Raw genomic sequence first — 144,179 nt, 5'->3', positions numbered from 1 at the left:
GTGAGTGAGTTGACATCGGAGACCAAAATGTTCTATATATGTCCATTGTGCATGTACACTCTTGGCAGTTGGACTCAATGTGAGACTTGTACAATTATTGATTACTATAGTGAAAAGTGTAAATTATGTAATCCTTGTAAATTACATAGAGGCTATGCAGTACAAATTAAAGGATGTAATTCATGTCTTGAGGAGGTGTGTGACTCTCATCCTAGAGGGCACCTGTGCTCCAATTGTCACTATGATAAATGTGATCAGTGGGAGAATACTTACCCCGCTATGATTGGAAAGAATCCCAAACGTGATTTCAGTTTATTTCTACGAGATTGGTATCGTCGCGGATTTAAATTATTCTGGGAAGAGGAATCTGGTCTACGATTCAACTGTTGGGGTAACAAGACAATCTGGTTTCTACGTCATCGTTGTGACGACACTGCCTATTATGACTATAAACCAAGTGATTTTTATTTGGCAGTGACCGAATGTGATTCACCACTTGAAAACACTGTATGTGATATTGCTTCAAATAGACAGATTGAAACTCTTGAATTTCATAATATGAATGCAAATAGTATCATTGACTATACAAAAAGATATAACAAGAGTGAAGTTACATTGTACTGTAGAAAATGTGACCTTGACTTTGCAGTTGATCAAGATCAATATACAGTGAATCCAAATGATTTACCAGCATTAGTGATTCACGATACTTGCCTATACAGTGAAAATGAAGAAATCTAAAGTGTACACAGAAAGACATTGTTGTATATATATACATTTTATTAACAAACAAACTCACATGCATTTTTTAAGCACTTTACTCTTTGTGGACAGAAATCACTCCTCTCTATGTCTGAGAGGAGATTTTTCACTAAAAATACATTCAGACGGAGATTGTCACCATAAATATGGAGAAAGTGCTTGTAAGTATAACCACGACATCAGAACACAAAATATAGTAGTGCATGGAAGCCACAGCTGTTAGTCGTTAGATCCTGCACCCTCTGCCGATTTTGAATAATAATTTTCCCACTGCTCTCAAGATAGTTGCTGATGTGAGGTGTGTAGAATGTATAGGGTAGCCCAAGAGGATCAAAAAATTCAATCGTCTTCATTGTTTGATAGATGCACAGCCAATGACCCGTCAGCATAATCGACGGACTGCTATTAATGATAATCAAGGTATTGTTAACACTTTGAATTTTTCCTAGATAGTCCGAGGGTAGGCTATAGTATTTGTAATGAGACATATTGGGATCCATATTAAATACACTGATTATTTGACTGGTGTTCATGGCGCCAAGTCTAGTAGAACACTGACTTCGGGAGTGATTTCCCAATAGGTTTCATATTGGTTTAGTTAGATTAGTGCAATACTCTCAGACATTGGGTCGGTAAATGTACACTCTAAACGCACACTCCCCGTACGTACTATACACATATCCTGTATACCCAACAAATCCAGTACAATGATACCATGTGTTTTAGCAAACATATCTTCGATTATACCATTTTCAAATAGTTGCGAATCATGATCTAGGGTTTGCATGGTCAACTCGTACAATGTTCTATAGGATTTATCAAAGGATAGATTGTAGAGTGGGATGCCGTTTACTTTGCACACAAGAGATGAAAGTCCAAACATCTCGAATTTATGTGGGCATTCAGTCCATGATCCTATTGCACTGGCGCTTTTTACAAAGGCCAAAGCCAATTTCGAAGGGATTTCGCCATTGATAAAGGATGAATCGGTGAAGGTGAGTGAGCCCATTGCAATATGACGTTGATTGGTGATTGTATGAGGAACAAGTAGTTTAATATTGTTGCCATTGGCTCTCAGTTTTTCAACAGCCAAAGCAACAGAACTCATGACCTGCTGTTTGCGTAAATGAAGTATTGCTGAGGTGAGGGAGAGACTTACATCGGGAGTAGCAGCAAGCTCTTTTCTCAAAATGAAATTGAAGGGTGCAAGCGTCAATTTTATATCCACTTTAACATTGGGCGGCAGCCATTGGGTATATTAAATATTTCATGACATATTTTTCCAACAAGATGTAATTCACTAGTTTTAGCATTTGTAAGTGCATCTTTACTATCAGTATTAGTAATATGTTCATATCCATTGGAGGCGCCTCTCGATTCCTTGTATGACTTGGGTGTCATCAGCATGAATTGCATATAGCTTGTATAATTTGAGAGATTGGTGCTTGTGCTCACCAGCGTGCCATTGATGTAGACACTAATTTGACGAAATAAATTATGTAATATACAATTTTCATGTGATATTCCATCGCCCCGAATTGACATTGTATTATCGGATTTCAGGACTTTCCTTTTCAAATCTATAAATGTTGAAGACAAGTCCATAAAGTAGTCTTCATTAGACTAAATTTGAAAGTGGATATTATCGGAGAGGAGTTGTTGAGGATAAAATAGTTCATAGTATCTATGCTTGACACTCACATCAACATTTTCTGCATTGAATAGATTCAATGAGGCGGTGATTGAAGGTTGAGAATCCTTATGCGGTAGGTAGGACATTTTAGGAGAAGAAATCTAGTTTCGATCTGACAATTTTCTTCCTGGGACTTCTGGTTACAGCACGTGTCGGCTTTTTCCTTCTTTTCTTTGACAAAAGGGATGTCTTACGTTTCCGTCCTGAGTAGAGTCTGATGAGGGATGCATCTTATCTTGGCCTTTTTAAACCTTTACCGTTCTGTTTTAATCTCTCACCAAGGTTTCACGCACTGGACAGAAAATTTTCCGGAACACTTTTTTTTAAATCCTTGCCAGAGCCCCAATCGTATAGTGTAAAGGATGGAAAATCTGTTGCGGCCATTACAATATATTTTCTGGTCTGTGATAGCTAAGAGCGAAACAGCTTAGCAAACAAGCTGACAAGACCGTAGCAATACATTGACGAGTGACCCTTGTAATACTACTTTCCATGGCCCTGTTGTCTTGGACCAAGAGTATTAACATAGCAGTCAATATCAGGACAAGTGAATACCACTTTTTTATGAGACATCTTGCTGTTGAACGATAGATCGAAAATGGCATGTAATCACAGCCAACCCTTTTGAAATTGCTATTGGATCACCCAATTCGGTTCTTAGTGTTAACTGACAGAGTTACAAATAGGAAGTGTTTACGGGAATAGATTGATGATGCTTTATATTGTACTGATGATTATGCTTTTGATTGGTTTTTCGTTCAAGAAATCGTAGGAGGGGAACATTTGCATTACAAACCCGAGATGTTTCCATAAATGAAGCGTAGAGAAATATACAAGTGTCTGTTGAGAAGGCAGGTGGATAGTCAGCAAAAATGAAATTAGTGTTTTCCGCACTTTTACCATTGATTATATTGATCTTAAAGCCAAGAACGTCCTTTAGGTTATCATTGAGAATAACCTTTTCACTGGCAATAGGTGAACTAATGTAGATCTTGCCCTCCTTCTTTGAATATTTGAAATGAAAAGCTCCTTTTTTACGAGTTGAAATTCTTTTATTGATAGTACGACATAAATCATTCATACAGGTGAGTTCCTCGTAGGGTAATTCAATATATGGATAATTCATCCAATTGATTTTTTGAATTTGTTCTTGATCACCTGGTGGAGGCGGCCAATCATAGGGTCTAATTTTTATTTCATATTTACGATCCTTTCTCAGGATGTCATAGGTATTTTTGAGAATACAATCGACAAGAGCCACTTCATACTCTCCGTCGTCGAATTTGATGGTGGGGGAGAGTTTTGTCCAAAAATCACTTGTTCTATTCAGATCAGTGTAGAGAGGATCAAAGACATTGGACATGAAATTCACATCTAAATCATTTGTCATTGTCAGTGTATTCAGTACTGATCAAAGACACACTATCTGTGTTGTATCCTAGCCAGCGACCAGGCAAGTTTCTCAGGCCGTTGCGTATAATACTAATTATGATATTTTCAATGTGATATATTTAGCTAGTGTCTAACTTTCGGCAGTTCATATTCATAAAGGCTACCGAGAATTTCATCATCCTTGGTGTCTTGCAGTCGATATGTTATGCTAACCTAACCTAACCATTGTTTTACAATCCCAAATTCTCGCAAAAGAAATAGCATTTCAATAAATTCCTTCCCTCTATATTTCCAGCTAAATCCCTCCACCATTGTTTTACAATCATATTCTAGCAAAAAGAAATAGCATTTCAATAAATTCCTTCATTCTATATTTCCAGCTAAAAGCGATCACTTACCTTTTGTCAATTTTTAATGAAAATGCCGTTCTGTTTTGACATAGCGCGAGGCCTAAAATTAGCAGTCACCCTTTTTCCGGTTTACAAACGCGGCAGGCAAGGGTTCTTCCGTCAAAATTAAAACACTTTGAGGCAATTGTAATAATTTGGCGCAGACGCAATGCGCTATTTGGAGAAGAGAAACAGATTATTTTCAAATTAAGTTTAACAATATATTTAGGATATTATGTGAAAGGGGGCAATACATCGCTTCTAACAGCTTCATTGTATGTAAAAGTAAGGGGGATTCTTTATGTAGACATATACGACCATTGACAAGAAAACTAATGTGTAAATTTATAATTTTTTCAAGCTTTAAATAAAGTTTCTTTTATATTCCCGGGTGTGAATCCAGGATTTTTGTTGGGGGCTAGCACTTTTAATTGAAATAGAAAAGATTATTGCTTCGCTTTGTCATGAATAAAACGCATGATTAACTCTATGAGAGGGGTGGGTTAATTTTCTTAAATTTAGGGGGAGTAAATATGGGTTTTGTACTTTCTTAGTGATAAACTAAACAAAATAATGTTTAATAACTTTCTTTCTTTAAAAAGGGGCAAATTATTTTGATTTGATTTTTCTTCTCTTCTTTAAGGCAAATTATGAAGAATTTGCGGACACTGCTTTGATGGGGCCTATGTCTGATGCAAATAGCGAAGAATGCGTGCCCCCTCCTGCTAAGAAGGCGAGGGCCAATAATGCGCCCCCTCTCATGCAATATGATTGCTGTCCAAAGCCCCCCAGCTCCACACTACCGGTCCAAGTCCAGCCTGCCAGAAAGTTAAAGAGAGAGTGGGCGACTAGCTTCAATGCCGAAGACCCACATACACAACCTTTTTCAAGGGGCTCAGAAGCTACCCCGGCTGCACAAGTCACAGCTCTTGTACAAGAAATTAACGTCACCAGTCCCTTTGCCCTCCAACATGCACTACCTGGACCCGGCCCAGCTGCACAAGACTTACAAGCAGTTTCTCCACATTTCTAGTGACAATCCCCGTCTGAACGACTTTCTAGTGGAAAATATCCTCTCAGCCCTATATAGTATTGATTTCAGTGCCCTAAGAGTAAAGTGCTTAAAAAATGCATGTGAATTTGGTTATTAATAAAATGTATATATATACAACAATTTCTTTAAATCTTCACTTTAGATTTCTTCATCTTCGATGTATAGGCAACTGTCGTGAACCACTAATGCTGGTAAATCATTTGGATTCACTGTATATTGATCTTGATTGACTGCAATGTCAGGGTCACATTTTCTACAGTACAATGTAACTTCACTCTTGTCATATCTTTTTGTATAGTCAATGATACTATTTGCATTCATATTATGAAATTCACGAGTTTCAATCTGTCTATTTGAAGCAATATCACATACAGTGTATTCAAATGGTGAATCACATTCGGTAACTGCCAAATAAAAATCACTTGGTTTATAGTCATAGTAGGCAGTGTCGTCACATCGATGACGTAGAAACCAAATTGTCTTGTTACTCCAACAGTTGAATCGTAGACCAGATTCCTCTTCCCAGAATAATTTAAATCCATAACGATACCAATCTCGTAGAAATAAACTGAAATCATGTTTGGGATTCTTTCCAATCATCGTGGGGTAAGTATTCTCCCACTGATCAAATTTATCATTGTGACAATTGGAGCACAGGTGCCCTCTAGGTTGAGAGTCACACACCTCCTCAAGACATGAATTACATCCGTTAATTTGTACTGCATAGACTCTATGTAATTTACAAGGATTACATAATTTACACTTTTCACTATAGTCATCAATAATTGTACAATTCTCACATTGATTCCAACTGCCAAGAGTGTACATGCACAATGGACATATATAGAACATTTTTCGGTTTCCGATGTCAACTCACTCACAGCTAAAACGAAACTGATCCTCTTCGTTCGATAAATTCAACGAGAGGGAAATGGGGGAGAGAGGAGTAACTCTGTGACGTTACCTCTTTCGAATGCAGAGCCATCTACATTGAATCCATTGGCAGTGTTTTCGAAAGTATATCCACAATATGATTCCGCATTTTTCCAATTAATATATCAATAAATTGGGTATAAGCATTGGAATCACATTTTAAAAGTTTCATACAATAGTCTAATGGGGATTATTCCAAATGGCTAGAAAATCATCATCCAAAATCAAATGTTTTTCCATAAGAACTACATGATTCTCTCTTTCTCAAATTTATTCATTTTTCAGTCCTTTCACTCCAACTGCTGACTCTAGACTGACCCTGATTCGTTAGCCCCATAGCCAGAAAAGAAAGAGACCATTTTAGATTTCCAAACAATTTCATTGAATAATTAGAACATCAACATCAATAATACAGAGCATGTACAATTAACGATACTGTTTATTGTCTTCAATATGTTTCACCAATGCACTTAAAGCACATTGAAGTATAGTCACATGTGCTATATCAACTTTAGCGGCAAAACATAATTGATCCTCCATTTTAAATTTGTTCAAGGATATTACATATCTTGCATATACTGCATCCCATTCCAGACAAAGCCGCGATCCTTTCGTAATTTCCACCTCAATGTTTGGTGCTCTTGTACTATTATCATCAACTCCACTATCAACTTCTAATAGTGTAAACATTCCACTCATCGCCATCAACACAAATATATATCCAACTGAGTAAAGTAAAAACTTTTCTCACTCCATTGAATTCTATTCACAGACTAATAAACCTCCAGCAAAAATCCCTGCCTTATAGGCCCTCCGCTGATAATTTGTAAGCACGTCTCTGATTGGTTGAGATGGGGTATGTAACCGACTCGCCGATTGGCTGAGAAGGAAACACGTGATCTAACTGTTTCCGGGAACTCATAACATTTGGCTCGAATAATAACAACAAATACTAGGTCCGGATCATAATATCTGCCTCAAACAGTAAGTAAGTTTCATTAACTGTTTCTCGGACCCTCATAGCATATGGTCCGAATAACAACAACAAATATTACTTCTGGATCATAACATCTGGCTCGACCAGGAAGGTAGTTTCATTAACTTTGCTTCGAACGACAACAACATTGACCCTATTAACAACGTGTTCTCTCTAATGACTCTGTTCGAAACAACAACAACATTGACCTTGGCATTTTGCCTCGGAAACAACAACAACATGGACCGTGACATTCGTTGAGAGCGTGCCAAAAACAAGCCTGGAGAAAGAGGTCATTGACCGATTACGCAATCATTCTCCCTAATGACTCTATGCCCTAATATGGTGTGGGTACGGGAGATATTATGGCCTCTCTACTGGCATCAGCCCTTTCTAATTTCAATCGAATGAGCGCTTTCTGAAGTTCCCACGACAACTTCTTCGATACGAAGTGCCCTAGTCTAAACAAAACAACAACAAAAAATAATACATTATACCCACTTCGATCTTTACTATAATAATGCCAAGCCTTCAAATCACTTTCGACTATTAAAAAGGGCACTAGGCCTTTCGATTTCCAATCGAATGAGCCCTTTTGGAAACGACAACGCTTTCTATAAACACCTTATATGCCCCCAGGGCATAAATTACAACCCTTGCACTAAGGTCTGTTAGAGTGGTTGTCATCCTCCAAGACCGAATTTCTAGAACTTTCAACTACGTTAAACAACATGGCTATCTCAAAATTTTGATTGGATGTGTTTGGGGAAATGGTGGGTGTGAGAGGGGCGGTAGTCGCTCTCCGATCACTTTTAAAAATTAAAAATGGCCCTAGCTCTTCCAATTTCCAATCAAAAGAACCCTTTTGAAGGTTCTACGACAAAACTTTCAATAAAAATCTTATATGCCCCCCGGGCATAAATCCCACCTCTTGCCCGGAGTGCTGGGGGGGGTGTCATTATAAAAGACCTAATTTCAAGAGCTTTATACTACGTTGAACAACATAGCTCTCTAACAATTTTGCTTGGCTGTGTTTGGAAGAATGGAGGGGGAGAGCGGGGGGATAGTTACCCTCAATCTTTTTCGACTATTACAAAGAGCACTAGCCCTCTCAATTTCAAATTGAATAAGCCCCTTTTTGAAGTTTTATGACATCTCTATCTATGAAAATCTTATAAGCCCCTAGGGCAGAACTTACAACCTCTGCCCTTGGGGCTCTTGGGGGTTTGTCATCCTTAAATACATAATTTCCAGAACTAACAACTACGTTGAACAAAATGTCTATCTCTAAACTTTGATTGAATGTTTTTGGGGAAATAATGGGCGTAAGAGGGGGGTTAATTACTCTCTACTCACTTTCGACTATTAACAAGAGCAATTTCAATTTCCAATCAAATGAGCCGTTTTTGAAATTTCTATAACAACTTTCTATATAAACTGTACAGGCCCCCAGGGCATAACTTACAACCCTTGCACTGAGGAATCTGAGGGGTTTATTATTCTAAAAAACCTAATTTCAAGAACTTTCAACTACGTTGAACAAAATGGATATCTCAAAATTTTGATTGGATGTGCTTGGGAAAATGGTGGGCGTGAGAGGGGCGTTAGTCGCTCTCCAATCACTTTTAACTATTAAATAAGGCACTAGCCCTTTCAATTTCCAATTGAATGAGCCCTTTTGAAGTTTCTACGCTTTCAAAAAAACCTTATACGCCCCCAGGGTATAACTTACAACCCTTGCCCTGAGGGCTGTTGAGGCAGGGGGAGGGGTTGTCATCCTTAAAGAGCTAATTTCCAAAACTTTCAACTACGTTGAATAAAATGGCTATCTAAAATATTGATTGGATGTGTTTTGAGAATAGATGGGCGTGAGAGGGGGGTTAGTTGCCTTCAAAAAACTTTCGAAAATTAAAAAGAGCACTAGACCTTTCAATTTCCAATCGAATGAGCCCTTTTTCAAGTTTCTACGACAAAGATTCAATAAAAATCTTATATGCCCCCAGGGCATAACTTATAACACTTGCCCTGAAGACTGTGGGGGGAGTGTCCTGCTCAAAGGTATAATTTCCTGAAGTTTGAACTGCGCGGAACAAAATGGCTATCTCAAAATCTGTATTGGATGTGCTTGGGGAAATGGTGGGCGTGGAAGGGGTGTTAGTGGCTTTCCAATCACTTTCGATTATTAAAAAGGGCACTAGCCATTTCAATTTCCAATCGAATGAGCCCTTTTTGAAGTTTGTACAACAACGCGTTATATAAAAATCTTATATGCCCCATGGACATAATTTACAACCCTTGCCCTGAGCGCTGTGGGGGGGTTTTTCATCGTCAAAGACCTAATTTCCAGAACTTAAAAATACGTTGAATAAAATTGCTATATCAAAGTTATGATTATTTGCATGTGAAGAAAAGGTGGGCATGAGAGGCTGGTTAGGTTCCCTCTAATAACTTTTTACTTTCTAAAATAGCAATATCCCTTTGAATTTTCGATCGAATGAGACTTTTTTAAAGTTTCTGCGACAAAACCTTCTAGAAAAAACCTTATATGCCCCCACGACATAACTTACAACCCTTGCCCTAAGGGCTGTGGGGGACTGTCCCCAAGAACATAATTTCTATCTGGAAATCAACTACGCTGAACAAAATGGCTATCTTAAAATTTGGATTGTATGTGTTTCGGGAAATAGTGGGCGTGGAAGGGGTTTTAGTTACCTCCCAATCCCTTTCGTTTATTGAAAAGGGCACAAGCCACTCCTATTTCCAATTGAATGACCGCTTTTTGAAGTTTCTACGACAACTTCTTCGATACGAAGTGCCCTGCTCTAAAGGAAAAAATTAATAAATAATACATGGTGCCAACATCGTTCTTATATGCCCCCAGGGCATAACTTAAAACCCTTGCCCTGAAGGTTGTGGGGGAGTGTCCTTCTCTTTACTTAGTCCCCGTTTCGTGTCTCGTTCTCGAGTGTCCCCGTTCTTTACTTAGGCAGCGCTTTTGCGCTGCCTATGATTTGTACAAAAAATTTCTATATAAACCATATATGCCCCAAGGGCATAACTTACAAACCTCGCACTGAGGGCTCTGAGGGGGTTCTCATCCTAAAAGACCTAATTTCCAGAACGTTCAACTACGTTGAACAAAATGGATATCTCACAATTTTGATTGGATGTGTTTTGGAAAATGGTGGGCGTGAGAGAGGCGTTAGTCGCTATCCAATCACTTTCAACTATTAAAAAAGGCACTAGCCCTATCAATTTCCAATTGAATGAGCCCTTTTGAAGTTTTTACTACAACGCTTTCAATAAAAACTTTGTATGCCCCAGGGCATAACTTACAACCATTGCAATGAGGGCTCTGAAGGGGTTATCATCCTAAAAGACCTAATTTCCAGAACTTTCAACTACGTTGAACAAAATGGATATCTCAGAATTTTCATTCAATGTGTTTGGGAAAATGGTGGGCGTGAGTCACTTTCAACTATGAAAAAAGGCACTAGCCCATTCAATTTTCAATTGAATCAGCCATTTTGAAGTTTCTACGACAACGCTTTCAATAAAAACTTTACATGCCCCCAGAGCATAACTTACAACCTTTGCCCTTTGGGATGTGGGGGGGACGGGTTGTCATCCTTAAAGACCTAATTTCCAAAACTTTCAACTACGTTAAATAAAATGGCTATCTAAAAATTTTGATTGGATGTGTTTGGGGAGAAGATGGGTGTGAGAGCGTAGTTAGTTGCCCTCAAATTACTTTCGACTATTAAAAAGGGTACTAACCCTTTGAATTTCAAATCAAATGAACCCTCTTCCAAGTTTCTACGACAAAGATTTCAGTAAAAACCTTATATACCCCCGGGGCATAACTTAAAATTCTTGCCCTGAGGTTTGTGGGGGAATGTCCTCCTCAAAAATATATTTTCTATCTGGAAATCAACTACGCTGAACAAAATGGCTATCTCAAAATTTTTATTGGAAGGTTTTTGGGGGAATGATGGGCTTAGGGGGGGGGGGCTAATTGCCCTCCAATCACTTTCGACTATTAAAAAGGGCACTAGCCCTTTGAATTTCCAGTTGAATGAGCTTATTTTGAAGTTTCTACGACAACGCCTTCTATAAAAACCTTATATGCCCCCAGGGCATAACTTAAAACCTTTGCCCTGAGGGTTGTGGGGGAGTGTCCTCTTAAAAAATATATTTTTATCTGGAAATCAACTACGCTGAACAAAATGGCTATCTAAAAATTTTTATTGGATATGTTTGGGGGAATGATGGGCGTTGGGGGCGCTAGTTGCCCTCCAATTACTTTCGACTATTAAAAAGGGCACTCGAACTCTCAATTTCAAATCAAATGAGCCCCTTTTGAAGTTTCTAAGACGACCCCTTCCATATTGAGTGCCCTGCTCTAAAGGAAAAAATAATAGATAGTACATTGTGTCAAAATCGTTTTTATGTGCCCTCAGGGCATAGCTTAAAACCCTTGCCCCGAGGGTTGTGGGGGAGTGTCCTCCTCAAAAACATGTTTTATGTCTGGAAATCAACTACGCTGAACAAAATGGCTATCACAAAATTTTGATTGGATGTGTTTGGAGGAATGAAGGGCGTGGAGGGAGGCTAGTTTTCCTCCATTCACTTAAGACTATTAAAAAGGGCACTTGTCACTCCAATTTCCATCAATTGGAGTGACAAATGAGACCAATTTCCATCAAATGAGCCCTTTTCGAAGCTTCTACGACAACTCCTTCGATATGAAGTGGAGAAAAAAAAATATATTGTGCCCACATTGTTCTTTCCTTAGGCAGTGCTAGCGCGCTGCCTATGATTCCCCTCAGCATACCCCGAAAGTTTCAACTTAATACCCTAAGTTGTTCCGGTACCGTCGCTTATACGTCCTTTTGGCAACCTGCTTGCATATAATATGTTTCGGTTTAGTTCAACATCCTCTACCAACGTTCTCTGAAATTTTCACCTGAATACCATTAACATTAGTAGCAGTAGCAGTAGTAGTAGCAGTAGTTGCAGTAGCCGTAGTAGAAGTAGTGGTAGTAGTAGTGGTAGTAGTAGTAGCAGTAGTAGTAGTAGTAGTAGTAGTATAGTAGTAGTAGTAGTAGTAGTAGTAGTAGTTGTAGTAGTAGTAGCAGTAGCAGCAGTAGTTATAGAAGTAGTAATGGTAGCAGCAGTAGCAGAAGTAGCAGCAGTAGTTGTAGCAATAGAAACAGTAGTAAGAGAGTGCAGATATTGCCTTTTGCCTAATTCAACATCCCCCTCGAGGCCGTATCCAGAGGAGGGGTGATTAGGGGGTTTGAACTCCTCCCCCGAAATGTTTGTCTGACTCGTAAAAACGTAACAAAAATGGACATACACAAATTTTGTTTGCGTTTTTGAGGTTTTTTGTTTAAACCCCCCCCCCCAGCCCCCCCAAAAAAAATTCTGAGTAAAACCCCCTCCGAAAAAATATCCTGGGTAAGGCCTTGTCCCCCCCTAACAAGCCCTGTAGGTTTGAGCTTAAAACTCTGAAAGGTATTGCTGATTCGCCCTTTGACAACCTGTGTGCATATGTTTGGTTTTGATTTAGTTTAACTTTCCAATAAATATTCCTAAGAATTTGTACCTTAATTACCCTGCCTCAATTACCTACAGCCCTTGCTTCGAATATTGTGGGGGTGGTAGGTTGTCGTCCCCAAATTCATATTCACTGTACCTTTCAACTATGCTGAACAAAACGGCTGTCTCAAAATTTTGATCCCATTTCTTTGGGGAAAAAGGGGGAGCGGGAGGGGGGCTGGTTGCCCTTCAATCACTTTTGGCTCATAAAAAGAGCATTATAAATTTTTATCTGCAAAGTTAAATCTGAAACAACTCCAATGATTATTATTCAGTATAAAGTCTGGCAAAAAAAGCTACAGATGTTAAAACTGCTTTTAAGACCAGAGTAAGGACTTCGGTAACTGTATCAATCTACCCATAAGACATTTGGAAGTGCTGGAACTATGCCAAGCTACCGCTTTCATGTCTTGAGACTCCCTAAAAATTTAGAAGCTCACAAATATTTAGTCTTAAACCACCAACACCGTCTAAATCAGTCTAATGAGTCACATCTATCCCTTAGAAAAAGACACATTTTTACCTGAGTGTAAACCATGACAAAAGGAATGACACGTAAATTTTTCTTCTCGGATGACACTTTGAGATGGAGGTGTTAAAGAACTACATCTGGTTGTCAGCCCTGAAATTAATTTTTTTCAATAAAAAGTTAAGCCACAGCTCTCCCATAAATCACTTATCTCTGCTAAATTAAACCTTCATTAAGTTCCAACAATAGTATTGTTGGAACTTCTTTTCTCTTTTTTTCTTTTCTCTTCTTTCTTTTCTTTTCTCTTCTTCTAAAAATGAAATTCCTTTCTTTTCTCTTCTTCTAAAAATATACTATTGTGGCACTGGCCATTGAAACTATACTATTGAGGCACAATTAACTATTGAGTTATTATTGAGACAATTAACTATTGAAATTATACTATTGAGTAAAAATATACTATTGAGGCACTGGCCATTGAAATTATACTATTGAGGCACAATTAACTATTGAGTTACTATTGAGACAATTAACTATTGAAATTATACTATTGAGTAAAAATATACTATTGAGGCACTGGCCATAAGGAAATTCCTTTCTTTTCTCTTCTTCTAAAAATATACTATTGAGGCACTGGCCATTGAAATTATACTATTGAGGCACAATTAACTATTGAGTTATTATTGAGACAATTAACTATTGAAATTATACTATTGAGTAAAAATATACTACTGAGGCACTGGCCATAAAGAAATTCCTTTCTTTTCTCTTCTTCTAAAAATATACTATTGAGGCAATGGCCATTGAAATTATACTATTGAGGCACAATTAACTATTGAGTTATTATTGAGACAATTAACTATTGAAATTATACTATTGAGTAAAAATATACTATTGAGGCACTGGCCATAAAGAAATTCCTTTCTTTTCTCTTCTTCTAAAAATATACTATTGAGGCACTGGCCATTGAAATTATACTATTGAGGCACAATTAACTATTGAGTTATTATTGAGACAATTAACTATTGAAATTATACTATTGAGTAAAAATATAATATTGAGGCACTGGCCATAAAGAAATTCCTTTCTTTTCTCTTCTTCTAAAAATATACTATTGAGGCACTGGCCATTGAAAATTAGGAGACAGTTTATCCAAATGAAATTTTAGAGTTTTATTGCTATTGTTCAGTAAAAAAAACAGCTCAACCATCTTCTGTTTCTTGCCCTTTTGAGATGCAATACAATAGTTTGCACCCGAAAACATAAGAAAACCTTTTCCAGCTCAAAGTAAATTAGTAACATAAAAAATCAATGTTAACAATAAATTTTGATCTGAACTTTCATGAAGGCATCAAATATAATCAGCTGGTAGTTAGAATATAAGAATTTTGTTTCCCAAATATCAAATAGTTCAGGGTAACGAACAGTAAGTAACAAGAGATTGGTGCTAATAGTAACCCAAACTCTAAAAATTCGTATTTTTATAAAAAAAAAATATACATACAAAAGGGATTGGCTTTCTGTAATGATTTCAGTGATGAAAAATTCACTATCCTGGCTTTCATAAAAGGGGAAAGCACTCTTACAAACGCAAAGGATCTGGATGAAAGTTAAACAATCAAATTTTGCATATTAGCAAACCCAGTTACAGGGGTGTCAAGCCCCAATTTACAAAAATGCGAACTTTTGTCGGTTTTTTTTTTTCGAGGATAATAGTGAAGGACAAGTCTATTTTATTTTTTTATTTTTTCAGAGGGGTTCGTACCGTACCAGTGGTATTGTATCTCGGGAGAAGGCTCACTAGAACAGGAATTGAAAGTTCTAGCGCCCTTTTTAAATACTGAAAGAGATTAGGTCACAGGAAAGTATTATCTTTCTTCAATTTTGTCTGCCATCACAAGGAGACCAAGAAGCTAGTGCGTGAAAATACTGAGGTAGCGAATCAGTTTAGTACTATCAAAAAGGTCTATATTAAGTTTCCCACTGTTAGAGGTCATGTGGCAACGTAGTGGAGCATTCGCTCCTAATGATGCATACAGACAATACAAAATAAACAGTATCGTAATATATAGTTGCACATTAGCTATTATGGAGACAGATCAGTGGATCTTCCTGGGCAGGTGCCCAGAAAGTGTATTTTTATGCCCACCTTTTCCAGTTTTCAATGCCCCACCAGACAAGTATTGATAGGTGGATTTGGAGAGGGGGCAAAAATTTAATTCTTATTCTTTATACATTCCAAAGAAATATTGGCGGATTAAGCCTGTAATACCAGTGCTGCCGTTGTAAGCTATGCCTTGGGGGTAATTAAGGTTCTTATAAGGGAAGGTTGTATAAGCATTAGAAAAGCCCCATTTGCTTGAAAATTGGAAGCTCTAGTTCCATTTTAAGAGTTAAAAGCGATGGAGGTGAATAAGCCCCCCCCCCCTCACTACCCCTCTTTTCATAAAACACGTCTGATTGAAATTGTGAGATATCCATTTTAAAACAAAATATTCCAAAGAACATATAACAACGCCTACAGGGTTGACAACCTCCCAAGTCCTGGTGAAAGGGCTGTAAGTTATGCCCTGGGGGCATATAAGGTTCTTATGGAACGGGCTGTCGTAAAAACTTCAGGTGGGGCTCACTTGATTTGAAATTGGCGAGTTATATTCCCCTTTTTAAGAGTGAAAATGATTTGAGAGCATCCAGCCCCCCCCCCCCCTCCACGCCCATCATTTCGCAAAAACAATCATCCAAACAAAATTTTGAGACCACTATTTTTTCAGCATTGTTGAAAAGTTCAGTAATTATGCTTTTGGGGATGTCAATCCCCCTCTCCTCCCATCAAGGCCTCATGGCAAGGGCTGTTATTTAGGCAATCTGATTATTGTTAACATGTAGTATATGTTATTGAGAAAATTTATACATGTTTGCTTACTACTTTCCCAAAATTTGAATGGCATTGAAGTAGGTCTTTCAAGGAATGTTGAGGGGAGTGATGAACTAAATCAAAGCATGTTATGTGTATATGGGTTAACAAAAGGGCGTAGCTCAGGAATGACAGAGTATATTGATTTTGAACTTTCAAAATCATGGTGCAAAATTTGTTCGCTACTACTACTACCATTAATATGACTAAAACTACTGCTTCTGTAGTGGGTACATCTAAGGCTGGGAATATTGAAATAAAAATCTGAGGAAACCTCAAGGAAAAAGTTGAGTTAAATCAAAGCATATTATGTGCATACAGATTGCTGATACGGCCGTATCAGCAATATTTTTGAAACAGCATACCGTATCAAGAGGAAACTTCATGGGTATCATGAGTGGTTATTCAGTTGACCGAAAGGCAAAATGTACCTGCTACTACTGCTATTAATACTGCTGCTACTACTGTTACTACTACTAATAACAATTCTTATTGTAACTACCGTTCCTACTACTACCACTACTACTATGATACTAGTACAATTAAGGCTAATTGTGTGAAGGTAAATATTTGACGGAATATTGAGGGGGAATTCAAACTAAATCAAAACACAATATGTGCATGCAGATATTCAAAAGGGCGTATCTCAAGAATGGATTTGGGTATTAAGTTGGAACTTTCAGAGAATACTTACGGGGGAAGATCAATTCACAAAAAGGTAATATATGTATGTCACTACTAACACTACTACCATTGCTACTTTGATTAATACTACTACTGCTACTAAACTACTCCGACTACTACTCCAATTGCAAGATCTTGCAAGGCTTAGAGTATCAAGATGAAAAGGGCGTAATAGGGGGGGGGGGGGTCAAAAACGCAGATCAGCCATTTTTTTGGAACGACTTACCGTGCCAAGGTAAAACTTTCGAGGCATCATAAAAGGGATGTTCAACTGATCAAAAGGCCAGATGTACATGTTTCTACCACAATTAATGTTGCTGCTACTACTGTTACTACTGTTAATAATACAACACTAACACTTGAACTTCTTCTATAGTAGTATGCGCCTTCTGGATTTGCTCGGAGGTATAGCAATTTCTACGTTATTCTATAGAAGCTCTACACCTTTTCAAAGAGATTGAGAGCTCCCTCACATGGCATTATACTATGTTCCATCTTATGCTACTTGGGATTTGCATTATATGTTATGAAGGACAAGTTTTTTCTGACATAATTTACGTGGACTAGATTTCTACTTCATGATATACATGTTTTTTTAGGGTAAATCCGGGGTCAGAAAACCGGTGCGTCTTGTTTAGCTGCCAATATATATCAATTATTTTTTTTTGTATATATTCAAGTTTCAGATTAGAATTTTCTACAGTTTGAATAGTTCATTCATTCTACCAGTATCAATATTTTTGCAATTATTTAAATAGATATGGACTATTCTAAGCGACTTCTGGTGAGTAAAATTTTCTAATTATTATAATAAAAAGAAATCTATTTTTTTTTCGTCTCGCCATTAAGTTAAGGAAGAATTTCCTTACTTACGCTTTTTTTTCACCATGTTGTTAGCTCTTTTAAAAAGCTTCATTCTTTTAAATATTAAACAGTCCATGTATTTCAATTTTAGTAAATATTCAAAAAAGAGGGGTAGAATAGATATATCTTTTGAAAATGCTAAAAAAAAAAAAAAAAAAAAAAAAAAAAAACTTAAGCGTATAGGGTGAGATATAGGCTAGAGGACGAACCATTTATATACTCAATAATTTTTAGTTTAGGCTATGTCCAGGAGACTTTTTCTTCCTTTTTTCTGTGATTTTAAGTATTTCGTAATTTAGGTAGGCCTATATAAGTTTTAAAAGCTTTGCATAAAAAAAAAATATATAATTGTCAACTTTTTGTGTTTGATACTATGGAATTGAAGGTCCAATGCCCTCCGTTAATATTCTGAATAAGTAAGAATTGAGCTAGCTAATTAAATTTTGTCATTTTTTTCAAATTTTGGGGGTTTATTACTGTGATATTCGTAATTTAGGTATATAAGTTTTTAAAAAAAACTTTGCAAATATAAAAAAATATATAATTGTCAACTTTTCGTGTTCGATACTATGGAATTGAAGGCCCAATGCCCTCCGTTAATATTCTGTCTCTTTTGAAAATGCTAAAAAAAAAAAAAAAAAAAAAAAAAAAAAAAACTTAAACGTATAGGGTGAGATATAGGCTAGAGGACGAACCCTTTATATACTCAATAATTTTTAGTTTAGGCTATGTCCAGGAGTTTTTTTCTTCCTTTTTCAGTGATTTTAAGTATTTCGTAATTTAATTATATAAGTTTTAAAAGCTTTGCATACTCGTATTACTAGTAAATTCAAATTTCAGGGGGACTTAGCCCCCCTTCCCTCCAAACTAAAAATTTTACAAAATTTTACTTTAAAAGCTTTTCTTTTTAAATATTTCTAAAGTGCTAAGAGACATAGAGTGCTACAAACACCAGAATAAACTTTAGAGGGCAATTTATCTGTAAAAGAGGGCATATTATTTCGTTACTAAATTTTTTCTTCTTTTTTAAGGATGTTGAGGTGGATTCATGCAATTACCCTCCCTCCAAAAAGAGACCAAGATGGGGTGATATCACATCGATGCAAGCTGCAAGACCATCAGTCATCAGATATGCTAGGTCCAATACAAGTTCAATGGACCAGCCAGGAGCCTCTCAAGCCAGTGTCAGCTCTGCAAAAAAAACCTCTATACAACCTGGCAGAAAATTCAAGAGAGAATGGATAGATTCTCATAATGCATCAGTTTCATCTGGTCAAGATCGGGAGGACACTCCTCTTCATGCTTTGCCAGGGACTTCAGATGTACAAGTGCAGTCAGAATTAGTAAATGTATATCTTTTTTTTCTTTCCGTATTTTCAAAAATAAGGCAAATTTTCTCAAGTGCGTAACTTTCGATGAGTAAAACTTAAATTTGTTTCTAAACTATTCTATAATAATCCTACTTCATTTTCTTTCATTACCATTAACCAAATTAGCAGTATATAAAAGAGTGGTTATAACACAGAAGTAGCAAATAGCTTATCATACTTTTCTTTAGATTTATAAAACCTTACCTGTAATTTTTCTTTTAAGCAAGATGTTTTCTAATGCAAAAATCTAACTATTTCATTAAACAAACTCTATATATATAAACAAATCACTATTTCACAGTTGAGAATTGAACAACCGTTCTTAAACTTGGATATGTTTTTGCACTTAGCTTTGTGCGTATTTAAACCTTTATCAAAATAACCCATCTGAAAATTTGAATTTTAATCTGACAGGTATAATTTGAGTGTTAAACGCTCGTTACAAAAGTGGGATTTCAAATAATCGGATGTTTTTATCTTAGATGAAGAGATATTAGAACAGGAAAAAAAAGGATTCTTAATAATTTAAAATGTGACAGCGCAGTGTTATCAATAACATTATTTGGGTGAAACCGTTTTGGACATTTTAGGCAATTATTTCGGCGAAACAGTTAGAGACATTTTAAAAGATGATTTTAGAATATGTTTTCGAAAAGGATTTGAGGCTGAAACTCTAGGGTCGTTATAATACACAAGTTCTATTTGAAAAGTGTTGTGAAGTCCTCTACCCCAACTCGAAAGGGCTCCAATCCCAACCCTGAAGGAAGCTTCGGATCCCCAAAGGTCCTCCCCGGAGCTCTAAAAAGGACAATCCAACATTTAAATTGCACTTTAATTGTTGATATGGAAGGAGAAAAAAAAACAAATCACTATTTCATAGTTGACAATTGAACAACCGTTCTTAAACTGGGATATATTTTTGCACTTAGCTTTTGTGCGTATTTAATCCTTTATCAAAATACCCCATCAGAAAACTTGAACTTTAATCCGACAGTTATAATTTGAATGATGAACGCTCGATACAAAAGTGAGATTTCAAATAATTGTATTTATATATCTGAGCTGAAAAGATCTTAGAGCAGGAAAAAAAGGATTAATGATAACTTAAAATGCGAAAGCACAGTGTTATCAAAAGCAATTTTTGGGTGAAACCGTTTTGGACATTTTAGGCAATTATTTCGGCGAAACAGTTAGAGACATTTTAAAAGATGATTTTAGAATATGTTTTCGAAAATGATTTGAGGCTGAAACTCTAGGGTCGTTATAATACACAAGTTCTATTTGAATAGTGTTGTGAAGTCCTCTACCCCAACTCGAAAGGTCTCCGATCCCAACCCTGAAGGAAGCTCCTGATCCCCAAAGGTCTTCCCCGGAGCTCTAAAAAGGACCATCCAGCTTTTTAATTGCACTTTAACGGTTTATATGGAAGGAGAAAAAAAGCTCCTCGCTTACAATTATTTATTTAGTCCAGGTTAACCACGTCCAGCACTTCAATCAAATCCTTTACCAAACGACATAGGAAAATTCGGATTGTCGAGAAAGTTACACCAACACCAACAACAAATGTATGGGATTCATGCCCATTAACCGAGGCTGAAGAGCAATGTTTCATAGAACATACTGCATCGGTTGAACGATGGTCGGATTTTATTGAGAATTATAATCAAGAGGGACAGGCACTAGAGCTGGATCCCTATTTTGCATTTTTATTCTGAATTTTTTTTTTGAATAAAACCATTATTTTATACATCATTCTCTTGTTCTAACTTATCCTCTAAGAATAAGACTTCATTTTCCTGACTAAAACAATATATATATATTTTTAACATGTTCAGTTGTCATTATGAAAGACATATGCCAATGTAACTTTTTTTTTCTTCTTTTAATTGTTCAAGTAGTGGGACAATGACTATAAAAAATTGACGTAGTTTATTAACTTTATAAAAATAATGCTTATTTCATATAGAAAATAAAACCTTTTTTATACAGATTAATGAAATAGCACTGCAGTTGCATAATGAAACAACTGAGTCTACAGGACCAATTCTATCACCACAAATGGAGTTCCGAGACGAACCTACATTAGTTGTAGATAATATGGAATGGCAAGGGGGTTTCCTTAACGATGTTCTTTTCGGGACATAGCTAGCCTAGACGATTTAACTCGTGATATTGATATGATAGAGGACCCGGACTGGGTAGATAGATTTATGCATTAATATTTAGGCGTTGTTACTAGTGCAAGTGAACCAGGTCCTCGTAAAGAAATTACATCGCGGGACAATACAAGCTGGCTCGATCAATTGTCCCCAAACACCTTGGAATATGTACTAGGGGACCTCACGCCATCTCCAACCATTGCAGTTGAACAGACGGGGGGTATTGACAATTCTATGTCACCCCCGCCATTTCGCTTAATGATACAACAATGCAAATTGTTGGGCCTAATTCTTCCGGGGACATTATTGATGACAACTTTACTATTAGTGAATTGGATACTGTACAAATAGGTGCAGGACATGAAAATAGTGCTATGTCCTCGTAATTAAGTGAATTTTATTTGTTAGAGTCTGCTCTAAGTCTTATACAAACATATGGGGTAGATTTTAACCCTCCCGGGGAAAACGTGGTTGACGGGGGCATTATTTTAACTGACCCTGTGAATGTTCTCCATAGCTACATCGACAGAATTTGAGCGCAAATTGAGATTCAGATTCAGAAATGGGGGGGGGGGTCACGGGGGAGTTAAAGCATCAGTGAATCAAAAATTGTATTTACAAAAGGGAACATCCGGGGATATTTTTTATTTTCATTCTTCAACTGGCAGCCAAACTTTTTACGCTGGTCTAAATGAATTTGAGGACAACTTTTTCAACTGGGTAAATAAATTGATATCAACTTTGGACACGTTTAATGAGAGGGGTAGTGGGTCCACCATTTTATACATTGAATGTATGTACCTGAATCTCATTAGATTTAAAAAAAAACTTTATTTTAAGGGGGGCAGGGGGTGGTTGACGAATAAAATACCACCCAGATTTGTTAGGAACGGGAGAAACTCAGAGCTTTAAATTTGACACGGGGCCACAATGCTTTAGGTGTGAGTTTTTAACAGCAGCCCATAAGACACTAAAAAATGAATCGTCAATGAAAAATCTCGACGGACTTGCACGTAATGGTGGAAAAAATTTCCCTAAAGTAAATTTTGATTGTTTAGAGGGGAAGTATCCGGTGTCCTTGAAAGAAATAAGCATATTCGAGAAAGCAAATGAAAATCTTGGGTTGATGGTGGTTGTTCTCCAGTATGACACTGAATTTGTAGATGGGGGAAAGAAACCAAATAAAAAAAGGGTTTAGTATTCAGTGAGGACACCGATGATGGACAATGTTAAAAATTGGGTATGGGTTATTTACGAACCTCCCAAAGATGTAGATTCCTAAGGTCATTTTTTCCCCGTTACAGCAATAAGTCGACTTTTATCCCAAGGCAAAAATATGGGGAACATCACTATTGCCCCATGTACCTTTCTTCATTTAGATATGAGGAAACATTCTCAGATCAGCTGAGATATTGAAAATTCATGGCAATCGAAGAATCGAAATACCGGCAGAAGGCAAAGATACTGTACAATTAAAAAATTTGAAAAATTCCGAGCTTAAAGTTGATAAAGTATCTTTGCATTGTGAAACAAGACTGATTTAGGTATCGGAACTATCAAGGCCAAATATAGTCAAGGAACACAAACTAGTTGCGTGTTCCTACGCGCACATCCGTTGCGATTCCAACAATAAAATGCAATTGGAAGTTTTTTTTGCTATGGATGAGGAGGGCAGTATGGAGAAGTTATTGGTATCTTTAATTAAAACAGAAAATAGCGTAATTTCACGACTACGTAACACACAAATACCCAATGACATTGTCAGATAAAGAATAGCTAACGTTGGAAAAGGGGGAGAATCGTTGTGTTTGTGGAGGTGTTTTTGCTCCGAAAGACGCGGTTCAGGATCATGACCCCCTTATTGATCCCAATTCAAAAGGGAAAATAAGTTTCGGGGGTGGGCTCACAATTCATGTAATTTAAAAATTAAACAGCAACTTTTTCTTCCGGTTTTTATACATAACTCTAACTACGATCTGAAGTATGTGCTACCAGCATTGGCGCATCTTCAAAGAAATGGAACAGTGGATGATGATGCATGGGTGATAGACAGCTTTACCTACAAAATCATACCTAAATCATCGGAAAAGTTGCTTGTTTTGGAATTTATGTGGAAATTTGTTGAAGCCGACGTTGAGTACACGAATAAAATTCGCTTTTTAGATTCCTACAGTTGTTTCCCCAAATCATTGAGCGAAATAATTCAAGTGCAGAAAAACGATGACGGTTGCAACGCTTTCCCCCTTCTCAAGCAACAATTTCCAAATGGTTTATATGATATGTTGACGGTCAAAGGCATATATCCTTATGATTATTATTGTTCCATGTCAAGATTCACCGAGGAAACTATCCCTTCGATTGAATCATTTTATGATAGTCTTCATGATCGTAGTTGCACCCCCGATGAATACAGTTTTGCTAAAAAAGTGTGGGAAGAGGGAGGGTGTAAAAATGGGTTTGACTACTGCAAGCTGTATTTGTCGAGTGACGTGTTAAATGTTAGACATTATGTTTAAAAATACGGACAAAATCTATGAGGAATTTAATCTTGATTTGGGCTATTATTTTTCTTCTCCTCATCTAGTGATGGACCCCATCCTAAAAATTAGTGGGGAAAAAATTGGGCTAATCACAGACATTGATCATCATCTGTTCATCGAAAGGTCAATGAGGGGTGGATTTGTTTTTCACGGGGATCGTATCGAGGGAAATGATCCAACAGGAAAGAAGGCGGGGACAAAATCGGATGTAATTCTTCTTGATATGAATTCTCTCTTCTCCTTAGCCATGTCCCTTTATTCGCTACCTTGACGTGACTATACATTACTCAATGACCCTCAAGCTTCCCATTTCCCCAACATTGGCGACGAAAGTGTTGAGGAGACTGGGTCAGTGGGATGTTTTTTTCAAATTGATGGGGAGATACCAGTCGAGCTTCACGATTCAGTAAAGGATTTTGTTTTACCGTGCATCAATAGACCTGTGACTAAGGACTCTTTGAGCCCTTGCAATAGGCGTTTAGTTGAGGTGGACGGATTGCATTGGTCACCTTCAAAACAAAAACTTATTGCTGATCTTCTGCCGAAAAAAACATAGTTGTGCATCATGTGACTTTAAAATGGATGTGCAACAACGGTTTCAACGTCAAAAAGGTTTACAGAGCACTCCAGTTTAGTCAAAAAACCTATCTGAAAACGTTTGTTGACACTTTTGTCAACAAACGTTCTGCAGCACAGACGAAAGCCGAAAAAGAAATTTATAAACTCATTTTGAAATTCGGCTTTCGGCAAAATGTGTGAGAGTGTTCGCAATAGAAGTCGTTGTGACGTCGTGACCGATCCCGAACAAAATGCTCGAATTATTGCCGATCCAAATTACACTTCCTTCACAATCATTGGCCCTGACATGGTACTATTGAATAGGAAAAAAAGACGCATTGTCTTGAATAAAAATATTGCTGCAGGCAGTGCGATTTTGGAGATCTCTAAAAAGCTCATTTTGGAATTCTACTACAATGTGGCTAGGGTACAGTGGCAGGAAAAGGGGCAAGTAGAGGTCTGCTACGGGGACACGGATTCTCTACTGTTAAAAGTAAAAATCCCAAATCTAATTGATGATTTGGCGCACGGTGAAATTATCAGCTCACGGATGGACTACACTAATTGGGGTGGTCTTTACCCAGAGCTAGTGAAACGTCGGGCACCAAATTAGCTTTTATTTTTGAATCAGAAACGGGAGGCGACATGATTTCCCGTGGTATGTTTGTAAGTCCGAATGTGTACTTTATACAGACACACGATGAGGAAATCAAGAAACGTTGCAAAGGAGCACCCAAGCGCTGTGTGGATAAGAATTTCGACATGGACATCTATAGGAATTGTATTGTTCAAAATACAATTCCACGAGCCAAATTGCTGGCAATTCGTTCTCTCAACTACAGGAACTTTACTGTAAACATAGAAAAAATTGCCATGAGTACCATCTCCGACAAGGTCTATGTTTGTCAAGACGGTGTGACCACCCCCCCCCCCCCTCCCTTGGTCACTATTTAACTTCAGACCGGGCCGAATGTGTTATCCATAGGGAAAGTCTCGGTTTGAATAAAGTCCTGTAAATTATTTCCTAAAACCTTTGGGGGAGGGGGCCTCGCGGCCTTTGGGGGGGGGGGCCTCACGTCCCGGGGGGGGGGGGGCCGGCCATGGGGGGGGGCGCACCGCCACTATCTAAGTTATCTTTTTTTTTTACTTAGAGAAGATTTTTTTTTGTAAATGTTTCATTCAAAAAAAAAAGTGATATTTTTTCAAGTGCTTTAATCTAATAATGTATTTTTTCTATATAAATAAACAAAAAAAGTGAATTTATTTAAGGGGTTTTTTTCTGTGTGCCTATGTAAATGTTGTATTTTTTTTATAAATAAATTTAAAAAAAGTGTATTTTTTCATGTTTAATGTGCTTTTTTTAATGTACTGTTACTTTTTTTTATGAATATAATAAAAAAAAATATGATTCTTTATTCATATTCTTCTTATTATTATTATTCTTGAAGGGATTAGTAGTAGTAGTAGTAGGGAAATTATTTAGTCATTAGACAACTATAGTCTACAGTTAGTTGTCTAGTTGAACTGTTGAAGGGAACATTAATCAATTTAAAACACCATTTAGATCGTTTCTGTGTGGACCGTCAATGTCGGGCAAAACAACACTCTTAACTAAAATAATTAAAAATTGCGATAAAATGTTTGTGGACAAGCCGAAAAGAATCTACTATTGTTACAGTATTTGGCAGCAGTCATACGATAAAATAAAAGCATTTGTTGTCACCACGGGTTTGGTGCAGATACAATTCATACAGGGACTTGATGTTTTCAGCATTATTGAACCAAACTCTTGGCTGATCATTGACGATCTGGCTGAATGTATTAAACGATGGTCCCAGGAAATGCTGCAATTGTTCACTGTTCGCTCTCATCATGAACAGATTTCCGTTACTCTGGTTCTACACAATCTCTTTCATCAGAGCAAATGTATGCGAACACTTGCTTTGAACTGCACCTACTATATCATCTACAGAGTTGTTCGTGATTCTAGCTCGCTAATAACCCTTAATACAAAGTCCTACGAATGTGCTTCCAACTTCTTGCAGTCGGCACACACTCAGGCCAATAATAAGCCCTACGGCTACATCCTGTTGGATCTTAATCAAACTACACCCGAGGATCTGCGTGTAGTAGCATCTATTTTTGGAAGCAAAGTCAGTCCCAACCTCACCGATAACACTAAAACGAGCGATTAGTTGCTAACATGATACTGAAGAAACTACATGAAAATAGACATTTGTTTTCAGTTCTAAGCACTTCAAAACCTCCGCTTAGGAAAGCAATACTCAAACATGGTATTGACAATGATTTCATTAATCTAATATCTGAACTTTGTTTAAATTTGACCGAGGGTAATGTTCAACTGTCAGAAGTAGTTAAGCAACAGGCAAAGCAACATCGTTCCATTGTACATACATTGGCCTGTAAAAGCAAAGGAAAGAATTTTAAAAGGTAACGACTTCTTCAGGCGGGCGGTAGCTTTTTCACACTTTTACTGCCGATAATTGCAGGACTTGTAAACAGTTTTCTCTAGATGGCAAAACCCTATAAATTTGACTCCAATAGAACTCGCTCTCTCACCCGTGGAACACTTTGAGGGCAATCTGAGTAAATTCCTCGACAATAAAAATATTGAGGATGATAAAAAAACTTCTTTTACTTCAAGATGCACTTCGCCGAGTAGAGAAACACAAGTCCTATCGGTCGAAGCCCACTGCTGCTGCTGCTGGTAATGATCACAAAAAAGAATCATCTTTTCAAGAGTCTGCTACTGATTGAACAAAATTAAAGATGAAAGATTTGTATTAATTTTTTTTTAAATTTGGATTTATAAGGCCCAACTATTTTGGTGAGAAAATAAAACGACTCCTAGCCTATATCTTGGAAAGTGGTCAAGATCAAATTCAAGTTGATAACAATGGAGAAGGGATTATAATTCAGGGCAAGAGATATAATCTACTTGATTTAATCTATGACATGGTTACAAATCGTAAAGGACTATTATCATTTGACGCTCATCTATACAATTTTCTAAATTCATTAAACTTCCCCAAAAGTCTTAGTAGCAATAGACAAATTCTAAAAACATTAAATAAACATGCATCATCATCAACAATATTGACACCATTAAAATATGAACTTGAAGAAGAAGAAGGTTTTAAATCAATTTTGGAAAACACTAGCACACCACTGATAGCTAAACAAAACCGAAGTCGTATCAAGTCAATGTCACCATCACCACCACCACCACCACCACCAGCAACCAGTATACAAAAGGGTAGCGGACTGTACACAACGTGTTTACGTTCAAAATGGTTGAAGTTCTGAAAGGTGTTTATGAAAATATTGGTGAGGCGGGGAGTTGAAGTTCCCTCACCACTCTTTCCAAGGTCACTGATGTTCACACTAAAATCTAACAAGGCTCTAGAAAAAATGAATGAAGTTAGACACTGCATAAAAATTACACACTTTGTGCTAATCATTATTGTAAAATTAAAGCCTTTTGTCCACTGTATATAAAGCAAACATGACTTCTAACTTTCGATGAGGTTAACGACATCACAAAACATAATAGAAGTAAATTCTTCATGCAATCAGTGTTTTGAGTCGCTTTGCATATGCAATTCCATTGCGATCAAAGAGAGGTGTTGAAGTTGCTCAGGCCATTGAAAGTATTCTTGAACAGGATTCATATAAAAAAATTCAAACGGATCGCGGTGGTGAGTTTGTTCATCCTCATTCTGCAAAAGTACTAGAAAAGTATAGGACACTGCTCTATCATAGTCACAGTCCAATAAAAGCTGCATTGGCCGAACGATTGATAAGAACTGTTCGACTTTTAATTTCAAGATATTGTACATTGAAAAATACACCGGCTTTTATTCATGGCCTAGATAAAATCATGTTGATTTATAATCAACGACCTCATCGATCATTGTCCAACTCTATGCCAACGGAAGTTCATCATTCTGATCATGATACAATTGACACCTTTCTTAAACAGTATTCTAATGAAACGATTGTCAAGAAGAAAAATAAATTCAATGTTGGTGATACTGTTTGAACTAATAGAACAGCTAATGTTTTTGAAAAAGGGGAATTACTTGTGGTCCACCGAACTTTTTAAAGTGGTAAAAATCCTAGACACTAAACCCATAACTTATCGCCTGCGTGATACCAAAGATGAAGAGATTCTCGGTGGCTTTTATGACTATGAATTGCAAAAACTTAAAAATGCTAGTGAAATCTATCAAATTGAAAAGATATTAAAGACACGTACTCGCAGGGGTAAGAAACAGTTACTTTTTCGGTGGCTGGGATACGATTCTGATTTGGATTCTTGGATCGGTTTTGAACATATTGACACTACCACATGATTTCTATGTAACTTTCATGTCCAACGTTTCCGATCCTCTCTACAACGACTTGAATACGACATGTGATTTTTGGACAAAACTCTCCCCCGTCCTCAAATTTGACGGTGTATGTGAAGTGGCTCTTGTCGAATGTATTCTCAAAAATACCTATGACTTACTGAGAAAGGGTTGTGTGTATGATGTAAAAATTATACCATTTGATTGTACTATGAATAGGTTGGGCTATGTAGACTATGACTTGGTTGAAGCATTTAAACCTTGCGACTATCCACATGCCACACTGAAATATATTGAATATGATAATATGGGAGTTTTGTGTCGTACAATCAATAGAAAAATCTCATATCGTAGGAATGGTACATTCCATTTTAATTACTCATTGGAACGTGATAGGATTTACATTAGCTCACCTGTTGACACTGAAATAATTATTCTCAATGATAATCTGACAGATGCTCTTGGCTTTAAACAGAATATGATCAATGGGAAAATTGCTCGCACCGTTTACGGGATGGATCAAGTTATTTTTGCTGATTATCCACCTGGTTTTGCCTCGGACTCTTGCATATTTCTCTATGCATCCTTTGTATAAACATCAAGTGTCGGTACTTAAAATGCTTATTTTCACCTTTTTCATAAGCGAACAAAATTCGGTGAGTAAGGGTGAAATCTTAATACATAGACACTTCAGTACGACTATGAACACGAGGCAGATTGGGAAACTTGCCGTGGACCCCTCAATCTCTTCGTGGGTGAGACTATAGCACCAAACAAAGGCTTAGCAGTGATTACATGTCATTTTCGACCCATTTTCAACTAGAGAACAATCACCTAAAATGACCAATAGAAGAATTCCATTTGTTTACCCTAATATCGATTACTATCCCTGTGCTTTGTGCTGGCGTCAAGTTGGCACCGGATTTGACTACTACAAGTGTTATAATACAATGTCTAGTACTTGGTAGCTTGTTTGTTAGGCTTTTTCGTTGTGCACTACCCCTCTCCAGAAAATATATCTTGTACCTGGTGCATCGAATTTTTCTGACTTAACACTACAGGACTGGGGGTCGGGCAAGAATTTCAAGGAGAGTGTTAAGGAAAATATTAGATCTTCAGCAAGAGCCGTTGGTGAGCAACTAAAATCTCGAAAAAATGGGGAGGGATTGAAAAGGATGCGTTCGCGTCATTCACTCATCAGTCTCCACCCAGGCAGGAAGCAAAAGACATCAACAAGGACTTTGGGGAATAAAACAACGAAGGCCAATAAGCAGAAGAAGAAAAAGAAAAAGATTGTTACATCAAAGAAGGATTTCTTCTCTTAAGATGACTTATCTCCCCCACAAGGAATCACATCTATCAATCAGTTCCTCATTGAATCTATTCAATGCTGAAAATGTTGATGTCAGTGCCAAGTATGGCTACTATGAACAATTTCACCCCCAACAACCCCTCTCGGAAAATATACACTTTCAAATATTTTCTAATGAAGACTATTTCATTGATTTGTCGTCAATATTTATTGATTTAAATGTTGTGGTGAAGAAAAAGTCAGATAATACAACTCCAAATGCCGGTGATGGTCTCTCCTATGAAAACTGTATTCTACACAACCTATTCAAACAAATTAATGTATTTATTAATGGAACATTGATGAGCATTAGCAATGATTTACCAAACAGTGCAATCTACATACACTTTATGAGTATGACATCAAAGTCTTACTCGGAGATGAGGTGACTTTCATTGGTCTATGAATATCAGTCGTGCTTCGATATTAACGAAGAGTTGACTACTGAGGTGACCCAAGAGTACCTTTTGATTTGAAAATCTAATAATGAAATCTTCAGTATATATCAATGGCTACCCCCCAATGTCAATATTGACATAAAGTTACAGATGGCCCCATCAAATATCATTTTGAGAAAAACACTTCCTCCAGCACCCGATGCAAATGTCATTATCACATCGGCAATTCCCCACGTCCGAAAACAACAGGTTATGAGCTATGTTGAATTGGCAGTGGAAAAGATAAGAGCCAATGGTAACAACATTAAACTTCTTGTCCCCCATACGATCACCAATCAACGTCACATTGCCACCGGCTCTCGTAGCTATACCGATTCATCATTTATCAATGGAGAAATCCCATCAAAAGTCGCTTTGGCCTTTCTAAAGAGTGGCAGTGCCGTTTGATGCTAGACTGAATCCCCCATTGATTTTAATTTTTCCGGTCTATCTAGCCTTGTGGGCAAAGTGAATTATACACTCTATCATTTGACAAAAAATCCTATAGAACTCTGTACAAGTTGACCATGCAATTTCTAGATAATGACTCTAAACTAATTGAAAATGGAATAACCGATTCAATATTTTTAAAAAATCATGTGGTTATTGTTTTGGACTTGTCAGGTACTCAGGATATGAGTATAGTACGAACAGGGAATGTACGTTTAGAGTGTACATTTGCCGATGCTTTGACTGAGAGTATCACGCTAATATCACTGAGTCAATTTGAAAACCTATTGGGAAATCACACCCGACGGCAGTGTTCTACTAGACCTAGCAATATGAACACAAACAAAATAATCAATTTATTTAGTATGGATCCATACATGGCCCAGTACAAGTCCTATTGCATACCTTCCGACTTTATTGAAAAAATCCAAGTGTTAACAATACCCTTATCATTTTTAAAAGCAGTCTATCGACCTTGAAGACCGGTCATTGGCTATGCATCTTTCTTACAGCGAAGGATATTGAATTTTTTGATTCTCTTGGCCTATCGTATAAATTCTACGCTACATACATCAGCAACTTTATTGAAAGCAGTGGGAAAACCACTATTCAAAATCAACGAAGAGTACAGTATTTAACGACTAAGACATGTGGCTTTCATGCACTACTCTTTTTCATGTTCAGATGTCGTGGCTAAACCTACAAGCAGTTTCTCGTCCTCTACGTTGACTTCCCTCGATTGAACGACTTTTCTAGCGGAGAATATACTTACAAGTGTATTTAATATTGATTTTAGTGCCCTAAGAATAAAATGTTCTAAAGATGTATGTGAAATTATTTATTAATAAAAAAAAATTATATGCATGATAAAACGACTTTTCTACTCTTTAGATTTCATCCACTACTAGGTATTTGTCGACAACGACGAGTGCAGGTAGATTATCTGAATTCACAGTGTACTGATCCTGATGTACTGCAATGTCAGGGTCACATTTTCTAGAGTAGAGCGTGACTTCACTCTTGTCATATCTCTTTGTATAGTCAATGATACTAGTCTCATTCATTCTATAGAATTCATATGTTTCAATTTGCTTATTTGAAGCAATTTCACAAACATTGTCCTCAAGTGTCGAATCACACTCCGTAACAGCCAAATAAAAATCAGTGGGCGTATAATCATAACACCCATTGTCTTCACAAAGATGACGTAGAAACCATATTCTTTTGTTGTTCCAACAGTTGAATCGTTGACCCGGTTCCTCCTCCCAGAACAATCTAAAACCACGACGATACCAATCTCGTAGCAATAGACTAAAATCACGGTTAGGATTCTTTCCAATCATACCAGGATATGTATTCTCCCACTGATTACATTTATCATAGTGACAATTGGAGCATAGGCGTCCTCTAGGATGAGAGTCACACATCTCTTCAAGACAGGAATCACAACCTTTAATTTGTACAGCATATCCTCTATGCAATTTACACGGGTTGTATAATCTACACTTTTCATCATACTTATCAATCATTGTGCAATTCTCACATGATGACCAGCTGCCCAGTGTGTACATACATAACGGACATGTATGGAACATTTTTTATGTGTTGTCACTCTCACTGCCACAATTAAACTGAGCTAGCAACAACAAAAAATTGTCTGGGATGCAGAGATAGAAAGGATTAAATCATCCTTGAACACCATCTTTATCATGGAAAAAAGTCCTAAATTTCTAGACTAGCGTTTAAAAGCGCATCCACAATATCATTTTGCCGTGTCGTGATCAATATATCAATAAATTGTGAAAATACATTTGGACCACAATGTAGAAGCTTCATACAATAGTCTAATGATGAAGAATCAGTTTTCATTATATCGACAAGCATTCCCCGAGAAAATATCTTCCTTTGAATAGAAAGCTCTATAAAGTCGTCATCTTGAATCAAACGTTTTCCCATAAGAACTAGATTCCCCATGATTTGCTCTTTCTCGAATCCATCCATTTTTTTTTTTTTTTTTGGTCCTAACACTCTCACAATCAACTTAAGACAAACCAGATTTTTTTATACTCTAAAAAATATACGCTAGTCTACTATAGAAAGAAAAAAACCATTGATTTAGAAACAATTCTATTGAACATGATTACAATAATAATATTCACTGATGCATATTGTTCTCATCAATATATTTCGATAGGACATATAATGCAGACCGAAGTTTATTTATACGGAGGACATTTACTTTTCTAGCAAAACATAGCTGCTCTTGCTGTTTAAATTTGCATAAAGGTGTCACATATCTAGCATATATAGTGTCCCATTCAAGACATACTCCACAGCCAATGGTTATTGACACAACTACATTTGGTACTCGTATATCATTGCTGCTATTGTCCGCTCCAACCTTATTCTCTAATAATTTAAATGCACCACTCATTTTTTCTCCACTAACATGTTCTCAAATAAACTATTCTCTTTAAATTAAATTCTCTTACTAATATGAATTGTAAAGAAAACTATTCCTTTTGTTCAAATCCCAATCACCAATCAAGTTATACTCACTCCTTTTGAAAAGGTGTAATGTCTTGTAGAAGTATTACCTATATACATGGGGATAGTCACTCTCTTTGAAAAGGTGTAGAGCTTCTATAGAATAACTCAGAAATTGCTATACCCCCGAGCAAATCCAGAAGGCGCATACTACTTTCTATTACCACCGCAACTACTGTGATACTAGTAATATTAAGGGTAAGTCCTATGAAGGTAAAATTTAAGAGAATATTGATGGCAAATTCGAACTAACAAAAGACACTAGGTTTATTTAGATTGTCGAAAGAGCGTATCCTAAGGATTGATTTGTGGATTAAGTTGGAACATCGCGCGTTGAAGGGAATGTTGAAATAAAAACCAAAAGTGATATGTGCATACTGCTACTAATGCTACTACAACTATTGATACTACGCAAGCTAAGAGTATTAAGGTGGAGCTTTAAAAGAATAATTAGGTAGATGCTGAACTACATCGAAACGAAGTCTGATCATGGAAATTCTCAAAAGGGTGACAAAGCAATATTATTAAGTTAGATCAAATTAGACCGTTCAGGCTAAGTTGGCAATTTGCTTCAACATTCTCGATCGAGTTTTTTTTAACCTTACTGTAATTAGTCAGGTCAAATATCAGGTGAAAATTGCCCTAAATTGGCAGAAGTTAAAGCTTTGCGGTGATGAGATTTCTATTATCGCATGAAAAGGGCAATGAGAATTTAAATTTCTGTTAGGATGAACTATCTACAATTTCTTAAGACCATCTCTGTATAATCACCTCTGGACTATAAAAAATGTGTGAAAAATCACCACGGTGTAATAAATCCATGGCGTCTTTTCCAGGAAAAATACGAAATTTGTTATTTTGTAGAAGGATGATTGAATCTCCAGCTCTCAGGTTTCGGACACTTCTGAATTAGATGGTGCCTTTTTGTCGAGGCAGGCACCCTACGTTTTTTTTTGTGGGGGGGGGGGGTAGGGGGTCACCTTGCTCTATAATTAGCTATTGGCTTTTACGCTCTTAATGTTTCACGATTAACTTTAAAATTGATAAATTTTGCATGTTTGAGATGAACATAAAAAACCGATTCCTTTCATGTATTAGATAAATAAAATCAAGTCTTTTCAATTGAAAGTAAGGAGCAACACTAAAACCATAAATGAACATAGGTTATTACGTATTATAGGGGCGTTGCCCCCTCCTCAGCACCTTGCTCTTCACGCTGAAGTTTTTTTTTTGCACTTTTAAAAAAGCTTACTAATGTTATAATTAAACGACCCTTGTGTTTCATTAGTTGGTCTTAAAGAATTCGGATAAAACTCAAACTTTACTGTAAACAGCGAAGTGTTTCGATAGAGTTAACCCCCCTCATATACGTAATAATTCACGTATATGAGGGGGAGAGGGGAAGACAAAGTGCTTGTAGAGGGGAAAACAAACGAGTCACTTGTTCAGGGAAAAGTCACTTACTTACAGAAAGAAAAGGAGAAAAAAAATTGCAGAACACGAAAATTGGATAGGTTGGATAGATTAAATATGAGACAGTAAACGTGGCACTGGCACACTTAAATTATTCTCCTCCTCACTTTACGTCATATATTCTCGTCTATTCCGATCCTGCTCTTTTAACGCCTTATCCTCTCAACTCAGTAATATATTAAATTTATGTCACTTAAACTTACTTGAAATTTAATGCCACCTCCACTACCTTAAGTAAGTAATCGGATTAACGACGCTTCTAGCTTACCAAGGTCCCTGCGTCGGCCCTGCAGTGTGTTGCTACAGTAAGGTTCGATCTCTGGGTCCCGTATTACCCATCTAAGGTCAAACCCACTCCACCACTGCATGACCCTACACTAATTTTGAATCTGCAAGTAACTTTGTTTTCCAATTTGGGCGATCAGACATGTTTGATTAGAACAAGGTTTTAACCATGTTTTCATTCTTTTGTCTTTGTTTAACATTTACCAAGTAGATAAAGAAGCAAATTAGCTTTCCTGTAATACTTGGTAAATCCTGGCAAACTTGGTAAACTAGGTAAAAGTATTTAGGATGGACAAATTCATCTTATGGTTCCCTCCAGTTTATTTTTTACCCATGTATGAATATATATAATTTAATCTTTAGTATTTGCATTAAACTATAGTCGTACAAATTCCGTTTTCATTTCTGGACAAATTAATGTTTTCCAGAAAGACTAAAAACACTAAAATTACCGTCATCTTACTGGGAAATGTTTCATAAATTGAAATAGATACATATCTTGTGTGTACCATCTTAAACCTACTTTTTCCGTAAACTCAAGCCTTGGACAACAGATAAAAGAAAATTACTTTTGTCAAGCTGCAAGAGACATTTTTAGATCAATAAATCGTCTCCTATTTTTTCTCTTGTGATTTCAAGACTCTTTTAGCCACTAGTAAGATATGCGACAAATTTTCTTCCTGATGCGGGTTTAAAGAAATGATTTTACAAATAGCCCAATATTCTTATTGAATGTAAAGTATTAATATTTATGCTCTTGACAGCAGTGAACATAAAGTTGAAAGTCAAATTGTTGTGTATAATAGTGTAGACAACGCACGCTTTATTTAGCTTTATTTAGACCAGTGGTTCCCAACCGATTTTGGGCCATGTCCCACCTAGCCACTTTTAAAATCCTGATGCCTCCTCGTGGCATTTAAATTTTGTTATCAAAAATTTTACGTGCATTAACCTGAACGATGCTGACAGGGCCATTAACTTGGTATCTTTTTACAGGTCGTCCTATATACATAGGACGTCATATATTATATATAATATCATATATTATATCATATATATAATATCCTATATAATATCATATATTATATCATATATCAAAAAAGATATATATCTTTTTTGCTCTTTAAATGTATTAGAAGGTAACTTCATTCACATTGAATTTTTTTTTTCAAAATTAAGGCTCTAAGTATTGTCAGCTGACGTCCTGCCTTTGACTCATCAAAATATTCCACTGCCCAACCAGTCGGTCCTCTGCCCCAAGTTGGGATTCATGGATTTATACAATTTAGTTCAATGCAAACTCGTGCAGTAGTTATACTGATGGAACAGTTGTCTTCTGATCTGAATGTTGTCTTTTTCTATTAAGTTGTTTTCTGTTCTGTGTTTGTCTTGTGTAATTTGTGTTTGAGAATGTTTTCTTTTATTTTACTTTTGGTTTTTGCTCCGTCTTTGCTTTCAGCATTAAACTTGACGGGTTTACAATAATATAATGCATTAATTAAAATTAACTTTCCCCAGCAAGGTAGCTAAATTTAACCAATTGAAAATGACTCTTGAGACGTATCAGAAACACAGTAATCCTTTTACTGAATAAAAGATTTTAATTAGAGACAGATTCGCGAAAACATGAAAAAAAAACTTTGAACATAATTCTTTATAAAAAAAAAATTCTTTTTTTCTTAACTCCTTAATAAATCCACGTCTAAATAATTCAAATTATTTGCTACAAAAAATGGCTGCACGGGGGAAAAGATAAAAATCTTGGATGAGTGGGACAAATTTTGAGGTTTATACTTTGCGGAAAGCTCATTAGTTTCACTGACGCGATGGGAGCACCGCAATAGAGTTTACATTACCTTGTTTGCAGAAATTTGCTGGTGATACCTCCTCTGTGACATTCCGACTCGTTTTTATTTTTATACATCAAGATAAAATTCATAGCAAACGATATATCACAGATAATATCTAAACAAATAAAAAAAAAAAAAAATTTTTTTAAAATGAAATGAAAACTGTTATTCAACATTTTCCTGAGGCGAAATTCAATAGATGGTCATTACTTGAAGAATAAGCCACAGCCATTGTGATTCTTTCAGTTGACAGCCTCATTACTTTAGTTACTGATTGAAAACATTCGCTCACCCACTTGGGGTAATTACTTTTATTGTTTTAAAAATAAATAAATTTAAATTATAAATATACATTGTGGAATTTTTATAGAATTCATTTTTTTTTAACAAAGATACAAAGGAAAAGGTAATTTTCAAATTCTAGGATTCAGTTTTCTCTTCCAATTGGCATAACTGGCAAATTTTTAATTAATTTAAGGTTTCTGGCGCAATGAGGCCAATAATAGTTCAGATTTCCTGGATATTCTTTGTCAAACAATGCCCAACAGATAAGTTAATAATTCTAGATTTATTTTTTGAATACTTTCAAATTTGAAACCAGTCGCTATTGAAATGTGAGGAATATGTCATAATGTAGTGTTACATAATCTGTGATAATATTTCGACTTATCCCGTATCTTTACTTAGACAGCGCTATTGCGCTGCCTATAATTTTTGTTTTGGCTTTATATGGCCCTCTGATATCAAAGCTATTTATTAATATAGATCTGCAAACCCAAAAATAAATCAATTTAATTAAAAATAGAACAATATTTCAATAAACTACATACATTAAAACTTAAGTACAACAAATTAAATCTTACAGAACCAAAATCCATTCAAAATTACGAGCAAATAAATAGCACAATACCCAGGGCTATTAGAATAGAGCTTGGTTCAATTATGAGATTGAGAATCCTGTACTGGGCGTGGGGGTTGGGGAAAGTGGACGGGGGGTATGTACTGCAGCATTAGTGGTGAATCTGGCTGAAAAAGCCGAGTGTACACAAAAATCACCTTCACCCACCTAAAAGCTTGTTTATACTATACAACTGCTGTCTGCAGCAGCTCATTCCTGAAAATTTTTGTAAAAGCCAAGCACCAGCACTTGTATTTATGATTGTCTAATGTGTGTTTATTGTTTACAATATTTTGCGTAATGATTTTAAATTCATCAAGTAGCGTGTTTGTTAAATATTTACTTTTCTTCACTACAGCTGGAATAGCACCTACTTCAATAGTAACCCCTCTTGTCCCCCCAATAAAAAGGCTTTAGCTACGTCCCTGTTCATAGTTATTGATTAAACCAATTCTATCACTGACATGTGGTAGTCACTCCCCTTAAATTTTTAAATAAAATTATGTTAATAGTAAAATTCACTATATTTTGCGGTATTGAATCTGTATAGTTTACAATTTGCAGCAGAAGCATTTATTTAGGAATTATTGACTACATCCTGTATTCTTAAGGTTGAGAAAAATATAGCTATTTAAAAAGTGCATCGCTCACATAGGGTAATCACTCCTTATAATTTTAAACAGCAATATTATGTCAATAGTAAAATATCCTATATTTTACCTTGTTTGCAGCTTTTTGCTGATGACCCCTATATCATTAACCTTCCTACTTGTCTTTATTTTCATCCCTCAGCAAAAAAGTGCAAGGCAAACCACAAATATCTGGGGACACTTTCCACTGATAACCAAAAAGACGATGTTTAACCATCATAGAAATTGTTCCACCTTACCATAAGCTATGAGGCAACATTAAAAGCAGAAGCATTTTTTTGAGGAATGAGAGGTTAAATCCGGCATTCTTAAGGCTGAGAAAGTTACAGTTATTAGTTAAACCAAGTGTATCGCTTACACATGGTAATCACCCCCTATAATCCAAAAAAATAAAGTTATGTCAATAGTAAAAAATGCTATATTTGCGTCTATTGAGCTGTGGAGTGTGCATTACCTCGTTTGCAGCTTTTTTGCTGGCGACCCCTTATCATTGGAATTCCTACTTGTCTTTATTCTCATCCCACATTATGATTATGCCAATAGTAAAATATACTACATTTTATTTCTATTGAACTGTAGGGCTTACAATACCTTGTTTGCAGCTTTTTGCTGATGATGCCTCATCAGTGACATTCTGACTTGTTCTTAACTCCATCCCTAAGAAAATAGTTCAAGGCAAACAATAAATAGCAGGTGAAACCTATCACTGACGCAAAAAAGACGATTTTAAACTGGCGCGGAAACTGTTATATTATATTTTTGGACGGCATTCCATGAATTTGAAATTTGCGCTTATATTTCTTTGAGGACGTCTGGAGGAGAAGACAGAGCGGTGGTTAATAAACGAAGTATTGTTCATATCCACCAAGTTTATATCTTAACTCCTGGCAAAGGCCAGTTCCAATTTTATTCATAATAAACAGATGATTGATAGAGATATTTCAACACGTTTCCTTACTTCATTGATAGAAAAAGATGTTGGATATAGAAGTGATAATTGATCTTGTCATTTCTAATCATAGCTAGTTTCTAATATTAGACATTAATTAGATGTGTTGATTCTAAGGCAGTTCTTTGGCATTACACGTACATTCATGGGAGGGGGTAGATTCCCCCCTCTTATTGTTCCGGTAGAAAATTGAAAAACTTGACTTAAAACGTACTTCTATCGTGCTACCGTTTTATATCATAGCTATTATTTTAGCTCTCCTACAATCTCAAAACACGGAGGATTTTTTGTCATTTCTAAATATAGGTAGCTTTAAACATCAGGCAATAATTAGATACATCGGTTCAAATATAGTTCCTTGAATTTCCCTTGCCCAGCCCTACTCCTTCCTTTGTCCATCAGTCCCTGTAAGTTTCAACTCCATCCCCCAAGCCTTTCGTAAGATATTGTAGACACACGATTTCGAATACCTGGATACACATAGTGTCTTTCGATTTACCTCACTCACCCCTTGGCCCAAATCCAAGATTATAAACTCACTTGACCCTCTAATCCTTCCTCAAGGCTTCAGCTAGGTCCCTACAGTAATTCTTGAGACACTGAGAATAATAAGAAGAATCACATACATACGGCAGCTTTTAATTTACTCAGGTATGTACGTCAGGTACACTTTTGGGAAACTCCGGAAATGTTATCCTTGCGAACGTAAGAGCTAACTCAAAATAAAACTAATCAGAGAGATATAATTTTTACCTATATTAAGACACCCCCCCATCCTAATAAAATGTATAATTTTCTTGGCTTAAAGACTAATTTCAAAAAACTTCGAGCTAGTTGAACATCAGGGATAAAACCTACCACTATGAAATTTATGTAAGATATCCTATTTTGGTTGGGCCTGGCCATGGTTTGAAAAACGATCAAAAATTCAATATAAAAAACAAATTACTTAGACTGAAATTAAGGAGCAACATTAAAACTTAAAACGAACAGAGATTATTCTAGGAATGAGGGGGGCTTCCTCCTCTTCACCCCCTAGCTGCTTATACTAAAGTTTGACTTCTTGTCCCAATTCTATAAGGACATCTACTGAAATACAAGGCCCATGAATCGAAGATGCGAAGTTTTTTTAAAGCATTAAAAAACTTTAGCGTAACGAGCAAGGGGTTGAGTAGGGGACAGCTTGCCTCAAATGCGGAATAATTTCTGTATGTTTCAATTTTTAATGTTTCATATGAAAGGCTGAATATTCGTTGTTCAAGTTTCACTTTATCTTGAGGACACCTGATACTGAACACGAAGCAATGTTTCTTTGTCCCAGTTAGCTGTCTTTTTGGAAGTTTTTCGCAAAGCATCAAATGTTTTTCGAAAAAAAACTAAATTCTGCTGTTTGTAGATAGGAGCTTGAGACAGGGCTCTCTGATGTGCAGAATAGGGCTCTCTGATGGTTCGAGTTTCAGTAAGATCTCTTGCACTCTGAGTATTTTTTCCCTTTTTTGAAAAGCACGTAAATGTTCTCAGGCTCGTGGCATTTGAAGAATTACTTTAAACTATAAGCAAATTTATATATTTAAACTTATGAAAAGTACTTTAAAGATGTACTTTATTTATTTAAAACTACCAGAAGTGCTTTATATATTTAAACTCACCAGCAATTTGCTGAAATAATTTTCATTTCAAGCTATGTTTTTATTTCCCATGATAAAAAAAAAAGAAAAAAACACTAGCAATACCAAGATTATTGAAAGGACTAAAGAATGTGATTAACAGTTTTATATGTACCGATAACCATTCGTTCCTGAAAGTTTTAATAAATTTGGATCTAGTAAAGTTATCAAAGAAAAATTTTTTGATGTATTTTATTTTCAGTAAATTTGAAATTAAGTTCTTGGCTTTAGAAGGTACAGGGGCGTCAGCCCTGCTCCTTCATTGCTTTCGTTTCTGCTCGTTTTGAGTTTGACTTGATTACTTATTGTAATTTCTCTTCGTTTTGGGAGTAATTTATGGTAGTTTTACGCTTGAAAAATTATTTGAATTTACTTTTTTTCATCTTAGGATTAGGCTAATCTAACTGTTAAGATTTCTTTGAATTTCTTTTTAGCTTTTTTTATTAATTGTTGCTCATTTTTAACTGTCATAGTCTTGTTCGTTGACCGAGAAACTAATATTAGATTTTTTGGGTTTTTTTTATAGTAATCCAGATTTGGGCTTACTATTTTTATTTTGAACAAATTTTGCAAAAAATAGTAATAATTCCTGCACTATCATGCTTTCGATGGAAAGGTAACGGGGAAAATATTAAAACATATGGGTTGAAAATTTGCATAATGTTTGGAGTTCTACATAAACAACGAATTTCTAAACTTCGTCATATTACAAGCTTAGGTGAACCTTGAGTATAGACAAATATTAATTAATCATCCCCCTTCATATTCCCTTATAGTTTCAGCTTAATTCCCTTAACTTTCCCTAAAATATCACAGATACATCATTTTGACGACCTTGGATGCACACAGAGCATTTTGATTTAATTTCATTTCCTACTCAACGTACCCTCACAGTTTTGACTTAATACCCCTAGCTGTCCCTGAGTGGTTCTAGAGTGTCTTTTGATTTTATTTAACATTCCCAAAAATACATTCTAAAGTTTCAATATAATGTCCTGAGTTTTTTCTGAGATAATGCACAGACACCTTTTTTACATTCTGGGTATGCATAGTCTATTTCTATTTAGTTTTACATTCCCTCAACTTCCTTTAAAAGTTTTGACTTAATACCCTATTCCATCCTGAGATATTGCATCTGTGCCATTTTGACAACCCGGATGCACTTAAACTTTCTTGATTTAGTTCTATAGTAATAGTAAAGCAGTATTAGGAGCAGCAGTATTAGTATTAGTAGTAGTAGTAGTAATAGTAGTAGTAGTGGTAGTAGTAGTAGTAGTAGTAGTAATAAAAGTAATAGTGGTAGTAACAGTAGCAGTAATAGTAGTATCAGTAGTAGCAGTCACAAGTAGTAACGGCTGCAGTTACAAGTAGTCAGAGTCATAAGTAGTTATAGTCACTGCGTCAAAAATTCGCACCCACAGGCACAAGTAGTTGCAGTCTCAGCCATAAGTAGGTGAAGACGAAAGTAATTGTTTCAGCCACAGTCGAATGTAGTTGCGACCACAGTTCTAAGTAGTCACAGTCACAGTCAAAAGTACTAGGAGTCATAGTCGCAAGTAGTTGGAGTCACAGTCACAAGTATTTACAGTCGCAAGTAGACACCAACGCAAGCAGTCAGTCATAAATAGTCACAGTTGCAGTCATAAACAGTCACAGCTGCAGTAGCAATAGCATTAGTGGTAGTAGTAGTTGCAAAAGTAGTAGTTGTTGTAGTAGTAGTTATAACAGAAGTAGCAGTAATACTCATAGTATCCCAGAAAGGGTCATTTTAATATCCTCAGCCGTTCGTGAGATATTGCTTATTCTCTTTTGACAACCTGCATGCATATAGTGCGTTTTGATTTAGTTCAACACAAACCCCAGAATCCCCTGAAAAATTCACCATAATGCCCTTAGCCAGTCCAAAGTTATTGCAAAAACACCCTCCTAATGTCCATATTTAATTAACCCCCCCCCCCTCAACACGGCCTAAAAGTTTCAGTTAAACCTTTAGCAGTTCCTAAGCTGTTATGAACGGACGTTCATATCTCCAGTTTCAACGTCCAGGTTTTGTGGCATAAAGCGTTAATCGTTTTTATAATGTTTTTGATGGATTTGACGGATCTAATCCATTCTGACGTTTTTAATGCGTTTTCACGAATTAGATTATGTTATTATTTTTTGTATCTTCATATCTTTTTCTATTTACTTGTCCCTTGTTTTCTGTTCGTCTGGAGTTTTTAGTTCATGGTCGTTTCGCTCGTTCAAGTAGATTTCAGAGTGAAATGTGTATTTTTGACTTATACTGCCAGGGGCTTGGAATGTCTTATCCGTTTTTAAATTATTTTTCTCGGCAGTCAGAACCTCATGTACTAGCTTTAACGGAGAATTCGCTGCAGAACCACAAATCTTCGTTGTTGGAGATTGGTGACAGAGAAATGCGTCAACATCGAGGTTTAGCTCTTAATTTACGTAACAGTTTTTATAAGGGATGATTTGAGACTAAATCGTGAAATAGTATTTGAAAGTACGGTGATAAAATAGTAATCTCATAACTTTATATCTTTTTTGGTTGTTGTATATAGACCCATATTGTGCAATATTCTTGTGTTTGGTCTGCTTTTAGATAAGCAATTGGATAAGATACCCATTTCTTCTAAGCTACTTATTATGGTGTGGTGATTTTAATTTGGATCTAAGAATAATAAATAGCAATTATAAAGTCTCTGAGCCTTTAGATAATATGCGGCGAAGTAATGGGCTCAAGCTTCCTATTAATTTACGTGCTAGGGCGACCCATGATTCAGCAAAATGAACGAATAATATTTTTTAATTCTGGATATAGCACTGTTAGTGTTATTGTGAATAATATTTCGGATCATTTTGGTATAATGGTATCTGTACGGTACCCCTTCTCATATAGACAAACCAAAGTTAGAGAGTTAAGTGCTGTACAAAGTGTTGAAAAAGGGGTACAGGAGAGGCCGCCCAGCCGTCCTCATATAGGGAACAATTTCTGTTCGTTTTGTTTTAATTTTGCTCCTTACTCCCAGAAGAATAATTTTTTTTCATTTTTGATCGTTTTTCAAATAATCTCATTAAATCCACCTCCCCTCCATGAAATATTCCCCCTACGAAAATTTCTTCCATAGATAGTTCCTGCAAAATAAAATTCTTCCCCCGGGATATTACTCGAGGACAATTCCATCCTCGCTGTGAATTCCAAAAAATTCTTGCGGGCGATTGAGACCTGAAAAATACTCCTTAGCAAACTTTCATTTGAACATAGTTTTGTTCTTAATAATTACTGGTCATGTTTCAGGTTATGGTAAAATCCGCCTTAGGAGGAAATTGTTCTCGGATATCCTCCCTCCTCCCAATAGAAAGTTTTTCCCGTGAACGAAATTTCCCAACAGAGAATTTCTCCCGAGGAACATTCCCCCTTCATGTAAAAAATCCTCCGGGGGAATTCCAACCTCGCTGAAAATTTTCCCTTGACAATTCCCTCAGAAAATATCCACATGTTAAATGGTGCCACCAATGAGAAAGTAAGACAAATAGAACAGATTTTGTATACTAATTCTGGGAAATTCCCCGGTGTAAAATTTCCTTTTGAAATTTCATCCCCGGAACTTTCCTTAAAATAGAAAAACTCCCAAGTATAAATCCATCCCCAGAAAAGCCCCCCCCCCCCCCGAAAAGATTCTTTATACTTCCCAATAACAAATACTGTATGTACACAATAGGCAAATTTCAGTACTTGCAGCCCTTTCCCCCGGGGACTCTGGCAGGTTATGTCAACCCCAAAGGTAAATTTATTCGGCCTTTCAACTATGCTGAACAAACTTGCTATCTCAATATTTTAATCGGACGACCTTGGGGAAAAAATAGCGTGTGAGGGATGCTAGTTGCCCTCTGATTTTGAGGTCACTTAAAAAGGGCACTAGAAGTTTTAATTTACGTTCAAATGAGCCCTCTGCCGATTTTACAGGACCATTGTTTTGACACGATTGTCCCTGGAAAGAACAAATAAAAATAAAAAATAAGTAAATAAACATGGATCCGTCATCTTTCTTCTGGCGAAAAAATCAAAATTCTCCATTTTTGCAGATGGAAGCTCTCTGATAGAAGCTCTAAAGTAGAGTTCTCTGATACGCTGAATCTGGTGGCATAATTTTCATTGAGATCCCGCGACTTTTAAGGGATGTTTCTCCCCTTTTTTGATCATGCAAATTTTCTCAGGCTCGTAGCTTTTGATGGGTAGCATTAAACTTAATAAATTCTATATATTTAGGATCAGCATGAAAAGCCAATTCTTTTCATGAATCTACTGTTGCCAAAATTTTGTTTATTAGAGTTTCGATTATTAATTTAAAGTTGTTTAAAGTTTTGGTTAGAATTTGGCCGAATGACGTGTTACTTACGGTTCGTTACCACAAACTGCCTTATAACTTAAACAGATGTATAAAAGTAAAATAAGATCTGTAAAGGGGAAAAAAAATACTGTTGTCAGCCTCTTCAAATAAATTATGAATAATTGCATAAGTTGAGTTTCTACAACAACTCTCCTTCAATATGAAGTACCCTGGTCTAAAGAAAAACAAATAATAAATAAACAATACATTGTACCAACATCATTTTTTACTTGGCAGCGCTATTGCGCTGCCTATGATATGGAAACTCAACTTATGCAATTAATATTGTAACATGTTTTAATCTGTACAAAAATTTCCTGATAAAACTGGCATTATCTGAATTTGATGATTTTGGCAAGGTCTCTGCTCATGAGCATTTTAAAAGAATAATTTAATGGAACTATCCCAAATTCAAGACTACCAGGTTAAATTTTTCTCATATAAATATTTGAATCATCTGATAGTCCTAATAAAAAACTTTAAAAAACGCATCAAAAATTTGTTTATATTATTTTTGTTGCGTTTTTACGAGTCGGACAAACATTTCGCAGGGGGGGGGGGGATAAGTGCTAAACAAAAAAGAAGACAAAGAAAAAAAAAAAGAAAATCTAACCTTTCGAAGTTTACTTTACAAAGACAGAACAGACACTGAATAAAAACCAGACAGGAATCAATGAAAATGAATTTCCAGATTTCCAGTAAAGAGTGTACTTTTTCCAGTAGTTTTCCCGCCCAAAATCAAAACCTTTTTTCTTCGTGCTGTAAATAGTGCCAAAAGGAAACAATCCTATCTGGGTAGTAACGATTTTATATCTTACTTCTTAAGGTGATTAAATTATCTCTCTAAGATATAGAGAATGAAATTCCATATCAGACAAACCTTCAATTTGTTCCTGTTTATTATTTCATTTATAAGAAGTAAACGAGAGGAGTGACAATTTGATACTGAGGTGTTTCCTTCAGCAGCAGGAGCAGAAACAGTTGAGCCAACAGCGGCAAAATAGGCGACAAGAAATCTGCGACAAGAAATCAAGAGGAGTCAGTAGGAGAATAAGCTCCTGAAAAAATCCTGAGAAAGTTCTTGGGGCTCAGACCCCCCCCCCCCATCCTCCCCTAAAATACGCCACAGCCTTCTCCGTCTGTAAGTTTTTATTCCCATTTTCTGGTTAAAACGCAATATCTATAGACTGTTACGAAGTTAGTTAGCACGTTAGCTTACTTAGCACACTGAAATAAATAAATCACTGTAGAAACACAAGACTAAATAGGCCTATATACAGACCGGCGGTGCGCCACCATGCCGATAGTACCAGCTGCCGCTATGGATTAGGTTCAGCCACGTGTCATTGAAATTTTTCTCCATGCTGGTGTGTCTTTAATTGGCTAAACGCCGGAGATAAATCGGCATATCGTCAGGGTATAGTAGTGTGTTTTGATCTAGTTCAAAATCCCCCTAAACATTTCCTGAAAGTTTCACCTTAATACCCTTAGCCTAAGTAGTAGCAATAGTCACAACGGTTTAGTAGTAGTAGTAGTAATAATAGCAGTAGTATGCACATAGCGCCCTTGGTTAGTTCAACTTCCCCCTCAAATTGTCCTAAAATTTTCAACTTAATTCTCTAAGCTATTCCGTAGATTTTGCTCATTTGCCCTTTTGACGACCTACATTTACATGATGTGCTTTTGTTTAGTTCAATATCCCTTTAAACAGTCCCAAAAAGTTTTACTTTAATACCCTTAGCTCCATTAGCAGTAGTGGTCGTAGTAGCACTAGTAGCAATAGCGGTAGTATGCACGTAGCGCCTTATGGCTATTCCAACATCTCCCTCAACATGTTCTGAAAGTTTTGATTTAATACTCTGAGCTGGTTCCTTATATATTACTGATACATCCTTTCGACAAACCGAACGCCCATATTATGGTTGCTCAAAGAGTTTGCTATTAGTGCGCCTAAAACTCTGTGAAGGTCGTTAGCAAAAAAGTTAAACATTACGCAACGCCTTTAGGGATCACTAGGTTGGGAGGACAAAAGAGAATTTAACACTGGACTCCCCCCCCCTCATCCAGGTTTTTTTAATATCTATTTTGGGGCGTTTTTACTGAAAAATACATTTTTGGTATTTTCATTAAAAATGTAAATGAACGAAAAATCCCCCCCCCCCTTACCTATATTTTGAACTATACATTTTGCTCCTCCTCCCCGTAATTTTCGTGAATTTATTCCACTGAGCTTATTCATTATAACTAATCTTAAAAAAATGTTAAATTTCGGTTTAATATCAAAGTCAAATTCAACTGGCACTATATCTTTTCCTATATTTTTTCCTTTTTCGTCTAAGTCTTCGCTTTCGGTTTTTCTTTTTGACAAACAACTTCACTATTCCTCGTCTTGCCGCAATAGCAAGCTTTCTTATCTTGCTTTCAACTTTATTAAAAGAAAAACTTCTAGATTGAACCTCATGGAATTGTCTTCTCTTATCTTCTACATTACTACGGTTGGGGGCATCAAACTCCTTTTGCATTCCACCCTTTGTGTTATAGTCTTCATAATTTAACTCATCCAATTTTTTCGCATCACTCAGAGTTCTCTTACTTTTTGCTATAGATCTTTCAAGCAGTTTTGCGCGTCGTATGCTAAAATCCGAGGGCAAAACCTGTTTTTTCGGCACTCCACTACCTATGTGTTGCCATTTACTTGGTTCAGTAGGAGATGTTACATCAGGATGTGTCAATTTCTTGCTAGGGATGGAATGTACATATCCATCGGAAACTATAACGCCAGAAGGACTATTTAATTTTGTCTGTATATTTAAGTCACTACCAGGTGTCACTTTTATTTGGTTTGGTTGGGCTGTGGGATAAGGGCTAGCTTCAACTATGGATGACAGTTCATTGATTGATTGCAGAACTGGCTCCTCTTTTGGAACATCTTTTATCAATCGCAACGATTTTTCTGATTGAAGATCCAACGGGTTAAGTCTTTGTGGATGTCGAGATTTTGATGGTGGGGAAGAATATGAGTTGTGCACTTTTTGTTCTTTTGATTTTGACCGAAGATTATGGTAAGATATACTCTCAAGAAGACTTGGTTGAAAATAATTGGAATTTGGGCTTGGTTTAAATATTTCAACATTAGATGCCAAGTAAGGGTTTAAGTGACTTTGCCCAGGAGTATTCACTTCATTTGCAATATAGAACTGACTTTTTTGCGGCCTGGCAGGTGAATTATAAGATGGCTGTGCAGAATTGAAAACTGTGGGTTGATATGAATCCTGATTTGAAGGCTTTTTCACTGCAATTCCTTTAGGATGTACAACCTGATTCGTGCTAAGAGGGTTTATACCATATGACAAACGAGTTCCCTCGTTTTCTGTATTTTCATAGGGGTTGTCGGGCACTTGATTTGGAAGAGTGTTCAAAGCTGCAGAGCTAGCTTCTGTGCTTGTTTCAATTAATTCGCCGTCAATATCATCATATTCGTAGTCCATATCAGCCATATCTGACATCCCACCCGTGATTTGGGCGATTGCTGTAAACGGACGCGTTACAGAGCTGCCAATTTGTTGAAAAAAGCCCTAAAAAAATATGAATTAGCTTTGAATAGATGGGATTGCCAGTCAATTACTAGGCACAATTATACAAAGCTGTTTCAAATTTTTGTACGTGGATTTTTGAAGGCAAGGATAAGCTTGTTTTCATAGCGACCATATCCCGTTTAACTCAACCACATTTAACTCAATCCCCATACAATCCTCATACAATGTTTTATTCAATAACCAAACGAGAGTTTTTTTTATTTTTTGTTATTTTAAGAGACTTAGGAATATAAGCTCCATTCCGATTGGCACAGAATGTTTGCTGCATATTTTCGGACACCTGAAAAAAATTACTCCCTCTTGACAAATCAGATTTAGAGGGTTATTATACTACAGAATATGAGTTTATAACGTAGTCCAATTTAATGGAGTATTAATATGAAATAAACAAGGTGATTTTCACGAGGCTGAGTGGACTGGGATTGACGTATGCTGTGAAACGATTGCAAATTTGGCTGGGTCAACGTCAAAGTCGTCTAAAAAATTCGTTAGGTTTCCCATGTACTACTGAGGTGTGCATGATTACGCATTTTGCTTTTAGCCACAGCATCAAGTATACAATGGTGTCTGTACCTACCTGATCTTAGTCTAGATTAAATTTAAAAAAAAATATTCTTCAGAAAGTAAGGAGAAACATTAAAACTTAAAATGAACAGGAATTATTCGGTGTGTGAGAGGGGCTGCCCTCTCCTCACTACCCCTCTTTTCACACTACAGTTTTAAAGAACTTTCAAATAGGTTCTGATTCTAATTACACTGTCCTTGTATTTCAGGAATCGTTCTTAAAGAATTGAGACAGAAGATCGAACTTTAGCTCAAAGAGTGTGGTATTGAGGAAGGGGAATCCCCTTTCATATACGAAATAATTTCTGTTCGTTTTAAGTTTAAATGTTGTTCCTTACTTTCAACAGGAAAACTTGTTCTTTTTATTCAATTTCTGATCGTTTTTATAATCTGATCGTGGTATAATCCCAGGAAATCCGCTCTACTCCGTGGAAAATATCCCCCTTCATGAAAATTTCACCATAGTAAGTTGGGTTGACAATTCCCTCCCTGTTGTGAATTCCCAGAAGAAAATTTCTTGCTTAGAATTCCACCTGAAAAATACTCCTTAGCATACTTTCATTTGAAGAAAGACTTTTTTTAGTTTAATTTCTGATCCTTTTTAAGGGCATGGGGGAGTCTCTCCTGTGTTGAAAATATTTTTCGGAAATTCAAATGGGAAGCTTCTGTCGCAAAAAATTTCCCCATAGAGAATTTCTCCTTGGTGATGTTTCTTTCAGGGAGAATTTCTACCGTGGGAAATCCTCCTCACGAAAAAATCCCCCAAAATATTCCAACTCCGCTGAAAATTCTCCCCAGACAATTCCCCCACAGCATCTCCACATGTAAAATGGAGCTTCCAACGAAAAAGTAAGGCAAATAAAACGAATTTTGGATGCGAATTCCAACAAATTTCTCCCGTGTATAATTTACCCTGGAAAGTTCATCCCCGAAAACTTCCATCCCAATGGGAAATTCTCTCCGTAGAAAATACCTCCCCAGAAAGTTATCCCTCTCCAGGAAAATGTCAATACATTTCCCTATAAAAAATACTATATTTAAACAACAGGCAAACTTCATAACTTGCGGCCCTTCCTCCAGTGGTTCTGCGGGGTTTTGTCCATCTATAAAGACATATTTATTCTACCTTTCAACTATTCTGAACAAAATGGCTATCTCAAAATTTTGATTTGACAAATTTTGGGATAAAAGAGCGTGGGAAGGGTGCAATCTTCCCTCTAATGTGTTTGGTCAATTAAAAAAAAAAAAAACACGCGTCCGTGATCTTTCTTCTGGTAAAAATACAAAATTCCGCATTTTTCCAGATAGGATTTGAAATTTCTACAGTATGGTTCTCTGATATGCTTAATCGGATGGTGTGATTTTCATTAAAATTCTTTGTCTTTTAGGAGGTGTTTCTTTGAAAATCAGGTAAATATTCTCAGGCTCGTAGCCTTTGATGGGTAGCACTAAGTTTAATGAATCTTATATATTTGGAATCAGCATAATAAGTCATTTCTTTGATATATCTATAATGATAGCAAAATTTCGTTTTTTAGAGCTTTAGTTGCTGTTGAGCCGCGTCACTCCTTACCTTCAGTTCGTTGCCACTAACTATTTGACGAGAAATAAAGCCGTGTTTTCATTTTGAGCTTCACGGACCAACTGAAAATCAAAGTTACAGATAAAGATGCGATATGTTTTTATGCGATTTTTATGTTTTTTTATGCGAGTTATATGTTTTTAAGCGATTTTTATGTATATAACTCCGTTTAGGGAAATTGGGTTTCCAATTGGCTGATCCATTTGGCGTTTAGTATGTAAACTGCCAAATGAAAGTACAGCATTAAATCATATATTATGGCACAAGTTGGAAGAATTGTAGCTATTAACGTTACATGAATAGGACATATAAAAAAAACGGCACACCTTAGTGGTATCTATTACTTTTTAACTCGTCACTTTTTAACTTGGTCGCATTTTTAACTACTTCATTGTTGATGAAAAAATTGTCGAAAATAGTATTTCCACTTTGGTGAAAAAGTTTCTTCTAGAGCTGCGCCCTTTCAATAATTTATAAAACGTAAAGAGGATCTTTTATATATATTAATTTATTCTTCATCCACCCGCCGTAGGAAACCTATGCAGACTTTTTTTGTTGGAAATTCATTGGAATTCAACCTCCATATTTAATTAAAGATTCCCTTTCATCAGAGAGAAATTTACGCTTCTAACTTAATGCATTTCTTATACCTTTCCCCTTTTAGATAGAAAATTCTCACTTCGTTTATGACTAAATGATTAAGACATCTGTACGGTGCAAGTTTAAATAGTTCAGTACGAATAGTAAATAGGAATTTTTAAATCGTTTTGGTATCAACAGCTTGATCTGTACGAGGTTACGACAACAAACACCAAATAGCGCAATTTTTGAAACTGCGTTCGCTGGTTTTTCTATTAATAAATAGTTCTAAAGATACATTTTATACTGTATTTTAATACACATCACATAGAATGGAATTTTTTTTAAGGACGTAAGAACCCTTGATTCTGGTTATTGACTAAACTTTTGCATGGCCACTAGAAACTATTTAGGTACCTAATTGTGTCTATTTTTTTTCAAGAACACCAGACACACATCTAGGGCTCTCTGCGACTCACCCCTGCCCCTACAGTTTCAAGATTTTTATCGTAGTTTTCTATGGCGTTCATGTAATTCCTCTTTTTTTTGAAATTTTTATAAATAGTAACAACCCTCCCCCAGTGTAACAACCTGTTTTCTTGCCTTAAGACGAAAATTTTGCTTAAAAGATTTTTTTAGTTCTTACCCCCTCCCAGAAGTCTAAATTCTTACGATTGTCCTTATTATTTATTACATTCTGGTTATATTTTGTAGTTTCAAAAATACTTTGGAATTGTTATGCTTCGTAATTTACTTATTTTTGAGAATTTTGAAGATTTTGCCTCTCTTAATCTTTGGAGACCCTTTCCCTCCTTAAGTAAATTTGGTGTATATGTATGCAAGTGAAACAAGCATGGTTTTTGGTAAAACTCCTTCTGAAACTCAAAGCTTCTTTTATGGCGTAAATCGTGGCAGTAAGCCTAGAAACATAGGCCTACTTGAAATGCTGTTAGTCAGGTTATCAAGTTTTATTTGTCTATAGACATTCCTTTTAGTAAAGTCAACAAAAAGTGTTTACAGGGATGTTGTAAGGTAATTTCTCCCGTGCAAATCTACAGAGCAGAACAAGGCGATTCATTAAGTAGAGGGTACTTTGAAAAATTCTTGAAAAAGCACACGCCATCCGTTTTTTTAATTTATTTATTTAATTCACTCAAAAATACAAAAAAAACAATAACCCCCAACAGAAAATAGAGCTCGTAAAGTTGGGTATGTAAATAATAGGACATTGAAAAAAATAAAACATCTCATCATAATGATAGTAATAATAGGAAAATTAACGTGATTAACCAAAAACAAATAATAACAAAAAACCTAAGAAACAAGGAAGAAACGAAATACTGGGCAGGAGGGGCATGGGAGACCATCCCATCATAGGTATACAAAAACAAAATACACAAAAAAAAGAATCGTGAATCCTGCTTCTGTTGTTGAAGTAGCCAGGATTGTAAATAGTATGAAAGGTTCGTCGTCGTCTGGCCCTGACTGTATTCCAACTATGGTAGTTAAATTCATTCTTCCTTCAATTATTTCTCCATTGACAAAGCTTATAAATATTTCTTTTGAAAATGGAATTTTCTCCAGTCCTCTTAAGCGAGCTAGAGTTATTGTTTTATATAAAGGTGGACCGAGAAGTGATCCAGCCAATTATCGTCCTATATCTTTGCTGTCTGTTTTTAGCAAAATTTTTGAAAAGACCATGCTTTCCCGTCTACTTGCTTTTCTAGAGGCTAAAAGATTTTTTCATGATTTTCAGTTTGGCTTCCGAGCTAAACATTCTACGGAGCATGCGTGTGTAACTTTTTTAAATTTTCTCCACACTGCACTTGACTCTGGTTTGATTCCTGCAGCTATATTCCTAGATGTCCGTAATGCTTTTGACTCTTTAACTCATGAGATTCTGCTGTATAAGCTATCACACAATGGTTAAAGAGGACAGGCTCATGCTTAGTTTGATTCCTATTTGTCAGGTAGAACTATCTTCGTAGATTCCCTTTCCCGCTTTTCGTCTGAAGTTGAGTTTGGTGTTCCTCAAGGCTCTGTTCTTGGACTGTTTCTGTTTTTGATTTATGTTAATGACCTTATAGTTGCGGTTAAGAATCAAAAACTTACAGTTTGCTGTCGCCTATGTCATCCTGAATCTTTCAATGTAAAAAAAATCCATCGTTTTCGCAGGATTTAGACACTCTCGTTGCTTTCGCTGATGACAGCACCATTGGTACTGTAGTAGGAACTGAGTCTGAGAACGATATGTGCGATTTCTCGGTATTCCTCTCAATGAAAACCTTTCATTCAAGCATCATATTGTACTAAGTAATATGAAGATCTCAAGGAGTCTTGGAATTTTGAGGAAGCTAAAACACATTTTTCCTGGATCAGTTTTAAAAATTCTGTTCCATTGCTTAGTTCAGTCCTACGTCTCTTATTGCTCTACAATATGAATGTCAACTTTCTCTTCTTTTTTGAAACCACTTTCTAAGTTATATGATAAGGCAAGGAGGCTTATACAGGGAACAAATTGTTCTACATCCAACCCAACTAGTTCATTACTTGATTTGCAGTCTCTCTACATTCTTTCGTGCGCGTCTTTCACTTTTCATCAAATTCATGGTGATGCTCCCATAGCCCTTCAAACTACTCCTTCTTTCGTCACTGATAAGTCTTCGCATCATCTTCGCAATTCAAGGTTTATTAATATTGTATTTACTCCATCGGTGAGGTCTGACTTTAATCCATTAACTGCTTGTCTTATCGTTTGGAATAGCCTACCTGAGTCAGCTCAAGAATGTCACTCGTTTGGTAGTTTCAAAAGAATTAATTTTTTTTTTAATGTCTTCATTTTTCATGTTTAAATTTTTTTTAATTTTATTCTTATTTTTTTCTTTTGGTGGGGGGGATCCTGGCCTGGGTTGGAAACGTTTGTTGTGAGGGGTACTGAGTTTGTCTGTTATTCTTTGCGGCTTAGTTTAAAAAATATATTTGGAATTTTGTCTCATTTATTCGATTGTCCTATACCCTTTTTTTTGTTTTGGGGGGGAGGGGTCTCATAAAAATCGCTTTTTGTTTGGGTCTTTTAAGTATTTTTTTGTTTTTTTTCTCTTCTTTTTTGTTTTGTGTGTGTGTATTGAGTCTTTGAAAGGTTGAAATGCATTATACTGAAAATACTTCTTTTTTTTCTTTTTTTTTAGTATTTGTGCCATTTCTCTTTTTCCTCTGTTTTTTTTCTGGCCATAGAAACTTACGGGGGGTTCTATATTGAAGTGTTTTTGTCGTAAATTTATTGGTTGAATAAATTGATTGATTGATTGATCATAGGGTAGTCCACGCGGAATAAATTGATTGCTTGGTAGTCCCATGTTTAGTTTTTGATTTTTGGATTTTTTTTCTGTTTTTTTTTATATGTGGATCATTGTATTTTTTTTTTTTTTTTTTTTTTTTTTTTTATTGTGTTGAGTCTCTTAAAGGTGTGAATGTATGATGTTGAAAATTTTTTTGTTTTTCATGTATTTGTTTCATTTTTGTTTCTCCCCTGTTTTTTTCCTGGCCATAGAGCCTTACGGGGGAGTTTATATTGAAGTCTATTTTGTTGAGTTGATTGATTGAGTAAATTGATTGATTGATTGAATTGATTGATTTATAATCCATCATCAAAAGTGAATAAAACAAAACACTAAAAAAAAATCTTTAATAGTTGCTTCTTTAAATTCACCTTAAATCTTAGATTTGATTTTTGTCTCATGCAATCAAGATTAATTAGTTGCACTGATACTACATTTAATGAAGACAAGAGAAAGTTTTTAAGAACACTCTCCAAAGCAAATTGTTCCATAGGACGATACATGCATCCTAGATGAAAGTGTGAGCAAAATGAATGAAGTTTTAGAGGTTTTGCGAGTTCAGGGTGCTAGAATTAGTTTGAAAATTAATGTTTGGAAGACTAAGTCACTAAGGCTAGGAATAAGTGAAGATGAAAAGTTGACATTGGGTAATGAAAAGATTGACCAGGTGGGCAGCTTCACTTACCTTGGTAGTATTATTAGTAAAGATGGTGGGAGCAGTGAAGATGTTAAAAGTGGAATAGCCAAGGCTCAGGGTGTTTTTCCACAGTAAAAAAAAAGTCTGGTTGAATAGGAAGATAAGTCTGCAAACCAAGATTAGAATATTAGAAGCTACAGTGATGACAGGGATCAAATATGGCTCTGAAGCATGGACGCTCCAAAAAGCAGATGAAGATTTGCTAGATGTTTTCCAGAGAAATTGCCTTCGGACTGTTCTGGGTGCTCCGCTGACTTACTTTATTTCAAACAATAGGCTATACGAAAAATGTGGTTCAATACCGCTCTCTAGGGCTATAGTGAAAGAAAGGTTGAGGTGGCTAGGGCACGTTTTGCGGATGAAGGATGACAGATTGCTGAAGATTGTTTCTTTCGGCCAACTGTCTAGGGCTAAACGGAAAGCAGGTCGTCCCCGTCTGGGGTGGGAGGACGTCATAAAGAAAGATTTAAAGGAAATAGGAACTTCGTTGGCGGGTGCAAAGAGGGAGACTTTGAATAGATTGGGGGGGGGGGGGGAGAAGGAGCGTGCGTAGCTGTGTTGGCCTCAGGCGGTTTGGTGCTGCGGTGAGTTGTTAGCAGTAGTAGTAGAAGAAGAAATAAAGGGGTCTTCAATCTTTCTTTGAGTGACTATAAATTACTTGAAGAAAATAAACTGATCTGAATATCCTACTCTCTTCCCTTTTAATATGAATTGAGTTAATTTTAACTTAATATCTATGCAAATTTAATAAGGGTTGTGCCTCTGCTGGGATGAATCATCTACTTTTGTGCAAAGTTATTTTGGCAACAATTTTCTGAACATAACTCAGCGCTTCACCGTAAGTCCCCACTTGTCTTCCTTTACTTGGGGAAGATGCACCAAGTGTCCATAAATTTGTGTATCACTCTCGTATATTGGGATTTCTTCACTGTTCCAAAAAATTTCAGCTAAATAAATTTATTCTACCATTATGAACCTGTTGTATCAGCACCTTTATTTAGTATGTGTGCCCTCTTTTAGCCCGTGTAAGACCCCCTGTAGTTTATCCAAGTGTTTAGAAATTAATATTTCATTTTCAAAAGCTGAGACTTCTTGTTTGAGCCGCAAAACCTTCTACTATATCCCTGTTTACCATCGTAAACAGGGGCGTAATTTGCAATGGGGCAGGGAGGTAAACTCCTCCCCAAACCCAAGTTTGCTCCCCCAAACAAAAGTCAGCTCCAACTCCCCCCCCCCCAGGATTTTGACGAAATTACGCCACTTATTGTAAACCTTATACATCTACCCTATCATTTATTATGCCTGCCCTCTTTTTGCTTTGGCAAGACCCATATAATCTATTCAGGGGCTTAGCTACAGTATTTTTATTAGGGGGTGGGGGTGCAAGAGGGGGTGCTATTGAAGTAGGTGCTACTCAAGTTGGTAATGAGCTGCTGCAGACGACAGTAGTATAGCGTAAACAAGCTTTCGAGTGCCCGAAGATAAATGTCATATACACTCGTATTTTATTAAGCCAGTTCACCACTAATGCTGCAGTACATATCCCCCCTCCACTTCCCCCAGCACAGGATGTTCAATCTCATAATTGAGCTAAGCTCTATTCTAATAGCCCCAGGTATTGAGCTATTCCCTTGCTCGTAATTTTGAATGGATTTTAACTCTGTAAGATTTAATTTGCTGTACTAAACTTTTAATATATGTGATTTATTGAAATATTACTTATTATTTCTTATAAAATTTATTTGTTTGTGATTCCGCTGATTTATATTAATAAATAGCATTGATAACAGCGGGCCATATAAAGCCGAAACAAAAACCATAGGCAGTGCAATAGCGTTGTCTAAGTAAAGGTACAGGATAAGTCAAAGTATTACCACAGATTGTATAACATTATTTTGTGACATATTCCCCACATTTAAATAATGACCGTATTTCAAATTTGAAAGTATTCGAAAAATAAAGTTCGAATTATTATCCTATCTGTTGGGTATTGTTTGACAAAGAATATCCAGAAAATCTGAACAATTCTTGGCATCATTGCGGCAGAAACCTTATATTAATCAAAACTTGCCATGGATGCCAATTGGAAGGGAAAATTGATTCCTTGAGTTTGAAAATTACCTTCCCCTTCGTATTTGTGTTTAAAAAAACGAGTTCTATAAAGATAACTGAAAAGTTTTTCTCGTGTAAATCAGGGTTTGGGGGTATACATTTCCGGAGGGGGTTACACTGAATATTGTCTTTATGTCTATAATTCTCTTCACAAACAAAGTTCGGTGTTCTAGTGCTGAATGATCAAACTGATAACAATCAAACAGTTCGTGGTAACAAACTGTAAGTAAAGAGCGACCCGGCTCAATGGTAACCGAAACTCTATAAAACGGGTTTTTGATACCAATTGATACATCAAAAGAATCAGATTTCAATGCTGAATTCAAATATATAAATTTCATCAAGTTTAGTCCTACCCATCAAAAGTTATGCGCCTGAGAAAATTTGGCTGATTTTCGAAAAAAGTGGGAAAGACCCTCTAAAAGTCATAGAATCTTAATGAAAATCCCACCATCATATTCAGCGTATCATACAACCCTACTGTAGAGGTTTCAAGCTCCTATCTATACAAATGTGGAATTTTGCATTTTTTGCCAGAAGAAAGATCACGGGTGCGTGTTTATTTTTTTTTTTTTTTTTTTTTTTTACCAGGGGTGGTCGTATCGACCCAGTGGTCCTAGAATATTGTGGAAGGACTTATTGGATCCGAAATTAAGATCTCTAACTCCCTTTTTAAGTGACCAAAAAAATGGAGGGCAACTAGGCCTCCTCCCATGCTCATTTTTTCCCAAAGTCACCTGATAAAAATTTTGAGATAGCCATTTTGTTCAGCATGGTTGAAAATATGATAAGTATGTCCTTTAGGATGACTTAGTACCCCGAAGTCTCCAGAGGGAGGGCTGAAAGCCATGAACTTTACCCAATTTTGACAGATAGTATTGGTTATTTGGAAGTATACAGACGTTTTCAAAGGGAATTTATTCTGGTATTAGGGGGGTGGTTGGGTCAGGGGTTATTTGGGAAGATCTTTCCATGAAGGAAGTTTTCATGGGGGAAGAGACATTGCTATGAAGGGGGTGCCGGATTTCCCAGCATTATTTAAAAAAAAGATAAGAAATTAAATAAAAAAAAAAAAAAACAAGTTTAACAACTGAAAATAAGGAGTAACATCAAAACTTAAAACGAACAGAAAATATTACGTGTATGATTGGGTTCACCCTCTAGTCAATACCTCGCTCTTTAATACAAAGATTTTTTAGTACTTTAATAAGAGCTATTTATTCTAAATAACGGCCTGTTTGATTAAGGGGTCATTTTTAAAGAATAGGAACGAAATTCGAACTTTAGCTTAAAGAGCGAGGCATTGACTAGGGGGCGAGCCCCCTAATATACGTATTAAAAATATATTAATATAGATGATCGTTACGTAAGTTAATTCGTAAGTTACGTATATTTATTACTAATAAAAACGTTGGTAAATAGAATTAAACAAGTTTCAAGTAAACAAATAGAATTAAACAAGTTTCAAGTAAACAAGTAAACAAGTTTGAGAATAGAATAAAATAAATTTAAACAAAATATGTATATTTTTCTTACAATTTAGAAATTTGAGTGCGCATATAAACGGTACCAACCCATTCTTTTTTTTTATTAAATGAAAAAATAAGTTTTTTTAACAGAAAGTAAGGAACGACGTTAAAACTTAAAACGAGCAGAAATTATTCCGTATATGAAAGGGGCTGTCCCCTCCTCAACGCTTCGTTCTTTACGCTAAAGTTTGACTTTCTCACAACTCTATTTTTTAAACAATAAAAAACTTTAGTGTAAGGAGCGAGGCGTTGAGGAGGGGACAGCCCCTTTCATATACGGAATAATTTCTGTTCGTTTTAAGTTTTAACGTCGTTCCTTACTTTCTTTCGTTCCTTACAAATTACTGGGATTGAAAGTCGGAAGTTTTAGTGCCCTCTTTAAGAGTCATAAATAAACTGAGGGCAATCAGCCCCCCCCCCCCCCCGAGCCTATCATTCCCCAAAAGATGTTCGATTGAAATTCTTAGAGACCTATGTTGTTCAGCCTTGTTGAAAGCCCAGTAGCAATGTCTTTGGGGATGTCAATCTCCCAACAGTCCTCAGGACAAGGGCTGTAAATTAGGCAATTCATTCATTGTTTACACATAGTACCGTATAAGTTATTGAGAAAGATGTACATGTTTGAACTTTACTGTCAAAGTAGACAAAGGGCATTCAGCTGAGCCTTTCAGAGAATGTTGAGGAGAGTGTTGAAATAAATCAAAACACGTTATGTGTATACGGATTTTCAAAAGGGTGTAACACAGGAATAACCGAGTATATTGATTTAGAAAAATCAGAAAATGATAAGGCATATGATCAAAAAGGCAATATTTTCATGGTACCAATACTTCGACAACTGCCACCACTGCTACTACCACACTACTTCATTTAAAATATTGAGGAGAAATTTGAACTAAATCAAAATACGCTATGGCATACACACTGTCAAATAGCGTATCTCAAGAATTGATTTGGGTATTAAGTTGGAACTTTCAGAGAAGGCTTAAAGGGGAAGATTGTCTCACCAAAAGGCAATATGTGCACACTACTGTTAAAACTACTGCTACTACTGCATTTACTACTACTTCTACTACAACTACTTCTATTGCAACTACTTGTAAGGTTACGAGCATTGAGATGGAAATTTCAAGAAGTATATGAAGATACAGGTTATCAAAAGGATATACCAGTAATGTCATGTCTAAGGCTAATGTTATTAAGTTTGAACCTCCTGGACTGGATGAGAGGGATTCTCAACTGACCAAAAGGAAATATGTTAATGCTACTTCTGCGACTAGTACTACCCCTATTCAATTCTGTTACCAGTAACATAAGTACTAATATTAGGACTACGACAACAACAATGCCTAAGGGCATGAAGGTGAAATTTTCAAGGAATTTTGAAGGGGAAAGGTGAACTGAATCAAAACATGCTGTCTGTATGTAGGTTGTCAAAAGGGTGTAACAGCAATATCTTTGGAACAATTTGGTGCGTGAAGTTGTAACCAAAAGAAAATATTTACATCCTAATGACATTGCTACTACTCATATTCCCCACACACTATGCCCACACAGGTTGTCAAGCAGATGCATCAGAAATTCTTCAGGAATGGTTGACGGTATTAAGCTGAAACTTTCGGCGTGTGTTGAAGGGAATATTGAAGAAACCAAAGGTGCAATGCGTATACTGCCATTAATGCTGCTACAACTAATGCAACTGTGGAAGCTACGCGCAATAAGGTGAAGCTTTTAAGGAATATATAGGCGAATGTTGACATAAATCGAAACAAACTATGAGCATGTGGATTTTCAAAAAGGTGACAAAGTAATATCTGAAGAACAACTTATATTATTAAGTTAGCCATTTAAGGGTAAGTTGTGGGGGATTTTGAACTAGCCAGAAGGCACTTTTGATACTACCACTACACTTACTGTAAGTAATGACACTAAGGGTATTAAAGTTTAACTTTTAGCAAACGTTTCAAATGGTTTCAATTAAACAAAAAACCTATAATATGCGCTTTACTTGAAAACAAAATAAATTTTAAATGTTTTCACTTTTGTTACTTTCATGAACAAATAATTATCAAAACTTTCAGAAATAAATATATGTCAATTAATCTGGCAAACCAGGGCTTTTTTTTTTTTTTTTTTTTTTTAGTAAATAACAAATTGTGTTCTGTTCTTGAGAAGGCATGGGGGTTACCAGCCCTACTAATGTTAATTTCTGCTCATTTTGAGTTTGACTTGGCTCTTTGTTATAATTTCTGTTCATTTTGAGTTTAATTTATTTATTGATAGTGATTTGTGGTAGTTTTACGCTTGTAAGGTTATTTGACTTTATTTCTGCTCATTTTTGGCTAAATGTATCACATTACTTTTCTTTGCAAAACTTGGTTTGTGGAAAAATCTTTTAAATTAATCATTATAAGAAGCACGAAGTCTTATTTCCTCTTTTAATTATTTCTTTTTGATTTAGGAAATTATATTCACTGTATATCTACCTGCTTATTCTCAATCTTTTAGTATCATACTTATCTCAATCCTTAATCTTCAATTAATCTAATGATTAAAAATTAAAGATTAATCTATTCTCAATACTTAATCTTCAAATCATTTCCACTTTTGAAATTTTTAAAACAAGAGAATCTATTCTTGAACTGATATAATTTAGGAATTAAAAGCACCTAAAATATCAGGGAAAAAATTGACCTGAGCAAATGTAATGAGACAGGAAGCATAGAAATGTTTTCAATTTTTCCATCAACTCGGCTCATATTTACTTGATGATAAGGTTTCAAAGGCAGTATAGTTCGAAATATGTCAATGTAGAACATATTATGAAGTGTATGACCCCTAATTTTCTCGTTTTCCTTATGTTAAAAACGAGCATGGATTAATTTTAAAAAAAATTATATGCTCATAGTAAAGAGCAAATTTTACACTTAAAACGAGCAATAATTAATAAATTAGTTTCCCCCCCACCCAAATTACTGGGGGGAAAACTGCCCCCCCCACCCCCTCTCTTGCCCCCTTAATGACGCCACTGAGTCTATTCAAGTGTCCACATGATTGCGTTAGTACTCATGGTCATTCCTCTGGTGAGAACTAAAAGGCAGGAGTTATAAAGTCATTGAAGGGGTATACTATTCCCGTTAAAGCTATAACAAGCATTGTTGCAAGAAGATGTTTTGGGAAAAATTACACCGTAAGCAAGGGATCCGGCATGTTCTCTAGGAAAAATCCCCAGATGGGTAGAGGGGTGAAGGAGGAGAAGTGCGTGGAGGTGTAGATGCCTCAAAGAGGGTATTTTAGTGTCGAACCTTCCTAACTCTCATTGACCCTTCAGATAAATATAGAATTAGTTCTAGAGAAAGGGGCGGTAGAAATTGATGTCTCATGCTTCTTGATTTCCAGGAATATTTTTAGTAGGTTCTTTTATTATTAAAGTTAAACGAAACATTAAAATTAGTATAGCAATATACAGGGACTGCCTCACCTAGATCACCCCACCAATTTACCCCTTTCTCAACCAAATTTACACGATTTTTAAATGAACAGTCTTCATTTTCAAGCATTCCCATCATAAGTTTTCATAATCAAAACAGGTCTTATGATATAAGAAATTGATGCATATTTCACTTATATTCAATATTTTTCCTATTCTACAGATGAAATGTAATAATTTAATATAATTTAATATTTAGTTGATAGTTCAATATCATTATCTAAATAATTTATATATCTTTATTTTTTCTGTCAATAACTTTTAAATTCATAGCATTATCTAGTTTTTGTAATTTCTTTTCAAGATCAGCTGCTTTAGAATCTAAAGCTTAGGTACAAATAGGTCAACCCTTTAAAATCAATAATGATAACGAGTATATTTCCGTATTTAGTTTTTACACATTTCATCCCTTTAATCGAGTAGTCTGCTCCAATATCTAAATTTTTCTTTCTTAATAGATTGATTGTATTTTTTTTCCATTTTCATTTCGCTTCAAAGTTTCTCCATTTATTAGTTGATGATCTTTTTAAAGTAATTTCCAAACCGAAAATAATTTATATATTAACATCCTATTAGTTTATAACTCTAGACAAGTGTCCGTGGCACAACTGGTTAAGGCTATCCAGTTTCAACTGAAGTAGCCAGCGAAATTTTTAAGAATATTACTATACAGATACGAGAAAATAAAATATTCATTAACCAAACGAAAATTATAAAACTAAAAGGAGTCCAGAAAAACAATCCCAAAGAAAGGGAATATTGTATAAAATAATTTTTGGCTTTCTTCCCACATTTCTTTCATTCAATGAAAGCTGTCTGGGAAGAAAGCCAAACACATGTCAGAATCCTGTACGCAATTGTGTCTGACTTATTTAATGGAGCTCTGGTTTTTTAATTACTCACTTGAAAAGAATTTTCATCGAGCGTTTAGTTAATGACGTGTTATTTGGTTAGATGGCTTATAAGTAACATATCGCTTGTATAGCTATAGGAAAAAGATGGTTTGTATTTTTAAACTTTGGAGAATATAGTGTGGAAAGTAAGAAGGGTTTCATTTAAGAGTTAAACTTTACAGACTTTACGCAATATTTATAACCATTTAATTTTGCCTGTTTCAAATATTTTTCACGAGGAAAAAACTGTAATATTTTCCATTTTCATTTCTCTTAAAAGCTTCTCCATTTATTTGGTGAATAGATTATTAAACAAATTTCTGAATCAGAAATAATTTTTTTTTCTGTTAACTACCTTTCGCTTTCTTCATATAAATCTATCACTAAATGAATTTTATTGCTATACTTAATGTATTTTATTTAACAAATCGAAAATAATTTATATATTAACATATAATTTACTATCAATGACTTCCACGATTGCATTTCTTTCTGGAAATATAACGCAGTGAATGTTGCATTTATTAGCGGGTACTTGATCTAATACAAGTTTAATTTCTATATCAGCAGTTGATTCACTTCGATAAATATTCGTTTCATGCTTTGCAACATCAAAACAAAATAAAGGATAAACTGTTTTAAAATCATTGTAGCTTACAATTGTTACACTATCAACATTTTTATATCTATATCCTGATATAATCGTTAATAAGTCCAAGAATAATCTTCATTAGTATCACTGGAATCACATTAAAAATTTTCTTGTGGATATCTATTATCATATACTCTCACTTTAATTCTGTTAGTGTTTAAATGGCCAAATACCATAGTGTTCATATGGCCAAATACAATATTTATAGATAAATTTTATTAACTAATTTTATTAAATTTTTTTCAAATTCAAAACATATTCAGTATTCTCTCCATTCATATCAATTAACCTACCCAATAGATCAGTTATGGTCATTTTTAGCGTGTTTATATATTCGTTTCGATTGATTGGAATATATTGCCTTTCAATAAGAATCTCACAGATTAGCGTTCCAGGTTCTGTTTTTGAGCAAAACTCCAGATCACATCAGTGGTTTTATTCCCATTCAAAACGGAACTATCCACTAATGAGCAGTGAATATGTATTTTATCCACATTTCTTGTAATATTAAGGGCTTTAGTACCTTTATTATATTTACTACATAGTTCAACTCCATTTTCAAATCCTAAAATAAAACATAAATCATTACTAATTCAAAGTTTTGAAATATATTTCAAAATAATAACTAAATTCAATTAACTTAGATTAGATGCCGTATTGATTGGGCATTACCCTGGAGATGAATTGAAATAAAGAGTTAAGAATAAATTCAAACCCTCTTCATCATACATCTATTGGGCATAACAACGTTTATCCATTCATCCTTATTTTTTCCCTATATTCGAACGTATTTTTTTTTTTTTTAATTGATCACTAATGTTATACCATAAATACAATAGTATACATTGAGGTAAAGCTATTTCAGAATCAGAGTTTCGATCTTTCGATCTAACGTGATCGGATTACTTGTATAAGACTGTTCAATCTCACTTTTGTTACCACTAATAATAATCAAAACCATCTATTAGAAAAGTATTTTTATTAAAAAATTCAGATTCTGAGATAATTGTTACAATTAGTATTATAGTCATTTTTCTTAAAAATTTATTTTTAAATAATGAATCGAGCAGGTCAATGGCTTCATTTCTCACTTCGTCAGATTTATTTGCAGCAGCTCTGCTACCTAGCAAACTATATAATTTTTCAATCATTTCATTTGCATTCAGATAAATACCAGTTCCTTGCTGGGGTTGTACAACATCAAAGTTATCTTTAATAGCTTTTAACCTTCTTCTGAATATTTTTACGGGCTGAGACATTTTTTTTCTAATTCACCAGATTTATAACCTTTCATCATTCCTCCATATTTTTGATTAAGTGTTCCTGATTCATCTTAAATATTGATCATTTTCTAAATAATAGCTAGGTATTTCAAAATAGGATCCCTTTGGATCAAAGTCCTTATTTTTCTGTCAGAAGTTCTTTATCTATCCCAGAATTGACGTTAGCAATGAAATTTGGTTTATTCGGGGGTAAAATAGCTTGACTTGAGTGAGCTTGAAAAGTTAGTGCGTCGCTTGAAGATTGATCCAATCGTTGTAATAGTCTTTTTAAATTAGCGTTATTTTCATGTAATTTATCATTAATTATATTTGTATTTTCATCTTCTGCTTCAACGATTAGAGCGCCCATCTTTTCAGCATAATCACGAAATCCAGCCTGCTCTATGGAACATTCTTGAACTATATTTCTTTGTATTTCTCTACTTTTCACTATACTCGCTAATAATTTATTCAACTTTATATAATCCATTTACGGAACGAAAGTTTTTGTTGAATAACTTTCGAGAGTTCTTTTTCGTAAAAACCACCAATAATGAGTTCACCAGTTTTATTCGACAGTTCTTACGTTATAGGGGTTGTATGTTTCAGTGCAGCTATTTGAAACACTTCAGTTGTGTAATTGGGTAGGTAACGTTATCAAAAACACTCTTTTTTATATTAATTCTAACCAAATCACCAACATTGAATTTGTTTATGGGTGGTTTATTATTCATGGGTGGTTAATTATTTAGAAATTAATATCGAACTATCCACTAAATATTAAATTATATTAAATTATAACATTTTATCTGTAGTATAGGAAAAGTATTGAATATAAGTAAAATATGCGTGAATTTCTTATGTCACAAGACCTGTTTTGACGGTAAAATTTATGACGGGAAATGCTTGAAAATGCAGATTTTTCATTTGAAACTCGTGTAGATTGGGTTGAGAAGGGGGTAAATTGATGGGGTAATCTAGGTGAGGCATTTATTGTATATTACTATACTACTATTACACAACCCTGAAACAAGGAGAATTTATTTTGAATGGGAGGGGGCTGCCTTTCCTTGACCCTTCTGGTGGTCATAAAAACTCCGGAGGATGCTCATTCGATCGTAAATTGAGAGCTCTAGTGCCTTTTTCAAAAGTTAAAAGAGAATAGAGAGTAGTCAGCTAAGTCAGGTTAGTGTCTGAAATTCTAGCTAAAAAGTTGTCGTGAACTTTTAAACGCGGCTCGTAGCACCTTTAGCCCAAGAAGTGTGGTCTGATCATGAAAAATTCTAGCCAAAGTTCTTTTTCATTCTTTTTCATTCCCGATTTCTCCCGATTTCTTTTTCATTTCGTTTCATTTTTTGGTTTGTTTGTTTGTTGTTGTTTTTTCCGTGCTCATGGTTCATTTTAATGATACCTTCTGTGCAATTAGTTATATATGTGTTTATAATCCGTTGGCAGGTTTTCTTTTGTAATGAATTTAAGTAAAGATTTTTTTTGTTCCTCTGGTGACTTGGACTCCAAGTAGAACCAGCTTTTGTCAATATTTTAAGCCGTTAGAGGAGCCTTTGCGGACTCGAAAATAATCCTTTTTATGTAATTAGTATTGTAAATAATTATGTGGGTCAGGCTAATCTGATTAATATAAGCCCAATTTGTAATCGTAAATATGTTTCAGATTTTGGGGGAGAGGAGGTTACCAAAGGAAATTATTCTCTTACTGTACTTCAGCTTAACATTCAGGGTCTCTCCTCGTCAACAGATCATTTAAGACAGATTGTTTTGGATGGACAGCCTGATGTTGTTGGATAGTGTGAGACGTTTTTGGATTCTGGCAATGAAATGCTATTGAATATCCATTGTTACAAAATTTTACATATAAACCAATGCAAGATGGCTAAAGCAAGTCTTTTCATGACATCATTTTTATGCAATCCTACTAGTTGCAGGCATCAAGCCATGACTAATTGTAGAAAAAACCAAGACAGATAGTCGAGGTGAGAGGCAAATCTGGCATAAGCCCTTTTTAGGATTGTATAAAACCCAAACCCAGTAATCTTGTAATTTAGATTATTGCTTGCGGGATGACTTATCAAGGGATTTTGAAGGTAATTTTGAATCATAGTTTGTAAAAATTAGATCTAATGGCATTGATCTCATCATAGGCAATATTTATCGTTATTAATTAAAAAAAAACTTTCCGAAAAATAAGTTTTTCAAAGAAAAGTAAAGGCCATTTTAAACTTAAGCTCAGGAGATATGAATACCTGTTAAAATTCAAACTCAAAACGACCTGAAATTGCTATAAAAGCATAAATTAAACCCAAAATGAGCAGAAATTGAATAAGCAATCGCAGCAAAAAACACGCAACAGTTAATAATTCACAGTATTCAATCGATTTTAATTTGAAGAATTCCTCTTCCAAGCATGAATATAAATATTAAAACGAAAAAAAAATGGTTTCCTGTTGTAATATAAATAAAACTTAAAATAAAAAGAAATTTAACGAAAAATCAATTCGAACAAACATACAATAGGTAGTAATGTAAATGAATACATAAATCTTAAAACGAGTGAAACTTAAATTGAATATGCAAATCAAGTTTGAATCGAATAAAAATAACTACAAACAAGAGTTTGGGTATCACCTCACTGCAAAAGCCTAAAACCTACTGCGTCATTGGTGCCTTACTGAAAACTATATGAGTCTTGAACAGTCTTGGAAAGTATAAACAAATTCAAATTGAATATTAGATATATAATTATATTAATTGTCCAAAGATCCATCAGTTCAAGATTTTTTTTCACTGTAATTTTTATTTTTATTTTCAATGCTGTAAGAACTGGAAAAGAATAAATTTGTAATATAAGATAAATTCGTTTTCAGTGAAGCGCCCATGACGCAGAAGGCTTTAAGTTTTTGCAGTTAAAGAAGGGGGCAGTATCCAAATTTTGTTTGTAGTGAAACTGTATTTGTCTTGACCAATCTTGGAAAGAACTGATAAATTAAAATGAATTTTTAATGTATAATGATATTAATTGCAGAAAGCTCATCAGTTTAAAATTTTACTGTAATTTTAATATTTATTTTCAATATTAAGTACAAAAGAAAACATTTGTAATATAATTCGTTTTCAGTAAAGCGCCAATGACGCAGTAGTTTTATGGCTTCTGCAGTGAGGCGATACCCAAACTCTTGTTTGTAGTTATTTTTATTCGATTCAAACTTGATTTGCATATTCAATTTAAGTTTCACTCGTTTTAAGATTTATTTATTCATTTAAATTAATATATATTGTATGTTTGTTCGCATTGATTGTTTATTTAATTTCTGTTCGTTTTAAGTTTCATTTGTACTTCAATAGGAAAATATTTTTTTATTTTAAGCTTGATTTTCATATTCAATCTAAGCATTACTCGCTTTAAGACCTATTTATTCATTTATATTATTACTTGTTGTATGGTTTTTGCTATGATTGTTTATTTAATTTCTGTTCGTTTTGGGTTTCATTTATTCTTTAATAGTAATTTCTGGTCGTTTTGAGTTTGAATTTTAACAGGTACTCATATCTCCTGAGCTTAAGTTTAAAATGGCCTTTACTTTTCTTTGAAAAACTTATTTTTCGGAAAGTTTTTTTTTAATTAATAACGATAAATATTGCCTATGATGAGATCATAGGCACAAATTGGAATATACCCTTAATTGTTGACAGCAAAGTTTTGAATCGCTAAAGTCAGCGCTTTTTTTTTGTCGACGGCATTTGAAAAACTTGAAACGGTAGAAAAATGATTTACCTTATAGTTGCCTAATAAATGAAGTTTAAATTATTATAAATGGCTATTTTTGGAATATATTACTCTTGAACAACTTATTTATAAACTATTGATATGTTTTAACCACTTTTCAATAACTTAACTAGGGTTAATAACTTCTTTGTGTGGTTAAGAAAGGCATCAAATGACATTTTCACTTTCATCTTAGCTAAATTATAGTGCCACCTAGAAATTTACCGGAAAATTCCTTTAAGATCCTGAAACGCATTCAGCACCGGCCTTCTACTGTGAAGAGGTTTTAAGATGTTTGGGGGTCATTTAGGGTTTCCAATAAAACCTTTTGACCTAGTGCACCCGAGGAAACTAATGTTATAAATGGCGAGATGAAATTATGTTTAACCCCAATTCAATTAAAAAAGAAAGAAAATTTATCACATACTTATTCAATACAGTACTGAAAGAAAGATCGTCCCATGGCAAAAACTGTTTACCTCGAAAAATTCTCCAAGTCCTCGGAGTCCTGTTTCACCTCCAAGCGTCAGAGACAATAAAACAGCAATGGCACCAAGGTATAAGGCCAGAAAATAAGGTATAGCTATGTTTGCAGTGGATATGAGCACATTTATTGTATACTCGGTTGGGATTAGTCTTCCAAGAGCAACCTCTTTAGTGTTATCTGAAATAGCCCAAATTTTAATATAGGCTTGAAAAGGTGCCTCTTAGTAAAATTTTCGGTTAAATCTCCCTTTTTTCTCTCTCTCTCTCTCTCTCTCTCTCTCTCTCTCTCTCTCTCTCTCTCTCTCTCTCTCTCTCTCTCTCTCCTCTCTCTATCTCTCTCTCTCTCTTTCTCTCTTTCTCTCCATTCATGGCACACATGTTAGGAAGCTAATTATCTTATGGATTACAATATAAATAATTCGAAAAAATTTACTGCCTAAGAATTTTTATAAGTATTTTAATTTCAAAAGGATTTGGTTAAAACCACTTGGTACTTATTTATTGTAGTGACCGACTCAAGAATTACGTTGTGTAAAACTCGAGAACAAACCGGTTTCATCAGTCTCTTTTCCGAGACAATTGGGTTGCGCTAAGTGGAAAACAAGTAGCGGGTGGCAGAATACATTAGACTTAAATGTTTTGGCTATAAATTTGCACATTAGGGGGGGGGGGGGGGTAAAGTATTTGGACAGTGTGAATTTAGAGAACAATTCTTACTTCAAAATATACAGAATAATTGTAGCTAACAAAATTTGCATACAGACCCGCTATACTTTACCCCCGCCAGCGTAATGGGCAAATATATAGCCCAAATTTGTTTTTTAAAGTATCATATTTTCATCATGTTTTGTTATATTTCGTTAGGATTAACTTAACTTCACTTCTTGAATGAGGTGGCGATAACAGATAAGTACCAATCACTTTTATTCATTCTTACAGTACGTTGTGCTGAATTAGCTCTGTATGCTGTGCCCTGAACAGTAAGTTGTGCTGAGTTAGATCAATATGCTATTTGTTCGTTTTGAATGTATAAGAGTATATACGGCGAAAAGCACAAAGTAACTAAGAGATTGTTTTCTTTGGAAATGGCATTGCAATAAACATAAAGTGTTAACAATTCAGCGATTGCTGTTGAAAAATCTCAAATGACACCAAATGACGAATGACCGTTAAATAAAGTTTCAATCAATGTTTGGTGCTATTGCACAAATTTCTTGTTTCGAGACTAAAGATCTCTTCTCTCCTAATTTGATTGGAACCAAAGAAAAAGTAAATCGTCTATATTCTCAGATGTCTAGACGCTATACGCCTACCCGACTACCCGAGTATACTATCCATACTATCTTCCATTTATTCTCGCGTCCAAATACTTCAGTTCTTTGGATTAAGTAAGTTTTATAAGGTTTTGTTTATGTTTGATATTATTACTCTTATTGTTCCGGTTTGCTTTTGGAATATGTTTCCTACTGCTGCGGATCCTCACAGTTAAGGAACTAGACAGGTAAGCCAGTATAGGAGACCACTGAGGGTGTCGACAAGGTTGGTATTTTTCAGTCGTCATGCTCTTCCAGTGCTGAGGAATGAGCTGCCTTCTTTGTTAAAAAATTAGTTAGATAGGGCTAATTTCCGTTGCCAGTTGTAACGTCATTGCCTGTATCAGTATGAGTTTTTTTTTTTTTTTTTTTTTTTAGAGTATAATTGTAATGCTGTGCTGATACGTTGGTAGTTGGAAGGTTTGGTAACCCGATGCATATGTGTCATGTAGAGTGTTATAGGGTAGTGTTATACCCAAGTGAAAATTCCTACGAAACTTACAACAAAACAAAAAAGGCCTTAATTTATTAGATGCGCCACGGTCCACAGAATTAGGGTTACATACCCTCAACAGATTTAAGGATCCCGTTTCATGATTTTGATTTTAAGGTTTCCATTACTCGGTGCTTCCCACTTTATTTGCCCCCCCCCCCTGGGGTAAAATAACGACATAATTTTTTTTTTATAATATTATATTAGCAAGGTACTAAGCTCTTCATTTCAATAAGCATTTTTAAAGGGAGTTAAAACGAAAAGGCGAGCAGTATGTTTTTATTGGCCATAACATCAACAGAAAAGACAGAAACAAAATAACAACAAATATCTTCATTTTAACGAAGATTGCTGAAAAGGACTAACGAAAGCAGGCTAACTATTTACAATATATTGAAATTCATTCCTGAAAGTATCAGCAATTTTAGATTAATTAACGTTATAAAAGATAAAGCGTTCGAAACACATATGTTTTCAGTAAAGGACAAATGATTAAACTGATTTAGCCGTTTGTGCTGGATAGGTCCTATCAGATATGGTGTGCGTCAAGGTGGAGTATTACCACCCTATCTGCTTAATGCCTGTATTGTGCTCATGAGAATTGAGTGTCTGTTTGGTTCTTCTGACGCATCGTATACTGTCTACGCCAATCTTTTGGTTATAAGCCCCACTAAAACCAGATTACTATCCTCTGTTAAACTGATTTCTCAGATGTTTCTGTGTATCCGTCTTTCATTGAACATAGAGAGAAGTGTAAATATTTAGTTTTCAATTCTAAGTCTGCTTCTGAAAGCTTAAATTGAAGTTATCAAGTATTTTACAATAGGTTGTATAGGTTGCATCAAGACGCTGGGTAACTGTAGGACAGAGAAAAGTCAAGACAGATAGTCCAAGTAATTGAGAGGCAAATGTTTAAATGGCTAGGGCACGGGTAAATGGCAGCCATTTAAACATTTGCCTCTCAATTACTTGGACTATCTGTCTTGACTTTTCTCTGTCCTACAGTTACCCAGCGTTTTGATGCAACCTATACAACCTATTGTAAAATACTTGATAACTTCAATTAAATTCAATTGCGGCCTTTTTTCTGTATGTTTTGTTTCACAGATACGGTGGCTAAGAATTCATGTTTTTACATGTCTATCTACCCTGCGTGCTCAGCTTCTTGGAGATGTTAAATGTCTATGGCAATTTTGGCTACTTTAAGGTAGCTGCAAACCACAGGCGGAACTCTCAGAAGGCTTTTTTAAAATTATATTCAAATTCTGTGATCATTCTGTTTTGTTTTTTACTGTACTTTATCACTTCTGAAAAAAAAAAAACAGAACTGGGAGAGGTTAGCATACTTTATTTTAGATATGGCAAACTTTTGCTTTATCTTTCGCGACGGTATCATAACACCACTATTGTCTGAAAATATGGTGGGATTCGACCGATATTCTTTCATCTTTTGGTGTTTAAGTACCAATCTGAAAGAATATGCGTTTTTTTCCTCAGGCCCTTTCCATAATTTTATCCGTCTGCTCCACTAGAAAGTACGATTTTTGTTGTGCTAATATTGCATTTTTTCTTGCTTTGATATAATATTCCACTTGTGTTGTAGTATAGTGGGTCAGAAATAAGATTATGATTATTACTATTCTTTTGACATTCAACATCCCCTTCAACATTTCCTGGAAGTCTCTACTTGATATTTTAGCCGTTTCTAATATACTGCAGGTATACTCTTAACTTTTTGAACACACATAGTGAGTACTGATTAGGTTCAAAATCTATTTAAAGGCTGTCTAAAAATTTTGATCGAATTTCTTTTGGGGTTTGGGGGAAGCTATATAAGGCATTGGAGAGGAACTGTTTATCCTCCAACCCCTTCTAACTCTTAAAAAGGTTACTAGAACTTTCAATTTCCAATCGAAGGAGCCCCTTCCGAAGTGTCTACAACAAATTTTACCATAGGAGGTAGTCTGGGAAAAAAACAAAAACAAATACAAACAAAATATTACATTGAATAAATAAATAATACATAGGCAGCGCCATTGCACTGCCTATGATAACAGTAAAGAGTAAAAATTTGTGGAGACTTTCTGGAACTAATGTCATAATATATTAGTCTTTTCAGGTAATTTTGATTATTAGAGTGATTTTCCTTCTTTTTTTTGTCGATGTTTTGACAAATACAAACCACACTAATCAAAATAAATTAAAATTTCTAGTAAAACGTAAATGGCATTCGATCTTTTTAGAGGGTTTTGGAGGAGAGGGGTGAATCGCAAATGACATCTTGGCCCTTAGAAGGTCTATGGGGTGATTAACCTACTCTTGAAATTGGTAAATTCTGTTCGGTTCAAGATTAACTTAATTATTCATTTTAAATTCTGTTAGTTTTAGGACTCATCTATTATTGTTATTTTTATGTTTGAGGTGATTATCCGTTGTAATTCTTGATCGTTTTGGATTTCTTTGTTTGCAAGTTATCTTTCATTTAAGTTTTAATGTGAGTCTTGCCATCTATTTTCATCTTTATATGGCGATTTGGACATTCTAAAAAGACCAATAGATAGCAACAATGTATGTTTCCAGAAAACACCTTCAGATACCACCGCAGAGGCAGGTTCAGAGGTAAAAGGAATAAGAGGCATGTGATTCCAGTACATATTTCCGGTCTATTGACCAAATCAAAAGATTAAAAAGCAGAAAATTAGAGTAAGGTCGCTCGAAAGAATAAACTGTCGGACCCACTATGAAATCCCTCCAAGCCTTACGCCGTTGTACGCTGATGCGACAGTTTACTGATTCTAGCTAGATTCCACATGTGTTACATCTCGAACTCCTGTCTGCCAATTTGCAACTTCGCTCCTTTCTCACGACCAACGCCTTATCCCTGACTAATAAAACGGATCAACTAGAAATCCCTCTAGGAGAATCCAGTACAATAACGACAATCGTTACTAAATGCAGAGATATTCACTGTTATTAAAGGTCGTATCTAATATTTTCAAATTTCTGAATTATTGCAAAAAACTAATTGCATCACACCATGGTCCTCCTTATCTACATTATCCTTTTGATCTTCCTTTTGAGAAAAGCTAAGCAAACAGTTTTTTGGAATTACCTTAGACGTGTGAAAATGTCGGATACGACCTTTCGACGGAACAGTGACGAATTATTAAAGGTTACACCTGCTATCCTAAACATCTGCCGTGATAGAGGCCTAACCAAAAGGGGTGGTTGTGGTGCTATATTTTCCTAATAACTTCGTAACCAAACTACTAAATGCCCCAGTAATTTTTGTCCTGAGGTAATCTGGCCTGCATTTAAGCCTTCCCAACTGCCGAAGAGGTTTCCGTGCCTAAAGGTGGTGACTGTATGCTATCCTGGTAGTGCCCAAATATATAGGAGCAATGGTGTTTTGATATGTTTTAACGTGGCTCCTGCCTTTGTTGTTAGAAGTGTCTCTAACCAGTCTAACAAACAATGGTTATCAAATGCATTTGATTCAAAACAGGTAGTGAACACTCCTACCCATCAAAGTGGCGGTGCATATTTGGCCTGATGTTTGCCAATGTCAGTGAACTTTATCGTCATCCCCTCTCAACGGGTCCATTGCAAACCATCCATCATTATGTAATCTTGTTGCAAGCAAAGAACAACATGACAAAACCGAGGGCAGTGGATCGGTATTTAAGCATTCGATGAGACTTGTTCGATCACTGACTTGAGATTTAAGGTTGAAACACTCAACTCCGTTGCTCAAAAATTTCGAGAATTTTTCTTGGATAATGTAATGCTAATTTTCAATCCGATAAGCAGTGGAACCACAAAAGACCTGAAGCAACTAGCTAGAACTAACTAGAATTAGACATTAGCAGCATAGTTAAGGTGTACTTCAGCTGCAAAAAGCTACAAAATATCGTTGCCAGTGTCATTAGAATAAATAAAACGAAGTATTTTATTTGAAATATGGCACCCCTGCTTGAGAGTATCATGTAAGTGGCGTTCGGCTGTCAAAAAGATGACCAGAAAATTTGTTAGTAGTGATACTGAAAACAGAACTACTGAAAATTGAACTACTGATGCTGAAAACAGATTGGAAGTTAATAGTAGGACAAAAATTTAGCTATTTCTTTAACAAGCAAGGAGTGCAATTGATGTAAATACTCTGATAGAAAACTGTAAATCTGATAAATAAAACAAGTTACTCAATACAATGTTTACAGGGAGGTACGTAAATGAAGAAATAACTGTGCTTCCTATCCTGTCGACTTACCACTAAATTTCTGCAAGAATACGCAATGTTTCTTGCAAAACCCTTAATTTCAGTTAAAATTAGTGTTTTAGTGATCAATCATTAATCAGCCTTGGAGACTAGCTCATTTGTGTGTCATTACAAAGGAAGGGCATCTCAAAAGTTGCGATCAGTTAAGATCCACTTCAATGATGCCGAACCTTGCCAAAGTCACCGAGTCCTTTGTGTACCGTAAAATCACATCACAAGTCACAGATTCACTTCATCCGTACCAGTATGGCTGTTTTGAAAATTATATGGCTGTTTATGACAACATAAGAACGTTTGATTTGATTAAGCATCGTGTAGCTGCTACTAATCTTAAGAAAATGGGCGTACGTAAACGTATATTGCTGCTTGTTATTGATTTCCCATGTCCCGGTTTCAGCCAATCCACACCATAATTTCCAGTGATCTCAACCCTGACTGGGTCGAAATAACTTGTGGAGCTCCTCGCTGCATCAAATTTGCCACTCTAATTTTCCTTGCCATAATTACCTACGTTAGGGACAACATCAATAATTAAGATAAATGCGTTAACGCGCTCTAATTTTCCTTGCCATAATTACCTACTTTATGGACAACATCAATAATCGAGTTAAATGTGTTAACGACCTATCTGCATTTCTCAAGTTCACGATGGAGAAAACCGAAGCTGTGCAGCCTTAATCTTTCAGCAGAATTCAAAGAAGAATTTGGTTTAAAAAGGTTTGTAGATCGCCGAATGCAAAAATTAAACCGTCAATTTAACCAGCAAAAAGGATATGGCTGCCAATTCTCCTACCCATTACCATCCGTCAGCCACTTTCCTAAGATGTAGTTCCAGTTCTAATTTCTCCTCTAACGTTCATGTTCAAGGGCTAGCTTAGGAAGTTGACACTTGATTTTTTGGTTTTAATGATCTGCTTGAGTATCCGAGTAAATCAGCTCAAAACCAAATATCTAGCATGTATACTTTCCCTATTAGACTATGCATGTCATGTATGGGGACCTCAGGTTCATAAAATTGAATATGTATGCCATGATATATAAGAAGTCCATTTGCTGATTATAAATCTGGTTTCGAGTCTTTGAGGATTAAAATCCTTGAAGATGGCCAGTTCCTGTTGATGATACATTTCAATCATTTCATTTTTGCTTGTACCAAGTACCAACATCGTCTACCCCTGCTGCTAATTCAGTAGTTGATCACGGGAAAAAAATTGGTACCAGTACTTTGCAGAACTAATCCGCTTTAACAATTAATTCTTGTCATTTTTTGCTGGTGCCTTTAATAAAATGCCCTAGGCCTAGGACTTTCAACGACAGTATCATTTAGTTTACAATTTGTTTTATTAAAGACTAAGAAAGCTGATTTGAAATAAGTGATTCTGATGATCTAGTTCTGAGTTATTAAATGACTTTATTTCTGCTCTTCATAGGTCTTAATATTACTCTTTACTTTCTTTGGAAGCTTATTTTTGTACTTGTTTTTTAATAATGACTAAAATTTGCAATATACCTTGCAAGTGTCGGTACACTAGGAAAATGAATAAAATTACTGAGATGGTATAATAGTATTTCATCTATATAGAGTAGAAAGGCAGTATTTCAGTTTTGGTGACAAACTTCAAAAAATTTTGAATGTTGATGATTTCAGATTTTTGTTTGATGGGGGGAGGGGGGAATTGATACTTGCAAGTAGTTTTAGATTGAGGTAAGGCGAGACCCCTCCGGTTAGCATAGGTGAAGTTTGCTTTTGTGTAGTTTTGACTTACATCTTACGGCGTACCTTTTTTCTACCCTAGGAATCACCTATGGATGGATGATAGATAGACTTATCTATCAACAAATGAAATGACATTCTTTTTATACAATCCTAAAAAGGGCTTATCCCAGATTTGCCTCTCAATTTCTCGGACTATCTGTCTTGGCTTTTTCTACAAGTAGCCATATCTTGATACCTGCAAAATACTTGATTTTAATTCAAAAGTAGGCTTTAATTCAATTTAATTCAGCTTAGGTTTTACTTGTTCGCTGCCTGTAAGTCCAACCAAATTCAGTCCCAGATTTTGCATACAAGTCCAGTGGACATTGTCCGTCACCCAACAACCCAAAATCAATCCAATCTTTCGTCCCTTAATTCTATGACTATCTACAATAGTTCTGCCCTAGGAATGACCTATGGATGGATGATTAGATAGACATAGACTTATCTATCAACAAATGAAATTATATCGTTTTTATACAATACTAATAAGGGCTTATCCCCAATTTGCCTCTCAATTACTCGGACTGTCTGTCTTTGCTTTTTCTACAATTAGCCATGCAGCCATGCCTGCAAAATACTTGATTTTAATTCAAGGGCAGAATTAAATTCTGCCCCAGGAATACTACTTAGTTCTGCCTTATGAATAACCTATGGATGGATGACAGATATACTTATCTATCAAAAACGAAATAACATCATTTTTATACAATTCTAAAAAGGGCTTATCCCAGATTTACCTCTCAATTACTCGGACTATCTGTCTTTGCTTTTTCTACAATTAGCCATGTCTTGATGCCTGAAAAATACTTGATTTTAATTTAAAATCAACGGATTTTGTTGATTTTGTCGGAGTCCGTTGATTTTGAATTAAAATCAAGTATTTTGCAGTAGGCATTAAGACATGGCTAATAGTAAAAAACGCCAAGAAAGATAGTCCTAGTCATTCCTAGTGCAAAACATATAGTACCTATCTTACATTATTCTTTCTAGCTAACAATACTAGTATATGGATTTATCGAGCAAAAAAAGTCTTTAAATTCTCGACTGATTTTAGTAAGCAAGCTTTTTTCACATGTTCTCCACAAAACAGGATAGGCCAAGTTTTCTTTTCTATTTTATGTCTTTTGTTCAACAGTTCCTTAGGCTATTTGTCATTATAATTTTGTTTGTGTGTTATACATACAAAAAAAATTATGTTTTTTCTCATTTTGGTGGATTAAAGAGCAAAAATATAAATATAAACATATAAAACAGCAAACAGCAACTTACTCTTGATTTCCATTGATGCCTCCAATCCTTCTGTTTTGTTCGATTCTTTGTCGGTTTTGCGTCCAATTGGATTGGGTTTGGTCGGTGCTGAAGAGTGAATGTCCTTCATATCATCTGCTAATATTTTAATTAAAGGAAAGCTGGTATCTCCCTAGAATAAAACAATGTTTCTCTAACTATTTCGTTGAACTAAAATGTATATTAATATGTATATTAAACTGAAAATCCACATTTTTGTTCAGTAAATTCATTTGATTTTTTTCAGCAAAGTGCAAATTATATTCTGGCTTTTAGAAAGCATAGGGGTTTTGAACCCTACTCATATTAATTTCTGCTCGTTTTGAGTCTGCCTGATCACTCTGATCATTCTCTGATCACTATATTGCCCTCTGATCATCTTTCAATCTTAAAAAGGACACTAGAACTTCCAATTTCCAATCGAATCGGCCCCCTCCAAAGTTTATGGGACGACTCTTTCCATGTGAAGTGCCTCTGGGAAATAAAACAAAAAAATAAATAAATAACAATAAAACATTGGAGCCGTATGGCCTTTACTTGTAAGTGGTCACTGTAGATCAAATTCATTTTTATGTCGAATTAATAAAAGTAATTATTCCACTTGTGATTGAAGTGACGAAGAGACTTCATATCATTATCTTTTTGAGTGTAAATGTTTTGAAAATTAAAGAACTGAGATGTTCTTTCATAAGGGTTTTCTTACTCTAATACTTTTAATATTAATGTTATCTGGTGTATTAAAGAGGCTCGGTATGCTGTTTTGGAATATCTGAACCGAACAAAGAGACGGGATATTGTATAATTTCTTTTTTTCTTTTTTTCCTCTTCTTCTTTCTCCCCTTCATTTACTTACTATTAAGTGTTAATATATGTTATCTACTTATCGTTTTTCCTTGTTTCTCTGTGGTATTTAGTATTTTGTTTGTGTCTTTCAGTTTCTGATATTTTATGCTGTATTTCGTAGACTAGATAGTGAAATACTCAGTACGGGTTTAATCACTTAATAAAATCATTCATTCATAGGCAACGTTATAGCGTTGCCTCTGATTTCTGTTCCTTTTGAGTTTCATTTATTTATTGATGGTGATTTGCGGTAGTTTTGCGATTGGAAGGTTATTTGACTTTATTTCTGCTCATTTTTGGCTTAGTGGCAGGCCATGATTTACCAATAGGCTAAGCCCGGGCCAAGGGGCACACAATGCCCAGGGGCACAATAAATTATCACAGGGTGATTTTTTTTTAATAAATCTGGACTGATATGATTTATCGTCAAAGTACCAGGTTTACTCCACCGCCGCCCTGCCTTTTCACCGAGAAGTTATTTTAAAACAACACAGGGATACCGTGGCCATTTATGAACTGTCAAATGTCTCCCAAGAATGACAACTGAGAGTTCAGTATCACCTCTCTCTTTCACTACTTTTGGCTCATCAATTGTGTTCTGTTCAGTGCTTCCACTATCCTCAAATTTTCAGGGATTTCCCCGAAAATCTGGCAAAAACAGAGTGGCAAAATACTTGGGCCTAGAAGCGTCAAAGCTGTAAATCCTGCTTTGCTTAGTGATGCTCTTTACTTTTTTATTTGATAAACCTTTTTTGTGGAAAAAGTTTTTTTTTATTACTTTATGTTCGTTTTTTATTGACATAGTCGTTTTCATGGAAAAAATAATATTTTATATTTGTTAGGTTGTTTTCTATAATAATCCATATTTTGGCTTGCTATTTTTATGTCGGAGAAACTTTTTCAACAATTTTTAATCCTAACACGGAGAGCATTGTTTAATTTAATTTTATACCTCATCAAGTTCACCTGAAGAATAAAACTTAATATCATTCCCAAAAATTTTATCTATGCTCTTTGACAACCTCCATACACATACACTCTTTTGATTTATTTTAATTGTAAGAGCAGAAGTAGTAATAGTTTTAGCCCCAAAAGTTTTAAATTAATACCCTGAGTCGTTCAATACATTGCTGAGGTTTCTTATTGGCGACCATGCAGACAGTGCCTTTTGATTTAGTTTTTCAGCAACATGAAGTTTTAAAACATAATCGGCCAATTGCATAGCTGTAAGGGATCGACATACCCAACATTCCTAAAGACATAGCTACTGATATGCTGTACAATGCTGAAAAAAATGGTTGTCTCAAAATTTTGATTGGATGTATCTGCAAAATGCACGGGCTTGCAAGGATGGCTGCTTGCCCTCCAGTCTCTTTTTACTCTTAAAAAGGGCAATAGAACTTTTAATCTTGAATTGAATTTGCTCCTTTAAAGGTTTCAATGATATTTTTAGCTGTTGTAGAGCGGCACTGCCTATGATACTGCTTAAATGCCCTTTTGAAATATATATATATATATATATATATATATATATATATATATATATATATATATATATATATATATATATATATATATATATATATATATATATATATATATATATATATATATATATATATATATATATATATATGTATATAAGTAGGAGAGCCATATTAAATTCAGGGCGAGGTGACGTCACAGCAACAAGTCCCATTGAATCCGACCTGCTGTTACATCAGATTAGATTTCTGGGAATTGATTATCATTGGATTTGCGCAATAGCCCCAAGAGGTATTAGCAAACGCAACTAATATAAGGAATGTTGTCGAATTCCGCCTTATGTAATAGGATGATGTGTAATTGAGACAGGCATGAATTATGTTTAACTTAAAGAGCTTCGATTGTGTAAGCATTCATGAAAAAAAAAATCAATAAGCTTCATGGGAATTTAAACGTATCAGTGAACAGTTGCCAGAACAAAGGAAACATTAGAGATTAATTGACATTTTAGGGGATTATTTGAGTGAAACAGTTTGAGCCATTTTAGGGGATTATTTGGGCGAAATAGTTTAAAAACTTTTAGAGGATTATTTGGCGTGAAACAGATTGAGACATGTGACTTGACCTAGCACTACTTCTCAGCTGTGGTCGCTATAATAAACAAGTACACAATATGGGATGTACGTGATATGAAATATTGTTTAGCATTGGAGTATGCTAAGAAGTTGAAAGTATTAGAGCCATAGGCGCTAAGAAATGATCACGTGACTTGACCTAGCTTTACTTCTCGGCCGTGGTCGCTATATGTTTCAAAGTGTATTTTTGAAGTTTCTCGTTTGAAACGTACGTGTCAGAATGTTTTTATACTGTTGTGTCGTGGTTATATCGTGTCAGTCATACCTCAGTTGATGTTTCAAAATGTATTTTAGAAGTTTTTCTTTTGAAACGTATGCGTCAGAATGTTTTTTATACTGTTCTGTCGTGGCTAATTTTGTGAGTGTTAACTCAGTTGATGTTTCAAAGTGTATTTTGGAAGTTTCTCATTTGAAACGTACGAGTCAGAATATTTTTATACTGTTTTGTCGTGGTTTATCGTGTCAGTGTTACCTCAATTGATGTTTCAAAGTGCACCTTGGAACGTTCTTGCTGAAACATACGACTCAGAATGTTCTTATACTGTTGTGTCATGGCTTATCTTGTGAGTGCTACCTCACTTGATGTTTCAAAATGCATCTTGGAAGGTTCACGTTTGAAACATACGAGTCAGAATGTTTTTATACTGATGTGTCATGGCTCATCTTGTGAGTGTTACCTCAGTTGATGTTTCAAAGTGCATTTTGGAAGTTTAGCGTTTGAAACGTACGTGTCAGAATATTTTTATACTGTTTTGTCGTGGTTTATCGTGTCAGTGTTACCTCACTTGATGTTTCAAAGTGTATTTTGGAAGTTTCTCGTTTGTAACGTAGGAGTCAGAATATTTTTATACTTTTGTGTCGTGGTTTATCTTGTGAGTGTTAACTCAGTTGATGTTTCAAAGTGTATTTTGGAAGTTTCTTGTTTGAAACGTACGAGTCAGAATGTTTTTATACAGTTGTGTCGTGGTTTAACTCAATTGACACAACGTGGTTGTGTCAGTGTTACCTCAATTGATGTTTCAAAGTGCATTTTGGAACTTTCTCGTTTGAAACGTACGAGTCAGAATATTCTTATACTGTTGTGTCGTGGTTGATCTTGTCAGTGTTAACTCAGTTGATGTTTCAAAGTGCATTTTGGAAGTTTCTCGTTTGAAACGTACGAGTCGTAATGTTTTTATACTGTTGTGTCGTGGTTTATCTTGTGAGTGTTAACTCAGTTGATGTTTCAAAGTGTATTTTGGAAGTTTCGCATTTGAAACGTACGAGTCAGAATATTTTTATACTGTTTTGTCGAGGTTTATCGTGTCAGTGTAACCTCAATTGATGTTTCAAAGTGTATTTTGGAAGTTTCTCGTTTGAAACGTACGAGTCAGAATATTTTTATACTTTTGTGTCGTGGTTTATCGTGTCAGTGTTACCTCAATTGATGTTTCAAAGTGTATTTTGGAAGTTTCTCGTTTGAAACGTAGGAGTCGGAATATTTTTATACTGTTGTGTCGTGGTTTATCTTGTGAGTGTTAACTCAGTTTATGTTTCAAAGTGTATTTTGGAAGTTTCTCGTTTGAAACGTACGAGTAAGAATGTTTTTATACTGTTGTGTCGTGGTTTATCTTGTGAGTGTTAACTCAGTTGATGTTTCAAAGTGTATTTTGGAAGTTTATCGTTTGAAACGTACGAGTCAGAATGTTTTTATACTGTTTTGTCGTTGTTTTTCTTATGACTGTTAACTCAGTTGATGTTTCATATAAATATATATATATATAAATATATATATATATATATATATATATATATATATATATATATATATATATATATATATATATATATATATATATATATATATATATATATATATATATATATATATATATATATATATATATATATATATATATATATATATATATATATATATATATATATATATATATATATATATATATATATATATATATATATATATATATATATATATATATATATATATATATATATATATATATATATATATATATATATATATATATATATATATATATATATATATATATATATATATATATATATATATATATATATATATATATATATATAGTCTTTTCGTATCTCTCAGGTCGCTGTAACCTTTCTTTTTCGATGAGGATATTTAAACAGCGTAAATTCCAAGATCATTTTAAATCCCAAATTAGTATGAATTTTTTTTTTAGTTCTGTTATCCTTGTCGGTGCTTGAAACATATAGAGCTCAGGTCTAACTGCTTTATTTATCGTGTACAATGAGTTTAAACTTTCTGGTCTACTCCACCCTTTTATGCATCCCTTTACAGTGTTGTCCATTTCAAATGAACTACAAATTTGTCGGAATACAAGTTCAGAAGATGCTGATCATTGACAGTTTTCAAATTGAACAATATTGAGTCGTTGCAACTTCTCCACTCCTATTCCTTTTTACGCAATTTTTGTTTAAAAAAAATATGAGAAAATAAGTAAAAATTTTATATGTAAAACCTTTATAATCTTTTTAATCAATTTTTTTCTTCTTCATCGCTACTAAGTAAGTGTTTTTTTTTTCCGACACACAAACCCAACTGTGACATATTAGAAAGTCACCAAAGGTTAAATATAGACTGAATAAAAGAATAATACATAGCATATTTTGTTTAACTAGCTAACTGATTGCTTTCTACTGTAAAAAAAAAATCGTGCAATTAAAGTAAAATAAAGGTTGGGCAAAAATAAGAAACTGTGTTTTCAATATACTCTAGCGTCTTTTGCTCTTCGGCAATATCTATTTTTGCAACAATATGCTCTTCATTATTTGTGATCGTGCCATACTATAAAATAGTATTCATAATGGACGCCAAAGAAAAATTCTTAGGACCGGTGACCATGCTTTGGTCTGAGCCAGCTCCGTAATTTTTAGCTATAGTACGAACACGTCCTTCAAATTTCTCTTTAACTGGCAATTTAGCTTTCTTTTCCAATATGATTTTTTTTTACTTGTTGATGAGCAGCATTTTCAAAGTTACTATTTAAAGGGTTCTCCCTAAAATAGGCTATTCTAGTGGAAATAATATTACTAATAATAGGCAAAATCTCTAACGATAATGCTCCAAATCTGGAATTGCTGGATGAGCAATTTTTCATCGGAGGATTCCATAGGCTAGTTTTGAAATGTTATGTAGGTTAAAGAAATTTTTTGTAGGTTAAAGATATTTTTTTTCCTTAGATTTTGATGTAAAGAGAAAAAAATATCTTTTCCAATTCTATTTTGGCAGAGAAAATGATAACAAACTCAGTTATGTAGTGATCTGCTACTTTTCAAAACGAGGCTGTGTCAGCTAGTGCAGGTATGCACACGAGGTCGTGTGCATACCTAACTTGCAGAAGAACGCTAACTTGCAGAAGTACTCTCCTTGTGCCCCAAAATGACCTATAAGAAACGCTGGAAATTTTTTACTTGGTAGAGCTGAAACAATACCTTTCCACTTTTATTTTCTTCAAGTTTTAAGCTCAAGCAGAGTTTCTTGAACCGTATTCCAGTTGCATCAAAATTCAAATCCACATTATCAGATAAACAAGGAATTGCACTATCGTTTTGAATTCGACAAAATGCATATATTGGTTCCAATTTGCCTTGAATAGGTGCACAACAACTTGAAGAACATTCACCATTTGAAGTACAGTAATGACAGATATCGTGCAAACTAGTGTTGACCTAAAACAAAACAAAGAAAAAGGAAATAATATATATATTATATATTATATATATATATATATATATATATATATATATATATATATATATATATATATATATATATATATATATATATATATATATATATATATATATATATATATATATATATATATATATATATATATATATATATATATATATATATATATATATATATAGAGGAGAATAGTTTAATTGAAAATATAGAAGAAAGAATTTTGAAAAAATTCAATATATAGAAGAATATATAGAAGAAAGAATTTCGAAAAAATTCAATATTAAAATTAATGATAATGATAAAAAGTTCCCTTTCTTATATTGGACGGTAAAATTTCATAAAAATCCACCAAAACCACGTTTTTTTTGCTGGGGCAGCGAGGTGTCCAACCAGAATTGTGGCCACTGACCTATCTTTAATTTTTGGAAAAGTTAAAAATAAATTTAAAGCATATTGTTCTGGAATTAAAAAAAATTTCTAACTTTAACCCATATTGGAGTGTTAATAACTCATTACAAGTGATAGATTCTTTGGCTATTGTTTCAGCTAAAAGAGTCGATTCATTTGATTTTACTGCTCTGTATACAAATTTGTCACTTAATTTAGTGTTCGAAAAATGGAAAATGGTCATTAAGAAATCTTTTCTTGTGTCTAATATCGGATTTTTGAAAATTGATACTTTTAATAAAAAAGGACCGATGGACGAATTTCTTTAGAAGTTACTATTAATTCAAGATGTTATAGCTTGAATATGGTATGTGATTTATTGGAATTTGTTCTGTTCAATACTTTTATAAGATATAATGGTAATTTATATAAACAAACTGTTGGCATTCCTATAGGTGGGATTGCGAGTCCATTCAAAGCGGACTTGTTTTTAAGTCAATTAGAGTACGAATATATGATAAATAAAAATAGCCCAAGCAATGTAAAATATAACCTTTCAAATAATAAAAGATATTTGGACGATCTCTTAGTGATAAATTGCGCGGAGTTTATTGAGATTTCAAAAAATATTTATCCACAAGAGTTAATTATGGAGTATGGACAGGATACTCTAACCATTTCTTAGATTTAAATATTAATATTTCAGATAATAATAAATTAGTTTTAAAATATTAATACGAATGATTTTAATTTTGAACTAATTAATTTTCCATTACTTGAAAGTAATATACATTCAAATATTACTTATTCAGCTTATTATTCCCAATAATTTAGGTATGCAAGAATTTGCAGTAATTACACGGATTTTAAAAATAGATATAAAAATCTTAGCCAAAAACTAATCTTAAGAAGTTTTCTTGCCAAAAAAATTAGTTGGCAATTTAAAAAATTTAGTTTTATACAACCTGAACTTTTAGGTAAAATAAACAAAAAATTATAAAGAAACTCTGAATGATATTTTATTATAATTTCTCTTTCACTTTTTGTTTTTGGAATCTTGAATTTGTACATTGTTTTCAAACCAGCTTGAACGAATTTAAATCTGTAATTGGTTCCAGATACCAATAAAACAGTTTGTTTTATAACTCACGTCTGGGCCAGTCTTTATTTGTTCCAGAATGGTCTTTGCTTCAGTGACCTATGGGATTTTAATAAGGAAGGAATCAAGCTCATTTTGTATGTATTTTTTGAATAGTTTTACTAGTATGCATGTATTTCACAAGTTCTACCTAACATAGGGATACCATAAAGATCTTATGGTAGAGGCTCCACTGCGCCGGGTAAAGAAAGTAAAGTCTTGAAACCCGTTAAGGCAGGTGGTATTTCTTCTGATGAGCCCTAATGAAAGGTACTACTTGGAAATATTTCGCTAGATTTAAGGTGCTTTTGCTTGTAAATTTACAACGACTTTGACGACTTTGCATGACGACTTTGCATGGATGACGACTTTGCATGGATTTGGACATTTCGATTTGGTTGATGGTTCGGTTATACTGTTTGGTCCTCGGTAATTGGATAGATGAGTAAGGTTAAAACCTCGTTCAAGTGCACATTTATTTCAATTACTGGATTAGGATGACAGTCCTTTTCTTCTTCTTCTCTCTCTCTCTCTCTTTTTTCTCTTGCCAAGTAATTACCTCTAAATATATATATATATATATATATATATATATATATATATATATATATATATATATATATATATATATATATATATATATATATATATAGGTCACGAGTTTGAGAAAATCGTTTAGACCTTAAATTTTAGAAAAAAAAATCATTTGTGTGACGTCATATTTATACATTTCAAGACAATAAATTACATTATTTTTAACCCTTGGAGTGGTCGTTTCATTTTTAGTATCTATGACGGTTTCAAAACACAAGGTGAAAAATGACTCTTAGCAGCAAAAATCACATTGAATTGCAAAGGAAAACGTTGCACAACAAAATTGCACAGACATTGCACACACACACACACACACACACACACACACACACACACACACACACACACACACACACACACACACACACACACACACACACACACACACACACACACACACACACACACACACACACACACACACACACACACACACACACACACACACACACACACACACACACACACACACACACACACACACACACACATACAGATAGACACAAACAGACACACGCACAGTGAAAGACATTCTCGCCCAAAGAGACACACACCCACACACATACACACACACACACACACAAACACACACACACAAACACACACACACACACTTCAGCGCTAAAAACCGAAATAATCTAAAACACAACCTATTAAAAGAGAAAATGGATAAGATTTTTAATTTGATCCATTTTTTTTAAATTAAAATTAACTAGCATACTGGTAATTGGTTTACCTATGGTGCTTAATTTAGTCGTCTTTTGGCTAAACTTTACTTGGATAGCATTGAAACGTTTAAAGTCTCCGACTTTTTCCTTGTTTCCGGGGAGGTTTATAAACAATATTTAGAAGTGTGGAGTTGGGTTCTTAAATCTATTCCTTGATTATTTAAACAGGTTTCATAAATAAAACAATGTTTGCTCATACCGCTTTCGGTAAAACTCCTGTAGCCTATGAAATTATGCTTAGGCTACAACATAATTTTCAAAACTAGGCTTAAAGTTTCTTTCTCCCGTTGGATAAGTTACTAAGAATTTGTGGAATCATTCAATTTTTCTGTCTTTTGGATAGAAACCGAAATGCTGATGAGCGAAATGAGTCAACATTGACAAAATCAAAGATTGAAAAAATTCCATTGGTCAAGATTGATCAAAATTGGTCAAGATTCACAAAAACGTATGATTTAGGACGCATGACAAAATATAAAATGATGCAGTGGAATCAGTTAAAACTATATGTTTTATCCCGCAGTTGAGCAGGAATTTATTTTAGGAGATCATATCTCAGGCAGGAAAGGGCCGAATTTTGCCAAAATAGCAAAACCAAGAAAAATTCGTCAAATTTTAAGAACATTATAGAATAATCGGCAGAACTAAGAAATTCCAGAGGATCATGGGCCTTGGTGTCACTAAGTCCTTCCTGCTAAAATTTTAATAAAGAATTACATTTCTTTCTGGTAATTTCATTCCTTTTCTTTTAGTCTTTTTTCTTTGCTTGACAGTTAATTTGATGCCATCTTTTTTCATTTTGGCTTTTTAATGACCACTAAGCTTAGGCCCTTCTTCATATCATTCCTTTAGTTTCATTTTGCTTTGGTTTTTATTGCTGACATAAGTTTTATTTTGCGTTAGTTCTTATTATTTTGATTTTTTTATAAGCCTGAGTGTTTTTGAACAATGAATTAAAAGGTCTATTTTTTATTTATTTTTTTTTGCTTAATATCACAAAATATAAAATAAGGCCCTACAGAATTAAGGCAATGCTACAACAGTATACGAAACTCCAAAGTATGACAGTTAATTTTTAAAATAAAACAATTTTTTTATACCTTTAAGCAGTTCAGAGTCGTTCATCAAAAGAAGGGCCTTATTTTTAGGTTAAATTTATGAGCATCATGCTCTTTTAAACTTCCATTTAGAGCTCCTAAACCGAAACAACCAACAATGGTGCAATCTTCTAGTGAAACTTAACGATTATTGTTAGCAGTAAACACAGCAGTAGCAGGATCACAGGAGCACTTTCGCTGATAAATAGCCGTAAGTTCGGATGATTTACGGAGATACACGGTAACTAGTTTCGCCATCTGTTGGACACATATTCGAAGCTTGAGCCTAATCTAGGAAAATGTTATCCAAATTGGACTCAGGATTTCAAAGTTATAAGTATCTAAATTATATACAGGTTCAATCTTGGGCAGATTTAACCTAAGACAAGAGTCGTAAGACAGAATAATTGTATTTAAATAGGCTAGGCTGTAGGGGTAACTTATAATAATTCCGTAACTTGCAATAATTTCAATAACATAATATTTTAAACATCTTCAATTCTCCCGCCGTCTTTACTAATAATACTATCAACGAAGTGGAGCTGTCCACCTGACCAGTTTTTTCATAACCCAACGTCATCTTTTCATCTTCACTTATTCCTAGCCGTAGCGACTTAGTCTTCTTAACATTAATTTTTCAAACCTAACTAGCACCTGGACTCGCAAAGTTCGTTCATTTGAACCAAACCCTGCCTAAATGCATATTCCCACAGTTAAAAAATAGATTAAAAGAGCATTTCTTGAGGATTTTTTTTTTTTGTTTTTTTGGGGGGGAGAGGGATGTCAGTGGGGTGGAAGGAGGAGAGAATTGCAGGAGTGGGGGTGGATGGAGTTGTATTTGGATGGTTATTGTTCCCCTGGGGGTGTTTGGGAGAAGGTGATTGTCTTTTCTTATTTTTCTTTTTTTTTCTTTTTTTATTTAGTCTATGTTTCTAGGAATATTTATGTAGGTTTATTTTTTATTATTATTATTAATTTAGGAAGCTTTTAGGAAACTTCATGTAGTTAATGGCTACGCTTTAGCAAAATCTAATATTCCGAGCGTAGTGATTTATATCTGTAATAGTTTACATTTGTGTTTATTATGTTAATAAAAATCAAAAAGTTGAAAAGTCATTTAATACGAAACAAGCTGCTAACTTCGTTTCGTATCTTAACCACAGCAGGGTTATTCTCGTATATATTACTAATTACTCTGATGTATATGTTTTGTATACCGTACAATAATAATACTTTCGCTAAAGCTGATCTTTCAACAGAATCGAACGCTTGCTTATAATCTATAAGACTAAGGACCAAAGGTGTTTGATAACTCAGGCACTTCTCAATTATTAACCTAAAAGTGAAGATTTAGTCGACAGATCCTCAATCTTTTCCAATACCGCACTGCTCTTCTCTTAAAAATTTGTCTACAGCATCTATCAGTCTAAAAAGTATCATATTACTAAGTAATATGCCACCTACAGATATCAGACTAATGCCTCGATAATTGCCAAGCTCACTCTTATCATCTTTCTTATGCAGCGGTTTGATTAGGGTTTTCCTGAAGTCGTGAGGTACTTCCCCTTTTTCAAAAATCATGTTCATAATCTATAAAACTGATGACCAAATAAAGCAAGGTATAAATAATTTTAAAAAATTGTTTTAAACAACTTCGCCGAAATTAAAAAAAAAAAATTTTTTATTAAGAATACAACTTCGGCTTAACGTAAGTAAGTTATAACTTCTATGAAAAAGATTGTTCTTAAGCATAAGACGAATATTTGATAATTTGTCTTTTTCACGTTCCTTTTAGTCATCGTAGAAGGAAACAACTTCAGTTTCACGCAAGTAAGTTTGAAATTATTTGAAAAAAAAACTTGTTCTTAAGCTTATGAGTAATGTTTGACATTTGTCTTTTTCAGTTTCTTTTTTGAGTCAACATAGAAGAAAAGAACTTCAGTTTCAAGTAAGTAAGGTATAAATTATTTGAAAGGGATTGCTCTTAAGTATATGCCTAATAGTTGTCTTTTTGAGGTTCCCTTTTGAGTCAACATAGAAAAAAAAGAAAAATCTTAAATTATTAAAAAAAATTGTTCTTAACCTTATGACTAATTTTCGATATTTCTCTTTTTCAGGTTCTCTTTTGAGACAACATGGAAAAAAATAACTTCAGTTTCACGTAAGTAAGATATAAATTATTTGAAAAGGATTGCTCTTAAGTATGTGCCTAATATTTGTCTTTTTGAGGTTCCCTTTTGAGTCAACATAGAAAAAAAGAAAAATTTTAAATTATTAAAAAAAATTGTTCTTAATCTTATGACTAATTTTCGATATTTCTTTTTTTCAGGTTCTCTTTTGAGACAACATGGAAAAAAATAACTTCAGTTTCACGTAAGTAAGATATAAATTATTTGAAAAGGATTGCTCTTAAGTATATGCCTAATATTTGTCTTTTTGAGGTTCCCTTTTGAGTCAACATAGAAAAAAAGAAAAATTTTAAATTATTAAAAAAAAATTGTTCTTAATCTTATGACTAATTTTCGATATTTCTCTTTTTCAGGTTCTCTTTTGAGACAACATGGAAAAAAATAACTTCAGTTTCACGTAAGTAAGATATAAATTATTTGAAAAGGATTGCTCTTAAGTATATGCCTAATATTTGTCTTTTTGAGGTTCCCTTTTCAGTCAACATAGGAAAAAAGAAAATTTTAAATTATTAAAAAAAAAATTGTTCTTAATCTTATGACTAATTTTCGATATTTCTCTTTTTCAGGTTCTCTTTTGAGACAACATGGAAAAAAATAACTTCAGTTTCACGTATGTAAGGTATCTATTATTTGAAAAAGATTGTTCTTGAGCTTATGACTAATATTTGATAATCTATATTTTTCAGGTTCCCTTTGAGTCATCGTGGAAGGAAACAACTTCAGTTTCACGTAAGTAAGGTATAAATCAGAGGCAACGCCGTAGCGTTGCCTATAGTAAGGGCCATACGGCTCCAATGTTTTATTATTTATTTAATATCGTTATTATTTTTTTTTCCAGAGGCACTTCATATGGAAGGGGTCGTCGTAGATACTTCAAAGGGGGCTCATTCGATTGGAGATCGAAAGTTCTAGTGCCCTTTTTAATAGTCGAAAATAATTGGAGGGTAACTAGCCCCCCCCCCCCCGCCCATCATTCCCCTAAACACACCCAATCAAAACTTTGAGATAGCCATTTTGTTAAGCGTAGTTGATTTCCAGATAGAAAATATGTTTTCGAGGAGGACACTCCCCCACAAACCTCAGGGCAAGGGTTTTAATTTATGCCCTGGGGGCATATAAGTTTTTATAGAAGGCGTTGTCGTAGAAACTTCAAAAAAGGCTCATTCGATTGGAAATTCAAAGGGTTAGTGCTCTTTTTAATAGTCGAAAGGGATTGGAGGGCAACTAGCTACCCCCTACGCCCTCCATTCCCCAGAACACATCCAATCAAAATTTTGAGATAGCCATTTTGTTTAGCGTGGTTGATTTCCATTAGAGAAAATATATTTTTGAGGAGGATAATCCCCCACAACCCTCAGGGCAAGGGTTTTAGGTTATGTCCTGGGGGCATATGAGGTTTTAATAGAAGACATTGTCGTAGAAACTTGAAAAAAGGCTCATTCGATTAGAAATTCAAAGGGCTAGTGCCCGTTTTAACAGTCGAAAGTGGTTGGAGGGCAAATAGCCTCCCGCCCATGCCCATCATTCCCCCAAACACATCCAATTAAAATGTTGAGATAGCCATTTTGTTCATCGTAGTTGATTTCCAGATAGAAAGTATGTTTTTGAGGAGGACACTCCCCCACAACCCTTAGGGCAAGGTTTTAAGTTATACCCTGGGGGCATATAAAGTTTTTTATAGAGGGCGTTGTCGTAGAAACTTCAAAAAAGGCTCATTCGATTGGAAATTCAAAGGGCTTGTGCCCTTTTTAGTAGTCGAAAGTGATTGGAGGGCAACTAGCCCCCCACACCCATCATTCCACCAAAGACATCCAATCAAAGTTTTGAGATAGCCTTTTGTTCAGCGTAGTTGATTTTCAGATAGAAAACATGTTTTGAGGAGTATACTATATACGTAATATTTTCTATTCCTTTTAAGTTTTGATGTTGCTCCTTACTTTCAGTTGAAAAACGGTTTTTTTTTTTATTTAATTTCTGATTCTTTTCTTTAATGATGCTGGGAAATCGGGCGCCCCTTTCATAGCAATGTCCCTTCCCCCATGAAAACTTCCTTCATGGAAAGATCCTCCCGTATAACCGTCAAGGCAAGGGTTTTAAGTTATACCCTGAGGGCATATAAGGTTTTTATAGAAGGTGGTGTCGTAGAAACTTCAAAAAAGGCTAATTTGATTGGAAATTCAAAGGGCTAGTACCCTTTTTAATAGTCGAAAGTGATTTGATGGCAACTAACCCCCCTCTCACGCCCACCTTTTCCCCAAACACATCCAATCAAAATTATGAGATAGCCATTTTATTATACGTAGTTTTAAATTCTGGAATTTAGGTCTTTGAGAACTCCCCCACAGCCCTCAGGGCAAGGGTTTTAAGTTATGCCCTGGGGGCATATAAGGTTTTGTATAGACAACATTGTCGTATAAACTTCAGAGAGGGTTCATTTGATTGGAAATTGAAAGTTCTAGTTCACTTTTTAAGCGTCAAAAGATATTGGAGGGTAACAAACTCCCCCCCCCCTGAGCCCTTTTTTCCAAATTCAACCAGTACAAATTTTAAGGTAGGTATTTTGTTAAAAATAGTTCAAAGATCATATAACAAAAATTCCGATGTTGACACAACCCCCCAGGGCCCGGGAGCAGGCATTGTCAATTTTGCCCTGGGGGTATATATGGGTCTTATGGAAGGGATGCTCGTATTAACTTAAAAGAGGGATCATTTGATTGGAAATTGAAAGTTCTAGTTCATTTTTTAAGAGTCAAAAGAGATTGGAGGGCACCTAGCCCCCATCCCTCCACGCCCTTTTTTCCTCAAACCCATCCGATAAGAACTTTGAGATAGCTTTTTTTTAAATAGTTCAAAGACCATATAACGAAAGCTCCGGAGTCGACACAACCCCCCAGGGTCCTAGGGCAGGCGTTGTAAGTTTTGCCCACAGTTTACACAATTAGGCAGTAAGTTTACCGCAGATAATTTCTGGCTCTTCATTCTCGGTGCGAACAAAAAGCTCCTCCCACTTATTTCTGCCCTTATGGGTTAGTGTGTATGCGTCAATCAATGAGAAATGGTTACAAAGTGCATTATTTGTAATTACAAAAGCAGAAAAAAAATTGGTGAGCCGGCCAAGTGGTTTGCAAGTTTCCCATCTCACAGGTATGACTTAATTTATATACAAAATATGCCTTAATCTATTTTTTTTTATACAGAGGACTCAACTGAGTGGCCTATGTAGGATTTAATAAAAAAAAAAAGGGGGTAGGGGGTTAATGAAATTTGTGAAAATAAGGAATTTTTTTTTCTTCTAATAGGTGGAATAGGTGTGATGGTTTCAGGGGCGGATCTAGAATTTTTTAGGGGGGGGGGCACAAAATAGGTTGATCCGATAAACTTACGTTAGGAGTAAGTTTAATTAATGCAAACTTGCATTAATTAAGTAAACTACACTACTTAGGCTACTTTAGGGGGGCAATTCTCCCCCCCTCTGGATCCACCACTGGATGGTTTATCAGTCTTTTTTTCACATCGTGATATATATTTTCTACGATATTTATTTTCTAGATAAGACTAGTTTCGTTTTCAATCAATGTTTTCGTATGAAATGGGCAGACTTTTCCTGAACTTTAAACGATAAACAACTCTGTTAGAAAATCTTTGCACTTTGTGAATTTAGATAGCGATAAGGGTTCCTGATTGATACCAATTTTAGGACTTGGGTTCTAATTATTGGTTGCTGTGGTAAAAGTTGCCACAATAGCCCTATCCAAGAAAATACCAAACGTCTGTTAAGAAGTGTTTTTCGTAAAATGTTTAGGGAGTTTTCAGAAAATTGAAGGACATCATACATTTTAGAGGTAAATCTAAAATTTTACGGGACTTTGCACTAGAAATGCTCCTATTATAGAATATTCTTCCAGTTTGTTTACCAGAAAATTAATAAAATGCATTTCTTACTGATGAATCAGTATAATCTTGGACCTTTTACGGCACAATTTCCAAAATATTATATGTATATATATATATATATATATATATATATATATATATATATATATATATATATATATATATATATATATATATATATATATATATATATATATATATATATATATATATATATATATATTATATATATATATATATATATATATATATATATATACAAGGCCGTATCCAGGGGGGGGGGGGGGTTTACCCGGTTAACCCACCCCCCCCCCAAAAATTTTTTACCGAGTCGAAAATTAGTCTAAAAAACACCTGTAAAGACAAAACCTTACCAGAAAAAAAATATGCTCCCACACTAAATCCTATTGCATTTTGTGGGGTAACGGTTCTGATCAGCTTACGCAATTAGGTAAACCCATGTTCACCTGACCTTGCATAGTAAATTAGGGTTAATAATATGCGCTCTGATCAGCTTACGCAATTAGGTAACCCCATGTTCACCTGACCTTGCATAGTAAATTAGGATTAATGTGCGCTCGAGGTATGGTATAAGAGAGTGCAAGATTTTCCGTTCAGTTGAATTTTGGACTTGCCTAGGAGAAGAGCGATTTTCAACATGAAGAGGAAGTATGACATTACGTCATTTTTCACGCCCAAGCGGACCAGGAATATTTCTGACAGTGATATGAGCGGGACGTCTGCAGAGCATTCATCTACACCTGTGGATCTAAAGGGCACTGGAGCCAACCACGACGCAACACGCACTTGCACCAACCAAGTCTCTGTCGTTGTTTGCAAATGACATCGGTCGTTTTGTCAATGAATCATCCAGTCTCGATTCAAATTCTAAACTTCTTTTTCTGAAGAGCCCTTGGACTGCAGATGTCTCCTACATTTTTCCAGTATCCGAAAAACGGAAGCTAAAGTTTCAGTTAACTTGGCTCGCTCGTTCCAGTTGGTTGTCCTACTCTCCGTCTGAGGACGCTGCTTTTTGCAGATTTTGCGTTCTGTTCTCGTCAGAGATAGCTGGGAAAGGCTGCCACCAGCACTTGGGGAATCTAGTCACCAAACCATTCAGGAACTGGAAGGATGCGGGGAAAAATCGGGTAAACCCCCCTCCCCCCCCGAACAAGAATCCTGGATACGGCCCTGTATATATATATATATATATATATATATATATATATATATATATATATCAAGGCCGTATCCAGGGGGGGGGTTTACCCGGTTAACCCACCCCCCCCCCCAAAATTTTTTACCGAGTCGAAAATTAGTCTAAAAAACACCTGTAAAGACAAAACCTTACCAGAAAAAAATATGCTCCCACACTAAATCCTATTGCATTTTGTGGGGTAACGGTTCTGATCAGCTTACGCAATTAGGTAAACCCATGTTCACCTGACCTTGCATAGTAAATTAGGGTTAATAATATGCGCTCTGATCAGCTGACGCAATTAGGTAACCCAATGTTCACCTGACCTTGCATAGTAAATTAGGATTAATGGGCGCTCGAGGTATGGTATAAGAGAGTGCAAGATTGTCAGTTCAGTTCAATTTCGGACTTGGCTAAGAGAAGAGCGATTTTCAACATGAAGAGGAAGTGTGACATTACGTCGTTTTTCGCGCCCAAGCGGACCAGGGATATTTCTGACAGTGGCGTTAGAGGGACGTCTGCGGAGCATTCATCTACACCTGTGGATCTGAAGGGCACTGGAACCAACCACGACGCAACACGCACTTGCACCAACCAAGTCTCTGTCGTTGTTTGCAAATGACATCGGTCGTTTTGTCAATGAATCATCCAGTCTCGATTCAAATTCTAAACTTCTTTTTCTGAAGAGCCCTTGGACTCCAGATGTCTCCTACATTTTTCCAGTATCCGAAAAACGGAAGCTGAAGTTTCAGTTAACTTGGCTCGCTCGTTTCAGTTGGCTGTCCTACTCTCCGTCTGAGGACGCTGCTTTTTGCAGATTTTGCGTTCTGTTCTCGTCAGAGATAGCTGGCAAAGGCTGCCACCAGCACTTGGGGAATCTAGTCACCAAACCATTCAGGAACTGGAAGGATGCGGGGAAAAATCGGGTAAACCCCCCCCCCGAACAAGAATCCTGGATACGGCCCTGTATATATATATATATATATATATATATATATATATATATATATATATATATATATATATATATATATATATATATATATATATATATATATATATATATATATATATATATATATATATATATATATATATATATATATATATATATATATATATATATATTGGCACATACAAACAGCTCCTCTCATTTGATCTGCCATCAGCGGTCCAATTACCCTGGAACACGTATTTTGGCAGAAACTGTCTCAAAATGCCTTTGAAACCAACTTGAGACTTCGAAACCTATTTTTAATTCCTAAAAATATCTAATAATAACATTGCACTACTAATTACCGATTTTCATGTATGTATTGGAATAAATTAATTTAAAATTAATTTTTTCAAAATTAGTGTTCCAACGTTGAAAGTAGTTACCTAGTATGCACTACAGAAGGGTCATGAAAAGGGACAAGAAAAACCCTCTATGTATTGAAAATATACATTGGAATTGCGCAAGAAAAAACCATGGCTATGTCATTAAACTTACAGGTGAACATTCTAAAAGTTGGCAAGGTTTTTGTTTTTGATAAGAATTTCATAAGAATGTACGTCGTGAGTTCATGTGCACATTTTTCTTTAAAAACTGATATGATATAAAGTAGTAAAACATGTTTTGGGAGCATGCACGAAATTATGTAACTCAACCAGTGTTTTTCGAGTCAACATCCGTTTTTATTCGTCCTTGAAATTCCGTATAAAATGTTCATGCACTACAATTTAATTTTCATTATGTTTTAACATATCGAAAATAGTACATTGAATATTATTAACTTTGAATCGATGAATATGTCTATTTTCAACGTGAGTACAATTTACTGAATTTCTAAATGTTTTTCCAGATAAAAAGCATTTTACCAGTAAATTCAAATTTCAGGGGGACTTAGCCCCCTCCCCCCTCCAACAATACAAACCTTAGAATATGATGTGTATACTCGCTAGAAAAGGCAAAGCACACTTTGTTTCTATTATGTAAAACAAAAACCCCTTCCTCCATTGCTTTGTTACGAGCATAGTTCTGTAGTTTTAGTTATTTCGTTAAAAAAATGCCAGTTTCCTCATTCATTCTAATTAAAAATGCGTTTTCTTTATCTGCTTAAATCGAAGCTTCGGTGTTACAAAGGAAGTGACAGTTTTGGGAATCAAATTTCACACGCTCTTGCTATCATAAATTAACGACATATGCTTAATGAATTAGCAACAAGGATGTTCCTTAACAAAGAGAGAAAATTGTATTCTAGCCTAATTAAAGGAAATATGTTCTATTTTCAATTGTATTCCATGATTAAGAAGGTTTTACGATGTGAAAAAACAAACTATTTCATCGCATGGAAAGTAAGGGAGGAGGGAGGAGGGAATTCTTTATGCAGACTAATTTTTTGATATCCCCCTTCCCCCCAAACTAAAAATTTTCCAAAATTTTAATTTAGAACCTTTTTTTAAATATTTCTAAAGTGCTAATAGATATAGAGTGCTACAAATATAAGAATTGACTTTATAGGACAAATTATATTATGGGGGAATGTTTTTGAAATACCCCTTCCCCCCAAACTCAAACTTTTCAAAAATTTTACTTTATAACCTTTTTTTAAATATTTCTAAAGTGCTAATAGATATAGAGTGCTACAAATATCAGAATTGACTTTATAGGGCAAATTATGTTATGGGGAGATTTTGTTGAAATCCCCCTTCCCCCCCAACTCAAAATTTTCAAAAATATTACTTTAGAACCTTTTTTTAAATATTTCCAAAGTGCTAATATATAAAGAGTGTTAAAAATGTCAGAATTGACTTTATAGGGCAAATTATATTATGGGGAGATGTTTTTGAAATCCCCCTTCCCCCCAAACTCAAAATTTTATTTTAGAAGCCTTTTTTTAAATATTTCTAAAGTGCTAATAGATATAGAGTGCTACAAATATCAGAATCTACTTTATAGGGCAAATTATATTATGGGGAGATGTTTGTGAAATCCCCCTTCCCCCTAAACTCAAAATTTTATTTTAGAAGCCTTTTTAATTATTTCTAAAGCGCTAAGACATAGATTGCTACAAATATCAGAATCTACTTTATAGGGCAAATTATATTATGGGGAGATGTTTTTGAAATCCCCCTTCCCCCAAACTAAAAACTTTCCAAAATTTTACTTTAAAAGCTTTTCTTTTTAAATATTTCTAAAGTACTAATAGTTATAGCACTACAAACATCAGAATAAACTTTAGAGGGCAGTTTATCTGTAAAAGAGGGATTATTATTTCCTTACTAAATTTTTCTTGTTCTTAAGGAGGAGGATTCCTACAATTACCCCCCTTCAGAAAAGAGACCAAGACGGAATGCTACCACATCGATGCAAGCTACACGGCCATCCATTACAAGTTTTTTAAACCAATCAGGACCCTCTCATGCCAGTGCCAGCCCTGAACAGACCTTTATGCAACCTGGTAGAAAATTCAAGAGGGAATGGATACTTTTTCATAATGCATTGGTATTGTCTGCTCGAGATCGGGATGAGACCCCCCTTCATGCTTTGCCAGGGACTTCAGATGTACAAGTGCAGTCTGAATTTGTAAATGTATGTATTTTAGCTCTAACTTATACGTGATTATTTACTTAAAAAATGCTAGGAGGAATTGGGTTTTGTTGGATGCTATGGAAAAATGGTATGTGTTAAATATTCGGGAAACATACGAGTAGAAAAATGCTTCACTACAGATAAGGCTATTGTGTTTTTTTCTGAACTTTCTGAGGGAGGAGGGGGTAACTTTTAAGTTTTAAAAATTAGTTTACGACTAGAAAATGCTTCACTACAGATAAGACTATTGTGTTTTTTTTCTGAACTTTCTGAGGGGGGTGGGCGGGGGTAACTATTTAGTTTCAAAAATTAGTTTACGAGTAGAAAAATGCTTCACTAGAGATAAGGCTATTGTGTTTTTCTGAACTTTCTAAGGGGGGAGGGCGGGGGAAACTATTTAGTTTAAAAAATTAGTTGGCGAGTAGAAAAATCCTTCACTACAGATAAGGCTATTGTTTATTCTGAACTTTCTGAGGGAGGAGGGTGGGGGGTAACTATTTAGTTTTAGAAATTAATTTACGACTAGAAAAATCCTTCACTACAGATAAGACTATTGTATTTTCTTCTGAACTTTATGAGGGAGGAGGGGGTAACTTCTTATTTTATAAAATTCGTTTAAAGTTAGAAAAACGCTTTGCTACAGGTAAGGCTATTGTGTTTTTTCTGAACTTTCTGAGGGAGGAGGGCAGGGGTAACTATTTAGTTAAAAAAAAAATAGTTTACGACTAGAAAAATGCTTCACTACAGATACAGCTATTGTGTTTTTCTGAACTTTCTGAGGGAGGAGGGCGGGGGTAGCTATTTAGTTTAAGAAATTAGTTTACTACTAAAAAAATGCTTCACTAGAGATAAGACTATTGGGTTTTTCTGAACTTTCTGAGGGAGGAGGGCGGGGGTAACTATTTAGTTTAAGAACTTAGTTTACGAGTAGAAAATTGCTTCACTACAGATACTGCTATTGTGTTTTTCTGAACTTTCTGAGGGAGGAGGGCGGGGGTAACTATTTAGTTTAAAAAATTAGTTTACGAGTAGAAAAATGCTTCACTACAGATAAGGCTATTGTGTTTTTCTGAACTTTCTAGGGCGGAGGGTAAGTATTCAGTTTAAATAACTCTCGGGGGAGGACTTGAGTTTAAGGGGGAGCTGGTGTGGAAAAAAGGTGCATTTTAAATATTCAGGTAAACACACGACTATAAATGAACGTGATTTTTCAAAATTATAAAATAATGCTTATTTCACATAGAAAATAAAACATTTTTTCTATAGATTAATGATATAGCACCGCCATAGCGTGATGAGACATCAGCATTTACTGGACCAATTCTATCACCACCAATGGAGTTCAGAGACGAACCTTCATTAGTTCTAGAGAATATGGAGTGGCAAAGAGGTTTTCTTAATGATGTTTTAGGGGACATGGCTAGCCTAGACGATTTAACTTGTGATATTGACATGTTGGAGGACCCGGAATGGGCAGATAGATTTATGCGTGAGCATTTAGGGGATATTACTAGTGCATCTGAACCGGGTCCTCATAAAGAAATTCCTACACAGGACAATACAGGCTGGCTTTATTAATTGTCCCAAACACCTTGGAATATGTGCTAGCAGGCCTAGGGGACTTATGCCACCTCCAATCAATGTAATTGAACAGACTGGGGGTGGTGTTATTGACAATTCTGTGTCACCCCCCACCATTCCACTCAATAATACAGCTAGTACTAGTAGTAGTAATACGACAACAAAAAAACCAGTATCCGCTCTTCCAGATTTTTTTCTGTCCAACTCTGCCTTGCACCACACAAATGTCTACAGTGCCAAATTCGGTGATTCCTTCAACTCTCGAATGTCGGGAAATATAATAATAGATACCTCGGCCATTACACATTCATATACTGATAGGATTCGAGCAGTTCTTGAACAACAGATGGGGGCGTAGTGAGTGGGGGTCAGTTCAAAATCATCAATAGCACTAAAAATATTTTTTTAATGAAAATGCGGAGGAAATGCATTCAAAACACTTGAAAACAGATATTTTGGCAATTCACCCGCATTTATCAAATTAAGGGGAGGTTTTTATAAATTGGGCTAAAAGTATTAAAAGTAAGTATGACCATTAGAACGGGGTGGGTAGTGGATCTGTGGTTTTATTTATTGAAAGTTTAAATTTTAATATTTGTAGATTCAAAAGGATTTTATTGTAAGAGGTGGGCATAGGGAGCGGGGTATATTGAATTAAAATATCATTCAGATTTAGAGGAGTGTCGGGGGATACAACGAATCTGTTTCGATACGAGGCTACAGTGTTTCAAGTATGCATTTTTAGTTGCTGCATACAGACCACTGCACAAAGATGCATCTAGGAAAAACTTGGATGAAATGGCAGTTAAGGATAGGGAGAGGTCCTCAAAGTAGATTTTAATTGTTTAAATGGTCAATTTCCCGTGACACTAAAAGGAATACATATTTTTGAGCGGGCTAATGCACATTTAAAGATTGGTGTCACGGTGTTACAGAATGAAACCGAATTTGAGGAGGGCCAGCGTTCCGATAAGCAGGGTGTATTATTTCCAGTGCGGGCTCCTTCAATTGAATCAGTAGAACATTGGGTGTGACTTCTATACACCCCACCCACAGACTCCGATTCAATTGGTCATTTCAATCCAATTAAGGATATTAGTAGGGTTCTGGGTGAGGGTAAAAAGCGAGGTGGTGTGTGTTATTACTGTCCAACATGCCTCTCCAGATTTCGTTTTGATTTAAAGTTAAAGAATCACATGAAACAATGTGAACGTCATTGATACCAGGCTGTGGAGATGGTAAGCGGAGATGGAGCGATCTTACGTTTTAAAAATTTCCAAAACACGCTCCTGTAGAGCAATAAGATCGCTTTGGACTGCGAAGCTAAACTGACAGACGTGTGCGATCTGTCAAATTCAAATCGTGTTAAAATACATGAAGCCATAGGGGTCTGTTACGCTCACGCGCAACGAGATTCCAAAAATACCATGCAAGTGCTGGATGTAGTTGAGATTTAGGGTGACGGTGAAGACTTTATGCGCTCGGCATTGGTCAGTCTAATCAAAACAGCGAACGGTGCAATTTCGCGCCTTCGTTATACAAACTATCTTATGCTCCTATTACCAGATGACATAGTGGCCATTAAAAATCGTAAAATGTGTTGGGTTTGCAAGGGAGAATTTGATGACTGTGTTGGGAATGGGGGGGAGGAGGAAGGTGATCGACCATGATCATTTGTGGCAGGAAATTACATCTGGAGGGAGTAACTTTAGGGGGGTTGCACATCAACCGTGCAGTCTAAACGTTAGACAACAATATTTCCTACCTGTTTTTATACACAATTCCAATTAATACTGAAAGTTAGTTTTACCAGCATTGGCCCGCATTGTAAAGGGGGAAGCTGTGGATAACACGTGGATAGATGGTTCTTTTTCATATAATATTACACACAAATAATTGGAGAAACTACTGCTTCTCGTATTCATGTTGAAAATAATTGACAAGAGTGACACTTGCCAGAATAAAATCTATCTTTTATACTTGTCCAGCTTCTTTTCCAAATGTTCCAGTCAATTGATCCAGGTACAAAAAAGTGACAATTTTGATAGCTTCCCTCTCCACAAACAGCGCTTTCCCGATGATGAAATGTATGATTTATTAACGTGTAAGTTTATGTATCCATATGATTATTACAACTCTGGCTCGAGGCTAGATGAGGTGTCACTACCGCCCATTGAAGCTTTTTACAATTCTCTTACCGAGAGTGAGTGCACCACTAGCGACTACGAATTTGCTAAGAGGGTTTGGGCAAAGTTGATTTTGAATTGAAGTTATCAAGGTTAGGTTAGGTTGTAAAAATGGGTGGGATTATTGTAAACTATACTTAGCCAGTGGTGTACTCACTCTTCTGGATATTGTGTGCAAAAATACGGATAAAATCTATGCGGAATTTGGGTTGGATTTAGGTTATTATTTTTCCACTCCTCATCTGGTGATGGACTTGATACTTAAAATCAGCAAAGAAGAAATAGGTCTGATCGCCGATGTGGATCAGCATCTGTTTGTAGAGAGATCAATGAGGGGTGGGTATGTTTTTCACGGGGATCGTATCATGAAAACTGATCCGACCGGACAGCACACCGATGAAAAGTCGGACGCATGTCTTTTGGATATGAATTCTCTTTACCTATCGGCAATGTCTCACTACTGTTTGCCGTGTGGCAATTATGAATGGCTTGACAATCCATGTGTTTGGAATTTCCCCGACATTGCCAGTGTTGAGAAGAATGGGGTACAGGAATGGTTTTTTGAAATTGACGGTGAAATACCCATGGAAATCCATGACTCGGTAAAAGACTTTGTTTTTCCGTGCATAAATAGACCGATGGGTAGGGACTCTCTGAGCCCCTACAATTTATCTTTAGTAAAGGATGGGAGTATGCACTGGGTACCTTCAAAACAAAAACTAATTGCCGACCTCAACCCGAAACAGAATATCGTTGTTCATCACGTGCTATTGAAATGGATGGTGTCCAATGGTTTCAATGTCACAAAGATTCATAGAGCCCTCCAATTTTATCAAAAGCCTTTCATGAAAACTTTTTATGCGTATAATAAAAGAAAATAAGATTCTTTATTCGTCTTCTTCTTCTTCTTCTTATTATTCTTCTTGAACAGAGTAGTAGTAGGGAAACTATTTTGTCATTAGACTCCCATAGTCTACAGTTAGTTTTCTAGGTGAGCTGTTGAAGGGAACATGTATCAATTTAAAACACCATTCAGATCGTTTCTGTGTGGGCCCTCAATACCAGGCAAAAGAACACTCCTGATTAAAATAATTAAAAATGGCGATAAAATGTTTGTGGTAAAGCCGAAAAAATATCTACTACTGTTCCAGTTTTTGACAAGAGTCATACGATAAAATAAAAGAAATCCACAACACGGGATTGGTGCAGAAGCAATTCATACAGGGACTTGATGTGTTCCCACTTATTGAACAAAACTCTTGGATGATTATTGACGATCTGGCTGAATCAATTGAACAATGGTCCAAGGAAATGCTGCAATTGTTTACTGTTCGCTCTCATCATGAACAGATTTCTGTTACTCTGGTTCTACACAATCTCTTTCATCAGAGAAAATGTATGCGAACACTTGCATTGAACTGCACCTACTATATCATCTACTGAGTTGTTCGCGATTCTAGCTAGCTAATAACTCTCAATAAACAAATCTATCCAGGCGCCCCTAATTTTCTGCTCTCAGTATACAATCAGGCAACTAATAAAACCCACGGTTACTTCATATTGAATCTTAATCAAAATACACCCGAGGATCTGCGTGTTGTCACAGATATTTTTGACAATGAAATTATAGCATATCTCCCCTTGAACACTAAAAAGATCTATTAGTTGCTATCATGACACTGAAGAAACTACATGAAAATAGACATTTGTTTTCTGTTCTAAGCACTTCAAAACCTCCGCTTATGAAAGCCATACTCAAGCATGGTATTGACAATGATTTCATTAATATAATATCTGAACTTCTTTTTAATTTGACCGAGGGTAATGTTCAGCTTCCAGAAGCAGATAAGCAACAGGCAAAGCAACATCGTTCCATTGTACGTACATTGGCCTCTAAAGAGAAAGGAGTGACTTTTAAAAAGAAACGACTTCTTCAGGCGGGCGGTAGCTTTTTCACACTTTTACTGCAATAATTGCAGGACTTGTAAACAGTTTTCTCTAGAGAGAGAGAAAATGGCAAAACCCTATAATTTGACTCCAATAGAACTCGCTCTCTCACCCTTGGAACACTTTGAGAACAATCTGAGTAAATTCCTTGACAATGAGAATATTGAGGATGATAAAAAACCGCTTTCACTTCAAGATGCACTTCGCCGAGTGAAAAAACATAAGCCCTATCGGATGAAGCCTACTGGTATTGATCACAAAAAAGAATCATCTCCTCAGGATTCTGCTGCTGCTGCTGGAACACATTTAAAGAAGGAGGAATTGGAATCGATTGTATTGAAAATTGGAAATCTAATGCCACACTCATATCGTGAACAAAGTAAACGACTCCTAACTTATCTCATGGAAAGTGGTCAATATCATATTCAAGTTGATAGCAATGTGAAAGGGATTATAATTCAGGGCAAGAGCTATATTCTGCTTGATTTAATCTGTGATATGTTTATAAATCGTAAAGGACTAGTATCATTTTACTCTCATCTATATAAATTTCTAAATACATTAAACTTCCCCAAAAGTCTTATTAGCATTGCACACATTCTAAAAAAAATTTAATAAACGTGCACCATCAACATCAACAACAACACCATTAAAATATGAAGAAAAAGAAGAGGAAGGAGATTTTAAATCAATCTTGGAAAATACTAGCACACCTAGTGGAAAAAACTTGACAATGGTGGCGAGGAAAAAGTGAAAAAGTATCATGTCACCATCACCAACCACAACTAGTATACAAAAGGGTAGAGGACGTTACACAACATGTTTACGTTCAAAATAGTTGAAGTTCTAAAAAGTAGTTAAGAAAATATTGGCGACGCAGGGAGCTTCAGTTCCCCCACCACTCTTTCTAGGGTCACTGGTAGTAACGCTCTAGGTCAACTATACTATTTAAAAAATTGACCAATTTACAATCTTCATAGAAATTATAGAATTTATGCTAATCATTTTATAAAAACTAAAGCCTTTCACCCTTTGTATATAATTTAATTAGATCTCCTGACTCTATGTGAGATTCAACGACGTCACAATACACCGTACAAGTACATTCTCCTTGATCATTCTGATCATGATACAATTGACACCTTTCTTAAGCAATATTCCAATGAATCGATTGTCAAGAAGAAAAATAAATTCAATGTTGGTGATACTGTTCGAATTAATAGAACAACTAATGTTTTTGAAAGGGGGAATTACTTGTGTTCCACAGAACTTTTTAAAGTGGCAAAAATCCTAGACACTAAACCCATAAGTTATCGCCTGCGTGATACCAAAGCTGAAGAGATTCTCGGCGGCTTTTACGACTATGAACTACAAAAAGTTAAATATAATAGTGAAATCTATCAAATTGAAAAGATATTAAAGACTCGTACTCTTAGGGATAAGAAACGGTTACTTGTTCAGTGGCTAGGATACAACTCTGATTTTGATTCTTGGATCGGTGTTGAAGATATTGACAATGCCCAATGATTTCTATGTAACTTTTATGTCCAATGTTTCCGATCCTCTCTACATTGACTTAAATACGACAAGTGATTTTTGGATAAAACTCTCCCCCGCCATCAAATTTGACGATGCGTATGAAGTGGCTCTTGTCGACTGTATTCTCAAAAATACCTATACCATCCTGAAATAAGATTGTGTATACGATTTGTAAGTTCTACAAGTTTACTAGGCACCCTTTGCTGACTAAGAATGTATCAAAGCGTCCAGATATAGCGACTACACCTATACCAAATTAAAACTTATTTAACACGATAATATTGGATATCTTTGTAATACGATACATAGAAAAATCTCATATCGTAGGAATGCTGAATTTTCATTTGAAAAGTCATTGGAACACTACAATATGTACATTGCATCGCATATTGACACTGAAATAATTATTCTCAATTACAATCTTAGAGACGTTTTTTGCTTTAAACAGACTATGATCAATGGGGGAAATGCTGGCACCGTTTACGGGTATTATTTCTCTATGCATCCTTTGTGGAAATATCGAGAGTCGGTAATTCAAATGTCCCCCTCCTACGTGTTCTTGAACGAAAAACATCTCACAAACTTGTTCATCACTATAATATAAAGCATCTTCAGTATGCTCCTGTAAACATTTCGTATTTGGAACTCTGACAGTTAACACTAAAAAGTGAATTTGGGCATCTTCTAGCAATAAAAAAAGGCTTAGCAGTGATTATATGTCATTTTCGACCCATTGTTGGTGACAGCACAATCACCTAAAATGAACGATAGAAGAATTCCATTTGTCTGCTCCGTTATCAATTGATCCATTCGTGCTCTGAGTGCACGTCAAATAATCAATGAACTGGACTACTAAAAGGGGTGGACTACAATGTCTGGCTTTGATCGTGCTAGCTAGTTTACTAGACTGTTTCGTTCTGCACTACCCTTTGCCAGAAAATATCTTGTACCTGCTGCATCAAATTTTGCTGCCTCCACACTACAGGACTGGGGGTCGGGCAAGAATTTCAAGGAGAGTGTTAAGGAAAATATTAGATCTTCAGCAAGAGCCGTTGGTGAGCAACTAAAATCTCGGCAAAATGGGGAGGGATTGAGAAGGATGCGTGCGCGTCATTCACTCATCAGTCTCCGCCCAGGCGGGAAGCGAAGGACATCAACAAGGACAACGAAGACCAATAAGCAGAAGAAGAAAAAGAAAAAGATTGTTAGATCAAAGAAGGACTTCTTCTCTTAAGATGACTTATCTCCCCCACAAGGAATCATATTCATCAATTAGTTCCTCATTGAGTTTATTCAATGCAGAAAATGTTGATGTCAGTGTCAAGTATGGCTACTATAAACAATTTCACCCCCAACAACCCCTCTCGGAAAATATACACTTTCAAATATTTTCCAATGAAGACTATTTCATTGATTTGTCATCAACATTTATTGATTTAAATGTTGCGGTGAAGAAAAAGTCAGATAATACAACTCCAAATGCTGGCGATTGTCTCTCCTATGAAAACTGTATTCTACACAACCTATTCAAACAAATTAATGTATTCATTAATGGAACATTGGTGAGCACTAGCAATAATTTATCCTACTATGCAAGCTACATACAATTTATGATGAAGACACCAAAGGCATACAAGGAGTTGAGAGGACAATCATTGGGCTATGAATATCGATCAGGTGTTGATGCTGACGGCGAGTTGACTACTGCAGTGCCCCATGAGTATCATCTGGTTGGAAAATTAAATCATGAGATATTCAATATATCCCAATGGCTATCCCCCAATGTCAAGATTGACATAAAGTTACAACTGGCCCCATAAAATTTCATTTTGTGAAAAACACTTCCTGCAGCACCCAATGCAAATGTCATTATCACATCGGCAATTCTCCACGTCCGAAAACAACAGGCTATGAGCTCTGTTGAATTGTCAGTGGAAAACCTAAGAGCCAATAGCAACAACATTAAACTTATTGTTCCCAATACGATCACTAATCAACGTAACATTGCCACCGTCTCTCGTAGCTATAGCGATTCATCATTTATCAATGGAGAAATCCCATCAAAATTGGCTTTGGCCTTTGTAAAGAGTGGCAGTGCCGTTGGATCCTGGACTGAATCCCCCCATGATTTTAATTTTTTTGGTCTATCTAGCCTTGTGTGCAAACCGAATGGTATTCCACTGTACACTCTATCTTTTGACAAAAAATCCTATAGAACTCTGTACGAGTTGACCATGCAATCCCGAAATCATGACTCTCAACTATTTGAAAATGGAATAACCGATTCAATGTTTTCAAAAAATCATGGGGTAATTGTTTTGGACTTGTCGGGGATTCAGGATATGAGCATAGTACGAACAGGGAACGTACGTTTAGAGTGTACATTTTCCGATGCTTTGACTGAGAATTATCACTAGCAATAATTTATCCAACTATGCAAGCTACATACAATTTATGATGATGACGCCAAAGGCATACAAGGAGTTGAGAGGGCAATTATTGGGCTATGCATATCGATCAGGTGTTGATAATGACGGTGAATTGACTACTGCAGTGACCCAGGAGTATCATTTGGTTGGAAAATTAAATCATGAAATATTCAATATATCCCAATTGCTACCCCCCCCCCCAATGTCAAGATTGATATAAATTTACAACTAGCCCCATCGAATTTCATTTTGAGAAAAACGCTTCCTGCAGCACCCGATACAAATGTCATTATCAAATTGGTAATTCTTCACGTCCGAAAACAACAGGTGATGAGCTCTCATGCATTGGCAGTGGAAAAGCTAAGAGCCAATGGTAACAACATTAAACTTCTTGTCCCCACTACGATCACCAATCAACGTCACATTGCCATTGGCTCTCGTAACTATAGCAATTCATCAATTTTCAGTGCAGAAATCCCATCACAATTGGCCTTGACCTCTCTAAAAAGTGGCAGTGCCGTAGGATCTTGGACTGAATCCCCCCCAAATTTTAAAAATAGCCGGTCTGCCTATACCCTCTTGCATAGTGAAGAGTATCACACTGTACAGTCTATTATTTGACGAAAAATCCTATATAACTCTGTATGAGTTGACCATACAATCCCTAGATCAATACTCTCAACTATTTGAAAATTGAATAACCGACTCAATGTTTTCAAAAAATCATTGGGTTATTGTTTTAGACTCGTCGGCGACTCAGGATATGAGCATAGTACGATCAGGGAATGTACGTTTAGAGTGTACATTTGCCGATGCTTTGACTGAGAGTATCACGCTAATATCATTGAGTCAATTTGAAATCTATTGGGAAATCACACCCCGATGCCAGTCTTCTACTAGACCTAGCACCATAAACACAAACCAAATAATCAACATATTTAGTATGGATCCAGACATGTCCCAGTAGAAGTCCTATTGTTTACCTTCGGACTTCATTGAAAAAATTCCAAGTGTTAACAATACCTTAATCCTTATTAATAGTTGTTCTTCAAATCTAAAGACCGGCCATTGGCTTTTTATTTTTCAAACAGCAAAGCATATTCAATTTTTTGATCCTCTTGGCCTATCGTAGTAACTCTTCACGACATACAGCAGCAACTAAATTGAAAGCAGTGGGAAAACCATTATTCAAAATCAACGAAGAGTACAGGATTTAACGACTAAGACATGTGGCTTTCATGCACTATTCTTTTTCATGTTGAGGTGTCGTGGCTACACCTACAAGCAGTTTCTTGACATCTACGTTGACTTACCTCGATTGAACGACTTTCTAGTGGAAAATATACTTACAAGCGTATTTAATATTGATTTTAGTGCCCTACGAATAAAATGTTATAAAAGTGTATATTAAATTGTTTATTGATAAATAATAAGAAGCTATATAAATAATAAAACGACTTTTCTACTCTTTAGATTTAATTTTCTTCTAGGTATAGGTATTAGTCGATAACAATTAGTGTAAATAGATCATCTGAATTCACAGCGTACTGATCCTGATGCACTGCAATGTCGGGGTCACATTTTCTACAGTAGAGTGTGAGTTCACTCTTGTCATATCTCTTTGTATAGTCAATTATACTATTCTCATTCATTCTATAGAATGCACATGTTTCAATTTGACTATTTGAAGCAATTTCACAAACAGTGTCCTCAAGTGTCGAATCACATTCCGTCACAGCCAAATAAAAATCAGTGGGCTTATTATCATAACACCCATTGTCTTCACAACGATGACGTAGAAACCATATTCTTTTGCTGTTGCAACAGTTGAATCGCTGACCCGGCTCTTCCTCCCAGAACAATCTAAAACCACGACGATACCAATCTCGTAGTAATAAACTAAAATCACGCTTAGGATTCTTTCCAATCATACCGGGGTATGTATTCTCCCACTGATTATATTTATCATAATGGCAATTGGAGCATAGGTGTCCTCTAGGATGAGAGTCACACACTTTTTCAAGACAGGAATTACAACCTTTAATTTGTTCAGCATATTCTCTAAGCAACTTAGACGTGTTGCATAATATAAGATTTTCATCATACTCAGCAAGCATTGTGCAATTTTCACTTGATGACCAGCTGCCCAGTGTGTACACACAGAGCGGACATGTATGGAACATTTTGTCATGTGTTGACGCTCTCACTGCCACAATGAAACTGAGCTAGCAACAATAAAAAATTGTCTGGGATAGAGAGAGAGGAGTAAATCAAATGCTCAAATCCTTGAACACAATCCTTCTCATGAAAAAAAGTACTAAATTTTTAAACTAGTGTTTAAAACCGTATCCACAATATCATTTTGCCTTTTAGTGATCAATAGATCAATAAATTATGTAAATGCACTTAAACCACGATATAGAAGCTTCACACACTAGTCTAATGATGGAGAATCAGTTTTCATTATATCGTGAAGCATTCCCCGAAAAAATATCTTCCTTTGAATAGACAGCTCTAGAAAATCGTCATCTAGAATCAAATGTTTTTCTATAAGCACTAGATTCCTCATGATTCGCTCTTTCTCAAATCTATCCATTTTTTAGAGTCCTAACACTCTCACAACCCATTTCAGACTAACCAAAATTTCTTTTTCTACTCTAGAATATACACGCTAATCTACTATAGAAAGAAAAATATTTTTGATTTAGAAACTATTTTATTGAACATAATTACAATAATAATATTCACTGATGTATTTTGTTCTCATCAATATATTTCGATAGGACATCTAATGCTGACCGAAGTTTATTTATGTGGAGAATATTCACTTTTCCAGTAAAACATAGTTGCTCCTCCTGTTTAAACTTGCTTAATGATATCACGTATCTAGCATACATAGTGTCCCATTCAAGGCATAGTCTACAGCCAGCGGTTATTTCCACAGCCAAATTAGGTACTCGTATATCGTTGCTGCTGCTGGTGGCTCCATCATTAATCTCCAATAATCTAAATGCACTACTCGCTTTTTCACTACTAATATCTTCTCAAATAAACTATTTTCTTTGAATGCAATTCTCTTGCTAATATGAATTATAGTGAAAACCATTCCTTCTTTTCAAACCCCAATCACCAATCAAGTTATCGAATATTGAGCAACCTTTAATTTCTATGATTTGCTCCTAAAAAATGTCTACGTCAAACGGTACATTCATTGTGCAATTGACAACAATAATAAAAAACCAGTTTCTTGTACGCTTCATATCTATTACACTATTATCTTGTCCCGTTCCTTGTCCCTTTTCAATATATAGAGGGTTTTTCTTGTCCCTTTTCATGTCCCTTCTGTAGTGCATACTAGGTAACTACTGTTGAAGCCAAGTTTCGCGTTCAAGAGAGATCTAACTTGTCTACCCGTGAAAAAATCTAATGTCGCTTATGTTTATACCGGTTTATACATTCTCTGGAGCAATCGCACCTCGGTCCGGGTGTTTATAATGGGTGAGATAGGGAAAGATCATACTGCTATTATATATACTGTGGTTATTCCCTTGGAATATATGGTTCTTATTGAAAAGATGCTCGTAAAAAATTCAGAGTTGGCTCATTTGATTGGAAACTGAAAGTTCTAGTTAAGTTTTTTCGAGTCAAAAGATATCGGAGGGCCACTAGCCCCCCAATCCCCTTTTCCTCAAATGCATCCAATAAAAATTTTGAGACAGGCATTAAGTTAAAACAGATAACAAAAACTCAGATGTCGTCACAACTCCCTAGGGCCCAGGGGCAGGCGTTTTAAGTTATGCCCTGGGGCATATATTGTTCGTATGAAAGGGATGCTTGTATAAGCTTCAGCGAGGGCTCATTTGATTGGATATTGAAAATTCGAGCTCCCTTTTTAATAGTCAAAAGAGATCCAAACCCATCTGATGAAAATTTTGAGATAGACATCTTGTTAAAAATAGTTCAAAGGTCGGGTAAAAAAAAATCCGGTGTCAATAGAGCCCGCCTGGGCACAGGGGAAGGCGTTCTAAATTATGCCCTAAGGGAATGTATGGTTCTTATGAAAGGGATGCTCGTATAAACTTCATAGTGGGCTCATTTGATTAGGAATTGAAAGTTCTAGTTCACTTTTTAAGAGTCAAGAGAGTTAAACAAGCCCCCCCCCACGTTCTTTTTTCCCCAAACCCGTCCCCTACAAATTTTGAGATAGTCAGTGTTTTGGAAATTGTTCAAAAATTAGATAACAAAAACACCTCCCAGAGCCCGCGGGATAGGCGCTGTAAGTGATGTCCTGGGGCGTATATGGTTCTTATGAAAGGGATGCTCGTATAAACTTCAGAGGGGGCTCATTTGATTGAAAATTGAAAGTTCTAGTTCAACTTTTAAGAGTAAAAACATATCCAAGGACAACCAGCCCCCCCCCCCCCACACACACACCCTTTTATTCCCAGGCCCATCCGATACATTTTTATAATAACCATTTTATTAAAAATAGTTCAAAGGTCAGATAAGAAAAATTCCTGTGTCGACGGAACCCGCCAGGGCCCAGAGACAGGCGTTATGAGCGATGCTCTAGGAGCATATATAGTTCTTATGGAAGGGATGCTCGTATAAACTTCGGAGAGGGCTCATTTGATTTGAAATTTAAAATTCTTGTTCACTTTTTAATATTCAAAATAGATCAGAGGGCAACTAGCCCCCCCCCCCCCTCCTACACGCCCTAAATGCATAAGATAAAAATTTTGAGATAGACATTTTGTTAAAAATAGTTCAAAGTTCTTATAACAAAAAACTCCGGGGTCGACACAGCCCCCCAGGGCCCGGGGGTAGGAGTTGTAAGTTTTGCCCTGTGGGCAGATATTATTGTCATGGATGGGATGATCGTATAAACTTTCTAGAGGGGTAATTTGATTGGAAATTTAAAGATGTAGTGCACTTTTTAAGAGTTAAAAGTGATTGGTGGGTAGCTAGCCTCTCCCCAAACTCCATTTATTTTTTCCCCAGAGGCACTTCATATTAAAGGAGTCGTCGTATAAGCTTGACAAGGAGTTCATTCGATTAGAAATTGAGAGTTCTAGAGCGTGTTTCAAGGGTCGAAAGTGATGAAAGAGAAAATGAACTTCCAAGCCCTTTTTCCAGAAATGCATTTAATAAAAAATTTGAGGTAGGAATTTTTCTAAAAATAGTTGAAAGATCATATAACAAAAACACCTTTACGTATGGTCATTTCTCTAAATATTGTTCAACTAATAGATAGTAAAAACGCCTGTGTCAACACCCCCCCCCCCAGGCCAGGGCCGGTGGTGTAAATATTGATCTGGGGGCATATATGGTTCTTATGGAAGGTATGCTCGTATAAACTTCAGAGAGAGTTCATTTGAATGGAAATTAAAAGTTTTCTCAGAGTGAAAAAGATCAGAGGGCAACTAGCCCCTGCCGTTCTCAACGCCTTTGGGCGTATTGGATGGATAAACCCATCCGATAAAATTTCAGGTGACCATTCTGTTAACAATAGTTCAACCATCAGATATTAAAACTCCAGGGTTGACACAACCAACCAAGGCCCATGGATAGGCGTTATAAGTTATACTCTGGGAATATATATGGTTCTTATATAAGGGATACTCGTATAAACTTCAGAGAGGGCTCATTTGATTGAAACAGAAAGTTCTAGTACACTTTTAAAGAGTCAAAAGGGACCGAAGCTTAATCTAGTCCCCCCACGCCCTTTTTCCCCAAACCAATCCGATAAAAAATTTTACATAGCAATTTTGTTAAAAATAATTCAAACATCAGATAATAAAAACTCCGAGCTTGACACAAACCCATTTTTTCACTTTGATATTGTTACTTTGATATCAGTTTTGATACATTGATGAATATTTGAGTTTTTTTAAAGTTTGGTTTTGAAATAAGGAACTTTAAAAACTTGAAATTTTTTGCAATTATTATTATTATTTATTTTTAACCCACACTATACAGAGGTACAATACGTGGAGTATCACGAGGAAAAACACAAAAAATGCGACACAAGACAATATATAAATCAAAAATTACCAAATTACAGTGTAAAAAATAATAATTTAAAAGAAATGAGAGCAAAAAAAAATAACGTGAAAGGAGGGGGAAAAGAGGAAAAGAGAGAAAAATAAACTGACAACTTGCAGAATCTAATAAGCAGGCATTAATATTATCATTATTGGATTTTTACTCACTCTTTACAAATCTAAATTTTAGAATGACCAAACAGAGAAAAACAACTAAACAAATAAAGGAAAAATAACTTACGACTGAATAAACCTGATAAGGTGATGGTGCGGAGAAAAACGGATACAAGCAGTATTTGAAAGTTTTCTGCGTAGTGCTTCCAGTTTTTCAGTAATATTAGGAACAAGAAATTTATTAATAATTATCCAGTTTTTGGTCCAAGGTGGAAGAAACAACAAAAATTTACAAAATCTAAAATAATTAATCCGGATTCTTTTTAACTCATTTTTCTTCAGAAGGCGAAAAATTCCAGAAGCATAAAGAATTGAATGGTCACAAAAAGTTGCGTAGAGCTTGGCTAACGCGAGTTTATTATATTTACCTCTATTGGCAACAAATCTTAGCATATCCTAATTTAATTTTCATATTAATATCTGAGACTGTGCGCTGGCGCAAGCTCGGAAGACTATTAGTAATAGAAATACCGAGCCATCGAAGATAATCTACGAGAGGGATAGTAAAGCCACTACAGCGAAGGGAAGTACTAGAAATATTATTAAAAGAAAGAAATTTACATTTATCTACATTAAGAGAAAGCCTATGTCTGAAAAAGAAGTAGCAACACGAGAAACCATGTTAGATAAACCAGTTTTAGTACGGCTTATAAGAAGCAGATCATCAGCGTAAGCCAGGTAGGAAACATCAGAAAAACCGGAGAGATAGGTAGCCGAAATCTTAGCCAGAACTCCTGAAATACACAAATTAAAAAGGGTCGGAGATAAAACTCCACCTTGCCTTAAACCTCTTTTCAGTTTAATATTAGATGCAGGCACAGATTTCAGCCGAAGAAAAGAATTAGAGTACCAGTACCGAAGAAGCAAAATAACTGATAGATTGACACCGTAACCACGAAGAGCAGAAAAAAGCTGACTATGACATACACTATCAAAAGCTTTTGATAGATCTAAAGTACAAAGAAATATACTCCTTCCCTTAGAAGAATTTTCAAGGAGCAAAGATGATAATACACGATGTGCGTGTTGACAACCTACTCCGGGCTTAAATCCAAACTGGTTATCTCTCTCAAGCATATTATTAGTCACAAAAGGTATTAAAATATGCTCAAGAACTTTACTAAAAGTGCAAGAGACAGTAATAGGTCGGTAAGAAGAGCAAATAAAAGGAGAATTCCCCTTCTTTAAAATTGAAGAGACAGTACCACACAAAAAACTCTCCGGTACACTAGAACCGGTACAAACGAACAAAAATTAATTTAAAAAAACTTTCCTAAAAATAATTTTTTCAAATAAAAGTAAAGGCCATTTTCTAATTATGACCAGAAGATAAAAGTACATTTTAAAGTTAATACTCAACGCGACAGTAAACTGTAACTAAAGAGTACGTGGAATCAGAAGCGAATTGAAATTAGATCGAGAATCAAGGCATAAACATACAGAAAATAATGACATAGATCGATGAATAGACCTGAAATCAAACAATGCTTAGATTGAATATGAATATCAAGCTTAAAATAAAAAATATTTTCCTATTGAAGTACAAATGAAACTTAAAATGAACAGAAATTAAATAGACAATCAATGCAAACAAACATACAATAGATACTAATGTAAATTAATAAATAAATCTTAAAACGAGTGAAACTTAAACTGAATATGCAAATCAAGCTTGAAACGAACAAAAATCAAAACAAACAGAGTTTGGGTATGACCTCCTTCGCTCAGTGTAAAAGTCAAAACCTACTGCGTCATTGGCGCTTTACTGAAAACTATATGCGTCTTGAACAGAATTGGAAAGTATAAACAATATCACATTGAATATTTGATCAATAATGATATTAATTGTTGAAAGATCCATCAGTTCAAGAATTTATTTCACCGTAATTGCGTTTTTATTTTCAATGCTGTAAGAACTGGAAAAGCAAATACTTGTAATATAATCCGTTTTCAGTTAAGCGTCAATGACGCAGTAGGCTTTTCGTTTTTATTTACAGTTAGGAAAGGAGGCAATATCCAAACACTTGTCTGTAGGGAAACTATATTCGTCTTGAGCAACTTTAAAAAGAGCTAATTAATTAAACTGAAAATTTGATGTACAATGATATTAATTGCAGAAAGCTCGTCAGTTCAAAATTTTACTATAGTTTTAATGTTTATTTTCAATATTAAGTACAAGAGAAAATATTTTTCATAAAATTGGTTTTCAGTAAAGCGCCAATGACGCAGTAGGTTTTAGACATTTACAGTGAGAGAAGGAGGTAATACCCAAACTCGTGTTTGTGGTGATTTTTGTTCTTTTTGAGCTTGATTTGCATATTCAATTTAAGTTTCACTCTTTTTGAGATTTGTTTATTAATTTACATTAATATATATTGTATGTTTTTTTGCATTGATTGTTTATTTAATTTCTGTTCGTTTTAAGTTTCATTTATTCTTCATTCATATATATATATATATATATATATATATATATATATATATATATATATATATATATATATATATATATATATATATATATATATATATATATATATATATATATATATATATATATATATATATATATATATATATATATATATATATATATATATATATATATATATATATATATATATATATATATATATATATATATATATATATATATATATATATATATATATATATATATATTATATATATATATATATATATATATATATATATATATATATATATATATATATATATATATATATATATATATATATATATATATATATATATATATATATATGTATATATATATATATATATATATATATATATATATATATATATGTATGTGTGTGTGTGTGTGTTTTCAATTAGTTTGCAGCTGTTTGGGAGGGTGAAGGTGCTTAGACCCTTTTTCCTACGACTCTAGAGACATTAAAAGTGAAAAATCATAAACATTCCGGGAATGATTCCTCAAAAACTTCCTTTTCCTGAAAAATAGATACTAAGATGTATACAAGTATTTTCTCTTTGCCAATACTAAGATGTATTAACTCTCCTCAGCTTTCTGCGTGTCCATTTTTTCTTCTCTTTTCACCCCGCTGACATTTTCATATCGTTATATGATACTTCTTTTTATTATACGGCTTTTAAAGCATTTTAATTTCATTTGTAGTTTTTTTTTTTCCCAGCTCTTTTCGTATTTATGTCTTTCATGAATGTTACTAAATAAGAAAAACAAGTTCATTCAACTTTAAATAAGGAGCTATATCAAAACTTAAAACAAACAGAAATTATTACGTATATGAAAAAGTTTGACCCTCCTCAAGACCCCACTCTTTACGCTAAAGTTTTTTTTATAGAGTTTTTAAAAAAGTTTTATTATTCTAACTAAACGTCCCATGTGTTTCAGGAGTCGTTTTTAAAGAATTCAGACACAAAGTCAAATTTTCGCGTAAAGAGCGAGGTCTTGAGGAGGGGTAACTTTTTCATATACGTAACAATTTCTGTTCGTTTTTAGTTTTGATTTTGCTTCTTACTTTCAGTTGAACAAATTTTGTTTTATTATTTAATTTTCTATCGTTTTTAAATAATGCCGGGAAATGCAGCTCCCCCTCCATGGAAAATTACTTCCTCCCATATGGAATTCCACCATGGAAAGTTGCCCCCTCACCAGGGAAAATCCCCCCAGACAATTCCATTCTAGCTGAAAATGCAACCCGGAAAGTTTCTGGCGGACCATACCCTGTGAAAAATTTTGCTTAGCTCACTTTCATTTGAAAACCACTTTAATTTCGGATTTTTGAAAAATCCTGCCGAAAATCCCTCCTCTGTGAAAAATTTTTTCCCGCAAATAGCCCCGCCCCTGCCCCGTAGTAGAAAGTTGCTCCTGCAGAAAGTTCCCTCTGAAAGATTTATCCCGTGGAAAACTCCCGCATGGAGCTTATCTTGAGGATGGAACCCCCCCTCCTACTGTAAGATACTCTAGACAATTCCAACCCCGTAAAAATTTTCCCCGAACGATTCCTTAACATAACCACCTGCAAAATTGAGTCGGCAATGAGAAAGTAAGACGAATAAAACAATTTCGTATAGGACTTCTGGCAAATTCCCAGGTGTAAAATTCCCACTGGAGAGTTCACCCTCCAGAATATTCCCTCCCCGTGGAAAATTCTCCCGTTGAAAACCCCCATGGTGGAAATTCACCCCCCTCCCAAAAAAAGTGTCGGTATACTTCCCAATAACAAATGCTATACGTCAAAAATAGGCGAACTTCATGACTTACAGACCTTTTCCCAGGGGTTCTGGGGGTCAAGTTATCCTCAGAGGCACAGTTACTGGGCTTTTCAACTACGCTGAACTAAATGGCTATCTCAAAATTTTCAAAATGTTACTCTGTCGAGTTTGAGGGAAAAGGGTTGGTGAGAGGAGGGCTAGTTGCCCTCCAATCTTTTTGGTCACTTAAATAGGGTACAATAACTTTTAATTTCCGTTAGAACAAGTCCTTTACCGGTATTCTAGGACTATTTGTTTGATGCAATCACCCCTGGGGAAAACCAAAAAAAATAATAATAAACACGCATCCGTAATCTTTCTTCTGACAGAAAATACAAAAGTTCACATTTTTGCAGATAAGAGCTTGAAACTTATGCAATAGGATTCTCGGATACATTGAATTTGATGGTGTGATTTTCATTAAGATTCCTTGACTTTTAAGGGGTGTTTCCCCCCTCTTTTGAAAACCAAGCAAATTTTTTCAGGCTCGTAGCTTTTGATGGGTAACACTAAAATTGATGAATCTTATATATATGTAATCAGTATAATAAGCCAAATCTCTTAGTATATCTTTTAATATCAAAATTCCGTTTTTTCAGAGTTCCAGTAACTATTGAGCCGCGTTTCTCCTTACTTACAGTTTGTTACCACGAACTGTTTGATAAAAGCACGAGAGACCTTTTCTACATTTTAAGGACAGCTTTACTTTGAAGTATCTTGGCCCTTCTTGTTTCAATTTTTATGTAGGCAATCGCTATGCGTTAGCAAAAATTATTTTCCTTTTTTTGTTTTGTTTTGGCTTATATGTTTACTTATTACATTAAATAGAGTCAAAAAGTAAAAGTCAAGTCAATGATATTAGGAATCAAAACCTTTTACCCAGCAGTGGAATCATTGAAACCTAGATATTGTATCCCCAATGCTCTCTACTAGCAGTTAAGCAGGAATATATTTCAGAGAATACGTCTCAGTCAGGAGAGGCGTGAAGTGATCTTATCGTTTTTCCATTTGGGATTTTCAAAGAACCACTTTTCAGGGCCCTTCTTTAAAATCATTCTTTTATTTTCCTTTTTGATAAAATAAAAGTTCAAAATAGGGATAAAATCCATTTTAATAGACAGTGTATAGAAATTCACAAAAAAATACCAGATATTTTGGTCACATATACAGTGACCCTCATCAGTAGTAAAACTAAACTCTTAGTTTTACTACTGGTGACGATCACTGTATATGTGACCGAAATATCTGATATTTTTTGTGAATTTCTAAACACTGTCCATTAAAAAGGATTTTATCCCTATTTTGAACTTCCAGAGGATCAGATGCCTTGGCGACAGTAAGTCCTTCTTGCTAACATTTTACCAAAAAAGTATTTTTCTGGTAATTTTTTGTTTGTTTTAGTTCTTTGTGCTTGATGGTTAATTCAATGTCATCGTTTTTTCATTTTGGATTTTCATTTGACCACTTTTCACGGCCCTTCTTCAAAATCATTCCTTTATTTTCATTTTGCTCTGGTTGGTATTGCTGACGTACATTTTATGCTAGATTGGTTCTTATAATTTTAATTTTTGCTATAAGCCTGAGAGTTTTTGAGCTACAAATTAAAAGGTTTATTTTTCTTTTTTGTAACCTTTTTTTGCTTTAGATTACAAACTTGACAATTTTCCATCTTAGATTACAATAGCTGTTAGCTTAGAACAAATTCTCGAAAATCTATGGATCTATCCAAGGACCTAGGAATATTCCAAACTTTTTACAAAAACTTGAACTATACTATAAGAAATGCCAGCCCAAACCCCTTGCCAACCCAAAGAGTATTATTTTCTTTTATTCTGACCTGAAATCTTTTTGGGATGTTATAAGCCCCATTGTAATTCTGAGTAACAACACCCTCCCTTCTCTGCCAACTTGAAAATTGGGCATACCATTTCTTCTTTTTTTTTCCGTCATGGAAAAATAGGATTTCTGTAAGAAGATTGAGAAGCTTTTAAACTTGATAGCCTTTTTTAGTTATGATAAAACTACAAACTGAAACCTTACGTAAGAAAAGATGCATCATCTATGAAATATCTTGTCCTTACCTTACTAAGGGCTTGTAATATATCCTTCTTACTCAAATTTTTAAAGCTACTAACATCTCCAAAAACAGTTCTGTACAAAGTTCCGAAAATAAATATCACTTGTATAAGTAAAATCATAGTTTACATTTAAATATCTCGTTGAAAAGTGAAAAGAAAACTGTTCATTGAGACCTTTTCCTGTAACTCGTCAGGATGCAGGATTTCCAACTCTTTGAACAAATTGAATTTTTCGCCCTAAATGGCTTCACACCGGTTTTAAAAATTATCCTGTAAAATACATGTCTCTCTTTACATGGTAACCAATGTCTGATACAGACGACAGTTTATGGCGCAGAACATCTCATGAAACATAATGAAGGTAAAACTATTTTAGGAATTAAACGCAGGGTTGCATGGCAGACTGATTTCGCTAAATATCTCAGAGGCACAAATATCATGCGCAAGATAGACTGTGGAAGGAGAGGAGGGCAAGGAAAAACTCCCCTTGAAGTCCCTTCCATGGGACCATACCAAGGGTAACTTTTCTAAAACAGCAATGTACATGGCTATTTGGATATTTGGAGGAAGCACAAAAGAAGATGGTCTCCAAGAACATCCCTACCCCAAGCCATTTTTCAACAAGTTTTCTTACATTGTCCTATAGTTTTTGTATAATTAATTGCCTATTTTGGCCTTTTTATGATGTGGTCTCTATCCCAAAAACCCCATCTTAAGCCCCTGAAACACCTCTTCATTCCTCACTAGAGATAAGAACTGTGCCCACTTATATTCAGGACTCTGGAAAAGAAGTGTGGGCCTACGGAGCAACTTTCACTCAGTCCTAGAGGAAGAGAAAAGTCAGCCAACTTTTTTTCTGATCGGTTGTAAACTTATATGGTTAATTTCCTGGGCCATAAGGACCACAATTCACAAAAAAAAGCATTTAAAAAATATTTTGTACCCGAAGATGAGTCTTGGTAAAGGATCAATTAACTTTTCGCTCGAACGGCTTGAAAACTAGCTACCCAAATATGGTGCTCAAAAATGGATAAAACTTAATTTTTCCGGTCTCCTTGAAACTTACATTTGCGAGTCCTTGTAGCCTACTAAGGGGACTCCAATTCAAAAACGAAAGTAAAAAAAAAAAATTGGTTCACTTGAAAAAAGGGTTCTAAAAGGGTCAATTTTTTTTTCTTCATAACCTTGCATCTTGCATCTGTAAATCCTTAGGTTAAATCCTGTGTAAATTCTCATTACACAGAAAACTTGAGACAAATCTAGTTTGTTCGTGAACTTGAAGATGTGGCTATGTTGAAAATAATTTGCTATGTTGAAAATAATTAACATAGGAAACCCGAAAACGGGTCAACAAACTTACTTTCTCCAATTGGCAGAGATTCTCAGAGCAAGTAGCCTAGACCAAGGGAAACTTAATGAAAAAAAAAGTTTAAGCAATTTTAATTTTATTTGAGGTAATTTCTGTTTGTCTAAGTTTGACTTGATTGTCCATTTTAATGTCTGTTTGTTTAGGTTCAATTTGTTCATTCGTGGTAATCTCTGTTATTTAGAAGTCATGAATTACTACAAAAACCTTAAACGATCTGAAAAATAGCCATATAAGAATTTAAACAAAATAAACTGAAATCACCATGACTGAATCAATACTGCCCCCCCCCCAGACTACTAAGGGTTAAAGTGGCATTTATAACGTACTGGAAACGATGCATATTTCAAAAAAACTATTGAATTCGCCCACCAAGCATGATCTTGATTACATACTTTTAACGGAGTTTTTTCTTCTTTTTGCATAGCCTTATATGTTCTCTTAGGAGCTGAATCATCTTTCTGAATCTTTCTGAGTACCTACTGCATCGCATTCTAACTAGAGGCCATCCCCAGGCCTCTCAACACGTCTTCAAGTGGCAGAAATTGGAACGTCCTACAGATATGTAAGGTGCCTTCCATAAAGGGAGGTGCGGACCGAAGGGGGGACCTAGCCCCTTTGGGTCCATAAACTGAAACTGGGGTAACCTCGCCCGTGGGCTATAAATATAGCTGGAGGCGGAAGAAGGCCCCTCCGATGCACGCTGAGCAGGGCCCACCGGTGTGTATGTCCCGTTAGTTGCAAACCTTCTTCCAGCAATGGGTTAAATTGTATGGTACTGTAGGATACCATCGTCAAAGGATCCTCTTCAGAAGGACCTTTTCAGTTTTAACACATCGAAACGAAAGAGCTCCTAATTTCTAGGGCGCGTAATATGAAGGCTCATCGTTATTTCGTCTTCAAAGGAGAGGTAATAACGCGAGTTGATACACTGCGCCTAATTGGAGTTAAGTTCTCTTTGAATCGCTCATGGACTGAGCATCTCAGGAAAATAAGATCCTCTTGCAACAAGAAATTAGGCGTTATCCTAAGATGCAAAAGTTTTCTTCCTGATGATTCTATTCTGCCACTTTTCAATTCGTACATCAAACCTGTCATGAAATATACATGTCCTCTCTTCGCTGGTGCACCAAAAAGCCATATCGCTCCACTCCAACATATTCAAAATAATAGAGCAGTGCGTGCAGCAACTTCTGGCAACACCAAAGCTAAAACCCCACAGCTGATCCAGGAACGTTTCGATGTGGCGTTCATGTCGGTTCTATAAGTACTTGTATAACCCTTCATCAGAAGAGCTATCGAAGCTCGTTCCTGATAAAGCAAAGCCCTTGCGATCAACTCGCCGAAGTACAGCTCGTCAGGACTACCTTGAGCAGGGTACTCCCCGCCAAGAATATCTGAAAACGACTTTCACCCGGCGATCGGTTGCCACATGGAATAGATTGCCGGCAGAGGTAATCCCAAAAATCCTTCCCTTGACGCGTTCAAGAGAAGGTATAACAAGTACCTCAATGTTAGAAAATGAGGTAACTACCAGCACCAGCGGCAAATCATCATTTGTGATGGAGCCGTGAAGCCTGTAATAAATAAAAAAATAAATCTTTGCGTTGAGCTTAGATAGGTTAATTGTGGTTTAATAAAATGATGTTACGGTTGACAAATATCGTTTTTGTTATTTTGGTCTGTTCTTGGTCGACTAAGTAGACACAAGAGAAATTAACTGGGTGTTAAAAATCTACTTAAATGTTGAGGTCATCTGAACCAAATGAATTTAAGCCTTGAGGTACAGAGCTGATATTTGTTTCATGCTGTCTATAGGTGTTGTCTCTTTTGAGGAGAATAACAGTGCCTTGTCCAATAGCATCGCATTGCAGAAACAAAACCTTTCTTATGCAAATACATTGCTTTATGGCAAGTCCCTTAAAAAAACTCATTCCAGCAGTTCGTGGTAACGGACTGTAAGTAAGGAGTGACTCGGCCCAATAGCAATCGAAACTCTAAAAAACGGAATTTTGATAACAATAGATGTGTAAAAAGAAACGTGGTTTTATTCTGATTCCAAACATATAACAGTTATTAAGTATAATATTGCCTATCAAGAACTTCAAGCCTGGGAAAATTGGGCTGATTTTCGAAAGGAGAAAACACCTCAAAAGCCAAGGAATCTTAAAGAAAGTCACCCCAACAGATTCAGCATATCAGAGAACCCTACCGTAGAGGTTTCAAGCTCATATATACAAAACTGTTGAACTTAGTAATTTTTTTTCAGAATAAAGATTACGGATATGTGCTTATTTGTGTTTTGTTGGTTTTTTCCCAGGGTTAATCGTATTGAACCGCTTATTCTAGCAGATTGGAAGCAGGCTCGTTCAAATAGAAATCAAAATTCTAGTGCCCGTATTAAGTGACCAAAAAGGTCAGAAGGCAGCTAGCACCCCTCCCACGCCCCTTTTGTCTCTAAAGTAATCCGCTCAAAGTTTTGAGATAGACATTTTGTTCAGCATAGTTAAAAAGTCCAATAACTATGCCTCTGGGAATGAGATAACCTCCCACAGCCCCTGAGGAAAGAGCTTGAACCTATGAAATTTGCCCATTGTTTACATATAGTATTAGTTACTGGTAAATGTGCTGACAATTTTGAGGGGGATTTTCTGGAGTGGGAAGGTTTTCCAAGGAGAAATATTTCCCGTAGGGGGAGGAGTTTCCGGGCGTGAATTTACTTGGGAAACTTTTACATGGGGATAATTTAACAGAACTCCTATACAGATTTTTCTTTTATTTGTCCTACTTTCTCCTTAGCAACTAAATTTTACATTCGAAGATGTTCCGGGGGAATTGTCCGGGGAAAATGTTCAGTGGAGTTGGATTTGACGGGGATAGTTTTCCATAGGGGATGGATATTTTCCGCGGGACAAACTTTCAATATGGGGGAGGGGTCCGGGAAGAATATTTCATAAAGGGAGGAATTTCTGGGATGATTTTTAGATCATATGTTAGATCAGAAACTAAATAAAAAACAAGTATTTTTTTAATTAAAGAGAGGAGAATTTTTCGTGCGGCAATGTCTGCAGGACATTTTTCGGGGGGAATGTTTAGCGAGGATGGAAATGTCCGGAAGAAATTTTACCGGGGGTTGGGGGGATTTAAGGTAACAATGTCTTGTGGAGAAGTTTTTGTTGCGTCGGGGAAAATTTTCCACGGAGATGTGGCGGATTTCCCGGTATAATTTGAAGAACGATCAGAGAGGAAATAGCAAAACAATTTTTTTTCAACTAAAAGTAAGGAACAACATTAGAACTTGAAACGAACAGAAATTGTACCGAATACGCGGGCGCTTCCCCCCTCTTCATAAACTCGCTCTTTACGCTAAAGTTTGACTTTTGTCCCAGTTTTTTAAGAACGACTCCTGAAACACAATTTAAATAAGAAGCTTTTTTAAAGTAATAATAAATATTAGCGTGAAGAACGAGGGATTGAGGAGCGGGCAGCCCCCTTCATAAACGGAATGATTTCTTTTAATTTTAAGTTTGAATGTTGTTCCTTTTTTTCAGTTGAAAAAAAAAGGTTTTTCATTTATAGCTGGATTAAGTTCATCAGCCGTCCTATAATACCTGGATACGGCACTAGCCTAAACGGGGCGGATCCAGAATTTTTTTAGGGGGGGGGCGCAAAATAGGTTGATCCGATAAACTTGCGTTAGGAGCAAGTTTAATTAACGCAATCTTAGGTAACGAACTTATATCTTCATATGTTTTATAACGTATATTAGAGGGTTCGCCTCCCAGTCAATACCTCGCCCTTTACGCTAAAGTTTGAATTCTGTTTCAAGTGTTTAAGAATGACCCCTTATTCACGAAGGCCGTTAATTAGAATAAATAGCTCTTATGGAATGACTAAAAAAACTTTAGCGTGAAGAGCAAGGTATTGACTAGGGGACGAACCCAATAATATACGTAATAATTTCTGTCCGTTTTAAGTTTTGATGTTGCTCCTTAATTTCAGTTGAAAAACTTTTTTTTATTTAATTTCTGATCATCTTTTTAAATAATGCTGAGAAATATGGTGCCACCTTCATAGCAATGTCCCTTCACCCATTAAAACTTCTTTCATGGAAAGATCCTCCCTTGTAACCCCGGCCCCCCCCCACAACTACCAGAAAAATCCTCCCTGAAAACGTCTGTATACTTCCCAATTATCAGTACTATATATAAGTACTATATTATCAGTAGTACCAATTATCAGTACTATATAAGTTTTTGTGTGTGTGTGTAAGTTTTTGTGCGTGTGTGTAAGTTTTAGTGTGTGTGTAAGTTTTTGTGTACATGTAAGTTTTTGTGTGCATGTTAGTTTTTGCGTGTGGGTGTAAGTTTTTGCGTGTGGGTGTTAGTTTTTGTGTGTGTGTGTGTGTTAGTTTTTGTGTGTCTCTGCTTTTGTGTGTGTATGTTTTGTGGTGTGTGTGTTTATGTTTTGGTGTGTGTGTGTGTGTGTTTGTTTTTGTGTGCTTTTTTGTTTTCATTTTATTGTGTTTGTTTGTGTTTTTTTGTTTGTTTGTTTGTGTTTTTTTTTTTGTGTGTGTAAGTTTGTGTGTGTGTTTGCTATTTTGTGTGCGTTTTTTTAATTTTTGTGTGTGTGTGTGTAATTTTGTTTGTTCATGTTAGTTTTTGTTTGATTATTTTTTTTTGTGTGTGTGTGTAAGTTTTTGTGTGTGTGTGTAAGTTTGTGTGTTTCTAATCTTTTGTTTTTTTGTTTAAGTTTTTGTGTGTTTTTTTTAGTTTGTGTGTGTTTGTGTGTGTGTGTAAGTTTTTTTTGTGTGTTTTTTTGTTTTTGTTTTTTTTTTAGTTTTTTTTGTGTTTGTGTTTTTGTTTTTGTGTGTTTTTTTTTTTTTTTGTGTGTGTGTGTGTGTTTTTGTATGTTTGTTTATGTGTGTGTTTGTATGTGTGTGTTTCTGTATATGTGTGTGTGTGTGTGTGTGTGTGTGTGTGTTTTTGTGTGTGTGTGTGTGTGTGTGTATGTGTGTGTGTGTGTGTGTGTGTGTGTGTGTGTGTGTGTGTGTGTGTGTGTGTGTGTGTGTGTGTGTGTGTGTGTGTGTGTGTGTGTGTGTGTGTGTGTGTGTGTGTGTGTGTGTGTGTGTGTGTGTGTGTGTGTGTGTGTGTGTGTGTGTGTGTGTGTGTGTGTGTGTGTGTGTGTGTGTGTGTGTGTGTGTGTGTGTGTGTGTGTGTGTGTGTGTGTGTGTGTGTGTGTGTGTGTGTGTGTGTGTGTGTGTGTGTGTGTGTGTGTGTGTGTGTGTGTGTGTGTGTGTGTGTGTGTGTGTGTGTGTGTGTGTGTGTGTGTGTGTGTGTGTGTGTGTGTGTGTGTGTGTGTGTGTGTGTGTGTGTGTGTGTGTGTGTGTGTGTGTGTGTGTGTGTGTGTGTGTGTGTGTGTGTGTGTGTGTGTGTGTGTGTGTGTGTGTGTGTGTGTGTGTGTGTGTGTGTGTGTGTGTGTGTGTGTGTGTGTGTGTGTGTGTGTGTGTGTGTGTGTGTGTGTGTGTGTGTGTGTGTGTGTGTGTGTGTGTGTGTGTGTGTGTGTGTGTGTGTGTGTGTGTGTGTGTGTGTGTGTGTGTGTGTGTGTGTGTGTGTGTGTGTGTGTGTGTGTGTGTGTGTGTGTGTGTGTGTGTGTGTGTGTGTGTGTGTGTGTGTGTGTGTGTGTGTGTGTGTGTGTGTGTGTGTGTGTGTGTGTGTGTGTGTGTGTGTGTGTGTGTGTGTGTGTGTGTGTGTGTGTGTGTGTGTGTGTGTGTGTGTGTGTGTGTGTGTGTGTGTGTGTGTGTGTGTGTGTGTGTGTGTGTGTGTGTGTGTGTGTGTGTGTGTGTGTGTGTGTGTGTGTGTGTGTGTGTGTGTGTGTGTGTGTGTGTGTGTGTGTGTGTGTGTGTGTGTGTGTGTGTGTGTGTGTGTGTGTGTGTGTGTGTGTGTGTGTGTGTGTGTGTGTGTGTGTGTGTGTGTGTGTGTGTGTGTGTGTGTGTGTGTGTGTGTGTGTGTGTGTGTGTGTGTGTGTGTGTGTGTGTGTGTGTGTGTGTGTGTGTGTGTGTGTGTGTGTGTGTGTGTGTGTGTGTGTGTGTGTGTGTGTGTGTGTGTGTGTGTGTGTGTGTGTGTGTGTGTGTGTGTGTGTGTGTGTGTGTGTGTGTGTGTGTGTGTGTGTGTGTGTGTGTGTGTGTGTGTGTGTGTGTGTGTGTGTGTGTGTGTGTGTGTGTGTGTGTGTGTGTGTGTGTGTGTGTGTGTGTGTGTGTGTGTGTGTGTGTGTGTGTGTGTGTGTGTGTGTGTGTGTGTGTGTGTGTGTGTGTGTGTGTGTGTGTGTGTGTGTGTGTGTGTGTGTGTGTGTGTGTGTGTGTGTGTGTGTGTGTGTGTGTGTGTGTGTGTGTGTGTGTGTGTGTGTGTGTGTGTGTGTGTGTGTGTGTGTGTGTGTGTGTGTGTGTGTGTGTGTGTGTGTGTGTGTGTGTGTGTGTGTGTGTGTGTGTGTGTGTGTGTGTGTGTGTGTGTGTGTGTGTGTGTGTGTGTGTGTGTGTGTTTGTGTGTGTGTGTGTCTGTTTGTGTGTGTGTGTGTGTGTGTGTGTCTGTGTGTCTGTGTGTCTGTGTGTTTGTCTCTCTGTGTGTGTTTGTGTCTGTGTGTGTGTGTGTGTTTGTCTCTGTGTTTGTGTCTGTGTGTAAGTTTTTGTGTGTGTGTTAGTTTTGGCGTGTGTGTGTAAGTTTTGGAGTGTGTGTGTGAGTTTTAATGTGTGTGTGTGAAGTTTTCGTGTGTGTGTGTAAGTTTTTGTGTGTGAGTGTAAGTTTTTGAGCGTGTGTGTAAGTTTTTGTGTGCATGTAAGTTTTTGTGTGAATGTAAGTATTCGTGTGAATGTGTAAGTTTTTGTGTGTGTGTGTGTTAGTTTAAGTTTTTGTGTGTGTGTATGTTTTTAAGTGTGTGTGTGTAATTGTTCGTGTGTGTGCGTAAGTTTTCGTGTGTGTGTGTGTGTAAGTTTTTGTGTGTGTGTAAGTTTAGGTGCTTGTGTGTTGGTTTTTGGGCGTGAGTATGTTTTAGTGTGTGTGTGATAGTTTTTGTAATTTTGTGTTTTATTTTTTTCGTGTGTGTGTTAGTTTTTGTGTGTGTGTGTGTGTGTGTATGTAAGTTTTTGTGTGTGTCAGTTTTTGAGTGTGTGTGTGTGTGTAAGTTTTTGCGTGTGTGTGTAAGTTTTTGTGTGTGTGTGTGTGTGTGTGTAAGTTTTTGTGTGTGTAAGTTTTGTGTGTGTGTGTGTGTGTAAGTGTGTGAGAGTGGGTGTAAGTTTTTGTGTGTGTGTGTGTGTAAGTGTTAGAGTGTATCCTATTTTGTTTGTATAAGTGTTTTTGCTTGTGTTTAATTGTCCGTGTGTTTGTCTATAATTTTTTTTGTTAATGTATTAGTTCGTTTGCATGTGACATATTTAGTTTGTGTGTGTGTGTTTTCGTAAGTTTTTGTGTGTGTGTGTTAGTTTTGGCGTGTGTGTGTAAGTTTTCGTGTTTGTGTGTGTAAGTTTTTGTGTGTGTGTGTAAGTTTTTGTGCGTGTGTGTAGGTTTTTGTGTGTGTGTAAGTTTTTGTGTGAATGTAAGTTTTTGTGTGCATGTAAGTTTTTGCGTGTGGGTGTAAGTTTTTGTGTGTGTGTGTAAGTTTGTGTGTGTATAAGCTTTTGTGTGTGGATATAAGTTTTTTGTGTTTTGTGTAAGTTTGTGTGTGTGTGTGTGTGTAAGTTTTTGTGTTTGTAAGTTTTTTGTTTGTGTGTTTGTGTGTTTGTTTATGTGTGTGTGTTTGTTTGTGTGTGTGTTAGTTTTTGTGTGTGTAAGTTTTGGAGTGTGTGTGTGTGAGTTTTCGTGTGTGTGTGTGTAAGTTTTTTGTGTGTGTGTGTGTGTGTGTAAGTTTTTGTGCGTGTGTGTGTGAGTTTTTTTTTTGTTCATGTGTAAGTTTTTGTGTATGTGTGTGTGTGTGTAAGTTTTTGTGTGTGTGTAAGTTTTGGTGTGTGTGTGTGAGTTTTCGTGTGTTTGTGTGTGTAAGTTTTTGTGTGCATGTAAGTTTTTGTGTGTATGTAAGTTTTTGTGTGCATGTAAGTTTTCGTGTGCATGTGTAAGTTTTTGTGTGTGCGTAAGTTTTGGTGTGTGCGTAAGTTTTGGTGTGTGTGTGTAAGTTTTCGTGTGTGTGTGTGTAAGTTTTGTGTGTGTGTGTGTAAGTTTTGGTGCGTGTGTGTGTAAGTTTTTTTTGTGTTCATTTGTTAGTTTTTGTGTGTGTGTGTTTTTGTGTGTTAGTTTTTGTGTGTGTGTAAGTTTTGGCGTGTGTGTGTAAGTTTTCGTGTGTGTGTGTGTAAGTTTTGTGTGTGTGTGTGTGTGTAAGTTTTTGTGTGCATGTAAGTTTTTGTGTTCATTTATGTTTTCGTGTGCATTTGTTAGTTTTTGTGTGTGTGTGTGTGTGTGTAAGTTTTTTTGTGTGTGTGTTTTATTTTTGGAGTGTGTGTGTAAGTTTTTGCGTGTGTGTGTAAGTTTTGTTGTGTGTGTGTGTATGTAAGTTTTTGTGTGTTTGTGTTAGTTTTTGTTCGTGTTTGTTAGTTTTTGTGTGTGTTTAAGTTTTTGTGTGCATGTAAGTTTTTGTGTGCATGTAAGTTTTTGCGTGTTGGTCTAAGTTTTTGTGTGTGTGTGTGTGTAAGTTTTTGTGTGTCTAAGCTTTTGTGTGTGGATGTTAGTTTTTCGTGTGTGTGTGTTAGTTTGTGTGTGTGTGTGTGTGTAAGTTTTTGTGTGAGTTAGTTTTTTTTGTGTGTGTGTGTATAATTTTGTGTGTGTGTGTGTGTGTGTGTGTAAGTTTTTGTGTGTTTTATTTTTTTGTGTGTGTGTGTGTAAGTTTTTGTGTGTGTGTTTTTTTTTTTTTTTCATGTGTAAGTTTTTGTGTGTGTGTGTGTGTGTAATTTTTTGTGTGTGTGTTGATTTTGACGTGTGTGTGTGAGTTTTCGTGTGTGTGTGTGTGTAAGTTTTGTGTGTGTGTGTAAGTTTTGGCGTGTGTGTGTAAGTTTTGGCGTGTGTGTGTGTAAGTTTTGGCGTGTGTGTGTAAGTTTTCGTGTGTGTGTGTGTATGTTTTAGTGTGCATGTGTAAGTTTTTGTGTGTGTATGTTTTGGGGTGTTTGTGTATTTTGTCGTGTTTTTGTGTGTTTTTTTTGTGAGTGTGTGTGTGTGTTAGTTTTTTTGCGTGTGTGTGTGAGTTTTTTTGTGTTCATGTGTCAGTTTTTGTGTGTGTGTGTAAGTTTTTGTGTGTGTGTAAGTTTTGGCGTGTGTGTGTGAGTTTTCGTGTGTGTGTGTGTGTTAGTTTTTGCGCGTGTGTTTAAGTTTTTGTGTGCAGTTTTGTTTTTGTGTGCAAATTAGTTTTCGTTTGCATGCGTAAGTTTTTTTGTGTGTGTGTGTAAGATTTCGTTTTCGTAATTTAGTGCGTGTGTGTGTATGTTTTCGTGTGTGTGTGTGTAAGTGATTTGTGTGTTTGTTTGTGTGCAAGTTTTGTGAGTGTGTGTGTGAGTTTTTTTTGTGTTCATGTGTAAGTTTTTGTGTGTGTGTGTGTGTGTGTGTGTAAGTTTTTGTGTGTGTGTAAGTTTTTGAGTGTGTGTGTGAGTTTTAGTGTATGTGTGTGTTTAAGTTTTGTGTGTGTGTGTGTGTGTATGTTTTTGTGTGAATGTAAGTTTTTGTGTGAATGTAAGTTTTCGTGTGCATGTGTAAGTTTTTGTGTGTGTGTGTGTGTAAGTGTGTGTGTGTGTGTGTGTGTGTGTAAGTTTTGGCGTGTGTGTGTAAGTTTTCATGTGTGTGTGTGTGTAAGTTTTTGTGTGTGTGTAAGTTTTTGTGCGTGTGTGTTTGTTTGTTTGGGTGTTTAAGTTTGTTTTTACTTGGTAGTTTTTGTGTGGTTTGTTTATTTGGGGTGTGTGTCTTTGTTTTTGTTTGTGTGTGGGTACTATATTTTTTTTGTATTCTTTTGTGTTTTGATGTTATTTTTTTGTTTTTTTGTTTGAGTTTTTTTGTGGGTGTGTGTGTGTGTAAGTTTGTGTGTGTTCAAGTTTTTTGTGTGTGTGTGTGTGTTAGTTTTTGTGTGTGTGTGTGTTTTTAATTTTTTGTGTGTTTTAGTTTTGGAATGTGTGTGTTATTTTTAGTGTGTTTGTATGTTAGTTTTGTGTGGGTGTGTGTGTGTGTGTGAGTTTTTGTGTGTGTGTGTGTGTGTTTTTTTTGTGTTCTTTTGTTTTTTTGTGTTTGTGTGTTTTTTTGTTTTTTTGTGTGTGTCATTTTTGGGGTGTGTATTTGTGTTTTAGTGTGTGTGTGTGTGTAATTTTTGTGTGTGTGTGTGTGTAAGTTTTTTTATGCTTGTAAGTTTTTGTCTTTTTGTAAGTTTTCTTGTGCATGTGTATGTTTTTGTGGGTGTGTGTGTGTATGTTTTTGTGTGTATGTGTGTATGTTTTGGCGTGTGTGTGTAAGTTTTCGTGTGTGTGTGTAAGTTTTCGTGTGTGTGTGTAAGTTTTTGTGTGTGTGTGTAAGTTTGTGTGTGTGTGCCATTTTTGGTGTGTATGTTTGGGAACTGGGGGAGGACCTTTGGGGCCCAGAGAGGGTGGTTGGGGATCAGGGGGCCCTTGAGGATTGAGTGGTCGTTTGGGAGCCCGGGGGACCTGTGTGGACCGGGGGAGGGCCTTTGGGACCCCAGTGGACCTTTGGGGACCGGGGAAGGACCTTTGGGGGTCAGGGAGACCCTTGGGGGCCGGTTGGCCCTTTGGGAGCCCGGGGGACCTTTGAGGACCAGGGGAGGGCCTTTGGGGGTCTGAGGAGGGTGTGTGGGGGATCACATTTCGAAATTTTTACTTTTTAGTTTACTTTTTTTTGCGGCGCATCCTGCAGCGCTTTCCTGCGGCGCATTCCTGACCCGCGGCGCATCCCTGCGACACATCCTGCGGCGCTTTCCCGGCCCACGGCGCATCCCGGCGGCGCTTCTCTGGTCCGGGTGACCTTTGGGGGCCGGGGGAGGGCCTTTGGGGCACAGGGAGGTCCTTTGGGGCACTGGGTGGGCCTTTCGGGCACAGGGTGGGCCTTTGGGGCACAGGGAGGGCCTTTGGGGGTCCGGGGGGGCAGTTGGGGGCCTGTGGGACCTTTGGGGACCGATGGAGGGCTTTTGGGACCCCGTTTGTCCTTTGGGAGCTCGATGGGCCTTTGGGGGCCCGGGGATGGCCTTTGGGGGTCGGGGTGGGCCTTTAGGGGCGCCGGGGGCCCTGTGGGAGCGGGGGGGGCCTTTGAGGACCGGGGGCTTCCTTCGGGGTTGGGGTAGAAGGATTGGAACCCTTTGGGGTTGGGTTAGAGGACCTCACAACACTGTTCAAATGAAACTTGTGTATTATAACGACCACAGAGTTTCACCATTAAATTCTCTTCTAAAATCTCTTCAAAAATCATCTTTTAAAATGTCTCTAACTGTTTCGCCGAAATAGTTCCATAACCTGTCTAAAACAGTTTCGCCCAAATAATCCCTAAACGTAATTCAGCGTGTTCCTTTTGTTTTTGGCATCTCTGCGCTAATGCATTTCAAATTAATAAGAAACCTGATTCCCGCGCTAAAACAATTCATCGCTAAGATGTTTCTTGGAGAATTGTTTCCATGGCCTTTGGCTATTAATATCCTTTGGAGTTCGACCAAAAGAGTTGTTTCCGAGGCAAAGACATTAATGACTTGGATCTATTCCTGGAGAATCGTTTCTATGAGAAAATTTTTAAAGTCTGACAGATGATGTCGTTGGTTGATTGATCTGTCAAGAAAGGGGAATTAATTTGTTGTTTCTAAGGGGAATTATTGATTCACAATTGGTGAATTGAGGTCGACAGCACAGGTGTTCCAAATTCCGGAAAACACATAACATTTGGCTTTAACAACAAAAACAAATGCTTTTTCTGGATAATAACATTCGCTGAGAGCGTGCACTTACAACAACAACAACATCGACCTTGACATTCGCTGAGAGCGTGCCAAAAACAACAACAACAACATCGACCTTGACATTCGCTGAGAGCGTGCACTTACAACAACAACAACATCGACCTTGGAAATTTAGATCATTGACCCCATTAACCACGTGTTCTCCCTACTGACTCTATGCCCATATATGGTGTGGGCGTCGGACCTATAGGGTCATTTCTACTTATGTCCCCTTATTTTCAGTACCTTACTTTCAGAAAAAAAAATGTTCTTTTCATTTAATTCAAAAAGGAAAAGCCTATTGCTTACGCATTGAATTTTTTACTGGGAATTAACAGAATTTTTCGGGAGACTAATTTTCTCGGGGAATTTTCAGTAGTGCGACGATGGGAATGCCCCGTTTTAAATACTGCACTCTTTCATAGGCAGCGCGATAGCGCTACCTAAGTAAATAACGATGTAGGCACGCTGTTTGTTTTTTTTTCCTCCATACCCGGGCACTTTCTATCGAAGGAGTTGTCATAGAAACTTCAAAAAGGGCTCATTCGATTCAAAATTGGAGTGGCTAGTGCCCTTTTTAATAGTCGAAAGTTATTTCGACTTCGGGGGGAGGGCAACTCGCTGCCCCCCCCCCTCACACCGATAATTCCCCCAAAACATCCAATAAAAAATTTTAGATAGACATTTCGTTCAGCGTAGTTGATTTCCAGATAGAAAATATGTTTTTGAGGAGTACCCTCCCCTAAACCTCTCTGGGCAAAAGTTTTAAGTTATGCCCTGAGGGCATATAAGAATGATGTTGGCACAATGTATCATTTATTGTTTTTTTCCTTTAGAGCAGGGCACTTGGTATCGAAAAGTTGTCGTAGAAACTTCAAAAAAGGCTCATTCAATTGGAAATTGGAGTGGCTTGTGCCCTTCTTAATAGTCAAAAGTGATTGTAAGGCAACTAACACCCCTTCTATGCCCACCATTTCCCGAAACAAATGCAATCGAAATTTTGAGATAGCCATTTTGTTCAGCGTAGTTGATTTCCAAATAGAAATTATGTTTTTAAGGAGGACACTCCCCCACAGCCCTCAGGGCAGGGGGTGTAGTTGTGCCATAGGGTCATACAAGGTTTTTATAGATGGCATTGTCATAAAAACTTCAAAGAAGGTTTATTCGATTGGAAATTCAAATGTCTAGTGCCCTTTTTAATAGTCGAAAATGATTGGAGGGCAACTAGCCCCCTACGCATATCATTCCCCCAAACACTTCCAATCAAAACTTTGAGATAGCAATTTTGTTCAGCGTAGTTGATTTCCAGATAGAAAATATGTTTTTGAGGAGGACACTCCCTCACAGCCCTCAGGTCAAGTGTTGTAAGTTATGCCCAAGGGGCATATAGGGTTTTAATAGAAATCATTGTCGTAGAAACTTCAAAAAAGGCTCATTTGATTGGAAATTTAATGGGCTAGTGCCCTTTTTAATATTCATAAGTGATTGGAGGGCAACTAGCCCTCCCCCCACGTCAATCATTCCCCCAAACACATCCAATCACAATTTTGAGATAGCCATTTTGTTTAGCGTAGTTTATTTCCAGAAAGAAAATATTTTTTTGAGGGCGGTATTCTCCTATAACCCTCGGGGCAAAGGTTTTAAGCTATGCCCTGAGGGCATATAAAAACGATGTTGGCAATATGTACTATTTATTTTTTTTTTCCTGTATAGCAGGGTACTTCATATGGAAGGGGTCGTCGTAGAAACTTGAAAAGGGGCTCATTCGATTGGAAATTGGAGTGGCTTATGCCCTTTTCAATAGTCGAAAGTGATTGGAGGGCACCTAACACTCCTTTCACGCGCACCATTTCCCGAAAAACATCGAATAAAATTTTGAGATAGCCATTTTGTTCAGCGTAGTTGATTTCCATATTGAAATTATGTTTTTGAGGAGGACACTCCCCCACAGCCTTCAGGACAAGGGCTGTAAGTTATGCCCTGGGGCATATAAGGTGTTTATAGAAGGCGTTGTCGTAGTAACTTCAAAAAGGGCTCATTCGATTGGAGATTTAAAAGGCTAGTGCCCTTTTTAATAGTCGAAAGTGGTTCGAGGGCAAATAGCCCCCCCCCCCCCACGCCCATCATTCTCCCAAACACATCTATTCAAAATATTTAGATAGCCATTTTGTTCAGCGTAGTTGATTTCTAGATAGAAATTATTTTTTTGAGGAGGAAACTCTCCCATAGCCTTCAGGGAAAGGGTTGTAAGTTATGCCCTGGGGGCATGTAAGGTTTTTATAGAAGGCGTTGTCGTAGAAATTTCAAAAAAGGCTCCTTCGTTTGGAAATTCAAAGGTCTAGTGCCCTTTTTAATAGTCGAAAGTGATTGGAAGGCAACTGACCCCCATCTCATGCGCACCTTTTCCCCAAACACATCCAATCAACATTTTTAGATAGTCTATTCAACGCAGTTTTAAGTTCTGTAAATTAGGTCTTTGATGATGACAACCCCCTCATAGCCCTCAGGGCGAGGGTTGTAAGTTTTGCCTTAGGGGCATATAAAGTTTTTATAGAACGCGTTGTCGTAAAAACTTCAAAAAGGGTTCATTCGATTAGAAATTGAAATGGCTGGTGCCCTTCTCCAAGCACATCATTCAAAATTTTGAGATAGCTATTTTGTTCCACGCAGTTAAAGTTCAGAAAATTATACCTTTGAGCAGGACATTCCCCCACAGTCTTCAGGGCAGGGGTTATAAGTTATGCCCTGGGGACATATAAGTTTTTATTGGAATCTTTGTCGTAGAAACTTAAAAAAGGGCTCATTTGATTGGAAATTCAAAGGTCTAGTTCCCTTTTAATAGTCGAAATTGATTTAAGGGCAACTAACCCCCCTCTCTCACCCATCTTTTCCCCAAACACATCCAATCAATATTTTTAGATAGCCATTTTGTTCAGTGTTGTGGATTTCCAGATAGAAATTATGTTTTTTGAGGAGGACACTCCCCCACAGCCCTCGGGGCAAGGGTTGTAAGTTATGCCCTGGGGGCATATAAGGTTTTTATAGAAAGCGACGTCGTAAAACATCAAAAAGGGCTCATTCAATTGAAAATTGAAATGGCTAGTGCCCATTTTAATAGTTGAAAGTGATTGGAAGGCAACTAACACCCTTTCCACGCCTACCATTTCCCCAAACATATTCAATCAATATTTTTAGATATCCATTTTATTCCACGCAGTGTAAAGTTCAGGAAATTAAACTTTTGAGCAGGACACTCCCCCCACAGTCTTCAGGGCAAGAGTTATAAGTTATGCCCTGGGGGTATATACGGTTTTTATTGAATTTTAGTCGTAGAAACTTGAAAAAAGGCTCATTCGATTGGAAATTGAAAGGGCTAGTGCCTTTTTAAATAGTCAAAAGTTATTGGATCGCAACTAGCCCACCTCTCACGCCCACCTTTCCCCCAAACACATCCAATCAAAATTTTTAGATAGCCATTTTATTCAACGTAGTTGAAAGTTTTGGAAATTAGGTTTTGAAGGATGACAAACAATCCCCCCCCCACAACCCTCATGGAAAGGGTTGTAAGTTATGCCCTGATAGCATGTACGGTTTTTATAGAAAGCGATGTTGTAAAAACATCAAAAAGGCTCATTCAATTGAAAATTGGAAGGGCTAGAGCGCTTTTAATAGTCGAAAGTGATTGAAGAGTAACTAATCCCTCTCTTATATCCACCATTTCCCCAAACACATCCAATCAAATTTTGAGATCTCCATTTTGTTCAACTTAGTCGAAAGTTCTGGAAATTAGGTTTTTTAGGTTAATAGCCCCATCAGAGCCCTCAGTGCAAGGGTTGTAACTTATGCTCTGGGGGCATATAAGGTTTATATAGAAAGTTGTTGTAAAAATTTCAAAAGGGGCTCATTTGATTGGAAATTGAAATTTCCCTTTTTAATACTCGAAAGTGAGTGGAGAGTAAATTACCCCCCTCTCACGCCCAACATTTCCCCAAACACGTTCAATCAAAGTTTAGAGATAGCCATTTTGTTCAACGTATTTGAAAGTTCTGGAACTTATGTATTTAAGGATAAACCCCCCCCCCCCCCAGAGTCCCCAGGGCAAAGGTTGTAAGTTATGAACTGGGGGCTAATATGGTTTTTAATAACAGATTTGTCGTAAAAACTTCAAAAGAGGCTCCTTCAATTGGAAATTGAGAGGGCTAGTGCCCTTTTTAATAGTTGGAAGTGAGAGGAGGGTAACTAACCCCCCTCTTACGTCCTTCATTCCCCCAAACAATTACAATCAAAATTTTCAGATAGCTATTTTGTTCACCATAGTAGAAAGTTCTGGAAATTAGGTCTTTGAGGATGATAACCCCCCACCCAGCCCTCACATTTTCTTGGAAATTGAAAGGGCTAGTGCCTTTTTTAATAGTTGAAAGTAATTGGAGAAAGACACATCCAATCAAAATTTTGATATAGCCATTTTTTTAATGTAGTTGAAAGTTCTGGAAATTAGGTCTTAAAGGATGACAACCACACTCACAGCCATTAGGGTAAGGGTAGTAATTTATGCTGTGGGTGCATATAAGGTGTTTATAGGAACTGTTGTCGTAGAAACTCAAAAAGGGCTAATTCAATTAAAAATCGAAAGGCCTAGGGCCCTTTTTAATAGTCGAAAGTGATTGGAAGGCTTGACATTTTTATAGTAAAGATTGATGTGGGTATAATGTATTATTTTTAGTTGTTGTTGTTGTTTAGACCAGGGCACTTTGTAAGTAGTAAGGCCATAGGCAATTGAAAATATACATGCAACAATACGCCTGAGGCATAGATATGTATGTAGGTTTTCAAGTAATTGGGTTACCAGGGTCATTTGCAAAGAGGTATCATTTCTATAGAAGCTATAGTAATTTGAAATATCATATTGAATTTGCTTGAAGCTCTATACTTTGAGTACGCGCCCGTACCAAAATAATCTTTTTTGCTTCAATTTTTTTCTGAAAAAATTAACTTAATTTCTATTCCAAGATATACAAGTTTTTTTTTAGGTTAGATCCGTATCGGAACAACCGGTGTATCTTTTTAGTTTTCTTTACAATTCATGTTAGTAAGAGACTTGAATTCAAAGAGAATAGTTTTTATTTGCAAGGATATCAGTAGAGGAAAAAAATGAGTGGTGCATTTACATTATTGGAGATTAATGATGGAGCTAACAACAGTGATGTAATTACTTCTTTAATTTACGAGATTTGCGAATTTTTTGCGAAGAGGTATTAGCGTAAAGGTATTGCGATGGTTAAGAATGTCTCATGGGTAATTAAAGAATGGGGTGCTTACATCAGATACTTAATAGACTTGACGCTTACAAGACACATTGCTAGAAGGTATTCAATAGCTTAATTGAAAAGTAACGATAGAATGACATTGTGACTTGACCTAGCTTTACCTCGCCGATGTGGTCTGTATAATACATAAGTAATGTTTGAAAAGTATTGTCAATTTAAAAAGAAATGGCTGAAGTGTTTTGAGGGGGATGCGGTGCATGGGGGGCTGAGTTGCACGAGGGTTCAGTTAAAGGGGCTACAGTGACCCGGGGATTTCGGTTATACAGGGGTTCAGTTACAAGGGAAGGTCCAGTTGCACGGGGGTAGAGTTAAATGAGGATTGAGGTACACAAGAGTAATAGTTTTCTTTACAATTCATTTTAGTAAGAGAATTGAATTCAAAGAGAATAGTTTTTATTTGCAATGGTATTAGTAGAGGAAAAAATTAGTGGTGCATTTACATTATTGGAGATTAATGATGGAGCTAACAACAGTGATGTAATTACTTCTTTAGTTTACGAGATTTGCGAATTTTTTGCGAAGAAGTATTAGCGTAAAGGTATTGCGATGGTTAAGAATGCCTCACGGGTAATTAAAGAATGGGTTGCTTACATCAGATACTTAATAGATTTGACGCTTACAAGACACATTGCTAGAAGGTATTCAATAGCTTAATTGAAAAGTAACGATAGAATGACATTGTGACTTGACCTAGCTTTACCTCGCCGATGTGGTCTGTATAATACATACGTAACGTTTGAAAAGTATTGTCAATTTGAAAAGAAATGGCTGAAGTGTTTTGAGGGGAATGAGGTGCAGGGGGGGCTGAGTTGCACGAGGGTTCAGCTAAAGGGGCTACAGTTACAAGGGGGTTTCGGTTATACAGGGGTTCAGTTACACGGGAAGGTTCAGTTGCACGGGGGTTGAGTTAAATGAGGAGTGAGTTCCAGAAGAGTAATAGTTTTCTTTACAATTCATGTTAGTAAGAGAATTGAATTCAAAGAGAATAGTTTTTTATTTGCAAGGATATTAGTAGAGGAAAAAAATAATAGTGGTGCATTTACATTATTGGAGATTAATGATGGGGCTAACAACAGTGATGTAATTACTTTTTTATTTTACGATATTTGCTATTTTTTTTTGCGAAGAGGTATTAGCGTAAAGGTATTGCGATGGTTAAGAATTCCTAACGGGTAATTAGCGTGTTTATTTGTTGTTTTTTTTCTGCGGTGTCCGTATCGCACCAGATATCCTAGAATATTCAGAGAGGCCTCATTCAAAAGGAAATTAAAAGTTATAGTGTCCTTTTTAAGTGACCTAAGGATTTGGACGGCAACTAAGCCCCCTCCTAGGATCATTTTTTCCCAAAGTCACCGGATTAAAAGTTTGAAATTGCCAAATTTATTCAAAAAAAGTCTAATAACTATGTCTTTGAGGATGATTTAATTCCTCACATGCCCGGAAGGAGGACTGCAAGTTATGAGCTTTGCCCATTGTTTGCATATAGCATGGGTTATTGGTAAGTATACAGACGTGTTAAGTTTTTTTTGTGCTCGAGGGAGGGTTGGGGTGGAGGTCGGTAAGGGGGATGCTCTATCCAAGGAGGAATTTTTCAGGGGGGAAGAGAAATTTTATATGTAGGTGGTGTCAGATTTCCCAGCACTATTTAAAAACGATAAGAAACTAAATTTTAAACTAAAATTTAAACTAGAAACTAGTTTAAATAAATTAAACTTTCAATTGAAAGATTTTCAGCTGAAAGTAAGGAGCATCAATAAAACTTAAGACGAACAGAAATTATATTTTATACGAGATGGTTCGCCCCTTCGTCAAGACCTCACTCTTTGGGCTAAGGTGTGTTTATTGCTTTCAAAAGAGCTATTTACTCTCAATATGCAACCTTTTTGATTCGGGGGTAATTTTTAATGACTTGGACCAAAATTTGAACAGCGTGAAAGGCGAGGTGTTGAGGAGGAGGGAACCCCCCTCATATACGTAATAATTTTGGTTCATTTTAAGTTTTAGTGTTTCTCCTTACTTTCAGTTGAAATTTTTTTTTGAATATTTCTAATGCACTAAAACATAGAGCACTACAAACATCAGAATCAACTTTAGATGTAAAATTTATCTTTAAGAGAGGGTTTATTATTTCCTTAATAATTTTTTCTTCTTTTTTTTTTAAGGAGGAAGTGGATTCATGCAATTACTCTCCCCCTGAAAAGTAACCGAGATGGAACGATACCAAATCAATGCAAGCTACCAAAATACACGGTAAAAATATCCCTTTACACATTGACAACGATTCAAGTGAAACAAGAAAACGGTTAAGGACACTTGTAAAAACACAGAAAAAGGACAAACAGACCCTTCTGTATAATAGTAGAGATGTGAGACGTTTTAGTCAATTAAATAACTCAATGAAATACCCTCTGATATCGTTATGCT

At 35.8% G+C, this 144,179-nt stretch overlaps 2 protein-coding genes across 3 annotated transcripts in view; both read right to left on the bottom strand.

The window, feature by feature from the left end:
- LOC148953306 (A-type potassium channel modulatory protein KCNIP1-like) overlaps positions 1-39,402 on the bottom strand; it is a 253,811-nt gene extending 214,409 nt beyond the window's left edge. For both annotated transcript variants that reach the window (XM_089087614.1, XM_089087615.1), the window contains exons 1-2: positions 39,264-39,402; positions 13,324-13,422 (exon numbers count right to left, since the gene is read on the bottom strand). In XM_089087614.1, coding sequence (XP_088943740.1) covers positions 13,324-13,422; positions 39,264-39,327 — 163 coding nt within the window. In that variant the 5' untranslated portion in view covers positions 39,328-39,402. The remainder of the gene's footprint in view (positions 1-13,323; positions 13,423-39,263) is intronic.
- Positions 39,403-47,944: 8,542 nt separating this feature from the next.
- Positions 47,945-123,215, bottom strand: LOC148953305 (uncharacterized). Its single transcript, XM_089087613.1, has 5 exons — positions 123,117-123,215; positions 85,818-86,054; positions 79,354-79,504; positions 70,237-70,421; positions 47,945-49,257 (listed from the first exon to the last, which is right to left on the bottom strand). Exons 3-5 carry the CDS (start codon positions 79,460-79,462, stop codon positions 47,974-47,976), a joined length of 1,578 nt encoding a protein of 525 aa, XP_088943739.1. The 5' UTR covers positions 79,463-79,504; positions 85,818-86,054; positions 123,117-123,215; the 3' UTR covers positions 47,945-47,973.
- Between the last annotated feature and the right edge of the window lie 20,964 nt (positions 123,216-144,179).

Source organism: Artemia sp. Qi Xiang Cuo, chromosome 4, assembly GCF_049724085.1.
Source record: "Artemia sp. Qi Xiang Cuo chromosome 4, ASM4972408v1, whole genome shotgun sequence".
Taxonomy (NCBI): domain Eukaryota; kingdom Metazoa; phylum Arthropoda; class Branchiopoda; order Anostraca; family Artemiidae; genus Artemia; species Artemia sp. Qi Xiang Cuo.
This window is presented reverse-complemented; position numbering and strand designations above follow the sequence as displayed.

Bases quoted from the DNA above. Each gene is read 5' to 3' on its own strand.
- LOC148953305 (XM_089087613.1), bottom strand. From the start codon at position 79,462: ATGAAGGACATTCACTCTTCAGCACCGACCAAACCCAATCCAATTGGA. The intron at 70,422-79,353 runs GTAAGTTGCTGT...GGGCTATTTCAG, and splicing joins GGCATCAATGGAAATCAAGA to ATAACACTAAAGAGGTTGCT. The intron at 49,258-70,236 runs GTAAACAGTTTT...ATATTTTTTTAG, and splicing joins GACTTGGAGAATTTTTCGAG to GGCTTTTTTCAACAAATTGG.